Below are 144179 nucleotides of genomic sequence, written 5' to 3'. Positions count from 1 at the left end.
CATACAATGTGCAGATGGGCCCTAAAAATTGGTAGTCATGTGTATGCTTTAGACAGCCCTTCGTGGTGGGGACAGTGGGTCCTGGCTTCGGGTAAGGTGATGTTCCAAAGTGTTGTCATTGTGGACCCCAAACCTACTTTTCCCCACCCTGTAGTTGAGTGTGGGGGATAAGGGTCCTTACTGGGCCAGTTGTTGGCTTTTTTCTTCTACAGATAGTCCTCTACCTCCTGGTCTTATTTATTCTAGTACTGGTGCAGCAGTTTGCGATTCAATGCACTTTTTATTTGTACATGTGCTCAATCCTTCTATTATATTTCTATTATATACTCTCTCCTATTTTATACCCCCCCCCCCCCCCACACACACACACCCTCTTTATTTTATCTTTCATTTTCTTCTCTGCTGCCTATAAGCTTTGACATTCTTATATTACACATGTAGTGTATTAATAGACAGCATAATGGAAATCAATAAATGAACAAATAGTAGAAAAAGGAAGTCGATAGTGATTAATACTAGAAGAATCTAACTCGTTAAATAAGGCCAAAGCAGCAAAATCACATCATAAAATAAGAAAAGTGCATTGGAAAATCTAATTAGATGCACTGTTCTCTAGATTCAGGCTATACGAACCATAAAAAAAGAATTAGTCTACATCCTGCAGGGGTTAGATAGGCTATTATAGATAATACTTTAGCTATCGTTGCAAGGTCAGTTTTATGAGTTTTTGTATAATTAGCCCAAATATTTAATATTTTATACGCTCTTCATCTTTGTAGTAAATGCAGGGGCGGATCTAGAAGGGTGGCATGGGGTGGCAAGTGCCACCCTAAAATGATCCCTTGCCACCCCAAGTGCCACCCCAGTTTTGCATATGACAGTGTTGTTTATTAAAATAAGATAGCATTAACAGTTTGAGCGTAGTTACAGTCAACAGTGAATATAAATGCTAAAACTGAATATATTGCATAGTATCCCCCCACCACCACCACCACCTTTAACAAATGGTTCAGCCCATAGCAGCACCAGGTTTTTTCTTGTTTTCAGTAGCAAGCGGTGCTTATGATTGTGCCAGAGCACATTTTGAACAACACCATGGGAATTTCGGATTTTACACAGGTGGGTGGATGTTACACTCTGGTAATGGAATGAAGGTGAGTTTTATGAACCCTCTGTGGTCCAACAACACGCTGCACCTCTAAATCACATGACTATTTTAAGCTGACATAGCAACAAGCTGCAGCCACTCTGAGTCTCTATTTCAGCCCACATTGAAAGTTCGGACTTCAAAGTTTTTAAATTTTAATTACAGGCCAGTAAATCCAGAGTTATGATAATATATATAAGCCATGCTTTTTTCTAAATACTGGCGTCACATTTTTGTGTGTGTTTTAAGCGTTTTCTAAGGAAAGCGCGAAAACAGTAAAGAAAGGAAAAAAAGCCACCTCTTTCCTATCGGTGGAAAAATGTACAGTGGGGCAAAAAAGTATTTAGTCAGCCACCGATTGTGCAAGTTCCCCCACCTAAAATGATGACAGAGGTCAGTAATTTGCACCAGAGGTACACTTCAACTGTGAGAGACAGAATGTGAAAAAAAAATCCATGAATTCACATGGTAGGATTTGTAAAGAATTTATTCGTAAATCAGGGTGGAAAATAAGTATTTGGTCAATAACAAAAATACAACTCAATACTTTGTAACATAACCTTCGTTGGCAATAACAGAGGTCAAACGTTTACTATAGGTCTTTACCAGGTTTGCACACATAGTAGCTGGTATTTTGGCCCATTCCTCCATGCAGATCTTCTCGAGAGCAGTGATGTTTTGGGGCTGTCGCCGAGCAACACGGACTTTCAACTCCCGCCACAGATTTTCTATGGGGTTGAGGTCTGGAGACTGGCTAGGCCACTCCAGGACTTTCAAATGCTTCTTACGGAGCCACTCCTTTGTTGCCCGGGCGGTGTGTTTTGGATCATTGTCATGTTGGAAGACCCAGCCTCGTTTCATCTTCAAAGTTCTCACTGATGGAAGGAGGTTTTGGCTCAAAATCTCACGATACATGGCCCCATTCATTCTGTCCTTAACACGGATCAGTCGTCCTGTCCCTTTGGCAGAAAAACAGCCCCATAGCATGATGTTTCCACCCCCATGCTTCACAGTAGGTATGGTGTTCTTGGGATGCAACTCAGTATTCTTCTTCCTCCAAACACGACGAGTTGAGTTTATACCAAAAAGTTCTACTTTGGTTTCATCTGACCACATGACATTCTCCCAATCCTCTGCTGCATCATCCATGTGCTCTCTGGCAAACTTCAGACGGGCCTGGACATGCACTGGCTTCAGCAGCGGAACACGTCTGGCACTGCGGGATTTGATTCCCTGCCGTTGTAGTGTGTTACTGATGGTGACCTTTGTTACTTTGGTCCCAGCTCTCTGCAGGTCATTCACCAGGTCCCCCCGTGTGGTTCTGGGATCTTTGCTCACCGTTCTCATGATCATTTTGACCCCACGGGATGAGATCTTGCGTGGAGCCCCAGATCGAGGGAGATTATCAGTGGTCTTGTATGTCTTCCATTTTCTGATGATTGCTCCCACAGTTGATTTTTTTCACACCAAGCTGCTTGCCTAGTGTAGATTCACTCTTCCCAGTCTGGTGCAGGTCTACAATACTTTTCCTGGTGTCCTTCGAAAGCTCTTTGGTCTTGGCCATGGCGGAGTTCGGAGTCTGACTGTTTGAGGCTGTGGACAGGTGTCTTTTATACAGATGATGAGTTCAAACAGGTGCCATTCATACAGGTAACGAGTCGGGGACAGAAAAGCTTCTTACAGAAGACGTTACAGGTCTGTGAGAGCCAGAGATTTTCCTTGTTTGAGGTGACCAAATACTTATTTTCCACCCTAATTTACGAATAAATTCTTTACAAATCCTACCATGTGAATTCATGGATTTTTTTTTCACATTCTGTCTCTCACAGTTGAAGTGTACCTCTGGTGCAAATTACTGACCTCTGTCATCATTTTAAGTGGGGGAACTTGCACAATCGGTGGCTGACTAAATACTTTTTTGCCCCACTGTACCATGTCAACCAATTAAAAAAAAGTCAACACGTGGGATTTGGTTGTTTAGGAAGAGGGGAGAGCTTTTGGAGTGACGGTAACGGCAGCGGGACAGAGCAAGCGAGTGAGAGAGAGAGAGAGAGAGAGAGAGAGAGAGAGAGAGAGAGTTTTTAGATGTGGGAGATTTGTGACGTTTAGTGTGGAGTCTATTCTTAGTGTGTTATGTTGTCTTGTTTAGTTGTTCTGTTGTGTAGTCGTTGTTTTGTTTTGTGTGTCACTGAGGGCACTAATGAATGTCACAAAGGCACATTTGCAATGTAAACACTGTCACTAAGTAGAAAACCAGCAGTGATACACCTCCTGTTGTCAGGCCTGTAGGTTTATCCCTGTGCTGCTCTCCTCTGTCTTTTGGTGAACAAACTTTTTTTTTACTGGCACACATCATTTGTGGGGCATCTTATTGTGAAACCTGATTGTTCTCTCACTTTAGTTTTAGTAATGTTTTTAAATGGTTGTACAAAATGGAGAAAAAAAACGGCAAGTGTATTGGCTGCATTTTTAGATAAATAATTGTATATGTTTACAAAATGTACAATTTATATTTGCATTTCAAGTTATAAAAAATTGACTCAACATGTCTGTGTTTTTTTTACAGTAAAAAAAAATACTACTAGGATTTTAAGTTCTTTGTGTGATTTCAGATCAGTAATACTAATGCAGTATGTCAGTGAAAAAAAAACAACTAAATTCAGTTGAGCTGAAAAGAATGATACCAAACAAGGCAAGGGGGAAAAATAAAATGAAACAATTTGAGGGTGAAATACAAACATAAACTCAAAAGGAGTCAAAAGTGGCCGGTTGTATTTCAGACCTCAGAGGGTTAATCCAACAAATCATGAAAAATTAGGTTTCAATTTTTGTTCAAGACAGTGCAGATTTCTGACATTTTGTGTAATTTAAGCATGTAACAATGATTGTTTTCTAACAAAAAACAGTGGGAAACTTAATTTAGACTTGTGTTTGTAAATGAACCGTCCCATGTTGTGTAGCTTTCTGGATTTTATATTTATTGGGCTACATATTTATTTAATATACAGGCTATACAGTACATAAGATCAAAACTCACATGTTTTATGTAACTAAAGTGTGTAATTATGTGAGCTACAGACAATAATTAAGTTATAGACTATATTTATATAAAAAACGTGTATACTTACTGCATTTGAATTATTTTAACCACATGTAACCACCTGCATATGTGTTTGGAAAAAAAAAAGGCTTTGATTTTGCCACCCCATTTGATTTCTTTGCCACCCTCATGCCACCCTAAGAAAATTTCTCTAGATTCGCCCCTGATTAAATGTACTTACATAACTATACAAGCACAAATCCTCCAGGAACTTAACTTTCATTTTCATAAGTTCCTTCCCCTGCGTCTTAAAACACGGAAGTCACGTGACCATTCAGTCGCTTTGCTTCCTGTTTACTTCGGGATAGGGGCAGTAACATCATTGACAGCTAGCTTGAAGTGTATATAAGCTATGTGTTTCTCGGTGCCGTCGGTTCTAACGCTCTGAAGATGTTGCGTTTGTGTTTTCTGCTGCTGTGTTACAGCGCGGCTCCGCTTACTGCGGCACCGACTGGAAGACGTTACCTGGCGAGCACAGGTGAGCGAGAGCCCCGAAACCTCCACCGTTAGCGACTTTGCACTATTTATATCTTGTGTTACTATCAAGGGACTCAAAAACTTATAGTCCTCTGAACTGTGCAACGCACAGCGTTTTCTCTCTCTGATAGAATTCATGCAACAAAATAGAAAACATGAAATATAAAGGTGGGAATTTTCTTATCTTTCATTTAGACACAAGACATGGTGGGTTTGAATTTAGGGTGAATATTTGCAGTTAAAGTTATATATTATATATATTTGGTGAAAACTTTACAATTGAAGACTGCTATTAAGTTAATATACAGTATATATAAGCCTTGTAACTGTGACCTCAGATACATTGAACTCACAAATCAAAATAAAATAGTCACTGACGCTGACAGGGAAAGAAATGCTAGTCTGTAATTCTAGTATTGGATGGTCTTATTATTCTTCTCAATTAAATCAAGTGATTTAAATTATTTTTTGCATTTACATTTTCATAAAAAAATAAAATAAAATAACTTTAAAAATCAAACAGATTTTTAATTTGGTTCCATTCTAATTTCTGTTTTTGTCATTCACCATCACTTCATCTGTCCAGGGAGGTTTTGGCACATCACAGACCTCCACCTGGACCCCTCCTACCACCTGACCCCAGACCCCAAGAAGGTTTGTTATTCCTCCAAAGGAGTTCCTGCCACCAATCCCGGCCTGTATGGAGACTTCCTGTGCGACTCACCTTTCCGCCTCATTGAGTCCGCCTTCACTAACATGGCATCGCTCACACAGCCAGAGGACTTCATCATTTGGACTGGGTTGGTACTCTGATGAGGGAGAGAGAGTCTTTATTTTAGCTTTAAAAGCCTTTGCTGTGTTGCCTTCATGCAAATTGTGGGCTAACACAGATTCGTTTTTTTCAGACTTGTGATTTACAGATTATAGAAACCATAGAAGTGTTTTTGGATTGGTTTCACATCCCCATCCTACAGTGCAGCAGCAGTCATGTACTTCTGTGTGAAAGTATGTGATCTGTACTTTTTGGGCTAAAAGATTGAGGATGTTTGTTAGAAGAAATTTTTTACTGTTATATTAGTAATAGTAAAAACAGAGACGTTCGAGGTAGATCACAATTTTATATGGCCCATATTTTCTTTCTCAGATGTTGTAACAGCTCGTGTATATAGTGCCATTACCAATTCAAGATTTCAGTTCATCCCATATCTTGATTCATTTTCAAATAGTTGCAAAACTAAAGACATTTTTAGCTTCAGCTGTTCTTGACACATAAAATTAAGACTGATTATAACATTTTACTACTTAACATTACTGTAAGTTTAGTTCACAGTATCTAAGAGTATGAAGACAACAGTACTCTCTTTATGGAAACTCAGACTCAGGGAAAAATATATTTGATCATATTTATATAGAAATCTTTCTATAATTGTAAAATGTGAATTTTAGAGCGTTACTGCAGTCTGTTTATTCATCAAAATCACCCAGTGTATCAACATTGATATATTCAGTTTGCAGCGTGCTCGCAGATACTGAGTTTCATGTAATTATACATTTAAAACATTCCGCTTGTGAACAATCTCTTTTAAAGCCACAGCTTTGGAAACCCTAACAAAAAGTGGTGGTGGTGTCATGTTAGAACTACATGTTCTTAACAGTAAGTTAGTCTTCACCTCTTATATAGTTAGGAGCGCGAGGTTACAGGAACCATTTCCAGTTTAACCACTAGTTCCACATTGTTCCAGTCAACACAGTTGATTATCAGTCCTGTTCCTCAAACCTGAGATGTTTTTATGACACATTGCAAAACAGTGACAAATTTGTGACAGTAAACCCTTTTGCACAACTCAGCCATGCTCAGGGATTTTCCTGTCCCAAATATATATAGAAATGAGTTAAAATGAATCAGAACTATTAAATAGGACTGATAATAGTATTGATATCATTAAAATCATATCGGTTGTTCATATCAGTTACATGAACCTGTAGCAAGAACTACCTTGCTACAGGTGTTCGAGGCTAAGTTTGATAAACATTCTTCCGAGATCTGTTTGTCCTTTTTTTCTCTAAAGTCACATCATGCTAAGTTGTACACCATCAGAATTAATAGAGATTTTAATGTTTAAGTTTATTTTTTTAATCTTCTTTGACTTGTCACCAGTACCTGGTAGTGGTTTGGAGAGTTAAAGAGGTGACATCATTATGTTTGTGATTAGTTCAGAATTTCCATTGTCAAAAGTTTTTCACACCAACCATAGATGCCTTCATGCGACTCAACAGGAAAAGTATCACTTCCTGAGATATTATCTGGCTCACATCTCATTAGAAAAACCCACAATTTGTTTTCCTTTTGTGGGTTTTTTTGTGAACACCAGATGGGCCTCATCCATCACATGATCAGAATAGAGTGCTGTGAAAAGTGTTTGCCCCTTTCTCATCACACAAAAAGAAAGAAGAAAACAAAAATATTCAGGAATTAGAAAAAAACATCAAATCACTAGAAGAAGCCTACGCGTGCGACCAAGATCAGGAAACATTGAACAAAATACGCAAGACAAAACTAGAATTAAATGAAACTATTAATAAAAAAACACAATTCCTTATACAAAGACTTCGCTTGCAGAATTTTGAACACAGTAACAAATCAGGTCGATTTCTAGCTAACCAGTTAAAAATAAATAAGGAAAAAACAACTATATGTGCTGCTAAAGATTTATCGGGGAACACAATATATGACCCTGGAAGAATAAACAACATTTTTAGGGATTTCTATGAAACTTTATACTCACCACAAATAAACCCATCTAAAAATGAAATTGATCTGTTTCTTGACAACGTAACTCTTCCAAAATTACTAGACAGTCAAGCAATGGAACTGGATTCGCCACTGACGCCAAGTGAACTCCAGGAAGCCCTGATAAGTATGCCCAATAATAAGGCTCCAGGCCCAGACGGCTTCCCTGCAGAATTCTACAAAGAATTCTGGACAATTCTGGCACCAGTATTCCACAGAATGTTGCAGGAAATCGAGGAAAATGGCAGACTACCACCAAATATGAATTCTGCCAACATTAGTCTCCTGCTAAAACCAGGCAAAGACCCTTTATTTCCCTCAAGCTATCGTCCAATTTCTCTTTTAAATGTAGACCTTAAAATAATCTGCAAAGCTCTCTCAAAGAGATTAGAGAAAATAACCCCCCTCTTAATTCATCCTGACCAAACTGGTTTCATAAAAGGTCGGCACTCCTCAACAAACACTCGTAGATTACTTAATTTAATAGACTACTCATACAATAAAAACATCGAAACCATAATATTATCTCTAGATGCAGAAAAAGCATTCGATAGAGTTAACTGGAAATTTTTATTCGCAATTTTACACAAATTTGGTTTTGGAAACTCTTTCATAAACTGGATAAGAATATTATACAATTCCCCAACAGCTCGTATCAGAACAAATGACCAGACATCCTCCAGCTTCTGTCTCCTGAGGGGCACCAGACAGGGATGCCCACTCTCCCCTTCACTTTTTGCAATTTTTATCGAACCTCTAGCAGCAGCATTTAGACAGGCTACAACAATTAAGGGCATAAACTGTAAGAACATAGAACATAAAATCAGTCTCTATGCGGATGATGTGTTGCTTTTTCTGCAAAACACACAAACCAACCTCTCTGAGGTAATTACTCTAATAAACTGGTTTTCAAGAGTTTCAGATTATTCAATTAACTGGCCAAAATCTACAGTTCTCCCCATTAACTGCTCCTTCCATAATTCTTCCTCTGCCCCACTGCAATCCGGAAATATTAAATATTTAGGTATTAATGTTTCTCCTAAGCTTTCAGACTTAACTAAATTAAACCACATCCCACTTCTAAAGAAAGTAGAAGGCGATCTGACTAGATGGAAATCTTTACCCATATCACTCATGGGAAGGGTCGCCACTATAAAAATGATGATTTTGCCAAAAATAAATTACTTATTTTTGATGATCCCTAACAAACCATCACAAGATTGGTTCAGATCTCTGGATTCATATATTTCCAAATTCCTTTGGAAAGATAAACCCCCGCGTATCAGCTTAAAAACGCTACAAAGAACCAAGGATAGAGGAGGATTAGATCTGCCTAATTTTCAACAATACTTCTTAGCCAACAGGCTTCAGTTCATCTCAGAATGGTCAAAACATACCACCTTAGATGAGCCCTGGCTAGATGTTGAACAGGCACTATGCAAGGATCTAGAGATTTCAGACCTACCATTTATTAGCTCAAACATCAAAAGACATGAATGCTTTAAAAGTATCAACATCAGCTTCTCTCTGACAGCATGGTGGGAGTTTCTAAAAATAACGGAGTCTTCATTAATCCCATGTAAACGTACACCTATCTGGAACAACCCTGACATATTACAAAACAATAATATGATTAATTTCCCAGAATGGAGTTGTAAAGGAATTAAATACTTAGAACATATATTAGAGGGAACAGAATTTATTCCATTTGACAGACTAGTTGCACAATATGGGATCAACAAGAAAAGATTTTTAGAATATCAACAAATTAAATCCATAGTAAAAAAGAAATTTAACCTCAGTCAAGTTGAATTACAAACACCACCAAGTGCGGCATATTTCCTTACTCTTAAATCCCCCAAATTATTATCTAAAATATACAGAACACTTTCTAAATTAGATGAATCAATATCCCTTCCTATTGCAAAGTGGGAAACAGATTTATCAGTCAGCTTAGACCAAAACTTCTGGTCTCAGGTATGCTTAAAAACCTTTAAATTGATTAAAAATCCCAGTCTGCAATTAATACAATACAAAATACTACATAGAGTGCACTATACAGGTCATCGGATGTTCAAGATGGGCTTTACATCTTCCAACAACTGCTCACACTGTCAAGGCAATACACCAGACAATTACACTCACGCTCTTTGGTTCTGTCCACCAGTGCAGAAGTTTTGGCGCGAGATATGTGAAGACTTATCAAAGTGTCTGAAATGTAACATTCCAACTTCCCCCTTAGTGTGTTTGTTAGGCAGCTTAGATAATGTTACTTCAGAAAAGAATATAGCCCATATGGTTTTCACTGCCCTATGCATAGCCAAGAAAACTGTCCTCATGAACTGGAAAAATAAAAACAATCTTAATTCTAACCAATATAGAAATTATCTATTAGATTACATTAGTCTTGATACAGCCTCTGCCACCACATCAGATCAATTGCTCTGGGCTCCTTTGATCAGCTTCATCACCTAGTGGGGGTGGGGGGTCATAGTTTGGTCCCGCCTTCACTGTTGTGATTGGTGTGGCGGTAGGGACAGGCTTAGGGCGTCGGGGGGTTCCCCGGAGGCATCTTCCTTGGGGGGCTCAACCCGGGGTAGCGGTCATGTCCGGGTGGGGGCTCTTTTGGCTCTCGGGTGACTGTTTCCTCGTGGCTGCGTGCAGCGGGGCTAGGGGAGGGTCTGTGCTGACGGACGTGGGTTACTGACCTGGTAGCCTGGCTGCCCCTGGGTGGGTCCGGGATGGGCGTGAGGTTCTGGGGGTGCTCCGTCTCTGGGCTGGGGCCCGGGCCGGGCCTCGGGGCCTTGGGTCCTGGTTTGTGTGTCGCCGGGGTTGTGGGCGGGTGGGTGCATGGGGGCCCATCCCTGGCGCGGGGTGCCGCCGGTGCGTCGAGCCGCCTGGGGGGCTCTTCAACTGGTGGGGGAGATTGTCACACCTTGCAGGAGCTTTCCTCTCCTCAGGAACTCTCTGCAGGAGGGGGAGACACAGGAGAGGTGGAGGAAGATCTCAGCCTGGGCGTCTATTGTCTCATGTAGTCTGGAAGATGAATGGATGGTGGGGTGGGTGCAGTTTTCTCTGTGGTGGGGTTGGGTGGACTGTCCAGGGCTCTGTGGAGCCGGGGGGCGCTACTGCACTGGGCCCCGATCTGATGGGCCTGGGCCCCCTTTCCCTGGCGGGTCGCGGAGGGTGGGAGTGCCTACTGGGGTCAGCGGGGGAGCTGGCCCCAGGGAGGGGTTACCTGCCCCTCCCTTCCTTCCCTCCCCATCTCCAGCTGCCTCCCTCTTCCCGCTCCTCCACAACCACCCACACATGCAGGGCCTTGGAGTAGGGGTATGTCACCAGGGTGCAGAGGAGGCTACCCCCCCCTCTGTCCCCTTCTGGCTGCCTCTGCCTCAATTTTATCCCACAACTTAGACATTCACATTATTCACACTCTCATTACACATACATATAGGATCTTGGGGGTGGGCACAATCACGGAGTCCAAATTACCATCAGGGTGTATACCTCACCCCTGACGTCGTTGCCCACCTCTCAATTTTAAATACACTTAGTCATTGAGGGCTAGCAGGAGGGACTATGCGCCTACCTGCTGCTCCTTGGCAGGTAGCTCCATGCCCTCCTGGGTTTTAATTGCACCTTAGAACACATATGCATCAACACTACAATGAGCGGGTGGAGGGAGGTTTGGAGTCTTCTCCCACCCCCATTCTCTGCGGCCTGCTGGAGCGGGGGGGCTAGGAGGAGGAGTTGGCCGTCCGACTGCGGTCTGGGGTGTGGGGCCTCCCTGCTGCTGCGGAGTCGGGGTGGTCTGCCTCTCCCCACCGCAGGGAAAAGGGTAACACCACCTGGGTCTGGGTGCAATTCCCCCCTCCAGGGGCAAGGGTACCTAGACCCGGTTGGTAGAGTACGCTTGGGGAGTGTGATTGTGTGTACAGCGTCTCTTTATGTCTGTCTCCATGTTGGTTGAGTGTGGAGTAAGTGCCTATGAGAGCATGAGGGTGGGAATGGATGTTTGTGTCTGTGTGTGCCTGTATGTCTGTGTCTATATGTCAGGTTGGGTATCAGACGCCACCTCTCTGGGGACATCTCAGGCCCTCCAAGGTTTGGAGGCCTATCTCCACCCACCACCACTTCCCCTGCCAGTGGCGGACTCCCTCAGGTGTCGGTGCGTTGGTGGTTCTTTGTGTCTGGGGGTGGGCGTCTGGGTACACACCGGCTCACTCCTTGGCGGCCGCTTATCGGGGCCTGGAGCCTGGGGCTCGCTCGGGCCACTCCGGAGGTGGGGTGGCCCCGGCCTCTCGGCCTGGGGCTCGGTCACTCAGGCACAGCTGGCTGCCGGCGGAGCTCACGGGCGCGTCACTGCAACTCCCCCTGGCTTCTGCTCCGCGGCTGCTGAGTGAGCCCTCATCTGGGACTCTCCTCAGCTCTTACTGGGACAGTGGCGCGGCTGCCCCTCTGTTGGTCTTCCTTGGTCTCTTGTGTTCTGGGGGCCTCTGGATGTCTGGAGTCTTGATCTCCTCCATACCTGCTTCATGCCCTGGAGGACGGGGCTGTGGCTCCCCACACTCCCTAGCAGATCGTTACATGGAGAAACCTTTGGAATGCAAGCATGCTGATCCACACAGGTATGCACACAGGTGTACACACGGGTATTCACAGACGCGGACTACAGCTTTCTTGGCTGCTGCCTCAAAGCACATTGTGCGCTGTCTATCTTGCGTGCTGCACAATATCGTTTATTATTTAGTAACTATTGATATCTATGACTAGCTAGTTTATTGTGATGGTGCTTTGTTTTCTTTATTATTATGTTGCTCTTTGTTGTTTGCTGTCTCCTCTGTTTGTTTGTTTTTTGTTTGTTTTTTCTTTCCCCATACAGGTGACCCAGGAGTTGTTTTTTTTTTGTTTTTGTTTTTTTTTTTTGTTTGTTTTTTTTCTCTCTCTTCCCCCCCCTTCTCACCGTCTCTTCTCCCCTTTGGTTTTCTCTCTTTCTCTCCCTCTCTTTCTCTCATTCATTCCCCCTGTCCTATTTATTAAAAAAAAAAAAAAAAAAAAAAAAAAAAAAAAAAATGACAAAGGATGAACTGAAGCTCTGCCATCACGTAATGTCGCATACTGCTGTTTCTGATGTCATTTAAAAAAAAAAAAAAAAAAAAAAAAAAGAAAAGTGTTTGCCCTCTTCCTGATTTTATTTTTGGCGCATTTGTCACATTAGACACAAATAACCTGAGTAAACACAAAATGCAGTTTTTAAATGATGATTTCATTAATTAAGGGAAACAAAGATGACCTAATAACTGGTTATGCCTTTGCTGCAAGAACTGCAGTCAGTTGTTTGTCATAAGTGGCAATAAGCCTTTCACATCACAGAGGAGGAATTTTGGCCCTCCCCGCTTTGCAGAATTGTTTTAATTCAGGTATATTGGAGCGTTTCCGGGTGTGAAAACAGAAACATGGCAATTACTTTTTCATAGATGTTTAATGAAGTTTGATTGTCACTTGAGCTAAAATGCTGAATCTTACAATTTTATTTTCTCATGAATAAATAAATAAGTGCGATTATTTCAGAGTGCCTACTACATTTAATAGTACTGAATAAAATCATGCAATCCCAGTCAAGCACTGAAGCTCCAGGTCTGAGAGATGAGCAGAAGTTATCTACTCACTGTGAAAAGTAGCATTAAAGGGAGCTCTGCATGCTTTATAAGAGGTTAAAATAACTAGAGTGAACCAATGTTCACTACACTGCGATAGTGACACAGGATAAGTAAGCGTAGTTGTAAGCGTCAGTCTCAGCAGAATTGCACTCATGCACCTTTTTAATAATCTGCAGCTAATCAGCTACGCCAGGAATTCATAGGCTTATTAAACGTGCTTAAGAGAACGGCTTGGCACTTAAAACTTAAAAAGACTCCCTGGGGTGGAGGATTAAGTTACTGTGCAAGCAGATTTGTGCTTTATGCTGTTGTTATTGGGCTTTGCAGCACAAGTTTGCCATTTCACTTAATGGGGAATCCATTGTACAGAGGAATTTACAACATGTTTGCAATATTGGACAAGCCAAGCATGTTTGGAACATATTCCAATGTTATGTAGAGGGAATTTAGTCCTGTTAGGAAGTTGGTGGGTTTTCCAGATTTCTGCTGAAGAAATGATGACTGAGCTGCTCCCAGTGACTTTAACTCACTGCAGTTACTGTTGTCACATTTTAATCTTCATTACTGAAGCATTTTATTGTAATAAGCCAAAACAAGACAAGCCATGTTGTTTTTTTAATAACAGACAAATACTGAATTGTTTTCTCCACCTTAATTTTTCCTTTTTGAGGGGTTCTAATATCATAGTTTTGTCACTGCTGTCAGGAAAACTGTACGATTAGAAATAGATAACGTCAGTAGACAGTAGATTAAGACTAAATCAGTAGGAAATCAATGACCTGATCTCATTTTAAATATTCTGCTATCATGACTGATCATTCAGTTGCTCTGTATTTTTTTTAAGTAGCATTTTTAATAGTTAAAAAGCAAAGGTTGATCACCATTCATTCAGATAATTTAAGCAACCAAATGTTGGGATCACCATGTGTCTAGAGGTCTTATTTTACTTTGTCTGCATTTCACTACAAATAAAGTGAAATAACTGGATTTTATTTTCCCCTTTCAGTGACAGCCCACCTCACGTCCCTCCAGATGAGCTCTCTACAGACATAGTCATCCAGGTCATCAGTAACATGACCCAGACCATCAGACAGCACTTCCCCAACCTGACAGTCTACCCTGCAGTTGGAAATCATGACTACTGGCCTCAGGTGACTTTATACAAGTAGACAGCAAGCAGTATCTCAAGCTTTACACGGAGAGCAGTGATGATTTTTGCTCCACTAATGTTTGCCTGATCCATCAGGTTCTGGGGATAAAATGAAAGTGTAACTTAAAAATGAGTTGCTGTATGAAGCATTTTAGTTTATGCTCCCATTTTTTTTGCAGAAGTAAATGAGGGAAGTTTTCTTATACAGACTATAGCATGCTTTAACTCATTTATGTGGTTGGGTAACATCCATCAGTATTTTCAGTTTTCAAGGGTTTATTTTACAATAAGGCTCCATTTAATTTAACAGAAACACTGTGGTACAAGAATTACATGCATATAGCCCCAGTAATAACAGCTGTGATACCAGCTGACGTATATGTGAGATGTCAGGTTGCATTTCACATTTTTAATAACCTACTTTTGGAATAACAATGCATATTTTTTGCTCATCATTGTTCTTAGGACCAGATGCCAACTTCCACCAATGCCATCTACAAAGCTGCTGCCCAGTTCTGGAAATTCTGGCTGCATGATGACGCTCTGCTAACACTCTCACAAGGTACATCAGTCACCACATGTCAGACCAACAAATTCAAAACTTTTCTCTGCATTTTAAAGCTTCAACTCTTACTGCTGTGCATTTAATGTAGCCTGACTTCTAAATGGGTAGCTACAGGGTATATACCAGCCCAAACTTCTGAGAACTGTAAAGTTCCCACATGAAGAAATGAGGAAGTTAGAAAACCACTGACCTTTGGCATGTGCTGATGAATACCCTTTGATCCAGCAAGTGTTGCAATTCAGGAAGTTAATGTAAAGTGCAACACGGTGTATGTAAAGGTTTGATGATGAATCAGTCAAGCTTTTTTGGTTAATTGCACAGAAAATGTGAATGTAAGCAAACCTTTGTTTGATGCGTGAAACAATCTGTGCAGTGAGCATGTGCAGTTGATTCTGTAAAACTGGAATAAAGCCATGCATAAAGCATGTCATTCAAAAGCTCAGTGTGTGGCATGACGTTAGGTGTAGCCTTCATTTTGTTCCTTGTTCTGTTTTTGCAGGTGGTTTCTATTCACAGCTTGCTAAGCCTGGTTTGCGGGTTGTTAGTCTCAATACGATCCTTTACTATAGTCCCAATAATGTCACACAGAACATGACAGACCCTGCGGGGCAGTTTGAGTGGCTGGAAAAAACTTTGGAGAAAGCTGCTGAGAATCGCGAAAAGGTTTACAAGTTTCTACTGCAAACATTTTTTTTGTCATATTTATCACCATAGTGATCATCGTATTGATCTATATGAAAGATGCCGGATGGTTAAATATGTCTGTGGTTGAATATGCCTTACTTTTCTCTGTAGGTGTACATCATAGGCCATGTGCCAGTCGGGTTCCTGCCCTTTGCCAGAAACATCACAGCTATAAGAGAGAACTACAACGAGAGGCTGGTCACCATCTTTAGGAAGTACAGTCATGTGATTGCAGGACATTTCTACGGACACACTCACAGAGACAGCATCATGGTGCTGCTGGACAAACAAGGTGTGAGAAAATATCAATCAGTTTCTTTAATAATGGAGTTTAATATGTTTCTTCCAAGTGCGGTATCACCTTTTCGTTTTTAAGCACTTGTCATTTTTAAAAATGTATCGCAAACCAGTTGTGAGCAAGAAAACTTTCTCTCTAGATAAAACGTGAAAAGACAGACAATCTGCTGACTTCCTTAAGGAAAGGAATCACCGAAATTTTCTTATTTTTTTTTTCTCTTTTATCTTTTTCTGTAGGTCAACCTGTGAATTCTCTATTTGTGTCACCGGCTGTTACACCGATCAAAAATCTTGCGGAGCTCTACTCCAATAACCCATCTTTCCGCATGTACTTGTACAACAACAAGGATTACACTATGCTGGTAAGGAGCTCTGGTCCTACTATCTGCTCATAACTCAATATCTTATTATTGTTCAGATTAAGCAAATGCCTCGGTTTTTAAAATGGTTTAAATATAAAACAAGAGCAAAGACGTATGCAAACATCTTTATGTGATAAAAGATTGTTGTGCACATTATTACAAAATCATGGCAGTTAGTCACCCATGAAAGTGTGGTTTAGTGATGTTTAGTAATGATGGATGTGGTAAAACTTATAGAAGGGTTGGGCCACCATCAGTTTAACTGCCAGAAATGCTGCTGATATATATTCAATAAATATACATTATTTGCAGACCAACCAAGGTTCATCTTGGACCTTAGATTTTTTTATTGGCGTTCTAGTCATTAAATAAATGTGCAAAGACGTTTGGAGGTTTTAAAACAGAGAACAGGAAAAGGCCGTCAGCAGTCAGAAAAAACACAGTATTCTGTCACTGCATATTGTAGCAATAACATTTCCCATTCATATAATTAAAAAAAAGTCATAGTGTAAACCACAGGTGTCGAACTCCAGGCCTCCAGGGCCGGTGTCCTGCACGTTTTAGATGTGTCCTTGATCCAACACAGCTGATTTAAATGGCTAAATTATCACCTCAACATGTCTTGAAGTTCTCCAGAAGCCTGTTAATGAACTAATAATTTGATTCAGGTGTGTTGAAACAGGGTGATATCTAAAACCCTCGAGGCCTGGAGTTCCACACCCCTGGTGTAAACCATTAAAGGCAAAAAACAAAAATGTCCATCTGATATTCTGGAAACCATCAACTGAACACCTAAAGGCAGCGGTAACAATCGTGAAATCATTTGTTACATGTAGCAATACATCTCTTAAACTAACAGATTGGCTGTGACAGGTTGGACAGATCAGTGGTACAGTTGGGAAAAGGACTTGCTATTTTGGGGACCAGTGAAATCCCGGGGAGTTTCACAATTAAAGCATAAAAACTTAAAAGGAAAGAGTGTAGGAATGCAAAAGAAAGATGAAAACTGTTCAAGCTGGAAAGCAGATGACAAATTTAGGTCAAACTACAAAAGTCCCGCGCTCCAACACCTACTCTAACTTTTATCTCATTGCTCAAAGACAGAAGCCGAAGTCCTTCTTAATGATTTATCACGGTGTCAATCAGCACACAAAAAACTGTTTGTGGCATTCAAAAAGACTCAAAGACTTTTTTCTTTCTTCTCTTTCGCTCCCTTTTTTGGTGCCTTTCTCTTTCTCTCTGAAGGATATCTGGCAGTACTATTTGAATCTGACGGAAGCCAATGAGAAACAAAGATCAGACTGGACGCTTGAATATATCATGACTGAGGCTTTTGGACTGACTGACCTGCAGCCGCAAAGTTTACTCCAGCTGGGCCTGAGTTTTATGCTGCCGCAGACAAAAAGCTTTGATAAGTATTTTAACCACTTCATGGTCAGCTACAACGACAGCATCATCTGTGATGGAATATGTAAGGTCAGCCAGGTGTGTTCTGTGCTCTTTCTGGACCAGCTGTCCTACTCCAGATGTGTAAAGGGAGATGAACGGACATCCACATGAAGGGTCTTTGAGTGATTTTTCTCAGGAGCCAATAAGACTTCAGTGTTTTTATGATTTCAGACATATTATATTTAAAAAAAAAAAAAAAAGGGGGAAATTCAGTGCACTGATTAAAGTCATAGTATAGCATATTTTAAATGATTTATCAATATTGAATTTTTGATAATAATATTCTGAAGTATTACATTTTGCAAACTAGATGAATGAAGTCAGAAAAAGGGAAGCACCATATAATGCCTATGCTGCTTAACTTATATTTATATATTTCCCTAAAGAAATGCAGGGATAACTTTTTTTAGGGATATTTTTTTCACCTATTTAATTGTATAAATCTGCAAACATATGCAGATGGGGTCAGGACCAAAAGGTGATAGTAGATAAATGACTGACAATACAGAAAATACAGTCATTCATACATAATGATGATACTGAATTGCTGGTGTCTCATGTCTGTAGTCTCTAAGAACAAAAAAGAACCTCAAACTCGTCTGTGTGTTTATTCTGAGAGGGTGGAGGACGTTAATTGTAGCTCCTAGCTCCATCATGCAAGTTTATTCCATGTAGTCCTTGCACTAATCGATTACAGCCAAACTTTGGATTAAATGCTGCCAAATGTCACCCATCACTTGAGTTTATTGTGTTGATTAATCATGGATACTTGAAATATTTCAGAGGAAAATTTAAATGAAATCCTTTAGATTTAAAGAAGGACAGCTCTGCTGTAAATGAGGAAGAAGATTCAGCTGTAGTCTTATGGAAATGTAAATCCAGCTTTTGTTGGCTTGCGTTTATATTCTTCTATTACCTACAACTGATTAGTCAAATCTGGTTTTGATGTATATGTTAGTGTACCAGGTCACCAAAAAAAACCTTTAATTGCATAAACTATACAAATTGCTCCATACAGGAACATTAAAGACATTCAGTTTAGTCACAATGTTCATTAATAAAATCACAAGATTAACATAAGATTTAAAAGTTTGAAAATTATGTTTTTTGGGTTTTTTTTTAATATATTTTGTTAAACTTTTTGATTGTCTGACAAATTCTGACTATACAAGACTAAACCTGTCACATTATCTACTCCTTAATGTTGCATAAACCAGGAGTTTATTCTTCTATTGAAACGCATGCTTTAAATTTAATACCCTCAAAAGAACACCGAATTATAAAACATGTACAGTAAAAATGTACTGTAAGAGAAATGTATCTACCCTGGGTAAAATGTGCATGAATGATGGCATGTTGAGCTGCTGCTTCAGAATGGAATAGCACCAGATGACTTGTCTTGTTACATGTAAGAGAAAATATTGATTTCCTTTTAATGATTATTTTTCTATTAAATAAAACTCTTTATTCAAAAGTTCCATTGACTGTATTGTCCTTGTTTTCACAGGCAGGTTAATAGAGTACTAGCTGTTGCAGTTAATGAAATAAAAAAAGAAGCTGAGCTGCAACTTTTAAGAGTGGCTAACTTGAAAGTGACACTTAAACTTGTGCTGGCTAGTTCATCTCTGCAGGAGGGGCGCAGGAACGACGGCTAAGCCCAGATGACCTTCATACTCCCTCCCACCATTAGCCCATGATTTTATTCTTCTCTTGTTCAAACTTTCCAGAAACTCCTCTTGTTTCTCAGCCTCCACTTCAAGCATTTGCCCCTCTCTTCTTCTCACCCCCCTCCCAACTCTTTTGTCCCTTTTCCTCCCTCCTCCAATGTTGATTACACCTCTGCTAAAGATTCACAGCACTTTTTTTTTCAATCTGGGTTTTTCCTGGCTCAGATTGAGCCTTTGAGAGTAGACTACAATCAGTCTGTATACAATAAAAACAATGACTCTGTGTTACCTTATTTCACAGTAACATTTTTGAACTCCTGAGTAACTTTTTTAAGCTCCTCATAATTTCTCTTATATATTGTCTGGAGTTTAGAAAATATTCTTGGGCAGTGAATGTGTACTCTGTGTTATTGTTAAACCTTTCCCCCTCATGTGCCTCTTTGCCATTATTATTCCTGACCAACCCCTGCCTCCCCCCACTCAGTGCCTGACAGGACGTAACCGTGGAGACAGAGTTGGTGCAGAGCATGGCGATGGAGAGGACTCCATTGCCACGGTAACATGAGTACAGCTCCCAGTCCTGTGAATTCACCCTTTCAGTCACTTTTGTTGGCAGTTATTTAACTACTGAATTGCCAGGCTGATGAAGTCTGCAGTGGAGTATGCAACACTGTCTGAACTTAAGACAACTAAAGGCGAGTTAAAATAGGAGATGATCTCTGAAGGGTTCAGTCAGTGGAATGAATTTCAATGAATTGGTGCGAGGTCACAAAATATATTCTTCTAAATTGCATTATTTATGTGTTGTACTTACCAAATTACATAATGTGTAAATTGCCAAACAATAAATAAATAAGATTCCCTCCACTGGGTATCAAAAATGATCCCTAAGAGGAAGAAGAGAAATAGGAGACACCAAGCAAGCATGGAGCCAAGTACATCAGACTGTAGTCCGAGTCTCATAGTTTTGATTATAGTACCCATAAGAGCCAAATTACTAGTTTGTGAAGGGAGTACTACACACTGCAATATGAAAGCTGTGTTTTCTTTTTTTAATGGCAGCTTCTGTCATTGGAACAGCTTTTATTTTTCCCAAACAAAAATACTGCACAGCAGGAATGAGTCCTAAAATAATAATAACAATAATAACATTAAAACCAAAAAAATGAGTTGGTATTTCACAGTAGGCTGAATGATGTCGAAGTAAACTTTTTTTCACTGGGTTTTTTTTGTTTTGTTAGATGCCTAAAATAAGGCCTGATTTCACATTTTGCTCTGCATCTGTAAGTAAAGATCAGCTGTTTAAGATAATCATGTAGCCATATTAATGCTTTAATTAGTAGAATTGTTGTAGCCACACTAACTTGCATTAGCCACTGGAGCAAAGGAATGAGGGCTGCTGAAAACCTTTGTTCTCCTTTGTAGGTTATTTCTAATTTCTGATTATGTTAATTATTAAACAAAATACTGATTTGATTCATTTCACTTTAAATAAAATCAAATACATAGGTATATATTTAAAGATATTATTTTTCAAAGTTACACACTAAGCATTGCATGTGTTTTACTATCTGGCTATGAAATAACACAAACATCTATGTAAGATGAAGGTTTTGTGTGGCAAAATCACAATTATCAAACAAAAAAACCAATTTGTCTTTATAAGCATGCATCTTCCAAATAGAGATTGTGAAAGCAAAACTAATGAGGCTACAGAGTGAAAGAGGGATTCAATAGCTGAAAACACACAGTGGTGCAACTAAGCTGGTTGGCTGGTTGGTGGACTGTCTGTCTTCTTAAATGACTGTCTGTTTGGCTAGCTGTCCCTTTGGCTGACTGACCCACATGTTCAGGTTTGCATACATTTCTGCTTTAGTTCCAGTTGGCTGGCTGGTGGAGGCCCACAATCAGTTAATCTGAGGATTACTGTCAGGACAGTACAGCCATCCAACTGCCCTCTCCTGGGGAGCTGGAATCTCTCTGGGTTTATGTGTGTATGGTTCAGATCACCATTACCCTTCAGGTTTCCAAATCACTTAATCCCTTTTAACATGTTTGGGTTTTAAATGCTGTCTTTCTCTTTACAACCAGAGACCCCCCATTTGATTTTAATGGTTGCAGATTTAGTTCTGTTGCATTATACTTGCTGCAGATTACTCTGGTGGTTGGTGATTTTGTTGGAGGAGAGTAAATCAGCACAATAGATCTAAGCAACATTTTCTAGTTAGCTATTTAATTGAAGTTTTGCTAATCAGTTGAAGCCACATTGTTTGTTCTTAGTGTCTTCTAGTAATGTTAAGAACAACACAAACTCTAGTGATCTAAGGACAGATGTATGAATATGTGTAACCTGCCTGTGCCAAACCTATCATTTTGGGGTATTGGATAGTAAAGAAAACATAATTAAGATACCTATTAGCCCTTTTTTACATGCCTTCAGTGGACTTCAAGCCAAACAGTGTGCACTCAAGATAGAAGAAATTAATATTTTTTATAGTGTTGTGTAATTTAACATGATTTTTTCCAGCAATATTTTCTTTTAGTTTTACCCTAAATATGGTAATTATGATACTTACATGCAGCCTAATGAAATAACAATGTCCAATATTTATCGGGCAAACCACTTGATACTTGGTCTCTTAGTTGTCTATGGAGCCCTGGTTTTGACCTTGCTGCCTTAGTGCTTTGAGATCTGAGCATCCTTTTAGCTCAAGTCCAAGGTCAGGGGTGGACGGAGACCTCAGGCTACCTCCTCCTTTCTGGTCTTTAATCCTTTTTGGTAAACCAGCTGTCTGGACTAAAAGTGATTAGTCCTGTTGAGATGCAGTTCTACTTAGTAAGTCTGTCAACAACTATTATGCCGTATTATCAGTCACTCCATCAATTCTTCTTCTATATCAAGTGAAGCTGCTGAAACAATAATTTTTGCATTACTTTATTATTATAAATGCTCTATTCTTGTACTTAAAACTAAATACTCTGCCTACATTGGCCTCATGATTGTGAGTGTATTTTGATTGATTGATGCTGATGTAGCACTGATCTTATTAACAGTAAGACTAAGAAAAGTCTCAATCTGTTCTCTTTAAAGGTTTGGATAAGTAATGAAACCTCTCTCCTTATTTGTTTCTGTGAACTATGAAAACTTTTTTTGTTCTTTTGAAACATCAAAAGGTAAAATAGGAAGACATCATTTTATGTGTGCTCAACTGCATAAAAAAGTTTTATATTTACTGTAAAACTTCAGATTAAATGCTACTTTAACTATACATTTTCCACCAAAAAAGCCACAGTTGAAAGTGTGCTAAACACAATGCTTCTTTCATAGTTCTGGTCCCCTGTGTGATATTCTCTCACACTCAAATCTCACACAGTCGATAATGGCCAGAGAGAGACAGAGACAAAGGAATGGGGGGTCTTAGTCTCATGCTTCAGTAGTAATTTGTCAGCGGGCATGAATGGGCTCCTTCATCAGTGATGGGGAGAGCAACAAGCAATCCAAGGGTAGTGTATGTATATACGTGCATGTGTGGTGCACATGCGTGTACGCTAGTGGGGGTCCAGTCTCAGATTGGAGTTTGTGCTACACTTCTTGTAGTCAGGTCCTTTGTATGGGACCACCATAGGGTGTTCCCCCAGCAGCCAATCGGGCTCCACAGAACACATTACTTCACTCTGATGGCAGCCGAGCCAAGTTGGGCCAGCATCCACCCAAATAAAGGCTAATTTAAAGAGAGCATGAAAAAAGACCCGGAGAAGAAAAGGACTAAACTGGAAATACAAATATGACTTCTGAACACTGAATTTTTTTAATGAATACATTTCTTTCTGACTTTGATTATACTTGCCTGTGATACATAGGTAGTGCCCGTCCGCTTAAGATGTTGAGTTATTGATTTGGTTTGGTTGTCTGTGTGTTTGTTACCTGATTAACTCAAAACATTCTTAACAGATTTGCACGAAAATTCAAGTTGTGGTTTTGTCCAGTTTATAAAGGATTATCATTTGTAGGTAATCTGTATCTGGTTTCAGCATTTTTTTTATTGTTTCTCTCCCAGTTTGAGACGACTTTAAACAAATAAAAAAATAAAATAAAAGGATATTTTGCATCACCAAAAATATCAAATGAATCCAAATGCAGAAATGCCTCTAGACCCAGTATTTTGTATTTAGCATTTCAATGCACACTCTGTGAGTATAAAGCAGGCAAAGTCTAGGAAGTAAACAGCGTTTCAAACAAACTCATTAGTTTAGTGATACATCAAAGAAACATGCAAAATTAGTTTAATGATAATCCTTTAATGCCAACTGGAAAAGGCTCATCCATTTATCTCAGATTTCCATATATCCTTTTTCTACATATATTCAGCAACATGAATAACATTTTCCATTGGGTTGCTTTATGTGTTGCAAACCTTTATTAAATGTTTGACCACTGTGTCCCTACTGAGATTCAGTAACAATTCAACTTTGATGATATCCCTGTGTTGATTTGGGCGATGGCAAATTAGATTTCCCCCTAAATGTCAGTGTATTCATGTGAGATAGTTTGATGTAAAACAAAAAGTTTTACTTTATTACTAAAAAGAAGCAGAGACTATAAGACTTTCACTGTATAACAGGAGCTACGCCAGTTAACAAAGAAGCCTTTCTCAAACTTTGGCGCCGCTGTATTGTAAGGCTAAAACCTGGCTGTGTTTCTGTATGCATGTGTGTGTGGATGTGCGTGTACACAGCGTGCGCACTTTCAGTATGAATGAGCTGGAAGGAGGCCAGCTATTGACAACTGCATGGCTGAGACTACACTTCCAATTAAAATTTCACCTAGTAACCAGAGTTGTACATTTCCCACTAGAGTAGAGCTATTGTACAAGAAAACAAAGGTCTCACTATTGTGCTGGTGATGAATTTATGAATGGCAACAAAGGATCGTGGCCACTGGAAATAAAAGAGTGTCATTATAACAGTGTTATGAAATTTGTCACTGCATGTGTTACAGGCTGTAAGAAGTTGTAGACGTTTAAAAGTGACCAATAAAAGTCTGTCAGAATGAAGCAGCAGGAAAAAAAAACACTTTAATATTTATTTCCCACTTTTTTTTAGACAAATCAAGAAGCAATGATGACACTTAATTCTGCTTCAACTTACATTGACTATACAATTGTATTTTTCTTCTATTCTTTTATTCTTTATCTGCACTCTATCATACTCTGGAGCTTTAAGTCATATAACCCAATCTTCAGGTCTGATAACCACCTCTTATTACCTGATGATACCTGATTTTTTTTTAGCTTTTGTTTAATATGCCTCTAATCATAAACAATAACCAGTGGATAGAAAGGGAAGTTCACACAGAAGCCCTCCAGTGCAAAATGGAGATAATACTTTCCCAACAGAAGCTAAGTCAACAGATATGCTCATGTGTTCCCAAACTAGGGAGGAAGTAACTCTGACTATACCAGAGTATAGCATTAAACCAGGATTAAACTTGTTAACAGACAGTGGGTGATTTAACCTGCCATACTAAATGAAAGTGGACCGATGTATAACATGGTCAAGTAATAACATTTGCCTCTTTAATGTTCATATTTTCCATTTTTTATAGTTCTACTGACCCGTTCCAACTTTTTGTATATGTGTAAAAATCAAACACATTAGCTAAATTGACGGTTGTAGCTTATGCCTATAAAACTATCTATGAACATATAAAATCAAAATATATCAAGTTAATGAAAGGTAACCATAAATGTAAAAGATTATGAATAAACGATTAATCCTCTGAAGTGAACATAAAAAGACATCTAAGTCTTTTAACAATTCAGACCTCAGTTTCTGTGGAAAATTAGATCTAACAAACTAGAAGGTTTACTTCCCATTTAACCCCTATTTTAACCCAAATGTTGTCTCACCTGCACCTGCAAACTACTAGACAGTCAGGCTTCAAGTATCAAGCCAGCTATTTAACACTGCTGGTGTAATCATGACCACATTATTAAAATACAAATAATGCTGAAGCAAACAACTTCCATGTCTTCTTTCTCGCTCTCTCTTTTAAACAAAGACTTTTATTCAAATAGGAATGCAGGTACGTTTAAAATGCATTAGAAACTAAGCAAGGTAAACAAGTTTAATAAAATCCTTTAGAAAAATGGTATTGCCAAGCAAATAAAGTGGGTTGTTACAGATACAATATAAACATGATATATAGGCTGCTGCTTTATGATTGAACTTACATGGTTAATATGCACTAAAGTGAAGTGTGTAGTTTCTGTTCTCCACACTGTCAGTGTTTATCTAGCTTAAAAACCTGAGAATTAAAAAGTAAGTTGTCATATGTGTCCCTCCAAACAGGGAACAGATGTGATGTTTGGTGCTGTATTTCTACAAAAGTGTTATCTGCAGCAGATGTGTGTGTGTGTGTGTGTGTGTGTGTGTGTGTGTGTGTGTGTGTGTGTGTGTGTGTGTGTGTGTGTGTGTGTGCTGGTTTCTTTCCTATAAACTACACCTATCACCGTTTCCCTTCTCCACAGCAGGTGATTGAATGCAGCTGATATCATCTGCTCATCGCATGAGTAATGTGTTAGACAGTTGAGCTCAGGAATCCACAGCTGTCTTCAGAGGAAGTGTCATTTTTCCTTTGCTGAACTGCTGCAGATATAAGAACAGATCTGATTGCGTAGTTCAGTCTATTCTAATATCTGCAATCTAATATTGAGCACACGAGTGTGTCTGGCTTTTCTAGCTGTTTCTTACTGAAGTGGAGAAAGCCACAGAAAGTGGAAACCTTTTTTTTCCGCTTTGGTCACCTTTTGTGATTAAATATTTCATTCAAATATTTCAGCACTTGCACACTTGGGTTACTGCAGCAATCCTTTTTGTTAACCTCTCATTCTACCCTTTTATCTAGCTCAGTAATACGTTATTAAACCGCACATTAAGGCCTTGTAATATTTTTGTGGGAACCTATTGCTGCAAATTGAGCATGTCTGCTGCTTTTTAACCAGACCTGCTGTGTTGCACCTATAATTTGCTAAGGGGGAGAGGTTAAACTGACTAGTAAATGCCTAATCTCATCTCCTTCCACAATCCAGTCCATCCCATCTCATTCCATCTATTCTTCCCTCTTTCCAGGACTCCCCGAGGATCTTCCCGCCCTCCTCCAGCTCTGTCTGCTCTGTTTGCAGGGTCAGTGGGTTTGCCTACAGAGAGGTTTGGACAGGAGGAGAGGGGTAAAGGGGTGTGGCATGTTGACAAGTGTCTTTGATCACCGTGGGGGTTACAATCCAGTTTATTCCACCTGATCAACACTGTCTTGACCTTGTGGTCCCACACCCAGCAGAGGAGCAACTGAATCTGGGGCTCAGGGGAGGGGCAAAGGGAAACCACCAGATTTTCCCTCTTTTCCCATCTTAACTGTCCAGACTTTGTTTTCCTGGGGTCATTCTGGAATTTTTATAAATATTAATACAAATAATAACACCTTAGCTGTAATCCATTGTCATTTTAAGATTTGATATACGGGATAAAACAGTGCTTGAATAGTACTAAATGACTCATTATGAAACGTGTTATCCTTGAATTACCTTGAATAAACAGCATTAACAAAATCTTAACAAAATGCAGCAAAAGTCAAAGTCAAAACGAGCATCAATCACTAATTTTCTTCCTTGTCCTAATTACATTTCAATGTTTCTCATTTGTCTGCATACTGTCAAAGCAAATGACTTCTGGACTTTTGCACAGCATCCATCTGTACCACTAAAATATTTTAAAATGTATTTATACATTCTTATTTAAATGTAAATGTGTAAAAGATTGTTTTTGATTGAAAATATGTGAAAAAGAAATTAATCAGGTGTTTAAAATCACAACACTTGTGGCACTCACATTGTACCAGCAAGTTCATTAAATGTACGCTTGCTGCCATCTGCTGTTGCTCCAGTCAGTCTTTTTCTTTTCTTTTTTCTTTTTCTTTAATGCATCAGAAAATCAACATTTTGATTATGCTTCTAGAACTAAAGAATCTTTGATAACTGCCTGACATTTTCGCTATGAAATTAAAAAATCCTAGTTCATATGGTCTTTAGTGTTATTATTGGTAATAAATTTTCGTAAACTGCAAATATATAGTCTATCAATAAACTCCGTCATTGAAACTGGTCCACACTAGAAAAGAGTTCAGAGAACTCTAAATGTTGTTTAAGTCTAGAATTTGCTAAATCTTTTTTCTTTAGTTCCAGTAAGGATTTTACAGAATTGAATTAGGTCCTATTGACCACCAGAGGGCGCCAAAGCGCCATAAAAGACTACATGTTCAGTAGATGGTTTTCTGTGATTTCAGGAAAACATAAAGTAAGTAAATATCTTCAAAGCAAGAGTGTTTTCCAGGTAAATGTCAGAGGATACGTACCCATCTGTAATTATCTGGTGCTGGTTTCAGTCACATGGATAGTGTTTGGTTTGTTTGTGTTCCAGAAATGAAATATCTCAAGCTTCAAATGCCATATCACAACTTTTAGCACTTTCCCTTTTGCAAAACCCTTTGCAATCCTCTGGTGCATCCCCCAATTTAACATCTATGTGCAGATATAAATAAATCTAAAATGACATAGAGCAGTTCCAAGAATCATTGAGATGCCAAAGCAAACAAATGCTGTACAACATAAATTCGATATATTAAAGAAGAAACTAAATACAATACTGGTGGGATCCTCATGCTTTGTGCTTATATTTTTGCTGGAATGGTTCACATTCACTTGTCCCCGTAGAGGAAAGAGTCCCTACAGATTAGCACAAAGTTGTTCTGAGTAATGAAACACTTACTTATAGGATTGATCTCTTCTAGGATGACAATGCTGTCATGCACAAGACACAAGGTGTCTGTGAATGGTTTGAGTATTTAGTCTTGAGTCACTAAGCAGTGAACCAGCTGAGATTTTATATGAGACAGTGCTGCCCTCTGCTATGATAAAAGTGCAGAATGAGAGTATGTATCCCTGTATTGGAGGTCCAGAGACTTTGGAGAATTAATGCCAAGAGCACTGAAGCTGCATGTAGCTCATTTACATCTTATTATTAGATGTCTTTACATTTGTCTTCTGTCTGTCTTTGTCCGACATTTAAAAAGAAAAGGCAGGACATTCACCTGCAGGGTCAGTAGAGCAGTAGAATCCTTGGTCAGCTGAAACGTGAAAATATTTGTTTTTCCATTTTGTTAATTAGCTATTTGGTCCTTGGAGACTAAAAGGCAAATCAAGTCTGAAAATAGCAGCTGGGCCTTTGGAAACCAGAGGTAATGTCTAATGTCTGTCCTCAATACATTCAATTTGCTCTTACACCAACCCATTAGAGCTGAGGGCAATCACTGCAACCCCATCGCTTCCCCTGGGAGCCTGTTACTTGCTCAGTACTCCCCCAACCATCCATAAAGGATTTGCCCCTGTAACCATCCCCAGTAACATGGTACCTTCCAATGATTGCTTTTTATGTACCTTCCAATGTACACTTTAGACAGCAGGTGCATGAGTGATGTGGCAATATTGTAGCATAAAAAATGTAAAAAAGAAAAAGTAAGCCAAGAGGTGGCACGGCTGAGAACTCTCCTGCAGAGCATCATAACATACTTGGACCTGTTTTGTTGTGAGTGGGTGGCCATTTCATTTGTGCTAATTCAGGAGGAAATGTGCTCTCTGAAAGATGAATTTTTCACTTAAAGGCTTAAAAGACCTATTTGCATTTCTAAATGTTTTTTTTCTACATGCATTTCCTCTCATAGTGACAGCATCTGAACTGAAGTGTTCAAAGATAAAACGAGGGTGTGAGAAAATAGAACCACAACTTTAACAATGTAAGTTTACACAGTTCACTTCTGACAGATGTGTGCATTTACGCCATCTGCTAAATTCTCTTGAATTTATTATAAGCAGCAAAACTGAGTTCCATCTAGAGCCATGAAGTGGCTCTTTTGGTTTCAACCATTTAAATCCAGGTCTCTCCAAGCGCAGCCTGTGGGGAGGGAGGCCAGCGACATTGAGAAATACAGAGAGTGTAAAGAAATGTAACAGAGACCAACAACAACTCATAATTATATGTAGGTGTCATATCCATAGCCATATCAAGTCATATTCTGGGTTTCTACAGTCATCACAACTTTTGAAAACCCATAATTAAAATGCACAACCTTATAAAAACACAAGCACGGATGGTCTAAACTTGTAAAATTACATCAAAGCATGAAAGTGGTGCATATGGATGTGATGCTTTGCTGATTTGCCGACTTCAGATTCAACATATGCAAAAGTCATCTGACAAGAACTTAAAATAAATGCATCTACATTCGAAATGTTAGGGGATTTTGTGTATGTGCATGTGTTTGTGTGTGTGAGAGAGAGTTATGTTTACTCTTGCCAAAACCACACAGGCTCTGCTTTTGCAGGTGTAGTTCTTCAACAAGGAAACAAAAAAATGTCACTATTGATTTTTAAAAATCAAGTAGAAGAAAGACTCTAAGTGCATTCTCCCCCCCCCCCCCCCAAAAGGATACTTTATTCTACTTTTGTAGCCATGAACTACAGATACTCTCTACTTGTTTCATCTGTTGCATTTTTGTCATGACTGTGCTGCTTTTGCAGGCAGCAGCAGAGGTGACTGGGCTGCGCACTCGACCGTGTGCAGTGACACACTAAACCGGCAGAGAGACAAGCAGGCAGATACAATAGAAATTAATTCAGCTTGTTAAAGTGCAGCTGTCTGGTCAGCACTGAGCAGGTGTCACCCCTGTCACCCCCCACCCAACTTCACTCTCCACATTCATCTATTCATTTGCACTCCCCTTCCCCCATACAACCCTCTAGCTTGCTATTATAACTATCAACAGCATTTCAGTCATAAAACAACAAACAGCCATGTACTATACGACCTGTTTTACTACACAAGTAATAAATAAGTAACATAATAATTCATAATTTGTCCATTCTTGCATCTTTCTAACTAACACCTTCCTCTTTCCCTTCGTCCAGCTCCTTGTTGCTTTATTCTAGTGTGAGACCTCCCCCAGGCAGACATGAACCTACAAAAGAATATGTTAAAAACCGACTAAAACAAGCTGTTATGTGAGTGATATTTTGAGTTAATGAGGCAGTTGATGGTGCCATAAATTCTTCTGCAGGAAGAATTTAATGCATTTCATGTACGATGGCAGAAAAAAGCCAGGAATGATCAGAACAACAGGGGAAATGAATTACTGAACTCATGCTTAGAAGCTGAGGTTATTTTGGTGGAAAAGCCTGCTGTTTGCATTCATGTCGCCAGTTTTAGCAGTGATCTCTTCCCTTATCCTCATGACACTAACAGATTTTATATTTGATGCACTGTCATTCTTATTTTCTGCCGTAGATAACACATAACTCTAAAATGCAACAACTAAAAAAACAGGTTCACTCTAGAAATTCAAACTGCACCATGAGCAGATGGGAGGGTTTGTAGGTCAATTCTTTGATGTTTTGGGGGAATTTAAATAACCCATGGACGAGGTTACATTCTTCCAAATAGCATTTAATGAGCGAATGCATATTTTATTTAAGACATTTAATAAATTACCTTAAAACTTGCACTGATTTCACATGAAATGTAAATGAAATATCAAACACTTTAAGTATTTTTTTTTTATAAAAAGTGTTTAGAAAGCTTTAGAACATATGTGATATACAGTATGGAGATAAAAATGTACAGAAAACACAGACAAACAAGAACCCAGGACAGGATGGCTTTGTGACAGGACAGATTTTAATTCAGTGAAGTCTTCATTATGATTCTTAGTTCATATTTCTTATGAAATCCCAGAAAGGCGAGGAAAAATACAAAGCTACAGCACATTTTCTATCATTTCCTTCATCAAAAATTACATTAAATTTAAAGTTAAATGCAAATTAAAGTTAACCTGTGCATAATTTCAGATATAAAACCTACACACAAACGGTTCTTTAAGGTGAAACAGAGAAAGAAGAGGGTGACATAGAGGTTCCCAACTTTCCGTCGGGCCTCCAAAGCCCAGAACCCCTCCCTGTCTTCAGCATTTACCTTCATCTTATTGCCCTACACCCGTTCATTTGAGTTGTCTGCTCTCTCCTCCGCTGAGCATCCTTTTTTACAGCTATTCTCCATCTCTTTGCCACCTGGCCCTCTCTCCCCTCCCTTCGTTCCTCGTTGCATCTGTTGTCTTTCCATCTTACACTCTACCCCCACCCCTTCCCCCCTTCCTCCCCGCCGGTGGTGACCGTACACCGACCGGATCACAGACTCTTGTTGTCAGTCACTTTCCCGGCGAACAGACGGCAGCAGCAACAGCAGCAGGCGGAGCGGAGACGGCAATCCCCCCACACGCACACATCTACCCCACCCCTTTCAAAAAAAAAAAAAAAAACGGAGGCAGGAGGGGAACAAAACCTTGCGGGACACCTGTGCTGCTGGATTCCCTCTTTTGGGGCTTTCATGAACATTATTAGAAACCTAAATTCACACCCAGTTTTTGGGTTATGTGGACGAGCAGCGGAGATCAGTAAAACTGGGATGTAGACGCAGAAAAAAGCGGCCAAATCTGCTTCGATTGGACTGTGGCGAAGCCGTCGGCGGCACCACCAGTAGCACCAGCACCAGTATTGGTCGGTCGGCGGATGGAGATGCGTTGTGAAGGCGGAGGGATGATGATGATGATGATATAGCAGGTTGCTGCAGGGTCGTGCCGCATTGCCTGGCCGCCGCGAGCGACGCCGGGGAGTCGGTGATGCTGTCGTCGTCATTGTGCCACAGAAAGAGAGAGAAAGAGAGGAGAGGCTCTGACATGGAGGGAAGCGGATGTCTGTCGACTCCGAGCTCAGGCCGCCCGGATCAGCAGGTTGGATGTACCGCCTGAAGGCTGGAGGACCTGATTCATGATATACATGGTGGGAAATTGTGATAAAGTTAAATTCTTTGTGGTGGAACTGAATTTTTTCTGTGCGCAAAAAGTGAATGGCCCATATGTTGATTATGCATCACAGGAGCATCATAGCAGCTGCGTGTGTGCCAGTTCAGGGTGGATTACGTCTACAGAGCAGCAGGCCTCCATCTGAAGTCAGCTACTGATCAGGAAAGCGTGAAGAAAACACTTCAGTATACTTTCTTACCCTGTTGCTGCTCCGGGGGTAACCATTTGTACTGGTGTTTCATTGGAAGCTGGTGTGGTGTGATCCCCCGTGGAGGGACAGCTGTTGCAAAAGATGACTCACTTACAGGCTGGTTTGTCTCCAGAGACCCTGGAGAAGGCCAAGGTAGAGCTGAAAGAAAACCCTGAGACTTTACACCAGGACATCCAGGAGGTCAGGGACATGATCATCACCAGACCGGACATCGGGTTCCTCAGGACAGACGATGCGTTTATCCTCAGATTCCTCCGAGCCAGGAAATTCAATCACTTCGAGGCGTTCCGGCTGCTGGCACAGTATTTTGAGTACAGACAGCAAAACCTAGACATGTTCAAGAACTTGAAAGCAACTGACCCGGGCATTAAGCAGGCCCTGAAGGATGGTTTCCCTGGCGTGCTCTCCAATCTGGACAGATATGGCAGGAAAATATTGGTCCTGTTCGCTGCCAACTGGGACCAGAGCAGGTAACAAAGAGGAGTTGTTATTAATGAGAAGAAAAAAGGGCTTTTGGAGAGTAGAAATCAGTGTTTTAATCTTTATAAAGTGGAGACTGGTTTATGGAACTGTCTATTCAGCACCACACAGCCATTGTTTACTAGGGAAAATACAAGAACTCTTTAACCAACTAAATAATCTTTATGGAAATATTAAAGTAAAAGTATGAAATCCAAAATAATAAAAACACATGTAGCTAAATATCCATATATATCACCCATACACTGTGTAAATGCTGAGCTCATTTCCTGGCAAGGATTTTAAGATGGGAGGACATTTAGTGAGGTGGCCCACTGATGTTGGACTAATTGGCTCAGGGTCAGCATTCCAGTTCATCCCAAAGGTGCTGTCTGGGCTGTGTCCAGTCACAGCACACTGTCTGCAGTGTGATGATGAAGTGTAATACCTTTTTTTTTTTAATGAGGACTGAGAGGTAGCCTATCCCAAATCACAAATCACAGCCTCACACCAGAGGTCTGTGGACAGGGGGGAGGGTGTACAGTACAGTTTGTACTTATTTATAATTTATTTCAGCATAAATACACAATGTCAAATATTCTCAAGTCTGGCTGCATGGTTTTTAGTCTTTTTACCCAAGCTGGGGAAATGGCTCTGGTCACCTGGTCTACAGTTTTGCCCCAGACTTAAATATCCAAACAACTATAAAAAACAAAAAAACAAAAACTGAGCTGTAATAGTTTAGCAGGCCATTGAAGATGTGACTGTATGTCTCCCTCAGGATGAACTGTTTTCAATTTGATTTCGATTTTGGTGATCAAATCTTTATTTTGTAGATACAACACAGGCAGAATTTTGTGTTCCTTGCAGTTTACTTTGGTTTATCACCAAATAATGTCAGGCAGTAAACTAAAGTTACACTGATCAGTTTTATTTTTGAATGTCTTTGACTGATATAAGATTTATACAGGCTCTGTTGCATTTATTGCTAAGTAACAAAGTTAGCATACTACTAATATGTTCAAACTAATCAGTGAATATATTCAGCATGTTTGCATGACTGTAAAGCAGAACCTTCCCATCCAGTAAAAAGCAGTTTAACAGACACCAAAAAGACTTTTATAGATGTCTAAAAAATACTAAAATTAGTTTTTACAGGCATTTTCTCACTTTGTTGACATGGCTACAAAAAATGTTTACATCTAAATTTGGTTAAAATGGTACATCGTTCTCTGCAATCTCCTCAGCAGATTTAAACTGTTTCTTGGGGCCAGTAATAATTTTTTTAAGTTTGCTTATTTGAAGAAATAAAAAAGGCTAGGTGTGATCTGTATGTCTAAATAATGGTCTAAACCAAATTTAACCCAATTTTAGTTTCAGACCTTCGGTATAATCAACAGAGAATTACAGAGTGGGTAACCATGAGTTGATGAAAAGCTGATGTTAGGTTGAATTTAGTTCTTTGCAATGGCCATAAAATATTTTTTTTTTTTCACCTTTCACTTTCCAAATAAGTTTAGTTTCAATGTATAAATACGTTTAAATGGCTGGTTGACCAGATTAAACCCAGAAAACAACACCCACGTCTCGTGTTCTGGGGCCTTGTCTTGTTATCTTATGACGCCTTGAAATGAAGTGTTGGTTTCCTGCACGTGTTTGTCACATCCTGTATTCATCATATGCCTCATGTGCCCTATACTGTAAATCATCTCAAGACCTTTCAGGGCCTGGCTTATTCACCCACTGTGGCTTATTTCAGGGGAAAATCTTTGTAATTACAACTATCAGATAGTAACAGGTTTAAATAGAACATGGTAAATGGACTGGTTCTTATATCGCGCTTTTCTACTCTACCGGAGCACTCAAAGCACTTTAGGCTTTAGATATGAATGTTTACGCTTTCGATAAAGTGGTGCCAGAGTACTTAATTCAGTAACATAGGGGCTGTTAGATACCCCTCATTACTCTGTGTTTATATCCTTACAATTTTAGTCAATAAAATAACAAATTAATGTAAAATTAAGTGCTGAAATTACATTTCCTCAACATTTTAGGGATGAGTCTGCAGACAGCATTTGTGTATTTTTTTGTTATATTTTTTCATTAGTCTGTATTACTGTCACTATTCATTCACAGAGTCTAGTGCTTTACTGTCTCATAAATAACAGCACAGACTGAGCCAGACTGGTTCAAGGCTAGAAACTTGACTCATATTAAAGCTCTAAGTTGCAGTTTATTTGGCTTCAATATAGAATCAGGCTTGTTTATTGTTTTGGATATAACCAGAATCTGTAGAGACGTCCACCATCTGTTCCATATGTCTGATTACACAACAAATAATTTACCGTGTATCTAATAAAAAACAAGGAAATAACAATAACCCGACAGATCTCGCTCGCTTTCGCATGACTTTGATCACATAAACTACACATAGTGTGATAAAATCTTTATGTTTTAGTGTGGTGTCAAGTAGAAAAAGTTTGCAAGTTTTAATTGCATTCATAAGATTAAAATAAAATAAATGATTGATCACTCCTCTCTGAACATGAATCAGTTTGTGAGATCTGTCTGGGTGTTTCATGTTATGCTTTTGTTTCTGTCCAGTGCAGTTTAGAAAGACTTAAAAGCTATGTTGGATATTCTGGATATATTATTAGTAGTCTCAACTAGTAGACGCCTCAACTTGTGCCCGCAATTATGAAAAGGACATCTGTTTTGCTGCCTGATAAGCTAATTAAAAAGTACATTATCTGTAGACTAAGGCAATAGGTTTCTTGATAAGGAAGCAGAGAAAGATGAAGAGCGAGATAAGATAATGAAGGGCAACAACAAACAGGAAAAAAAGCACAAGTGTTAAATAGGTACGTGAAGCAACTGAGGTATCAGCTGGATGAAAACCCACAGGGATGGACGAAAGTAGCACCAGGGACCACACAGTCACCAATGACAGCAATTAAAATGTCCCTGAAAACACCCAGCAGATACATTTGAGCTTTTTCACAACCATTTTGTGGCACAAAGGAACTAAAGACCTATAATTAATTCATGACCAAATTAAATTGAGTGAAGGTTATCAATAAATTTTACTGACAAAGTTGTGTCAGGCTGATTCAGAGATACGTCTACAGCTCTTTCATGAGATTTATGAATGAGGGCAGTTCAGCACTCTTGTCTTTTAACTGATTCAAGTAACATTTTTTATTTAATAAATTCTTTAGTCAATGTTAGCAAATGTCAAAGGCTTTATCAGAGTTTGTCATGAGCGAGTTTGATGTCTGCAGTGTTGACCCATCTAATCAGAACTCAAACCAGAGATTTTTTTTTATCTTGCAATCAAATGCCGCAATAAATCCTCGAATTTGAGAAAGTGTAGCTGGGAGATGTTTGATATTTTCAACTTTTAACTTTACAAATGTCCTTCATCTCCTTACCTCGTCAAACCCTCAATATATATACTTTTTTCATTTCTCTTCATGACTGTAAAATCTGTTCTGCTATTTTGTTAAATTAAAAGCTATCTTACATTCGTCTCAGATACACGTTTGTGGACATACTGAGGGCTATCTTGCTGTCACTGGAATCTATGATAGAAGACCCCGAGCTGCAGGTCAACGGCTTCATCCTCATCATTGACTGGAGTAACTTCACCTTCAAGCAGGCATCCAAACTGACTCCCAGCATGCTGCGACTGGCGATTGAGGGACTACAGGTAAGGAGCTGGGTTGGATCTGACTCTGACTCCAGAGCTGCAGTTTGCATCCCGAAACATGAAAATGATTTATTTGATCCTGAACCAGAATTGTTCTTAAATCCTGTACGAAAAGCTTTAGTTTCATTTTGTTTCACACTTTACAATCATATCGAATGTCCTAATATGTTAGTGGCAAATTATTCTTATTTCCTGAATATATTTGACACTAGAGCAAAAAGTTAGCAACTTATACATCGATTAACACAGTAAATAGGATAAATATCCTATATTCTAAGCTTCTACAATTACAGTCTTGTCCCTGACCAACTTTATTTTCCCTCTTCTGTAAAATCGTAAGCTTTACTTGTCTCTAAAGTACTATTTTTGATTTTGCTACAGCACCGGAACAAACCTCCAGCCCTCTTTCCATCATCCTCTCTGCAGTCGAAATGTTCCACTTAGGAACAAGTCAAGCACCGTGTTAAAGCTGTGAGCTTCTTTAAATCGCATGAGGAAAAAAATAATGACATTTCCATTTTGATTACGCACTGCTGGGTATTTCTTCTTCTTCTTCTTCTTCTTCTTCTTCTTTTCAAGCCTCATTTGGCAGGTAGATGATGTAAAAAAAAGTGATTTTTACTGGTTGTCAGTTTGCTAATAAGAGGTGGTATTCCAGCTTTTATCGTGTAAACAGAGAAATGAAGTGAGATATGACATTTATATTAGTATAGTTAAGATTTTTTTCATGGCATGAAAACGCATTAGTCTTCTTAGCCGTCACAAACACCTTTAACGTTATTACTGAAATAGGTTACGGGAGAAAAGACTCACAGGCAGCATATAGCGCTGTCCTCGTGTCACTAGCCAAACCCGAGAGGAAAGGTCTTGCTTATTGCTGTGTTTGGGTGACAATTACTCGTGTTGTGGTGACATAAATCTGTCTGTAGTCACATTAGGGGATTTGTCTTCTTTATGGGGACAAAGTGCCCATAACATACATCAAAGTTTAAGATAAGGTTAGGACAAAGGGTAATATGGGGATGGTTGGTAAGTAAGAGTTACTTCTGAATGAACTAAATGAAAGTCAATGCAATGTTCTCTGAAATCTTGGAAAAATTTGTGTGTGTGTGTGTACATAGATAAGGGAGGTTGTTATTGCTTTCTCGACATCTCTGTGAATCATCTGCCAATTTGTGTTGAGCCCCATTAGTCAAAGTGAAATCTAAGCGGAAGTGTTTCTTGAGGGAAGTGTTGAGTGAGACGCAGCGTGGTCTGAGAAATTACCTGATATGTCTGTGATGGATACCAAAGTGTCACAACTGCATCGTTTGAGTTTTACACTTAATTTGCATCCTGTGGTTTTTTCTTGCAAATTCCCTGAGGGTAAAACAAGCACGACAGAAGCTTTCCGTATACCTCTGTGAGAACAGAGTGTTTACCTTCCAAAAATCTAATGTTGCTGCTGATAAACAGGACCTGCATCAAACCCTCTTTTGAATATAAAGAAGGCTGAGAGTAATGACGGTTATCAAATTACCTTACCTTTGTAGTTGGTACTGTGTAAAAGGCCTCCATAGCAACAGCTGTTGTTGTTTGGTCCATGGGAGACTTGTTGGTCGTGTTACCTGTGATTTTAGGGGTTTGAGCATGATGACAATATATATGTTTCACTTCAGAGAGAAATAAAATGTAGAAATCATCCAGTACTGTAATGACTGGTGACTTTTCGCAGCTACATTTTGAATGATTGAACCGGTGCTTCTGATATTCTGGAAACCAAGCCGAAAACAGAAGATTTTCTTTCAAATAATGACAGGAAACATTGATCAGTAACATGAAATTCTCACTGTATAATTTACACTCAGCGGACAGTTTGTTAAGTTCACCTTCCCAGATCTGCTTCAATTCTTCATGGCATAGATTCAAAAAAGTGTTGAGCCACATAAACGCTGGCTGCACATCCACAATGTGAATCTCCCATTTCACCACACCCTAAATGTGCTCTGTTGGATTGAGATCTAGTGACAGCGGAGGCCATTTGAGTACAGCAAACTCATTGTCAGGCACAACCAGTTTGAGATGATCTGACCTTTATGACATGTTGTGTTATCCTGCTGAAAGCAGCTGTCATAAGATGGGTACAGTGTGGTCAGAAGGGGATGGAAACAGTCAGCAAAAATACTGAGGTAGGCTGTGACATTTAAACAATGCTCAGGTGGAGCAAAGGGCTCAAAATGTGCCAAGATCCAACATCAGAACTGGGCAGGATGGGTCCATGCTTTCATGTTGTTTAGACCACAGTCTGACTACCATCCAAATGTCAGCAGAAATCAAAACTTCTCAGACCTGACAATGTTTTTCCAAGCTTCTCTCATCCAGTGTTGGTGACCCAGTGTTGCAGCTTGAGTTTCCTGTTCATAACTGATAAGTGTGATGGTGTGGACTTTACTGCTGTAGCTTATCTTCTTAGAGGTTTGATGTGTTGTATGTTAAAAGATGCTCTTCTGGTTGTGATGAGTGGTTATTTGAGTTACTGTTGCCCTCTTATCAGCTTATAGCAGTCTGAACAGTCTGAGCTGTTTACATGCCTAAAAGCATTTTGTAACTGTTGTGTGTATTTACGTGTATATTAGGGTGGTTAGGGTTGCAGTGGTCTGGTAATGTTAATATCATGGTTTTGTACCAAATTATACAGAATTATACACTTTTTTATTCATTATAATGATAGAATGAATTAATTAATTATCATTAACCCTTTGCTTTTTTCTTATGAATTATGTGTTGGAGATAATCTCAGAGTTCACTGGTCAGTTGTTTGGTCAACATACTTCCATCTGGCCAAATTCTCATTGGTCTAAATATAGGTGACTAGTCTTATTGTCACTAGTTGGCAAAATCCTGCTATTTTGCAAACTAATCAGCAATTCTTCTTAGAAGAGACTGAACTATGCTCCCTAAAGTCACATTTCTACTAATCCCCACAAAGACAAAGACGTTAGCAAAGTGCATTTCTTCTTTAGCCGGATACTTTGATGCTCCTTTCCACCTCCTCCACTTTCTGTAAACATTAGTTTTCTGCTGTCAGCACACAGTTGATGTGGTATGTTGGTGAGGGAAAAATCCTCCCTTTTTTCAAGCGGAGGAAATAACTGTAGACTCAAGCCAGTGCATCACTGTGATGAGTCCATACATAACACATTTCTGACGGCTCTCCAGACACAGATTAGAGCCTGAATTATTGATGGGAGCTATTAGCTGAGCCCTGAGTCATTCCTAACTGTGCGACTGCTTGGCCGAATGGATGCTCGTCGCTTGGTGCAGAAAACAAAGAAAATAGGTGCGATAAGGTGGTTTAATTGGTTTTACTTTGAGAAATAAAATGCAAAAAGAAAAACTAGACACTGAAATCGAAATGGCTGTGGTGATCAATTCAGTCTTATTTTTCTCAGGATATGAAAAGAAGAATATAATTTCTGATGGCCTATGGCCTTTACTTTCCTATTGTCAGCATTTTTTTTTAATTACCACAAATGCCATAAAGTACCAATGTATCCTGCGAACAGTTATTGTGTTTGTGCATGTGTCCCGTGCCTCATATGCTTTATTTCTTTGTCCCACTGAGCTACATTAAAGCCTAAACAATATTAAAAAATCCATCATTGTGCCACCTTAATATGTTCCTGAATAACACGAGTACACTCTTACACTTGTTTGTTTTGACTCAGTCACACAAACAAATGCTGTCCTGGTGTGTTGAATATTCATTCGAGCCACAAATATGTATTAGTTCACAGCTAAAAATACATAGGACCCTACAAATGTAGTTTTCTCTGTTTTTGTAAATTTTGCTAAATGATAATAAGGAGAATACACATACCACTACTTAAAACCTGAACTACATACTTTTCTTGTTTAAAAGTCAGAAGACTCCAGTATACTCGGAGCAGAGGGCCTTTTAAATGAACCCAAATTCAAAAGCTAATAAAGGATCGTGGTGCAAGTTAGGTGCATATAAATTGCATTTGTGGCACAATTTTCCCCAAATAATAATTTTTAATCCAAATAAACACCTAGCAAATGCATTAAATATTGCATTTCAGCCTCTGTACAGCAGAATTAAGCCTGAATCATTCCCACACACTCAGAGAGAGATCTGAATACTGTTAAACAGTCAGTGAGTCACTTCAGTCTGAGCAGGTTTGGTTGTGAATCTTTAAACCATTAAGTGCACTGAAAGCAGCTGACTCACACTAATGTACAGAGCTTTTTTGGGTGTGAGAATTTGAAGTAGTTTCAGGCTGATTTACACCAAATGCATCCCTGAGTTAAACTTTTCTGCACGTCAGCAACTTCATATGCTGCTGTCCATGTTTCTCTTTGTTTCTAAAGACTTTTCAGTTCGTTCTGCAGGATTTTCTGACGTCGATATGAACTGACACCAACGAGACATGTAAAAGCAGCTACAAGCATGCAGTATCATTAGTGTTTTAGAGGAACTGTTATCAATCTCAAAACCAAAAGGGGTGAACGTTTGTTTATTTTAGGTTTTGGTTAATCTCTTGTTTTTCTTGCATGGTTTTCAGTAGTGCTGTGACCACAATTCACTGCATGTTCCACACTTCCTTCCTATCAGCTGAAAAACAGGCTGAATATGTAACTACGGCAAATCAATTCCACTTACCTTGAAATTAATTCAAATTGAGCTTGACAGTTGAGTTTGCCTTTCGGTGGATAAATAATCTTAACCATCCCAAAATAAGCTAGTTTGACATTCTTGAATTGGTGCTCAAACTGCTTCGTTTGTGGTTTAAAGTTTGTCATGGCAACCCTGATAGTGTTAGTTTTAAGGAAATAGCATGTAGGCCACATGCAGTGGGATCCAAATTTGTAGCTCAGTATTGTGAACAGATCACAGAAGAAGCAAGTCCGGATCCCTGCTGGGGCCCCCTCGAGGGCTCTGTGTTCATTTTTATATCTGCAAATACACGACTGATTGTGTTTTTCTGAGGATTATCTTTTGGGCTTTTATTTATTTTTTTATTATTTTTCCCTGTTAAGTGAAAATCCAAGACGCACACAGGAAATATGGGGAGACAGCGATAGTGATGGAGTCATTTATTCTGTCTTACTCCATGACCCATTATCACTGACTGTTAAAGAGAATAAACAACATACTCTCTGCTTTGTTATGATTGTGTGGAGGATCATGCTAGCCATTAAAGGTTTATCAGCATGACTGCACAAATATGATCAGCAAATTCAACGTTTCTGCCAGTTCTTTACAACCCACGTTCCAGGCTTAAGTTGACCCCCTGCTGGGTCTTTGACTGGAGATTTATATTTTCTTAGCCTAAAGCTATAACCGTTCAGTTAGCTAATTAATCCTGCTCCTGTTTTTTTTTTTTCAACAACAACAACAAAAAAAACCCTAAACCAATGTGTATACTGTCTTTAGCTATTATGTGTCCACTTCTGTCCAATGATTAAGACAGCCTATCTCGTTCATTGATGAATGTTAACAACATTATAAGCCTTTATGGTATTCTATGAATGGCTGTAAGAAATGAAGTATACCCAAATTCAGTTACATGTAGATCCACTTTGAGCAGGAATAATTTGAAGTAACTGTGCTCTGTATGACTGTTCATAAACAATGATGCTCATAAACATCATTGTTTATGAGCATTTGTTTACACAGCTTTCATCTGGGCGTTTAATTTGGGTTGAGGTCTAGCTTTTGACTGAACCTTTGCAACACCTTCATTCTCAGTTTGGGCCAAGCTTTAGCTGCCTGACAGATGACCTCATATTTCACTCTAGAATACTTTAGGATACAGAGGAGGTCATAGTTGGCTGTGCTGTGCTTGGCAGCTGGTACGAGGTGTTTGCGTTGATATGTTGTGTTCGGTTTTTGCCAAATGTGGTACAGCATCGCTAAACAACTTCACTTTGGTTTATAGGCTCACCGTGTTGACATAAGACACGATGCTGCTGCAGTATGTTTAAACCCAAGAAAGTGGCATTACATCAGTGTACTTATGTGGTACTCTGATGCAGCACATCCTTTTCATCTGCTCCTGTCTTTCCCTTCTAAAACGTTTGGTCAGCTGACCTGTCAGACATTAGTTTATGTAACACGTAATACCTCTTTTCCACCCACAGTTGGTCCCAACTTTTGGCATTTTTTTGGTGATGTTGTGTTTAGACCAGCTTTTTGGTACCTGGGATTCATTCTAGATTTGGCAGTGGCGTGATCTTAAATCAATGAACAGCCTTTTAAGAGCCATCAGTTAGAAACTCTAACATGATGAAAATATGAGTAAGGCAGTGGCTCATTTGAAGGCGCACCAAACTAGCTGCTAGTCGAGAATCAAACCAGAGTGTTAAACACCAGTTTAGGTATGTTATAGAAAAAAGCCTGGATCCTAAAACAGTGTGTCTCAGGCAGTTCAGCAGCAGTTAGACAGTGAGTATCTCCTTTTATACAAACTTTGCGAAATGTTTTATGTGGACAAAAAGCGTAACACAATAAAGCAGAATAAAGCATGGCCGTAAGTCTCTGAGATTTCTTGTCATTGCGGTTTGCAGATTTTGAAGTCTAAAGGTTTGGAATACATGTGTGAAATATCTTCTTCAGTGATTGTAGATCTTATGTTGTGTGTCTTCTACCATCTTTTTTCTTACACACCTAGAAAAACAATCCTTCCAGTTGTGTTTTTTTTTTATGTTTTTATTTTTTTGCCCTGCTTACCGATTTATGTCAGAACACAGTCAACGGGGCAAGAGTTCTGAGTTAGTATCTGATGCAACAGGGTTTGTGTCCTTAAGCTGAACTTCTCTGCAGTCTTTGTTTAATGTGCTGCTTCATTGTTTGCTGCAGACAGATGGTGCTCTTTGGGATTTGTGTTCCTATGCCTATAAGTACATACAACACAGTTCATGACTGATTTACTCGACTGTGTGAAGCACTACCTTCCACTTACATTTCTTTGTGTGTAAATTAGATTACATTCAAGTGTCATAAGAAACACAGGAGGTAATAAAGTGTGCGCAAAATGGGATTCAAACCCATCCTGACATAATCCTCCAGGATTACAGTGTTACAGAGGGATTAGAGCTGTGTGGTACTGTGTGGTTCTTTAAGGGTGTTCTTCTCAAAAGTATGATTTAAAGTAATATATGAACAGGTTTTACATGAAAAAACAGTTCAAGAAAAGTCATACAAATGACTTTAGAGATTTTTAAGGCAGGTTAAAAAACAGAGGAACATTGAAAAATCTTAAAATAAAACAAGAAAAGCATTAAACATTTAGTTGTGGACACACTACCACTGAAGTAAGAAATTATATTGTCTTAGCTCTTCATCTTTTTGACAGATTTTATTGTCTACACTGACATTATGTCTGTGTCATGAGTGTAACATGTTGTATCGTACTGTGGAGTGCAGCAGCTTCTCATGCTGTCTTGTTCCTGAGGTTTAGATTTGTGAATCACCTCGTTAACGTGATCTGTCACCGTCTGACGCCATCTGACCTCAGATCAACTACCTGCCACTCACTGTAATGAATGAGCTGTCCTGAATCTGATGGGTAACCGACTGTGCAGTCGCTGACAGCCAGTGGACTCAATCTTGCAGCTTCATGTGTTTAAGCTGCATTCAAGGATGCAGCGTTTAACTTTAATGTCCTAAAAATCATGTGAAAAACAGTGAAATTCTGTCTGTGTGCAGAACTTGGCTCAGATTTACAGATCAGCTGGAAGGACTGCGTTATTTAGATTTCGTCCATCGCACAGTTTCTTTTTTGTTTTTTTTTTTTTTTTTTTTTGGGGGGGGTAGGAAATCCAATGGTTGCTCTCTTTTTGTGTTTTTAGCAGAAAGCGTAATGAGATTCCGCTTCCATTAAATAATTAAAGCCAAATGGAGTAGCAGCTTTCTCTCCACACACAAAGTGCATCACAGCAAAGCCGCGCACCAACATCCTGCTATTCTTAAATCTATATATTCTATATATTTCTGTCATGCTTTTATATGTGTGCCATCAGTTCTGTCTACATTACTATGTCACTATATATGATCCTATTTCCTATTTCTCATTCATCCTCAGGGGAGATGATTATGTGATCTCTAAAAAGCTCAGCATAAATGCAGCTGAAAAGACAAACATTCAAGTTGTACTGAAAATCGATTGAGTACACCAAAGAGCTGTGTTACTATATGATAGAATTTCTAGTCATTTTTCAGTTTACAAACTGCTTCACACGACCTCCCTCCAAGCTGAAAGCTGAACGCTGACACTGGTTTGGATGTAGCCTTGTAAAATAAATATTATTAAGGTTTGTGAGTATAAATAGATAGATTTACAGTACAAGGTCAGGTGCCAGGTGTCCATTCGTGCATTTCTCCTAAATATATTAGTTAGATTTTAGTAAAACTTCCATACAACGATCACCAAATGAGTCTTCACCCAAACTGCGCACGAGATTAAACTCAGTGTCATATCGATCAGTTTGTGGGTAATTTTTCTTTTTCACAGAAACTGACTATTGTTCAGATTCTAGTGAAACCAGATGAATTTGTCCTGAATATGAATGTTTGGGATCTCATCTCTTCTCCATGGATTTTAATTTTCATTAGTTTGAGATCCAACCAATGACAAGAAAGATCAAACATTTCTTAAAACTTTCTTAACTTTCTACACGAGCTGCTTCATGCATTACAATAGCCTGTGTCACCGATGTTCTGGTTTCTTCTTTTGGATCGTGTAACATATGCAATGAGAAAAGAGACATTATGCCAAATATCTCAGCCAATCAAAAATCCATTACCGGCTGCTTATTGGTTGGGCATCATAAACGCTACCTGTATTTTTATCCACTGGGGTTAGGTTGTTTGCCAGACCCAATAATCTATTTTGTATCACTTCTTGCTGTTCTTCTGTCCTATTCAGGTTTTTATTTATGGATCTCAGGATGTACAAGCTCAACCATAATCAATAAGCTCCTGAATGACTCAGCCTTTTTCTCTGTAAAAATTAAATAATATACAATGGATATGAGTTTCCAAATGTGCAGTATTATATATCAGTCAGGATGTCTAAAATATATCATCTTGAAAATCTGCAATACCATCACATTTTTTTTCAGGGATGAATGAGCTGCCAATTCATTCCTGGTCCTTATTTTTTATTTATTTATTTTTTTCTGAATGCAAAATCAGTGCAACACTACATACGAGTTTCAATATTTCTTACTGTAAGGTAATCATTTCACATCTTAATGCCTTTAATAATTAATTAGGTAAGTGAATGAAAATTGATAGATGAATAATTTTCTTTCTCTTTATCTTAAGTAACCATTGCTTACATACAAAAATAAAATGGATAAATAAAATGAATTGGAAAAAAATAAAAATAGTATATATACATTAAATTATTTGATTTTTATCCATATATTTCAATGTTTTTCTAGTCAAAACTAGACAGAACTAGACAAAACAAAAGCCAAATCTAAAAGCCAGTCAGATGCTATTGGCAACAGAAGGTAGCACTTTCTCTAATAACACTGTTAAATAACCAACATTAAATGATCATATTTTCCTATTAAGTCTTAATTTGCCAGATCAGATCAGTACTTATACATTTTGAGAATGAGGAACATAAAATAGTGGATTGTGTATTTGCTGATTCTATCCTAACACTAATATGTAATGGTAATAGATTATTTACATGATACTTTGTAGAGACACTCATAGTCCCCAGAGGATTAATCACAGCTTTTCATTTCACTGTTTGTAAGATTGCAAAAGCTGTAAATATTTTATATTTGATTCGCATCATTAAACCTCCAGTTTTGCTTGATTAAGTATGAAGCATTAAAGGAGCAGCAGATCTCCAGAATATAGACAAACTCTTAATGGACTAATTACTTCACACTGATTAACTCGATCATTTAGAAAGCAGCAGAGTGGTTCTGCTGCCCGTCTCCACCTCCTCAAACCCTTTTACTTTTGTTTTCTTTGCCCTCCCCCCTAAATCTTCAGCAACATCATCATCCTCCCCCTTATCTTTGTCCCTTTTCACTCAATTCAGCCACTCCAACATTGTGCAGCGGGGACAATAGTGGCAGAGCAGTTTTAATGTTGTCACAGCAGACAGAGCATTCAAGCCACACTGAGGTAATCGCTCGTTTTGTTTAAAAATGAGCTCAGCCATTACACTAAATCACAACAGTTCGTCATTAATCAGTGTTTTCTATAGAGACAAAATGAAGTCCGAACAATTCATTGCTCTCCTCTTTAAAATGCCTCACCCTCCTCTCAACCTCAAAGAAGCATCGTCATCATCATCATCCTCTTTGTCAGCAGCCAGTTGAATGCTACAGTGTTTCACCTTACCCTCCTCTTCCTCCGTTCTTCCTCCGCCCTCCGCGGCTCCCTCCCTGCTACATCCCACCCTTGCTGCGTTGCCACGGCAACATGTCGGACTGCCTCGCTATCTGCTCTGCCCTCTCCTCCAGATGGGCTCCCTTTTGTTGTGCGTCTGAGTGTTCGTGTGTGTGCCGAGACAGAAACACATTTCTCCATCTTCGTTTTCTTTCTTCCGCGGATGCTCACAGGCACTTGAGTGTCAGTGAGTGCGCCACAAAAATGCTGTAAACGAATTATGTGCTATATGAAGACACCATGTTTAATGTATTATTAAATGTTCCAGAATACACTAAATATTCACTAGCTACACATGCATACTGTTTCAAAAACAGCATAAAGACGTACTCCCTTTGTTTTATCTATTTGAGCTGACTCTCGTGGGTGTTCATGCTGATATTTTTCTTTTTTCAATGAAACGTTTTAACAGACATTAAAGGAATTTGTTATTTTCCAAACAATCCCATTAGGATTAACTTCCAAAACAATCATGATCACTTCTACTCCAGCCAAAGGTGTATTTCGTGAGACCATGTTGGTGTCCATATGTCCATTTGAGCCTATTTGGCTAAACAGAGAGAACAACTGCTGGAATTCAGACAAAGTTGAGGCTACAGAGGCGCACTTGTGGGAGTCCTCCAAAAGACAGACCACTCAGTTGTGATAAAGGCATAGGCTGGTTTAAAAGCGGGCTTGAACAGGAAAAGAGGTGTAACTGGGCTTCAACTCAGAGAGGAAGAAGTGTTAAAAAGGCATTTAGAAAAAAAAAGAAAAAATGAGAAAACAGGCCGTGCCTTCATTGGACTTCATTTTCTGTTTCACTCCTTTGTCTGTTATGATGTCTGTCTTGTTAATGGCAAGGACTATACAAAAACAAACAAAAGCAGCCCACATTACCATCTGTTCTGCATATTTTCAACATTTTCCCACAAGAAACATCAGACAGCTACAACATGTGAATGTGGGAATGTGGGATTTCAGTAGTGCCGAGTCTTTTCAGGGTACTTCGGATCAAGACCTGACAATGTTATGGCTCAGTCACACTAGAGAAAAGATAGGGCAGCAACCTTCTTGGCAGTTGGAAAAATTGGTGGTTGTCTTGGGATTGCATTATTTATTTATTTATTTTTTTAATTTGGCTATCTACAGTAAGTAGCTGGTGTTTGCATAGGTCACTAGAAAGGTGTACAATGACTTTATGTGTAAATGGCTTGAACCAAAATTCAGAGTTTTCTGTGTCATGAATGTGGCTCTCTTTATTTCCTGGCTAAATCACTATGGTAATTTATGCTGAACACATCACCTGGTCGGGAGCCGGTTATCTTCAGTTTGAAATTGAGGGCAAATGACACATTTTCACAGATTTTTTCATTTACAGCATGTAAATTACATAATGTGTTTTATATGTGCAACTTGTTAAGCCGTACCTTACTAACATTACAAATGAAGCCCAGATGTCACAGCAGCCTATTGTCACTGGAGTTGTTACGTTTATTTATTCATTTGCAGAAAATGTATAAATGTTGTCAACCTTGATTCTGCTGCTAAATCTCTTTTACGCTGCTGGAATTGTAGCTACTGGAACACACACCAAGAATTCCTGTTCATTCAATAAAATTGATTTCACTTTGCTCTGCCAACAAACTAACGATATTTTCATATATCTTTTATTAGACTATGGGACAGTAAAAGTTTACTGTTTGAGCAGTTTAAAGTTTCAGAGCTCTAATGTCGCGCCTTCATCTTTGAAATAACCAGCAGCACTGAGAGCACACTCTGCATTAAAATAATTACGGTAACTTGAATAAAAATCAAGATTAATCCCAAGATTAATGACATCTGAATGTGTCTCTGATTGGATGACACACTCAGAGGGTCTCATTTTCTGTGTAAGAAAAGTCATGTGACCTGGGAAATTCCCACTTTTTATGTCAGCACACAGAGCCTGAGGAGGCAACCCAGTTCAAAAGAAAGTGGACATTGTAATGCCCATTATCTCCCACTGGAGTTTTAACGAAAGCCTAACTGTGTTGAACTTCCTTCATAATATACCTCTCTGATGGGAGATCGTGATGTGACTTGGACTGACCTCAAATAAATCTCAGACAGATTGATGTGTAATGTCGACAGACTGCCAGCAATCAATGTTGCAATAAGTCCAGGAAGTTGGTGATATCTGCAACAGGGGACAAAACTCAACTCGTTGCAAATGCATCGTATTCTTGTTATATTCATACATAAGCATCATTTTGCAGTTAAATTCTCCTCCTACAGAAACTATGTCTCTATTTGTGGAGGAATTTCAATTTTTGTTTCAGGTTACAAGATTGTGGCTGAATTCTAAATTAAAATAGTTTAATAATAGTTCACAGTAACGTCAGCCAATCATGACTTTGACTGGTTACAGATATGATCCCCATTTCAAAGGCAACAAGACCTCAAGTGCATTTTACACAGTCACATATACACATATGACTCTGTGTCCAAACACTAACTTTCCTAGTTTGACTGTTGCATCAGAGACAAACACATCAGTCACCTCTGTGGGCTAAACACACGGTGACACTAGGCAGCAAACACTCCCTTTGAACGACAAAGAAACCTTTGACCGAACCAGAATCAGTAAATCTGGCTTGACTGGTTCTGGTAAATGGAGAACAGACTTAGTGAAATATGAGCAAACAAAAACATTTTCAGTAAATTATTTCAGCTTGTAAAAGTATGTGTATATCTTTAACCATGTTTATTTTTTGGCAAAATATGCAATAGTGACACACTTTTATCCCCCAAGCCTGCATATCTGCAGATATTTAGACCACATTAACATATACAGTAGAGTATCGTTCCAGTAAGCAAGGTCTCTGTGGATTTAGCGCATTAGCATTGTTATGTAACATATAGAGCTCTGCAGAATAACTGGGTCTCCTGAAAATTGTGCCAACACTGGCTGCAGAAAATTCCCGAGATTAATGTTGACCTACTGTATATTTTGTGAAGCGGTTTAAAATGTATGAAAACACTTTGTTTCTTCATTAGAGGTAATCATCTGTAAAATATCACTTTATTATGATTGGGAAGAAGTCTATCTCAGGACATTAATTCCACTCTACTGATTTATAATCCTCCTGCTTTTCTCCATCGCCATGAAGTGTAATAAAAAGGTTACGAGACAGCCTGTAATTTATCTTTTTTTATCTAAAGCAGTGTAATCGGGACATCCAGTTTAAATTCATTTTCCATTTATAAGGTGGAAAAACTGGTTAACTTTAAATGGAATCAAAGAATTTTTTGTTTTGCATTATATTAGGAATCAGATACTTGATAGGCAGTTTGCCAACAATCACCATGCCTTGTAAATGTCACTATCTTGTTGTTTCAGTCTGCAAGAAGGAAAGTGAGACAGTTTTTAGTGAACAAAGAAGCTCTTGACCAGGTTTTTCTTTGTAAATAACGCTGTATTGATTGAGATTGTCCTTTCTGCCCGTTATCTCTGAAATGCAGATGGATGAAGACAGCAGCTATCTGACCAAATGCTCTCCCACTTCAATAAAATAAGCTACACTGAGTTTGGCTGCTATAAGCTTTTGATAATTTGAAGAAAATCTGCCAATAGCTGGTATTCTCTGCCAATATTCTAGATCACATTCAGTCTTTGAAATTGAATGTGCAGCAGCATTGGTCCCTTTGTTCATACACTTGAAAAGAATGATTTAAGTGCCTATTTGACTGTGAAATCTCCAAAGCACTGAATGCTTCACATGTCAGCGTCGAACATGTGACTAGTTAAAGTAATAGTTGGATACATTTCAGAAGCATGTTAGTCTGCACAGCCAAGATGTTATTGTATTTAGCTGCCCTGTGTTAACTGGTAAATTTAAAATCTTTTGAAGTCACACATACACTTTAGAATTAGATTTTTTTTTCTATGGAACCTCTATACAGTATATTTAATTTTTATGTATGAAAGACAGACATTGAAATGATAGAAAAGTCACAACGCCTCTTCGTCTTTTAGCAAAACCGACTTAATCTCATGTCACACCAAAATGGCAGTTAAGGAGTCGAAAACAACATTAAGAGCTTCTGGGGCGAAACATAGAAAACCAGAACTTGTTTCATCTTCGCACATGAAGAAATGTTAATTTGATTTTCAGTACAGAAGCATAATATTTGTTTTACAGACTCCAGGCAAGAAAGGCAATGGGGTTTCTTTTAGCCACATATTCGTGATATATTATTTGGATCAGGATGATGACAGGTCGAATTTGCCATTTATACTTTTGTGTTTGTTTTCATGCAAGTCACAGAATATTAACATTAAGACTGCATGTTTCTAAAATGACTAACTTAAACTAATGATAGCACTAATACCAAGGGTAAATTTCTTAGAAGTTTGATTTTCTTTAACTGCTAATTTACATTCGTATTTGTATTCCTGGCCTGTTCTCAGGCAGTTTTGCATGATTCACAGTTACAATAATCTAATCTAATACCAGGCTTTGGTACAGCCAAGGCAGCTAGTTTTGGACAGACGAGGAACCGAGGGTCAGATCAAATCTGGAGATCTGGATTACAGTTTGTTATCTGAAATGACTCACATTGAAAACTGGAGCCATTGTGGCTATTGTGGGTGTGTGGGTCATGCTGACTTTGTAGCTCCATGCCTGCTGTGTTCAGAGAACTGAAGAATGGCAGAATGGAAAATTGGCACATCCTGGAAACAAGCACGGCCTATTGCCTTCAGACACAGAAATCAGTCACTTTGCTCAGGGAATTTGATATTGGGCAACCATTACTCTTTTTTTTATTATTTCTATACATATGATTCAAGATACTGTTTTATGTAAACTAAAACTCAAAGAAAACATGTACAGTATCGGCATTCACAAAAACAAATACAACAACAAGAATGCAGTTTTTCTTCCAGTTTCACTTCTGGTAAGCTTCTGAATATGGATTTGAGCTGTGTTTTATTGATTTTTTTAATGGTTTTTTTATAAATGCAAATGCAGACAGCAGCTTTGGGTTGCACCCCTAATATCCAGGGACTCAATGAAGATTAGCAGCTTGCATGATGCAGTGGTGAACGAGGAAGGATAGGCAAAATCAGCTCTCTGCTGCTACGTCTCACTCTCCTCTGCCCTTCGTCTGTTTGGCAGGAAGACAAGATCTGTTGAGCTTCAGCCCATAATCTGGACACTCAGGTCAACTCCACCGAACACACACACAAACATCGAGTGAGAGAGAGAGAGAGACCAGGGGCAGAAACCTGGCAGTGCTAAGAAGTCCTCTAGCAGATTTTTTTAAAAGAGCTTACCATTTGCTTGTTCCTTTGTGAACTCCAGCCAATTCAGAAACAAACCTCCTTTATTATCATATAACATAGACTAAAGCACCGCTGTGAAGGACGGATTTGAATGTTCAGGGTCATAAACCTGTCAATTTAGCAAAGACCTGATATGACAGAGAAATTTCACAGGAGGCGGAATTAAAATATATAGAGAGATTTAAATACATTTCTGATCTCTCTGTTGGGGAAAAATTTAATTTCTCTCTCAGAGCTCCTGAGTGGAGTTGGCAGTATATCCTGCTGAGAGTTTAATTGGTGTAACCTTTCCTCTCAGTCTCAATTTTGTGCAGGAAATAAGCTATAAGGTTACTTTAGATACCTGGGACACTTTGTCAGTGTTCATTGCCTCATTATATTTTTCAAGCCTCTGGTCTTTTTACATAAACTGAAGAATCTTTATAATTAGGAATGATTTATATATATGTAAATGCCATATTTTGGCATAAATTGCTGCTCTTCTCGAAGATGTGCATTAACAGCCTTTTACTTGCAATTTGCTCTGTGTGCATTGATTTGATTCATTGTATTTAAGTGCACACCAAGGTTATACTGATGAACACTGAATCGTCACGCTGAGGGAGGCTTCAAATAAAACACGGGTGCATGTTGCACCTGCGCAGGCTGAGAGGAAAAAGATCTGAACTTCAAACGATGATTTCTTACTCTACATGTGAGCCAGTTTAGCTGCAGGTGGAAATTTTACCATGAATCTCATCCCACTTCCTCACATGCTTTACATTTATAATGCTGTAGGTGAAATCCAGGATTTGCAAGTAATGGACTACATGTAGTTAGTATTATGTAATCAGATTATAAAAGCTAAGTAGGTATAATCAACTTAGATAAAAGATTTGTAATTATTTTATAAGTGGAATGTTAAGGATACTTTGCTTGTGATGGAGTGCTTATAATGAAAAAGGCATCTGACATATACATATGGCTATTTATAGTTCTATGTATTTGTGTAAATCACTTGATTTGAACTGTAAGCTATGTTTTATTTGCAGAAAAAGAAAAAAAATAGTATTTTAGTATAAGGTGCAGTGCATACATCTGGTGGTAGGATTACATGTTGTTTGCATGTTATCTATTGGATCATGCTTCTGATCTCCATGACATTTTTACTAAGTAACTGAAAATCTGACCCAACAATTATGACATAAAGTCTGTGATAGAAGCCTACCCAGAAATGTAAGGAAATTAATAAGATTGGTTATTGAGAATCTGTTCTCAGCAGGAATTGCATTTTTCTCAGCAATCTCTTAAAAGCGCTCGGCCTACTGCACCTTAAAGCTTCACAAGACTTCAGCAACACAGCACAATGCAATTTCTCTGCAAAGTTATTTAATATACAATAGACAACAGCGTTTGTATTCCTGCTAGTGCTTTTTTTTCAGTGTGTCAATGTTAGATTTTCCAGGCCAATTGGTAAGCAAATAACACCTGGACCATTGAACTGTTGCATGAAAATGAAATGAAAATGAAAAATGCAATGAAAAAACTAACTTTTTTATTGCAATCATACTGTGTTGTGCCAGAGAATATTTTCTATCATACGTTTTAACCATGATAGCATGAATGTGCTAAAAATCAAAGTAGCTAAGAAGGCTTAAAAAAAGGAGCACATCATGCATGACAAAAACAATCATAGGGGATGCTTGAACTAAATGCTGGCTGTTTTAAGTGCTGTTTATCCATCAGGACTGTTCTGGTGAGTTTCTCAAATTTGGCAATATCTGTCCTCTTTGAAAACTTATACCAAAGAAATGCAGATGGATAGCACTACAAACTGGTGAAAAAAAAACATATATCTAACATTATGGGCAATATCTGTTTTTAAGGTAGATATCAAAACTAGAGAGGGGTTTAATATAAACAATATGATCCCAGAAAGGAACAAATAGAATAAACAATTTGAGCATCATTACAGAGCAAATGGGTCTCATTGTTTAAAAGGTTTTGGAAAAAAGACAGATGAAAATGTACTGAGTGGATATAGAGCAACAGCAGGAGGAGGATGACTCTGGAGTCCTTGATTGGATAAAAGGCTCCAGGGAAATAAAAGATGGAAGTGGAGCCCAAGGTTGAACCAATGCTGCGTTTATTCTTTAGAAAAGTGGAGTACAAAGGTTATTTTATTGGAGGAGCTGGTTTGTTTTTCAGCATGGGTAAAAAAATTCAGCCTTCAGGGATCATCGAAGTGGCACTGCTGTACACTCCTGTCCCAGAACGGTGACAGGAAACAGAGCATTTTCTGTCACTTACAGGAAGATCCACCCTTCGTTTCCCCCTCCTTTTTTTTAGGTTCAGCATTAACTTCACTCAGACGACTTTGATAAAGAACAGACCAGAAGCAAACAATGTTGTAACTCCAGGCTACACTTTAAACCCTGAGAAAGACAAGAAAAAAAACACTCCAATGGATGTTGTCTTTTTTCTCTCAGAAACTCACTTTTACTGGAGGACACGTTTACTCATCCCAGTTCAGATAGGAAGTGACAGAAGCAGAGCAGAGAATAGAGAGTGCTCATCAACCTGATCTGTTGTAGAAAGACTGAAAAAGCATGACGGAGCGAGACAGAGCGAAACTATGACCACAACTCAGAATCACAGAGTGCTGGACGACACACGTCAGATTTGGTTACGTCTGCTGCTTGCTAGTGGAGTGCTGATAGACTCGAACTCACCGGCAAAACTCTTGGATGTTACAGATGTGTTGCTGGAAATACTGGGACGCAAGTACGCCGAGAGGAATATATTCTAAGAAAGGATTGTTTGCAATGACATTATGTAGAAGTCAACAACAACACCCTTAATGACTACAAAGATTAGGAAACAAAATGTATTTATAGCGGCATGAGTTTTCGGTGTTTTTATTATAAATGAAAAGATAGATGTCAAGAGATAAACCATGGTATTTTATGAGGACGTTATGGGTTATAGAGAAGTTTGTGAGGCTGCTAAAGGACATGTTATCAACTGGTGCAGGGAATAGCATGACAGTAGTGAGTTGTGCTGTAGGAGTAACAGATGCGTTCAAAGTTTGGGTGGGATTACTTCAGGGATCACCTCTGAGCTCCTTCTTCTTTACAGTTGTGATGGACAGGCTGACAGATGAGGCCAGGCAGGAGTCTCTGTGGACTGTGATGTTCACAGATGACATTGTGATCTGCTGTTAGAGTAGGAAGAGGTGGAAGAGAGCCTGGAGAGGTGGAGGTATCCTCTGTAGATAATGTGAATAACAAGTCAGTAGAAACAAGACAGAATACGTGTGTGTGAATGTGAGAGAGACGTGTAAAAGTGAATGTGCAAGGAGTAGAATAATGAAGGTGGGTGAGTTTAAATACCTAGGGTCAATCCCTACAAAACACAAGACAGGTGAGTAAGAGAGTGGAGGCAGGGAGGAGAGTGTGTCAGCAGTGATTTGTGACTGAAGGATAGCAGCAAGTGTGAAAGTATGGGCTTACAAGATGGTAGTGCGACCTGCTATGATGTATTGTTTGGAGACAGTGGCACTGACAAAGAGACATGACAACCAGAAGGCACAGGATTAGGAATGAGTATATCAGAGGGACAGCTCACATTGAGCAGCATAGAGACACAGAGAGAGACAGAGCTGAATGAATAGTGGATATACTGGACAAGGGGTGTTAACGATGGAGCTGCCCGGCAGCAAGAAAAGATTCATGGATGTAGTGAAGTAGGGCGTGCAGAGGGCTGGTGTGACAGAAGCAGATGCTTGGATGAGGGTGGGATTGAGACAGATGATCTGCTGTAGCAATACTTAAAGGGAGCAGCCAAAACAAGAAGATAAAATAGTGTTGTGAACAGTACATACATTTGAGATATATTTACGGTATTTGTATAGCACCAGTTTAGTTTTTTCACCTCAAGGTGATATGGATTATAAGATTAAAACTCTACAAAATTAGAAACTGAACCTCACAAATCCATTGATCACGTACGAGCAGCACTTGGTGATTTTTTACAGAGATCTTCAATGAACAATTAGGGTTTAAGAGGGAAAATAAAACAGAAAAACATAGAAAAACCACAGGCAACAAGCAAAACACAAATGACAAAGACTTCAGGCTTCACAATTGTTTAATCCTTTGCTTCTCCGTCTTTTGGCACTTCTCCTTCAGGATTAACTGGAAGGCCTGAGGTGGACTATATTCATCCCTCATAAGTCAAAACTATCACCTCTGCCTATGAATAATGGACTAATATTACCGTATCCAGCCTTGGAGTCCAATTTTACCAGGTCAAAGTAAACTTCATTGTCATCTCTGCTTCATACAGTTCAGTATATAGAGAGACGAAACGACGTGGCTCCAGTTCCATCCAGTGCAAAAGAACAACAATAAATATAGGAAGACTAAGAATAAGAAGAATAAATATATACTGTATACACTTTGAGACTGAGGTAAGGGGAGTAAATATACATTCTGAGGTAAGAACTTTTAACAACTTAGTAAGGATTGCTTGTCCTCTGAATTCAAGTGACCGAAGAGCACCTACAAAAGGAAAATTAAATCCAGTCTGCTTCAACTCAATGTGTAAGAGATGCTTTTCATGTTTTTTTACAAGCTGAATTTCTGCAATAAGTTTACTACTTTCACTTGCTTGTCCAGAGAAGCTTCAGGTCAGCATGGGTTAATGATAAAAGCAAACTCGGGGATGTTGTGGATCTGCTTCCCATTGTCTGGCTCCATCATGTCTCGAGCTACTGTCACAGCTCCCGTTTGATAAACTAAATAATAAATGAGCAGGCTGTGACTTACAGTAGCTCTGTGTGACCTGATCTTACAGGTTCAGCAGGTTCAGACATAAAATACATGGTTCACCCACCAAAGATCTGTCTGTCTTGTTTTCTGTTGCTGTGTGAAAGCTGTTCTGAGAGAAACTCTTCTACTTCTTCTTGCCTGCTGCTGTAGTCTTACCTGAAACTGAATCAAATTGTTACTTATGTTATCAGAAAATAAAGCTTGATCAGTTTTATTCAGTTTTTTTAATAAAAAAAAACAAAACAAAATAAAAAACAAAGATATTGTTAGGATTGTTCTGCCAACATGAAACTAAAAAAAGCCACTCCTTAGCTATGACTCCCTTTTCTTGGACATTTGGTCCACATTGTGTTTTATACCCACAACATTTCCACTCAAAAGACTTTCTCACCACTTTATGTTTTAGCTTTTCCACATTCAACACTTTGCCAACCTGCTGGGCTACAGTCCAACTATAATTATATCCAATCAGAGCTGCCTGTCCGCAGTGGAGCTCTAAGCAATCCTGAAACAATTATAGTACTTTATGACAATGAACCAGTGGTTAACATTTTAAAAGGTTCTCTTTGCAGCCTGTATCACCGGTAACTTTCAGAGTATCTGTGTCAAGAACATTTTACTCTTTTACTTTTTATATCTCGATTAATATATCTGGTGAAAGGTTCAGAAGAAAAAGCTGTATGATTAATAAGTGGACTAATATATCTAAGGGAAAAGGGCATTTTGTCTAAACATGCAGTGTTTTCTTTAGATCACCTAATAAAGTAAATTTGAATAAATCTCAGAGCACTGCTGCTTTTCACACTCCAGTTTGTCTCTTGATCCAACTATTTTTGAAAGGTACATCAGTACTACAGTATAGTCATTAAATATTCACCTGCCCTGACAGTTACATAATACCTTTACCGACAAACTCCTTTCAGTCACGCTGGGTAGCACTCTGAAGCATTTCTCTGTAAACGCTGTTTTAAACAGCAGGTAGTGTTTTCCTTTTGCTTTGAGAAAGACTTAAAGTCAAACACACCAAATGACAATAACTTGAAAAGAATTTAAAGCAGCAAGGGTAGAAAATATGTGGAAAATACTGTGTACTAACTCTTACTGTTTCATCTTTCTTTGGTCTCCTTTGAATATCAGAGCCCTGCTGCTTTTGTTTTTCCTGCGTGTTTTGTTTGGTTTAGTAAATTGCCTTTGCTGTCATTAAATTTCAAATTCAGTGGCCGATGAGTGAAATACTAGTTAGAGCATGTGACGAACACTCACATTCAGAATGTGGTTTAGGAGTAGTTTTGCAAGGTTTTTTGGCTTTTTGTTGTTATAGGTTGTTATATATTAACATTCTTGATTATAGTGTCTACAAATTCATTGAAAAGACCAAGAGCAATCATATTATCTAATCCACTGATCCTTGTAACATTTATTATGCAATATATCTTACATAGTAGTGTCACAGAACCTCAGTTATATCCAGAAACCATTAAGCAGATCAGTGAGCTACAATGTTACACTCTGTGGCACACTGGCATGTCCCGTAATCACATTAAACACACTGCAGTTTATTTTAACTCAATCTGCTGTCATATTAATAGTAAATGTACATTCATTCACTGAAGCATTTAGCCCTAACCAATGCTCTGATTTCTCCTATTTGGGTGTCATTTCATGACATGCTACGGTCATGTATTCAAGAGTGATGGAGAGACCCAAATGCTGATAATTGAAGCAGACTAAATTAACACACAACAAGAAGTTTATTGAGGCTAAAGGTCAGGATTTCAATAGTTCAAAAACAAACAGAAACAGGAAAACCTTGAGGAACAAACAATGAGAAGACAGGGGTGAGTAACAGACAGAGTAAGGAGAAGCACTGAACTGTTTATGCACATGAGGGTTAGCAGGAAAGTGGAAACAGGAGGGAAACAAGACACAGCTGAACTTAATCTAGACAAAGAGACAAAGTAAAAGTAAATGCAAGAGACAAGAGACAAATAAAACAGGAAGTGAGTGACAATAAGTGAAACAGGAAAATAGAGAGATATAAGTTAACTTTACAAGCGGGATAACAGGAGGATGAGACAGAGGGAAACCCTGAGGGAATTAATAACTCTAGAAATATGCTTGGGATAGGCTCCAGACCTCTGAATTGGATAAGTGGGAGAAAGTGGATAGATGGATATAAAATCAAACAGTAACTGAAATTCAAATATTACAAGAACTGAAGTCACGTAATGCTATTGAATAAATGGAAATCCCACCTAAATAATAAATAAAAAACATGGAAAAACAAACAAGAACACCTATAGCAAAAAAATTAAAGTTACCAAAAAAAGGAGAAAAGAGCAGCGATTGTGACAAATGCCAAAATGGGAAGTAAAGGGGATCTATGATCCAAATTTCATCTATATATTTTCATTTTTGACCTGTACTTGAGTAGCTTTGCATACTTCATGGATAAAAATATTATCTCCTGGTCTTTCATCCAGCCCCTCAGTTCATCCATGATCTGATATACTGACGTTTTAGCTCCTCCCCTTTAGGTGTCTACTGCCTCTGTCAGACAAAAGATTTGTTTAGCAAGTGTTTGGGGGCATTTAAGGATATCCATCTCATCTTTAAAAGACTTGGAAAATGTGTATATAGATCAAATAAAACTAAATGTGTTTTCGTTATATTACATGATGTGGTAGATATGGATATTTTTTTTTATCTTTCTTTACAAAATGTATGGGCTATGCCTGAAATTAAATGTCAGCAGGCAACAGAATATTTACATGATGTCAAAGAAAATTTATCTCATAAGGTTAATGAGGACACCATATGTTGCTGTGTCTGCTTTTGTGTGTCCTGTTAGCATCTTTTAATTTATAACATTTATGTGCAGGTACAACAGATGTAAATTAGCCTTTTGGCTGAATCTCTCACATTAGCAGCATCCTTACAGCATGTTAATTAACATGTGTTGACGCTCATAGAATAATAATGGGTTAAGAAACTTGAGGAAAGTGAGACTGAAGATTAAATGAATGTAATAGAATGTGTACTGAAAGATTAGCTTTGCAGCCCATATTGATTTTTAAATATTTGTCCTTATTTACTCCAGTAATGACATCCAAATGCTATAAATTGAAAACCCTGAATATTTTCTGGTTTTCTGTCTATTAAAAGACACATTTGGTGTCCTTAAGGAAGACTCACTACTTCAGTCGCCACAGTGCAGCTTATAATCTATCTGAACAGACGTTTCACAGAAGAAGCAGCTGTGGCTGCTGATGATTGGCTGACTTCATCTGTTCTGTGCTCCAACCATTACGGGTAAATCACATGTCATTACTGCTGTGTGTCTGTGCGCCTCTGAACAGACACGGTGTGTGACCCACAGTGTTCGTGTCAGCCTATCAGTTCATGATTTATGATACCAGAAGCCCAGAAACACTGGAGAACCTATGCTGATGTTGCATTTAAGTCATGTGGGACAAAAGAGGCTGTCATGGTTACAACGTGAAAAGCCTGATTACTTTTCGTCCCACTTGACAGATTTTTTTTTTCTGTGCATCCAAACGTTGGTTTGTTTTCCTTCACTCATTCCCATCAGTTTACAGGAAGTTAAGGTTTGTCATAAATAATATTCTTAATAACTATCTAACACATTTCTTGGCTTGTTAAACTAATTTCCTTTAATATTTTGTTATTGTTAAATCATCCAAACAGTCTAGCATTAATTTTGACCTTATAAAAGGTCAGTGCTTATTTAGTGTCATCAGAGCTTTCAGGAAAATCTAATACTGCCATTTAAAACTATTTCTTAAATGCTGATTTAAAAGGAATATTTAAAAGTTATAACTCATAATATCTCTGTTATGAAAATGTAATAAAATGTATTCCGAGTATTCGCTAAATATGAGCTCCAAATAAAATCTTGCGATTGATACACAGTGTTTTATTTCCCTGGGTGGAGCAGGTAAGCATCACCATGGCAGAATGTGCTGGGTTTTAACACATACCAAACATGCCCGGCTCTTTCAGCTCAAAGTCACAGTGGGAGGGAAAAATTAAGTGTTTTTTTCCTTTTAGTATAGTCTCATTTTAAGAAAAATGAAGACTAATTCACAGTCATTACTGTAATTACTGTAGACAAAAAAAGCGACCATCACCAACAAGATTGGCAGCTTTTGTGCTGCATTTTGCAGGTTGTGGCCCCAGGTTAGATTTAGACGGAAATCTGTTGGATTGCCTCATGTCACTAAGCAGGAGGTTGGTGCTGCTTTCTATGGCGAACCAAGCTTTGAAGAGAAAATCATTTCTAATGTGTTTATCCTCGTCGGTGAAGCCACAGGCTCTCGGGAGAGGGGGGGGAGAGATGAAGCAACGTCTAAATGTACAAATTCAGCCTTAATAAATTGAAATAAATAAATAAAAATTCTCCTAATTTCCACATGTTCGCTTGGACCTGTCTCCATCTGCTGTCACCTCTAATTCGTGTCAACCTTTTGCAGTAACTGAACACACACAGCAGTGACCTGGAGCAGGAGTCCAAAAATAAATCCCCTCACTCGCTCATTTGCTTAGAATCGAATTTTGCCTCTCAGGAGCCAAACATCAAAGTAAATGCAGAAGTGGTTTTGACTGTCTGGTTTCTGGAATTTGGCAGCTTGGATTTACTGGCTGCACAGCCTGTGTTTTTGGCACTTAGTTTGAATATGTTTTTTTTTTTTTAAGTAAGACCAGGTCATGGCAAAAACTCAAGGTGAAAAAAAAAGGTTCCACTTAAACGCGGGGTAGGCCAAACAATTCAAGAGAATAACCATTTAGTAAACTGCAATTCAAGTGCTCTGAGAGGGAATCAAACTGTTTTCAGACTTTACCAAATCTACCTCCTGGCATGAGTTTCTGAGTTCTATTACTACCGTTTTTCTCGTTTGGTGGTTGTTTCTGAAGTATTAGCCAATCATCTGCAAAGTTTATATAAACACATATTAAAAAGGCAGAGCCCACGGTAACTCACCTGCCTTTGGTGAAACACTTCATTGACGTAACAAGATCTTCGATGTACTGCCAGAATCATACAAATGAAAATGACGAATAGAAAAAATAGCTTAACCTAATAATTTTAGCAGTAGTTCAAAAGACAGTGGATCACTTTTGAATTTACAGACCAAATTTTGCTATTTTTTAAAAGTCTCCAGGCAAAGACCGCAATTTCCCAGTGCCTGATCATCCTGCCATCTCCCCAAGAACAGATACAGTTGCTGTGGAGCAGAAGGGGATTAACATTCTCTCATTAGGAGAGCACTATCCACTTCTAAAATGCATGCTGTGTGGCCCAAACACAAAAATTAAAACAGCATTATAACTGTAGGTTACACACACACACGCGCGCACCAGGGAGTTTATTTTCCACTTTAGGAGAGGATTTATCCTACTATAATTAGTGAACATAAGTGGCCAGGTATGATAAGTCATAAGTCAACTGCATTTCTCTTTTTTTCTTTAGGCTTATAGTTGAACTAATTTATTCTGTTTTTAAATGTTAATCCTCCACTCTTCAACGTTCCCTTCCCACACACAGCAGTATTTTACTGACAAACACATACACCGGGTCAAAAAGAAGATAACAGTTGTCTCCCTGCAAACACACAGTCACATTTAACTAAGACAGAAAATCATACTTCTGTTTTCTCTTATTTTGAGATGATGACCGACCTAAACCCACATGCCCACATATGAACACGTGTAGGCAAACAAATCTATGTAGCAACTTGATATGAATTGTTTTAGTATTATTTTTTATTATATTATGATGTTTGGCCTTGTGGGAACCTGTAATATTCGTTGAAAAATGTTTTTACCATACCATTTCATAGGTCACATGCAAGATTTTTAATAGTTGTGAACTTTCCAGTGGATTTTTATTCCCTGGTAAATACAGATTTTGTTCTATTTTGAGATTTATAAAAGGGGACACAACCAGGTGATGCTTCAGGAAAGACAAGTCATACAGTAGTCATAGTCAGAATCTGCATAATGACATACACCAGCCTTCCCTTTATGGCTTGTAAAGAGATTTGTCTGCTCAGCTGAGTGGAAAAAAATGTAAAAATCAACCTCAGCATCTGGATTGAAGTTAGATTGGACGAATACTGACTCAAATCATCTGCAAGCTCTTGTGTTAGACTTGTCCAATGAATAATATTATATAAAATCTGTCTAAAAGTGTTGAAAATCAATTTTTTCAGCTATTCTTCATCCATTCATATTACCTCCTGCTATTTCCTTGGTGATTCTTTTCACCTATATTTCATCAAAGGAAAACAAAAGCTGAACACCCCAAAAATAACCACCTTCCCATTAATTTCGTTCTCCATCCTCAGTCCTCGAGATCTTCTTACATCTTTCCCTTTTGGATCTCCTTTTATTCTCACTGTAGTGTCCCCAACCTTTATTTGAATACCTCCTCCCTCTTTCTTTTCCTTCAGACATCACTTGTGCGAAGGCAGATCAATCCTTTAGCGTCTGTTTCTTTTTCTCCTCCTTCTGTCCCTCCAGCGCAGCAGAGGGCCTACATCTCATATTCCATTTTTACTATTTCATGTATAATGCAGTAGGTCCCTTCATCAAAGTGAAAAAATGTCTGTCAGAGCAGAGGGCAGGCCAGAGGTTTAGAATCAAAAAGAAGCACTGAGGGGTCGGACAGCTGAGAGACGAGCTGTCTGACCTCCATTGAACCAAAATTTCTTTGTTATTTCTTATCATCTGAACATGAGGTTGAATATTTTTGCAACAAATACACAACATCTGAAACATTAACCAGCATTTCTTGTGCAATGTTAAGTTAATCCTTGTTTACATGTTTGAATATGTGTAGGCTACACAGAAACAGACAAATGAAATCATCTTAAATGTGCAGCTTTTGTCATATTTTCCAGAGGTGAATGCAAAACACAGGGGGATGTTAGCTGGGTAACAAGAACAATCAGACTGGAAAAATAAAAAAGTAAAACTAACAGCAAAACACAAGTGATGGGGAACTATCAAAATAAAACAGGAAGAAACTCAACTGGGGATCACTAAACACGGAGATGAGGATTTAACAAGATACAGGAGGATACTGGACAGGCTAGGATAATAAACCGGTACACACAGGATCAAATATAGATAGGCTGGAGTGGTAATATAATTGGAATTCTAAAATATTAAAAAGCTCATTATAGTAAAGTAAGAAATCAAACTCAACCAAACCTCTTGAAACTGAAAACAGTAATAAAACCAAGTGTTACAGTACGCTCCAGCAACACAAAGACCTAATCAAAAGTCTGTACTGAAGACTGGAAACAGCAAAATCTACAGACCATGACAGCTTTTTAAAAATGTATGAATGAGTGCATTAAACACAGAGGACTACCATTTTTAGTGTTGTCCACATTTTTCAACAACAACGAAGTTAAAAGAAAATTTAAATTGCAGGGAATGACGGAAGAAGAGTAACTTTGATCAACTTCATGATATGTAAATAAAGTATTTATTTATTTAGCAACTCTTAAGATTGAGGATATTTTCTGGAAGAGTATCCTGTACTGATATGAGCAAGATTGAAAATGCATGTTTTTCAAAGGCAGGGGAAACCAGAGCTACTAGAGGAAAGTCATGCAAACACAGCGAGAACATGCAAACTCCACACAGAAGCAAGCTCGTGACCCTCTTGCTGTGAGGCAACAGTGCTAATTACTGAGCCACTGTGATGCTAACAAACAAACATGACAGAAGTGCTGCATTAGGTTTTGACTTTCTTAGACATTTTTGTCTCTTCCATCCACCTTGGAAGTAGGTCAAGTTGTGCAAGAGAAAGGATGAATGGTAGAAAAAATGTGTTTGAAAAGATTTTCAACCATTTTATGTTTATATTATGAAAAAATCACTAGGGGAGTATGCTTGTCAAAATGCCGAATACTGCATCTTATTATGAAACTTACCTTCCATCCATCTTCTTCTTCGTATCTAATTATGGGCTATCCCAGCTGTCACTGGTTGAGATGCAGACTATACCATGGACTGGCTGCTAGTTTGTCACAGGGCATTTGGACATATATAAATATACAATGTAATAAATATATGGAATTTATTTTTGGCAAATGGCACATCTTATGTAGTCATTGAAACATTTCTTGTCTTGGAATATTGGGTGTGTTGGTGGTGCTGCTCTTTGAATGAAGATTTACAGTAAATGATGATTGGCCCATTACTTTGCTGTTTAGAGGTTCATTTTGGCGTGATTGTTACTCTAAAGGAAAATTCTGAAGGTTGCCTCAATTAATATAAATCATTCTCTGATCCTGAACTAACCTTCCAGTTCTGTTAGGTTTGTTGTAAATATAGTCTTATATGTCTTTAAATTTTATATGGCTCTAGATCAAAGCTTTGTACAGTGTATGAGCTGACATTACTTGAAGTGAATTTGGGCCATGATGATTCATATCAGTCAAATCCTGATTTACAAAGCTGCACTGACCTCAGACACTGTCACTGTCTCTCCCACACATTGCCAACATGTTTTATATAAACATTTTCCCCAAGCCAATTTTATCAGCCAGCTCTGTTATGTCAGATTGCTGTACAGTCTTCACCATACTGCTGGACTACGGCCAAACGATGATTCATACACATGGACTGGAGCATAATTATTATAATGGTGTCCACATTCTAGGAATCACTGAGTTAGGCTCAGAGTACACACACTAACCTGTATGAACAAGGCCTCATTTCCCTCTGGGCTTGTCCTGCAGCCACTGCAGACCATTTCCTATTGACTATGAGGTTAGAGGCCATTTACAAAACTAATCTAATGAAAAGAGACAGGAAACGCACTCAGGTAATTTTTCTTTGACTCGTACTGAAACAATGGTGAAAAAACTCATTTTGATTGAGACTGGCACTTTTTACAAAAGGCTGCACAATATAATGGTGATTAATGAATTTGCAGCAGAAGTTTCCATGGCAATATGTAGTTTACAGTTTTACGTTTCTGGTTAAACATCTTTCACTGGTGATATTTTTCTGCTATTTTCAGTCTTTCTGCTTGACATATAGAGATGTCTGTTCTTGTTCGTCAAAACAAATAATATCACAAAAACAAAAAAGCAACATAATCTTAGGTGAACATTAAGAGGTTATTAGAACTTGGAAACTGGCAGGAATATTATATAAGGGCATAGCTCAGTACTGACATACAACTTTGTAACACACACACACACACACACACACACACACACACACATATATATATTTACACCATACTTTGCTGACCTCCAGATACCATATTCATCTGTTTTGTTTTTTCTTGTGTTTCCTACAGGACAGTTTTCCTGCCAGATTTGGAGGGATCCACTTTGTGAACCAGCCCTGGTACATTCACGCTCTCTACACCGTCATCCGACCCTTTCTTAAAGACAAGACAAGGAAGAGGGTAAGCCAAGAGATTTGTCTATAATCCGTCTTTCAGCTGGTGCAAAATCAGGTAAAAAAGCACCCTCCAAATTGGGACCACAGACAGTCTAACAGTAAAAATAACCACACAGAGAGCCACTTTAATGTGGATGATAGGTGAAAACTATTAGCAAGCTGGAATTCATATGGTCTCCTTTTAATAAAGTAATTTGGTTCTGATTGTTTTGTCTTTTTCTTTCTAAATTTGAAATGGTAATGACCTATTCAGCAACCTATAAACTTAAAAAACACATACATGCTAAAAACAGAATATAGAATTAGGTTATAACAAGTTGTGCTACTCAAATTTAATAGGAACGATGACATTTTGGGTCTGGTTACTGGCCTAATGGTCAAGCTTTTTTGGTGCTTGTGATCTTTTTCATGGTTTCAAGAAGAGAAAAGAAATTGAATGTGGAGAGAAAAATTCCAAGAATTTCAACATCCTCGTTCCAACACAGCTAAATCAAATGAATGGCTTGTTACTAGACCTTTGCCAAACTTGATGTCATGCTGAAGAGCTAATTCAACCATTTGATTCAGCTGCGTTACAGTAGGGATGCAAAGCTGCAGGACAGTAGCTCTGGAGGACTGGAGTTGGAGACCTCTGGTCTAAATTGTTTCCCTGTGCATCTTTTCCCTTTGCAGATTTTCATGCATGGTAACAACCTAAACAGCCTCCATCAGCTCATCCACCCAGAGATCTTGCCATCGGAGCTTGGTGGGATGATGCCACCCTACGATATGGGGACATGGGCTCGAACACTGCTGGACCACGCATATGACGAGGAGACTGACTACTGTCCAGAGTCCTACACCCTATCAGTACAAGACCTGGAGAGAGACCTGGAGAAAAACCTTTCCCCAAAGACCATGAAGAGGTTAGCTTACCATCTTAAAACCTCCACAGTGGTTTTTATTTACTGTAGTACTGTTTTTGATTATTATTAGTTTTAAGAATATATTATTAAATGCTTTAGGACCCTCTTAATGACAACCAGAGCTACTGTTTTTTCCTGAGGCTAAGGAGTCCCACCCAAATATTTCACAGCTGCTTCAGGCTTAGGAACTACCAGCTAATACATGTTCTCAGAGAATAATGCAGGTTTAAAAATTAAACAATGCACAAAAAATGAATAAAATGCTTGTTTCACAGTAGGATATACTGTGGAACTAATTTGGTTATCTTTGCATAATTATAGTAAACAAATGACATAATAACAGAACTATACAGATTTTATCTCACTGTGGTCTTCTTGTAATCATTGTTTCAGCTGACGGGGATCAATATGCTCTAAATGGTTCCATCTGATTTTATATTCATTAGATTTTTATTTAAGCAACTAGTGTTATTTGGCTGGACCTCTTTGTGATTCTTGTGCAGATTTATTTATAAAAGATGGACATAGTCCAGTGGCTCAATCCTGCATTAATGGCCAGCAGATGTGGAATCCTGTAGTTATGGTTTATATTTGATTTATGTGACGTTTTTCTGGTGAGTGTAGATTCCTGATTACTAGTTTTAAAGTTTTGTTTGTTCTGGTTCTATTTAAAGTAAAACAGACATTAGATAGTCAGGGTGTGTTTTATGGTGCGGTTGTCTTGTGCTCAACAAGCCCCAAAAACAAAATGATATGCCTCAAAAAGCTGAATTTAGGTCTCCAAAATAGCTTAGTCGACCTTTTATATACAAGCTGTGGTTTGAAAAAAGAAGCAATAAAGATGCATAATGATATGATGGGGTCAATAAATAGTTTATGAAGTTGAACCCTTACAAAAAAGACAAGTAAATAAGCAATCAATACGCAATCTAGTATTATCCAGACTAGCTGACTTTGGGGGTTACATATATATTTACGTTCATTCATATGCTAAAATTTATGTGCTTATTCTTGACAAAGAGAATTCTGCTGAGAGCATGTTTGACATTTCCTGCTGTAGAGTTTCCCCCCTATAGGCCACTGTGCGGTGTAATTCACTGTGACAGTAAATCATCTCACCACTGTGGGATGTCAACTGACTCAAAGACATTTATACTATGGAAGACAAACAGCAGCGAATTAAGGCAGCAGGCTGTCACTGCAGGAAGGCTCAACCCTGCCAATCATAAATTAATTATTAGTGAGTTATAAATGGTCTGACAGTAACAGGGTGCATTTAAAAATGAACTCACTCTTTGGTTAATTCCCATATAGCAGGAAATAAAAACTTTTTATGACACTTTTTTAGCCTATAAAGCACTATTAGTGTTATGCGTGTTATACTATAAAATCAGTATGCACGAATGCATTTTTATTTAATGTGCGGACGCTGTTTTGTTTTTTATGAAGTATTAAAACAAAAATTATAACACAGGTTAACTACTAAAAAAATAATACTGTATACTGTATGATAAATGATTGCATATAGAACATAATGAAACATAATGAAACTTGCAAGTAACATTTTATTTTTTCATTTTAGCATTTTGAGTTATTTACAAAAACACACTGGTTATGTTACAGACACAGAAACATATGGTGTTTTCTGCATGTATCCAATGTCTTATAAAGTATTTTTAACTTTGTGTGAACAAAATAATAAACATAGAAATTAGAGGACTCCTGGAAATCAAACCTGAGGTGATGATTGACCTGAAGTTTTTTTTGCAGATTTTATTCATACTCACAATTTGCCTCATAGCATGAGACAAAATAACGGATAGACTGTTGCATCAGACTTTACACAAGTAGGTCGGAATATTTTAACATCAACATAAACCGTTACAGTTAATATTTCACTGCACTTCGCGGTTGACACTCTAAAGCTTTCAGCACAGTTGGCGGCACAGTTATGCTAATCACCTCCTGTTCTTTGTTCTTGTAGGTCTCAGTCGGTGGTGGAACCGGGAGTCCTGAAGCGACCAGACAAAGTCAAGAGCGAAGAAGACAACATGCAGCCGCTGCTTTCGCTGGACTAAACCGTGCAGTCACAGCTCAAAAGCATACTCAAATCAATATTTACACACACAAATACACTGACTTACTGTGCACAAGCAACACGCGCCCTGAAAAACACCTTCCTCCAGGAAATGCTGCTGCTGCTACTGTTGGATTCACGTTTTTCTCCAAATCATGGAAAAGCAAGCAGCAAGAGATGAGAAGGACGTTTCCTCAGACTTAAGGGCATCCTAAGAGCTACTGATGGTGTTCTATACATTTATTTATTTAGTTATTTGTCAAGTGCCAATTCCAGAAACTGTAAATTAACGTCTTTAAACAATCCAGTATGGAGCAGGGAAGAGACACTCAAGAGAGTGAGTTGTGAAAGTATAGAGTGTTTACTGCACTTGTACAGGATACAGATGATAAAGAATGTGGAAAACTGATCATGAAACTTCAAAGAGGGCTTGGGGCCAGAGCTCTTGAGCTACAGTTTTTCCTTTTTTTGTACAGTAATTTGAGGAAAAATGCCCCATATGGGCAAGAAGCACGGCTCAGGATCTGCAGCAGTGATGGCGATCAGCTTGTTTAACCTCCTGGACCCAAACTGGCAAACAGGCAGTGGGTTTACCGGGAGCTTATTGGGTGTTTACTGGGGGTTTGGCATCTTTCCTTTGAAAACAATGGCCGAACTCTTGGTTCTCACTCCAGTTATCTCTTGGAAAAGCAAACCCCCCTTTACGGTAAGAGTTGGCTCTATGTATCATTTGTTTTTTTTGTTTTGTTTTTCCTTTTAGTCATTCTCTCGCTTGTTTCTGACCCATATGTCACAGAGCACAGCGCTGTCTTCTGCCATTAGGGATAACACAAAGCTGCTGTCTCTTATTTTTAACATAGACTCACATAATTACATATTTGTTTGGGAGACCAAAGATGTATTTTCTGAATTTCGATGGACAAATAAATGAGGCAAAACAGGGAAGCAGGGAAAGGCCAAGTGTATTATCTTCTCCTGTGACGTTGTGACACATTTGTTGGATGTAATGGCATTAACGAGCTTCTGAAAACATATTCCCATCATTTTAACAGGGTATGCGTATTAGATATTTAGAGATTAAAGCATCACATTGGTATGTTGTTAACCGATTATTTTCTCCTGTATACAACAAAAGCAGACTTTTTCCTTTTTTAAATGATCCCAGGCTGCCATTCACAGTTTTTAAATCCATTTGAACTTATTATTAGTATTTTATAAGGCATTTAAAAACCAGCTATTTGTCGTTTGACACCCTATAATTACCAGATTAATCTGAAGAATTAAAATGCCCACATCACTGTTTGATGAGAAAATTATTCCATTACCACTGTCAGGAAGTGCAAATTTTATCCTTTTTGTGTTAAGTGTTTGGTTTGCAGCATCTTTAAGGATACCCTCTGAAGCATGAGAGTGCTGTTAGAACATCCTGACAGCACCTGAATGCACCGAGACATTTTCAATGAGGTAATTGGTTAACTTCAATAATTTAACAATTCAGCTGATAATGACACGCAGTGATTAATAATTTATTAAATCCTGGATTAAAGTTAATAGTATTGTTAGAATGGCTGCAGTTATTTTCTGTACAGGGCAGTTAAAAGGCTTGTATTAAGTCCTATTTCAGGCTATCTGTCACTGAAGTGGTAACAGAGTCTGCACTTGACATTTTAAAAGGATATTAAGGCAAATAAATTGTTAATGACTAAAGTCAAAACCATCCCTATAAACAGATATCTGTATAATAATATGCATGAAACCATTCCTTGTTTCCAACGGATAATAATTTGTATGCAGCCAGGTAAAAAGTCAGTCAAGCAATCAACTGTAGTCTGATGATAATTTCTCTATTATTAGATGTCTTATTTCAAAGATTCAGTTCAGCAGTCTAGTTCATAGGTTCACCAACTGTAGTCAAAGTAATACCAGCTGTCTGCTGCATTTGAACCCTTTAACATCCTGAAGCTCTGTCCAGCAAAAAAAAAAAACAAATTCCCCCGTGTGATGTTCCGCTTGTTTTACTTTTGCCTCTTTCACTTTGTTTATTCCATCCTTTGTGTTTTTTAGATGGAGAAGGCTAACTATAGATACGAGGAAATAACGATAACATAGTGCACTCAAAATTATGATTTTTGAAGTGATCCTCCTAAAAAGAATCAGTTTAAACGCTGATGATGTCATTATTATATGTATGGCACAGACAGCGTTTACTCGAGTTCAGAGAAAAGTGTAACTTTCAAGTGCAACATTTTATACTAAATTATAAGATTAATTACTTTAGCAGTGAGAAAATCGGGAACTGTCCTTTAGAAAATAGTATTTAAACTGACACAGTTTGTTAAGTTATGTGGAATTTCTCCATGCATGTAGCCCTGAAGCAGTTTGACATACTTTAGTTTAGGTTCTTCCACATCAACTATTCACCACGGGCACACGAAGTGCAAAGGTGTGACAACCAAATGTTAAGAAGGTGGAGAGCACAGCGGGAAGGAAATACGCGCCTCTGATGGGCAGAGCAGCAGAGTGAGGCTGGCAAACAGACAGCCGAGCAGATCACAGAATAAAGGCCGGCAGGCAGGGGAGCGTGAGGTGGCCCGCTGCAACGAGAGCAGACAGCTGGAATGTTAAACTATCACACCAGCGCACACGACATGTCAGCCCCGCTTACCGCAGCTCAGAGGCTCTACAGGCTGTATCCTGTGCAAAGTCGAGTCAGACTTGTTCTTAATGGTTTCTCCTTCGGCTCAGTGTGATCCGTGTGCTTCCACTGAGGTTTAACATCAAACACAGAGAGATAATAATCTGGCAGTGTGATGGCGATACTGTGTTTTTACTGAATATGCGATCAGCCTGATCCTCTAAGAGCAGACAGTAGCTACAGAAACAGTTTGAATAGGCTGTCATGACACATAGTATTGTATGATTAAGTCCATTGTGGGGTCTGATTCAATTTTTATTATAAATTCAACCTTTGCTGCATCTACTGCTCGAACTTTGTGTTCAAGGAGTAAATCATTTATTTTCAGAAAGAGGCACATAATATAGAGTTCAGACCAAACCTAGATTTCCACAAGGTGTACAGGTGTATGATATATCTGTACACGAATTTTGCCATTTGTACAATTACTCATTATGACAAAATCCATAAAATATACAATTGGTTCAATATTTTTTTCATGCAACTAAAATGCTGTGGAGCTTATTTGGAACCAACCCGATTAGTCATCATATGCTAAATGCGTTCATTATTTTATTATATAACTGACCTTGGATCTGTTATTAATAATCCACTCATACTGCTGCCAATACATAGTCATCCTAGTACGTCAAACGTTGTCTTTTTGTCTGTGCTGTTGCACAAATACCTAAAAGCTGCCCTCTGACGTTGGTAGCTTGACACATCGGCTGTGGCAGAATGAGACATGAACAGACAGTGGTCCTGTTTTTGCAGAGCAGCAGACAGACAGTGGTGGAGTGACTCACCCAGGAGACCGCTGTCCACGTTTTATTTTGCTTCGTTTGCACTCACTTTTTACGTTAGTAGGCTGGTTAGGTTTAGGCATCTCAAACTCCTTTTTTAGTCCAGTTGGCTAAGACGATATCTTGATTTGTTTTTAAATATGCCATTTGAAACAATAAGCCTGGACATGTAGGTAATCCATATAAATCTGATGAAAAGACGCATTTTAGAAGCACCCATACATAACCACTTGGGTGTGACAGACCTGTCTCAGTAGCTGTTGTATTATGGCACAGGTGGCAACGAACACCGTGTGCATAACTGTGAGACTTCAGCTGCTTTCTCAAAATGGCAATATTTGATGCCCAAGGAAGTAGAAAGGAGTATCTCTCCTGACATCCCATAAAACCAACATCAGTATTTCCTCTTTTGTAGATGGAGACAACTTAAATGAGTATATTTTGTTGTGTGATGTAATTGTCTTAGTTTGTCACCAAGTAAAACTACTAAGAAAACCACAAACAGTACAAGGCTTCTAGAAAACTGGCTGATGTAATTGTTTTAGCATCAGTATTTGGTTTGATTATAATGCTGATATTTGTAGACAGAAAACAAGACCTTTGATTTCCTTTAATAATCCGCTTGTAGTTCTACTGACCAATCATGTTGAAGCATGTTAAAGGCTTGTGCTGGACAGTGGAGAACAAACACATACTTTTAACTACAAGATCTAAACCATAGGCAATTATTTGACATTAATTCAGGTTGTTACTTGCTTTTTAAAAATTCATATTTAACTGTGTTTTAAAAGAAGCACAGGGAACAGTCAGATATTGACCAGTGTCCCCAAAATCGATAGATTCCCAGATTGATTCTGATGTCGCTGACAGCGGTAGTGCTTTTGCAGCCACAGTTCTTAGTTCAAATGCCCCTGTGTTCTCTTTCCTGAGAAACAAACATTGTTGTCAATATATTTCTCCCATTTTAAATATGATTATGGAATAAATACAGCAAAAGACAAAGGTCATCATCATTTATTTCTCATGTATTGCAAAATTTGAAGGTTGACATACCTGCTAATATGTCTTTTTAAGCTATAACTGACCAATCACTGTTCAGGGGATGGATTAATGAGAAGATCAGTTCTCTGTAAAACCCAGTTTAGTCAGCTACAACTAAGTTTTTCTGCAACTGCTGCTTGCTGGGTTTTTGTTTCTGAGAGTAAATACAAGTCAAGTTCAATCTAGACATTTTTATTAACAACAGCTAAAAAACATTTTTTAAAATGATCATAATCATCTCTTCAACATTGAACTCTATTAAAAGGAAACTGCTTTTGATACACTGCAATGATTGCATCATTAAAAGTCATTTTAAGGGAAGAAACATAATATATGTTATTTGAACTCCTTTTGTGAAGGCAGCACTCTTTCTTTACAGGATTTTAGTGCCAAAGGTCCCTGTGACTTCTCGGTGCTTATGACTGTGACAAAAAGGGTAATAGGGAAGAAAATTATAGAAGATTGCACTGGCATCATTATCTGAACCTGCACACCGTCGTATTTCCTACAGAAAACTCCAGATATGCTATCAGCCTTAATCACAAAATGGCGCTGAAGCAGTAAAGAGGCAGCGCAGAATCAGACATGTGAGATGAAAAGGATTAGGTAAGCGCTGCATACCACAACTTCCGACTGACAGCCATGCTTCTGTGATTACTTTATCCAAATTCACCTGCAGAATAATTGCAAATACAAATTTAAAAGTACATTTCATTCATGTGAGATTTATTTGCAGTCAACCCAGGTTAAGCCTAAATGTTTTGCAGCAATCTTTGAAAACATCAAAGCATCAAAGATTGGAGGAAAATGTGATCCACTTAAATATCATGCTTTGTGTTACAGACCACAAGTCACAGGGGAGGGTTACCACATACCTGCTTGGCTGTTTAATCATCCTTTTAATTCACATTTTAAGACAGCAACTTCATTCATCACTGACATCTGATGAGTCGTTCAGACGTTGGTTAATAATTAGGATTAATACGTAAGGCATGGTCCATGTACCATGTATGCAGATAATAATAATTCTGACAGCGGAAGGCCTCACTGTACTTTGTTGTTGCATGCTGATTTGTACAAACACCCACTTTCACACAGTTAATTACTCGCAATGTAATTACATCAACTCCTGCTGTTTTTCATCTTTAACAGGAATATAATGGTGTGTAAGTGCCAGTGTAGCTAAACAAACTAAACAGTAAGTCAGAGGATGGGGTTAATATTCAACTAAATAACGCCAAGTCTCCGAGACTAAAATGGTTATCCTGCAAGAAACGAATCACAAAACTATGGATGGTGCGCCATTATTAATTCATTTACTGGTTTATTTTAGTCTTTCTCACAAATTTACAGCTTTAACCTGGTTTACTTCCCTGCCTGGGTTCATTCTTCAGTATAGAGTTCAGCACATTTCATCACAGCTGCATTTCACAAATGTGTCCTTTTCTGATGTTTGTTGTCAGTGCTGGAATTAGTGCACTACTAATGAGGTAAAAGTCTAGATTTGTTATCAGTATCAGTGCAGATGTCAAAAAACAAACCTGAACTGTATTTTCAGACCATTCGAACTTAGAGTATAAATGGTCACAGTAGTTACTTGAGTAGACCAACTTCTGGCAGTCATGAGGATTTTTCCAAGAGCACTTTGCAAGTTTAAAATTATCAGTCACACTCCAAACAACAAAGTCTAATCACCTTTTGTTCACACTACAATAGAAAGCTGTTGTCATCATGTGTTTTGGTTGCTGGTTTTGTTCGCTAGATGTTGTGGATATATTTTTCACAAAACTCATGCAGTAGAACAGAGCCAATACAGTCTGAATAAGAGATTCAGGAGAAAATGTAAAGATTACTACCATAAACGGACACACACACACACACACACACATGGTCACTCACACAGCCACTGTAGATGCTTCCAGTTGTTAGGATAAAAAGTTTACATGAACTAAACATCTGTATACTGCTTGAATATAGCTAAACTGTATCTCACTCAGAGCGTTCTGCAGGTTCACTGATTATTTTTAAGGTTAATGTTGGTATCAGAGGTTGTTTTGTTCAGTTGTAAATCTAAATAGAATGAAATGAGACACAGTGTTTTATTACAGATATACTTTATCGGGTGATGCTTTGTGCTTTACCACACATGCAAGACTTTTTCTTTTCTCTTGTCAGTATTTTATTAAAATTGCTATCTATCTTGTTTATTACACAGATTGTTGTATGAAGTGTATACAGAAATATGAGTTTAAGATCTGCTCTTATTTAAGAAATTCAGCATTTTGAATGTTATTTCTGTGTTATTGTTATGTCATTCCTTCTGATTCTTGGATCAAAGTATTGCTGGGCACATTCAGACACCAGCTATAAGAGATGTAACAGTATATCAGGCTTTGGGCTTTTAAAAAAAATCATCCCGGAAGCATTCATGGAGGTCCTCAAATGTTTGTAATTTTATCTGTCATTTTAATAAATCTGAAGTAAGCAATCTTAAAAAAACAAAACAAAGCAAAAGCCAAATGCTGCTTTTCTCCCATGCAACATATCATTTCATTACACGCAAAAAAGAGAGACATGAATGGGACATCTGCGAATTCATTTCCAGTCTTTTTTTTAACTACAGAGAAGCCCAAATCTGCAACATGAGTTCATTTGTTCTTCATTTAATTTTGAGTAGCTTAACTAATCATAATTAATGCCGTATTTGCGCACCACTGAGCATGGAACGAGCTCTGCAGGAGTTGCAGATGTATCTGCCGTTTTCAAGTGACTTTGCAGTTTGAAGCAGGGTGAATCACAGCTCAGATTGCAGCACTTTATCAGCTCTTTGACACCTGAACTTTTCTTCTTTTTTAAAAAAAACAAAAGTATGATTGCTTTCTTTACTGAACAAACACAATGATAATCTATAGCCAGCATCAGTTTGAAAAAAATTCACACCAAACAAAAAGCTGCTTTTGTTTATAGTAGCTCCAAAGTGTCACATTTATATTTGTCCTTTCACCAAAGTAAATAAAAAAGATAAAATTTTCACTTCAGTCAGAGTGACTGAAATCACCATCCAGGGACCATTAAAGGGAAATGCATCTTAAGGGTTAATGTGCTGATAAATCCCAGCAATAAGATTTTGCTCGGTGTAAAGTTAACAGCTTTTTTCAGCCAAAAAGCCACACAGAAAACAGGCACCTGCAAAACTAGTGTTTACTTCTGTAAATAATTTAGTTTCTATAGTTTTCATCCACAGTTAGCATATATAATTCTGACACAATGCGGATATTAGGGGCAGATTTAGTTTAGTTGGCTGTTGAGAAATTCTCCATTCATGCACAACAACAAAAGCAAAAGGGGACAATAAGCTTGAAATGGGACATTTGTGATTATCTACCCCTGCACGCAGATCTGACAGGTTTTTGTCTTTTGTAATTTTCCACCTGCTTCATGTACTTTATCATTTATTTAACAGGTTTGTTTATATTGCAGTGTATTTTTATTTTAACAAAGCAATAGAATAGAAATGCACTTTCTGATCTTCCTCAAATAAAAACCAGATTTGCATTGGGGAAAAGCAGCAAGAAAGCCAACAGATCAACATTTCACATGTTGATGTGCGTGCTCTTTAACATTCTTTAACAGATGAAAATACAAATTTGAAAATGTTCCTTTTGAAAGCAGGACCACACGTTGTGACCGTACTGCATGCAGCTATCACTTTCCTATGAATACAGTAATCATCCAATGTTGACTTCCACAATGGCTCCCTGTGTGATTAGAAGCATATTTGATATGAAAATACAAAGCTTCCATACTTTGAGTGGCATTTTTCAAATTTAGGACAAAGTATGTAAAACAATGAAAATGCAAATCATGCCTGTTTGGCAGGTAGTAGAAGACAGGACATTGCCATCACTCATAGAAATGGTTTTGGTGTACTTTTGGCCTTCATTTGGTTCAGACAATTGAGTCTAAATGGCTTGAAAAACGTGTCTAGTTTCAGTAATGTACATTAAATGTTCTCTGCTTTGTGTGCCTCTCTGTTTGACAGGCGTCGTAAGCCACGTTGATTAGCATAACTTTGTTTTCCAAGATAACGGATGTGTAAAACTGGCAGAAGTCGCAGCACGTGTACTGTATAGATTGGGTTAATTAAATATCCACATGAAGAGTTTTGTTCCAAAGTGAAGAGATAAAAATCACATTATCTCTGCATATAGCATCATAACGTCTAGTGTGGAAAAAGTTAAACAAATCTTTAACAGATGTAATAATCAAGTTTCAAGATGAAATTCCTGTTCTTTTGAAATGAAACTCTCCATCACAAGCTTCGTCAGTGTGCTGTGGACTTCGTAATGATTTATGGACCAGCAATGTTTATTCCCCACTGACTTTGACTAATGTTTGAGTTCTCTCTGCCAAAGCCACTTCTTCCATTAGAAATCCAATGTATTGTTTCTTATATTTAAGTATTTGTGCATTGAAGAATTCAACATTAAATGTCATTTTTTAAAATGACTGATAATTGAAAATGAATGCATACCTTTCAATTTATTTGATTTTCCTACCAATGTTATTTGATTGTATAGTTACAGTAGGAGCTGTAGGGAGACCAAACTACAAATGAATTGTGAAGTTATTATGGAAAGCCAGTATATTATAGGAGCAAAACGCTGTTCAGTTAGCAGGTGTTAAATGTATTAATGTCCTCAAAGACAATTTGCTGAAATGTAAAATGATCAAAATAAACATGGACACACGCAGCTCTTTTCCCTGGTTACTTTTCTGTTGTTTCTGTCTGTTTAAGTTTGACCTCTAAGAATATCACAGCATTTGAGCAGATGTCGCCATGCTTGTTGAAGCTACCGAAATTCAGTAATCAAGATCAATTTCCTCTGAGTGAGTCTGAGGACAAAGAGGCCACACTTTCAAAAGAAGTGTCCTCACTAAAGTAAAAAAGTACTTCAAAAGACTTTCGTTTGACTCCTGTGCTCCTTTAAGTCGATATGAGCACAGTACAGTACAGCTTACCCATTCTTCTGCTCTGGTACCATGTATTGCCAGCATATCCGTGGCAGATTCATACTGCATCCCCGCCCACTCTTTGGCTGTTATGAGATCCCCTTTTAATGCCATAAGGCCCCAAAACCAGTTGTAATGGTTTGTTTATCCACACCAAGGAAAGCAGTGATAATTGGAAAGTCATGTATTTACTGCCATGACTATCTATTTCAGTTTGCCCATGAAATTTTATGCTGTATTTTTCAAAACATTCGTTCTCATGATCTTTGTAGCAAATGTAAAGGCTAAAGGACTTTTCACACTGAACAGGTAACCTATTATTATTGCAGCTGTTCACACCAACCATATACGTTTTTGAAGACAAATTTGCGACATGTATTGCGACAGCTGATTTTGATTTTTCGCATGTGAATAAACAGATCTGACCAGTCAGATTGTGACTAGCTCAAAATGTGCACCAGTACTGAATATACAATGATATGGAAATAATACTATTTTACCTGTTAATAGACTCTGAAATTAACTGCCTCCCCAGGTGTTGTCCCAATTCTGCCAACAAGAGCTCAAACGACACTGACATCCTAAAATAAGAAGTGAGTAGATCAATCCAGATATCGATCGTATCGATACCTATCCTGGTATTGGTATTGGATCAATTCTAGCGTGATGGGGTGGATACTTTTTTCTGTTCTCTAAGTTTATTATGTGACCCACTAATGTGTGTTAGATAATTTATTTGTAAATGAAAAGATGTTCTTTCTTATGTTGATTGTCACATTTATTTTATATATAGCCTAAATTTAACTCTTGTAAGCCCGCAGGTTTCCATTTGTGTAACTTTAAATCCTGATAGAACAGAATAAGCTAGAGCAATCATATTTTGCATTACTTGCATATCGTGCATTCAACTTGTCTCAGGTAGCAGTGTCCTTCCACTAATGGCTTTTACAAAAATGATGTAAAAAAGCGCATCCAACAACAAAAACATGATCCAGAAATACACTTTGCCAATCTGATCTGATCATAGGACTTCTTACGTTGGAATGAAGTTCATCACGCTGTCAGCAGGAACTATCTGCCATTACCTGTAGAAACAGGGAGTGAAGTCATTTTCATGGGAAATGCAGTTTTTCCCTCAAAGGCCAATCAAAGGTCCATTAGTGGTATTGGAAGTCATGTTTGACTTTGTGCCTTTCTGTTTAGTTCATAGGACACTTAGTAGTTTGATTCCACTGTTGGAAACACAAACAGTTTGACTCAACTGTTGTCTTTTTAATTTTTACATTGCATTTTTTTCTTATTCCTGTTTTGATTTTGGTATCATCCATCCATCCATCCATCCATTCGCTTCCGCTTATCCTTTTCAGGGTCGCGGGGGGCGCTGGAGCCTATCCCAGCTGTCATAGGGCGAGAGGCGGGGTACACCCTGGACAGGTCGCCAGTCTGTCGCAGGGCCAACACACAGAGACAGACAACCATTCGCACTCACATTCATTTGCACATTCACACCTAGTGACAATTTGGATTATCCAATTAACCTATCCCCACAAGCTGCATGTCTTTGGACGGTGGGAGGAAGCCGGAGTACCCGGAGAGAACCCACGCAAACATGGGGAGAACATGCAAACTCCGCACAGAAAGACCCCGGCCTGATGTTGGAATTGAACTGAGGACCTTCTTGCTGTGCAGCAACAGTGCTAACCACCGTGCCACCGTGCTGCCATTTTGGTATCATTCCAGTATTTTAATTATTATTTCTTGTATTTTAATTCTGGTTACGGTTTAATAATTATGGAGTTTTTGACTCATCCAGTCCTGGGTTTGAATTGGGTTTTCCTCTGTTTCTGTTTATCAGTTTATTTCTCATGTGTTCAGCTCCTCAGTGTTAACGTTTACAGTCTCGTATTTCTGCTTGTATGCTTTTATCCACCAGTGTGTCTCTCTCTTCACATTTGGTGTGACCCTTTTTGTGTGTCCAGTTTTTTTTGGTTGTTTGTTTGTTGTTGTTTTTAGTTTTGTCACATTTTACTTTGTTAGATTTCTTTTCTTTTTTTTTTTTTGTAGTGTCTTGTTTTAGATTTTCCTGTCTACTAATTTTTTAGATCACTTTTCACTGAGCCTTGTTCCACTTTCATTTCTAATTCCCAGTCAGTGTGTATAAATAACCCTTTCTTTTCCAGACTTTAAACTAACTTTAAACTCAGAAAATAAAAATATTTATCATGTGCTTAGAACTCACAGAACACATTAACACTGTGCTTCTTAGCAGGATTAATTAATATGTAAGCAGAGGTGGTTTAGTGCTTGTTATTTATTTATTGATAGGATGGAGACTATGAGTTGTTGTAGGGTGGGATACACCCTACAACAACTAAATACATCACAGCCCATCAGTATAACAGTGTTTCTTTCTATACGAATTATTCCATATATAGCAAAGACAGAGAGAGAGAGTGAGTGAGAGAGAGAGAGGGGGGGAGAGAGCGAGAGAGAGAGAGAGAGAAATGCCCCCTCATGGATATCTTCAAAAGTTTATTCACGTTTTGACACAAAAACTGCATAGTGGTAAAAGTTTCCTACATAAGCACAGCAGACTCAGTGTTGTCCCTCCAATGATATTATAGCTTGAAATGTCAGTTATGACACTTAACTGGCTTCTGGAAAGTGACCGAGTGAATTAAACACATCTGCTTTATAGTACATGCAGCAGGTAGTTCATACTTTCTCTTAATGAAACATCATTTTCATACATCTTTGATAAAGCACAAAAAAACATCTTTCATTTAAAACTGTTTTTGACCAAACGTGTTAACTAATTTATTATTATCTTTGAGAACTAATGGAGTGACAAGTCTCATGATGATAAGAAATTAACTATTATCTACAGTATTTGTACAGCACCAGAGTGACTGCTTTTTGTGACACTGCAGTCTTACTTGTGTGTTACAAAAAAGAAGCCTTGAATTTAAATAAATGACATTATCATGCAGAAAATATTACAATTTGTTAACAAAATATATCCTTCCAAAACAAAACAACCTCAAACTGTATGTTGTGGAATTAAACTTTTTTAAAGAGTGTTAAACTGCACTCCAATCCCAGATGAAGTATCTACAAGAAACCCAGCTATTTTTTTATTCTGCTTGGAGATCGCAGATCAATTAGATTGTCTGTGGTTTCAGATAACTACAAACCAATAAAAGAATGAAAGACAAATATGACAGCAACACATCATAGTGAAATACAGTGAAGCAAAAGTGTAAGTGTTGCACTACAGCTTTTCAGAAAAAAAAACATGCATAAGATCAAGCAGATCACTTGCTTTTAACAACACCATCCAAACGCATGTACTTAAAACATAATCAGGGATGTAGAGTAGTCAAGTTGAACTCAGCCTTACACCTGTAGGCTCACATGAATATGTATGAAGAACCTGGAGTTACATTAGATAGAGCTCTGATGTTTTTGTGTGTTCCTTCTGGTTTGTTTTCTTGTATGAGATCACGATTTAACTCACGTTAAATTACAGTTAATAACACTTTAAAACATAATTACAGCACATAGCCACAGTTTATGCTGTAATTACTGTTCATTTTATATGTTTTGACGACCTTCAGAACACTGAGGCACAAGCAGACTACTGCTGAAATGCCCTTCTGGAATATGATTAATCAAAACACCAGTAAAAACCACATTTTAAGGTAATAACTTACTCCAACTAACACTTACAACACCTACAGTCAGGTGCAGCAGTACATGATGTCAGATCTCATTAGGCTTCCTTATCACTTCAGGACTGCTGACCTCACCCCTGGAGGGTAATACTGAAACCTCAGGGATACACTTCACTTCAGACTTGTTTATAAAATTAGAGTTTACAAAAAACTTTACATTCAATGTTCTGTTAAACTCGGGAATAAAGAAAAATGAAATGAAATAAACTAAATGAAAACAAACAAAAAGTCCAGAAACCAAAATTATGGACTTTCACCTAAAAGGGGCAGGTCCTTCTTTAATGTTGCAACACACTAGTTTTAGTCAAAATGGCCACTGTGCAATCTTTGGCAACAAATTATTGGCAAAACAAGTGATGAAAGTTTTCAGTCCATATCAGTAAAAATCACTTTATTTAGAACTAACTCTTAAAAAAGAACAAAAAAATATTCTAATTATGTTATAAAACTGAAGTATGACTCTTTTTAGTTTGCAAAATTTAAACAGAAGTTTTCAAGTAACTTTCTCTAAACTCACCTCTAAACTCACCCAAATACAGTTTAAGGCTTTTAAAAAAAAGAAAAAGTTACAATACAGTTGGGAATAGTAGGTACAATGGTGAGTCGGCGCTGCGGTTGATATCTCATAGCCAAGAGGTCTGTAAATAATTTGCATTAAATTGTATAATCTGTGCTGCATCATTAAAAGTGCATTTTAATGAAAGGTAACAATTTCACAGTTTAAAAAAGTATGAATATATATTGAGTCCTTTTCTATCCCCAAGGTTTTCTTTGGGTTAATAGAGAGTCTGATATCGATATGGTGCATTGAGTCATTTTGGTAGAAACTCTGTAACTACACTCAAGGACAGCAGAAATGTTCTGCTGCATAGTTTGGCATATTAGCTAGATGACTAGCTAGCAAGCTAGCATAGGGAAATATCTGAATCAGTCCGCGACAACAAGTAACACGAAGATCAAAGCATCTTAACTGCTTTAAATGTGGATTATGAGGGGAACGTTGGAAAACTTTCACCCCTCTAAGAGGTCCCTGGCCCTCATAAGTTCAAGAAACTCTGGTTGAGCCCCCCTTCACTGCCATACCTCAAAAAAAAACCTTTTTAATAATTGATGTAGCTCAATCCACAGGGTCATAATATGGTAAAAATGCAACAATATGTCAAAAGCATTTTTAAAACACGGACTAGCTATTAAAAACTAGTAGATTCGTCTGTCTTTAGGAACTCACTCTGTTAAAAGGTGAATGTGACAGCACAATATGGGCAAGGGTGGGTCATATCCCAGGATTAAGCCCAGCGTAAAAACACCTTTTTTGGTTCTTTGCATCAAGTTTTCATTCAGTAAGACGGCAACAGCAATCACTGGTGATGCTCGGCAACAGTTTGGCAGCGTCAACAAGGCAGCCATGTTGCTATAAGGCGCAAAACCAGAGCTATGAATGACTGAGGTAAAAAGAAATATGACAAGATCAGACTTAATAAATAAGCTGATGGTTAACACAAATGACATTCATTCAGTGTAGCAGACATCACAGTGTCTCATGAGTTGGTCACATCAAAGTTGTCCCTGCCTCTGAACACGATGAGTTAAAGGAGCTGATACTTGTAAGTAATTAGAGGTCATCTGTGATAAAACACATAATTACAAGACATTTACTATCCAGGAATTGCACTTCATTTTTAAGATAAAAGCACAGCATTGCAATCTTTGGCTTTAAAAGAAAAACAAATCAAAAAGAGGTTTTCTGAATTTATTAAACCTAATGAGGCGCAACAAAAACATTTTGCTGCATACTCATATCCTTTATGGCCAATAAACCACCACCGAAAAGCCCATAGTCCCACATATAAGCTGCTTCAAGTTACACAGAGAACCTAGACTATTTAATAATTATTGTATATACACAAGAAAATGTTTTTTTTTTTTTTAATTATATCCCCTTTTTCTTACTTAGCTATATGTTTCATTTAAATATGTTTCTTAATTGGATCCAAATTTAATTTTGGAGCTTCGATATGTGCAATGAGACTGCATTGCATTATTGAGTTTGTATTCATAGAGATATACAAATCTTTTCAGTGCCTCTTGAATGTTAGAAAATATTTATTTTTTCAGATTCTTCTATATTTTATTCATCTACTCTGCCATTTCTGGTTACCCTAGTATCTCCAATACACCACTTTGATTGGAGTCAGTTAAAATTAAAATGTGGCATGTAACATATTGAAATGAACCTCTACAAAAACAAACAAACAAAAAAAAAAACATTAGCAGTGAAAGGTAAATGGCCAACAGTTTCATGCTAGATGTGTTCTTAATATGTCAAGAAATATGTGTGCATCAATCACAGCATGCGCCTACGATTGATGAGGCTGATGGATGTTCAGTGACAGGGATGCTGCTCAGATCAGTGTGGGAGCTCCTGGGATTTGACCCTCCAACATTTGGATTCTGTTCTATTGCAGATGCAGCAAAGCAGCAGAAACAAACACGGGGCATGGTTGCAGGAACTGAAAATGCAGTTATTTATATAGAAAACTGGAAAAAATACTATTCAAATAAATCGTATTTTGTGAAATGTATTTGCATGGGTTTGATACCATTAACATATATTATGTATATAATTCAATGTAATATATTTTCCTGTTGCAAATAATCTTAGACTTTGAAAATAAACCATTCAAAGCTGTTTAAGACAATAAAAGCTTGTCTTAATAGAGTATAAGTGTTTGCTTGGATATAAACTAAACTGCCTTAAATTAAATAAATTACTGTTAAATCTGATAACGGGCATCATAGAGAAAGCAACACAAAAGTCAGCTTTTTATATTACATCCTAAGTTGTGACCCATTTATCCCATTCTAAATTAAAAACATGCATTATGTACATTATAAATACTATTTATAATTAAAAGAATATTCACAAGATGGCATTTTTCTAACTGAACATAGACATAGTAGAGCAGCATAAGCAGAGGGTAAAATGGGCAATATTAACAGCAACCCCAGGAGCTCAACCACTAAAAGAATATTTCAATAAATTAAAGACAAAGTAAGTCTGTCCACTTTTTTTCTCTCTCTGTGATCATCCTCTTAATGTAAAGCTAGCACAGATTCAAACACCTCCCCCTGCTGGATGGAAAGATGCAGTGCTGTCAGATATAAAGAGAGGCTTCAGGTGGTCCTACTGCCCAGACGCCTTGGCTGCTCTCTGCTGCTCCAACATGGCTCTGAGTGCAGGAGACATCATGGTGGGGGACATGGCTGGAGTGAAAGGTCGTAAAGGGTACTGGGCATTTTTGCCAGGGACATAAACGCACTGAAAGAATCTCTGCCCTGTGAAGACAAGATGAGATGGAAAGAGGTTGCTTACAATAAGATCTGTGGATAGATTTGTACTGTGCAATTATACAATTACATGGTGTGTTCAAACCACACATAAAGCAAAGTTTCCAGACCAGAAATAGAGGCCAAGCTGTCATCACTGTTCGTGGGCACTATATGATTTAAGTTCACTCTTATATAGGGACAGAACCAAAAAAAGACTAACTGGTAAACTCCTAAAATCTGTTTTTGTTTAACAGGAAGCAGTTTTGGCATTAGCGCTAAGGCGTTAACATTTCTGGGTTACAAAATGGTCCAAAAAACCCACTGATGTGATGCACAAGTTCACTTCACAATGGGTTTGAACACAGCCTTAGCCGCCTTGATTAGAAACACCCACACCCACCTATATCCTTCTCCATATACAAATATTAATATCGGCCACAGTCAATGAAATAAGAACCTGAATAAATTTCACCAAGTCTTACCAGGTTTCTTCTTGTCTGTAATATTTTCTTCTTTCTTGGGATCTTCTGCATGCAATAAAAATAAAACTTAATGAGAATATGAGATTGTGCTTCACACTGAGAGAGAAAGAAAACAGAGGATAAGTTTCTACATGCATGAAAAAAGAGAAAGGATAAAAGACAGGCTGGGTTTCACTCTTTAAACACAGTGATGTTCTTTTGCTTGTTTCTGCTGCTTCAGTCTCTTGTTAAAGTCAAACTAAAATTAAAATTTAGTTGGAAAAGCGACCACTTATCACCACTTGTGATTTGCAAATAAAAATACATTTAAATGTAATTTTTCTGCAACAACCACATCACCCTGCATAATTGTTCAAACCTAATAAAAGCCACTCAGCAGGTGTTGAAATAACACGCCTCAAGAGTGGTGCTCAACAAAGAGTAGCCTTGTTGCTGCTGAGTGTTGTAAAGGGAAAGCACCTTCTCATTCTCAGGATACCAAACACTGCTGTCCACAACAAACCACTGACCTCTCCATAATCTATGGAGAGACTAGTCTGTCACTTGAATAGCCATCGATGGGCAATTGTAAAGCACCCTTTGGTGTTACATGTAACTAGATATGCAGCATGTGCAGGTTTAATTTTGTGAAGAGGCTTTTCATAAACCTAACCAAAAGGAGTTTAGTGACTCAAACAAAGCAAAATAAAAAAGTGACTGAAGAGTAAGTAAATCATCAACTAAAAAACAAATGTGATGGAAACCAAAGTTTATTGGCTGACGCACATCAGAGTTGTAGCTCTCTAAAAGGGGACCATTAACAGCATTTAACACCTATAATAAGAATGAATTGCAGCAAGCTACACAGTACACACGTCTATCAACATTGTATCTAGTTCATAGTGAACCACAGAACTTACAGACTGAATTCTCTTAGAAATCCTTGTTGGTGAAATGTGACGTGAAAATCACCACTGAGAGACACAGTGCACAGAAATAAAAACATTTGGCAAAGGCAAGTCTATGAACACCAGGAAGGATATTTAACTCACATTTTGTTTACTCATGTTGTTGCTTTAATTGCTATTTATAAGGTTGTTTTTCTTCTTGTTTTACTGTTAGTTGATGTTTGCATTAGAGTATCATGACTTTGTTAAGTTGTATAGTTATATTTAACTTAAACGTAACAATGTGTGCGTGCATTTCCCTGCTAAATAAAATATAAGTAACTTAAATCAAATGAAATTAAATCCTCCAAAAGAGATTGATTTCTTTTGGAATTCAGTCATGCATAAAACAAACCATACAACACAAATACTGGCTAGTATTGTCTGTATAAAACGATTCTGGTTTGCTTCTTTTAAGTGAAGTAAAGAAACCAAAATCAAAGTAAACCTCTGAACTTCAGTCTGAACCAAAGAAACCAAACTACTTTTCATCACACCTGAAGAAACAGGCACTGCTGTGTCAGATGGTAGCAAAGTGTGAAGTTAAACAGGGCAGTGGGGGAGTGTTTGTAATCCACTGGATGATTCAATAGGAACAGAACACTAATAACCCAATTTAATGGGTTTTGGTTCATGGATTTAATCAATCCAGCTAAGTATAAAATTGTTGCCATATTCATCAAAGGCCATAATCTCTTTCAATAATTCAAGGCGGCTCAAAAGGCTTGTAATCTTGTCCCAATCAGCTCATCTCATTAAATTCTAATCACTTGTGATCCTAATGTCATTAAAGCCATCGTCCTTTCATACTGAATTATCCATTGGAAAGATGGTGAAAATTTACAGAATACCTCAGGCCTTACAGGAAGCTGTTTTCTCATTTTCTATTGACAACAAGCATATGATACACAACATGAATGACAGAAAACAAAACGATTCATAGCACCACTGTGTTTCTTGGTAATACTTCAAAATGTTTATCCAGTAATTCAAGAAGCTTTATCAGTTCAGCTAACTTCATATACTGTAGCTTACACTGATGCTGGGAAATTACATTTAAAGGCATTATGAGGAAAACAATTCTGAGAGTTAATTTATACATTTGTCGATTTAGCTGTTGATCAGGATTGTGTGAGTGCATGTGCTGATGTACAGACTCTTTTTGTGAAGGGACAGCTTATTCTAATTTCTATCACCCTCCTGAACATTATCATGGCTGCATGATGCAGAATAGCTCTCAACAATCTTTGCTGCCAACAATAAAATTAGCAATCTAAACTCATTCTGCCAGATATGGCAACATGTTTTAGGTATCTTTGTATGAGGGAAAAAATATGCATATAGTAAAACAAGGAATTGAGATTGAAATACACTCCTGCTCCTTTTATCCAGAATTTCAAAAGTATACTGAAGAACAAAATGCGTTGATAGTAGAAAGCATTTTTCTAGTCTTTTATGTTTGTCTGCATTATTTTATTGTCACCAACCCCTGACATGTAGCCATGTCTGCCTCTTCCTTCCTTCTTCGAGAAGAGAAAAAGCAAAATCTCTGATGCATTCAGTCAGATTGACAAGCAAGATGACAGAGAGGAGGGTGTTTACATTGCAGAAGTATTCATATTATTTCGTGCCTAGATGATGATAACTATCTGCCAGCTTTGAAAGAGCGCAGCTTCACATTCAGAACAAGCACAGCAAGGTAAGTACGGCTGATGAGGAGGACAATGGTGTCGATGCTACAGCTCCAAAACCACAATGTCTAGATTTTACCAAAAACTGTCAGTGTGAGGGAAATTAACAAGCGTGTTGCTTAATACATTGTTGATATGGACTATTCAGTTGTCCATATCAACTCAGTAGGTGGGCTCGGCCCCTCGGAACAATATGATAAACTAAAACCAAAAACTAATTCTAAAGAACTCAAAAGTCTTAATTCCCACTAATGCTGTAACATAACAGATGACTTTTTTTTATTTGAAATAAAACTGGATTCTAACAAGTTAACTTTAAATGTATCCCAATACTGACTACCAAGAACTGTTACTGATGTCAGATACCTTACTAGCTCAGAGGTCATATCAGTAACCGAAAGAGAACCAGGAATGTTTAAGTCTCTAATCAGCAGCACTGATAAAGCCTCTTGAATGAAGCACACTCCATTGAAATTAAACTTCTGGAAACACAAATAATTCTAATAAGTGTCAATACTCTCTATGGTGACTGGAGATTATTTACTGTGCATATAGAAAACTTTCATGCTCGAGTACTTACCAGTTTTTGATGCTTGTTTCTCTTTTTCTAAAATTTGCAAGGGGAGAAAGGAGCAGCTGAGCCTTCTGAAATATACACAGCACTCATTAGATTCACTTCTAATTCTACTCTAAAGCCATACCTTGAGTCTCTTTGACAGATTTCTTTTCAGCCTTCTCTGCTTGGCCTGTGAGAGGAGAGACAGCCCTATTACAGCCTGCCAAATAACTCTCTGTAATTGTGGTGTAAATTCAATATTCTTGCAATATTATTCCCTTCTCGGTGTAATACAGCTTGACATGTCTCTAATTAGAACTTTATCATGCATAAAACAGCCCATTTTATTCACATAATCTGCATCTCAGAAAGGGGCGATTTTCCCTGAAAAATGCCAGCAGAGAACATGAGTATGTTTCAAACACATCTAATTTACTGTAGATGGTTTTACAAGGGTACAAACATATACGCTTGCACCTTCTCTTCCTGTGTTTCACTTGATCAGTTTAGCTTCTGAGAAACATGGATGGACGTGAATACTAACAGCGAATGTGAACATTAGACTCTTTCAGAATGAGGCATGACTGCAGTTTAGAAATTCTTCATTTCCATCCTCTAATTAAAAGACATTTTTCAGAGGTGTTTTACTCTCGGCATGAATTCCACCATAGTTAATTTGCCTTCCAATTTATCAAAAGGGTGTACATTCAGACTGGCTATAAGACTTTGTGGTTCAAATTTAAAGAACACAACTTTTACAGAGCTGAAAGTAAAGGCAAGAAAGACAGCTTGTTAGATTTTCCTGTTTTTAACAAGGTAACAAAGATGGCTTGAAACAGCTGAGGGCTACTTCAAGGATATTTGTATGTATCTCAGTGGTCTCCAGAGACTAAAAGATGAATGCTGCTGGCTTTTCAAATCCCCTGTTTTTGTGAAACCAACAGTTTTGTGAAACCAAAAGGTCAAAGCCCTAACTTTCCCACTAATTTTGGAAATCCTTCAGGGAAAACATAAGGTAGACATATTTGTTTCTGAGAGCTGTCCAAATAAAAGCAACAATCATCTCAAGACAATTACAGTATTTATTTATTCATAAACATAAACTAAAAAATGTTTTGTTTTGTTTGGTTTTTTTTATCAGAAAAACAAGTTTGCCCAGTTCTTTATTCTGTGGCTAAATGACTGTAACGCTAATAATGATAAATAATCTAGTCTTAGCTGAATATACACAATGTGTTCTGTCATTCTGGCAGATTATGCACTATAGCATTAGGACACTGGCACAGTGCAGTGCTAATATTGTACTCCAAAAAATAACAATCATATTTTAGACAGTTGTGAAGTTTACATCTGGAGATCAGAGTTGGCAGTGTAGTAAATCTGATCTGTAATGTTGAGTATTGAAAATTAATTCAAATTTGGGAGAGAGGGAGAAGGGATAGAAATGTTGCGCGGTCCCACAAGTGGGACACCTGGTCACTACTGGCATGTTAGCATACTAATGGGTTAAAAGGACTATTGTGCAGTCTCAAAGTGCTGCTAGCATGCTGTAAATAAGCTAAGCTTTAGGGGAAATTATTGCCACATTAAAATATAAACTTACTTTTCTTTGCTGCCAATAATTTTGATCTTGTCTTGGCTACAAAAACAAAAAAATAGTAAAGAACTACAAGTTTTAGGAAAGCTAGATATTTTGGGGCCCTCATGAAAGAAACACAGACCTGGTTCAGATCTGGCAGGTTTCTCCTCGTGGGCTTCAGAGGTTACATTTGCCCTCCTGCCAATGTCAAGTCTCGGTCTCAGTCTGAGTGGCTGTGGACGTGGTTCTGGATCTGTTTGATATGAATTTGAACCAAACCAAATCATCTTAATAAACAGAAATTATAATGCAGGGGTAACTGAGCTAAAGTTGATGATTAAAAAAAGATCTTCAACCGAGAAGAAAATCAAATTTTCATGAACTCGTGCACGGTCTGAGTTTTACCTGTCTTTGCTGTCGATGCCTTCACTTTGCTCCTGATAGGTGCCGCTTTTGAGGGGAGCAGAAACAATTAGTTCCCAATCATCTTTCATGTCGGTAACATGAATTATGATTGGCTTTATGCAAATTAATGAATGTCAGTGAGTGCCGTCACCTGTCTTTTCAGAGGCTGATTTCCTCTTCTGTCTTTCAGCCGCAGGCTCTAACGTAATGAGGAAAAACTCGTGATTAGCAGCCTGAATAATTTGTTTTCTCAGTCAACTATTAACTTCTACTTCACATGAAAGAGAAATGTGTTGGACTGCATTTGATTTTTTTGAAATATTACAAATTTGATGAGATCCTAACGTCTAATCATGTTTACCTTTCTTAGGAGCTGCAGCACTTTTAGTTTTATGTTTTGCAGATGGATCTATGCAAACAAATTGGAACAAAATCCAACAGAATTAAATATATAATGTTTAATTTTCATCATTTATATGTCTCAATAACAACAATAAAGGATGTTTTACCTTTTTTTGCCCCTGCATGAATTCTGATTTTCTCTTTTTTAGCAGCTGCCACTGAAGTAACAAACACATAAGAAGAACATTACACTTTTAAAGGCAATCAAAATGCATTAGAAAGTATAGATCCATAGATACCAGATCACCTTTCTTTGCAGTGTCTGCTTTGGTTTTGTCTTTCAAAACAGCAGCATCTAGTATTGAAAAAATACATGAATTTATGGTATCTGTATCTTGGAAAAAGGTTTAAATATATATGAATATTTATAACAAAGCACAGCTATAATTACTGTGTGTATCACTTCTAACAATGTGAAGTGTGTACCAGTGGAAACACCAAATTATCCAGCTGTATACATGAATTACCTTTCTTTGTTTTCCCTTTGGCTGCTCCTGGCTCTGAGGGGATAATTGCAGTGAAATGCCCATGCCAAGTTAATTTTCTTTAATTAATGCATTCATATAGCACACAGTGCTATTGTACATCACTGTTATGTGCTGCAGCTGTCGTTTGTTACAGTGAATATTCTAGTTAGCTGGCAAATTAAGTATTTAGTGGATGTGGAGAGCACTACAGTACCTTTGTCTGAATCAGCAGCCTTTGTTGTTGTTTTTTTTGCTGAAAATGACAAGACATTAATTACTATCACTGATGTAATTGTGATAAACACAACTTTCCCCAAGAGTTTAACTTCTTAGTTTGTACCTTTCTTTGTGGAGACAGCAATCACGTCCTCCTCAGCAGCCTCTGGTTCTTAAAGGGGAAACAGTTGTAGGTTTATTTACTTTGTAGCATAATTTGAATTATATTAAAGTTTCACAGAAAAATGTAAGATTTTCAGGATAGTGTGGGGTTTTTTTTTTCAAGTGAAATGTATTTATGCTTTTATATATTCATTTATTCATCACACCTTATTCAAATATTTACTTATCAACAACTCTGTTTAATTAGTTGCACTATATTTTTAAGCCTCATTGATTTATTTGATCAGAGTTTTGTGATTTTCCTCCCAAAACCTGTGGAAGGTGAGTAGAAAAAAATCTGTATATTTAAATATTTTTAAACGAATACCTTGAAAACAAGAAAGAACAAGAAAACAAGAACAAGAAACAACCATTTCAAAAGAAGAAAGAAAATAAATAGACATATCCTTCTCACCTTGAACCGGAGCATCAGCAGGCTCAGCTTCAACAGCTGGAGACGGGACCTCAGGTTGGGCAGGAGCTTTTTCTTCTTCTTCTGCAGCTTCTGGCTGTACAGGCTGGAGTGGCTGAACTGGATCTGGTGGAGGCGGCATCACAGGCTGAAGTGGTGGCTGATATGGTTGATACTGTGCGTACAGTGGATGCATTGGTGCTGGCGGAGGCTGTTGCTGATAAATGCCCTGTGTCTGTGGGGCTCCGGGATGGACAGGGTGGGCGGTCAGTACAGGAGCAGAGGGAGCTGAAAACAAAAACAAATACGCCTTTAACCTTACAGCAGAAGTCATTGAGCAACGGAGATTTAACTGTGACTGCAAATAGTACCAAAAAGTGAATACCTGACATGGTAGGAGGAGGGTAAGGATTGTCTGTGACTATGTGATGAACTGCGAGATAAAAAGCCAACTTTAAGCTGGTGCACAGTAAAGTCTTTAATTCAGCCTATATGACAACATTTCAGTGCACTGTGGAGATCCTTGTGCTTACCATACCATCCAGGTGGGGACGGGCAATAAACTGGTGCAGGTCTACAAGGCCCAACTGCAAAACATCAGTGCACATTTGCATTATTCATATAATCCAAAGCAACAGTTTACTGGAATAATACACAAACAAAGTCATATTCTTATTTTTATATTTTGGTATAAATGTTCTTTTAAATCAGGAGAAAAATGTGAATGTTTTATACCTTCTTGTCCAGAGTCTGTGACCTGTTCTTGCTTTTTGGTCTTTGTCTCTGTGAATAAACAAGGTCACATTAAAAAAAACCCAGCAGTTTTATAAATACACTAACATAATTTGCTCTGCTTTTGTAATACAGTGATCATGAATGTGACATATTTGTGGGGAAGTAATTGCTTACTTGTTTTGGAAGCCTTGGGTTTATCTACTTTCTTGGCTTTTTAGAATTGAAAAAGGTACAAATATTTAAATTCATAACGTATATGTGAAAAAGTAATTCTCTCCTGATTAACATTGAGACCAGTTTATGTATGTATTAAATCTTAGTACCTTTCAGAAAAGGAGGAAATCTTCGGATCTTTGTGATTTTCGGAGGCAGGCTGATTCTAGGAAGAGCTGATTACAACATGACTGTGTTTATTACAATATCACAATAAAGGCAAACAATAATAAGCGCATCGTTTTAAAGATCAAATTCATATAAACATAAGAATCAGTGCTACCTGTCTTTTTGGGCTTTTCAGCTGTCTTTAGAGTCTTTACAGTCCTCACAGTTTCCCGATCTTAAAATGAACATAAGGGATAAAAAAAGAAAATTGGTAAATTATCTCTGAATCAAAAAGCTTAATTAAAGTTGCAACTTCATATCCAAGTGATGCAAATTATTCTAATTTTACAGGGTGAGATAATATTGTTCCCTGAATTATTCCCCTGTAGAGCTTATGGGAGGTTACTGTGAAACATAATAATGACTTAAACTTTGTCTCTTGGGAGTTTTGCAGGTAACGTCAGTGAGTATATCTTAAATAGGAACTTTTTATTTGTTTTTTTTTACCATTACCTTTTCTCCTTCTCACAGCAGAAACTCTCTTGGGAGCATCTGAAAATATAAACAAAGCTAAAGCTACAAACTGGAGGAGGAACACAGAGGCTTGTGAAGAGTTACGTACTTATGACACTGCATGCAGCACACAACATGATGCATATCTAGTACAGGTTTATGTTCCAGCATAATCAACATTTATAAACTACAGTTTAAAAATGTTGATTAAAGTGGAAGAATCAAACAAAAATGAGTATAATGTCTACCCTTTATTAAAATGCTTTTTTTGTATTGTTTATATGACACAATGCAATAAGATGCGATATTATCATCACACCCTCCATCTAAAGAATGTATTATTTATACAGTAGAGTTGTTTTTATGCACCTGACTGTGAGGTAAGAAAAACAAAGAGACTCCAGCTCAAATCTCATATGGGATCACTTTTAAGTTTTACATTGAGTTGCATTTTTATTTTCTGTGTCACACAAGGCTTTAAAAAAAAAAACCAATCCACTTGGTTGATACACAGAGACTTAAAGACATGATCTAAATGTTAAACATGTTTGGGTTCCAAGTTACACCCAGTTTCTTATGAGCACCATCACATATTCTACATTCTCTCTGTTGCACCATCTTTACATTAAAATTTAACTACAGCTTGCACAAAGAACATATTTAGTTTTTATCTTGTGGAGAACAGTGATGGTGCATTATGATGCAATATGATCTATAAATCCTCAACAGAAAAAAAACAAGCGTTTCACGTGTGTTGAATATGAACACTGAAATGATATATGGGATTTTTTCTGCTTTTAAGACTAAAAAATACTAAAAAATAATAGTTTTGATTCTGTATGCATCTGAAACAGTTAGAAAGTTAGAAAACTCAATTTGTTTTTTTGTCAAATTACTGAATGAATTAAAACTTGCACAAATGATCAATACAATTGCTGCGTGTAGGAAAATAAAAGAAGTCTAGATACAATGTAATCGCATAAGATAAAACATGCGCTAAATGTTTTCTCACAAGGGTTTTTTTTAATCTATTGCCATATACTGTTATTAGATAATACAGTTTCCACCTCATTAAAATAACTTAGTTTATATGAAATACACTTCATCATTTATTTCACTTAAAAACCTTAGGTACTTTTAAAAAAAAAACAGTACTTTAAATTCAACCACACAGTCTTTCACTGACACTGTGATAAGAAAAATGTACAGCAGACATTATGAAACCATCACAGACCTTTTGCCTTAGCAGTCTTAGTGGGAGACTCTTTGGTCTTTGCAGAGTGCATACAGGGACACACTGGAATCACAAAGCATAAAATTAATGTTACCCTGACAAACAAATATGACAAAGCATTTATAATTCTCCTCAGGTTCTGACCTGTGGGCTCTGTCTTTGGCGCTGCCTCCTCTGGTCCAGGAACAGGTTTGATCACATCCACCGATGCCTTCTCATCCTCATCTTCGTCTTCATCATACTCCTCTTTCTTGTCTTCTTGTTCATCTACAGATTTCTCAGGTTTAGAAATTGGCTCTTCACCTTTGCCCTCATCCTTCTCTTCCGGAGCTGCAGGCCGGGTGGTGCCTGTAAAAGCAGAAAGTGGCTCTATCATAGAATCATGTCACACAACAAGGAAAAAACGAAAGGATTTGAGGTTTTCTACTCTGTTAAGGGCAACAAAGCAATTAAAGAAATTTGAGCAGGATAGACTCTTGACTTTCAGGAACAATATGTGTGATGAAATAAAATAAGCTACAGTCAATTTAAACTTACCACCTTCTACAGAGATTCCAATGACATTTCAGTGTTTTTGGTAAGCTGTAAATTGGCCTCTCAATCTTTCCACTCTTGCATATTTTTTAAGGTGGACAAGCACTGATAGTGTTGCCTGATTAGGGCAGAAATAAATGTACAATGGTAAAACATTTAAATAAAATAGATGCTTTTTACTGCCTACAAAAGGTATACTATTAACAATATTTGTAGAGATAATTGCAAAAGAATTTGAAAAATTAATGAACAAAACTTCTTATAAATTTACTGGCCATATAACCTCAAAATGACACACATAGCTTTGATGCTTTTGAATCCAGTTTATCTGATGTTTCTCTAAGTTTGACTGACCTGTAGGTGGCAGTGCGAGGTCACAGATTTCACAGTCACACATGACATACTGCACTCTTTAATAAATATGTTGTTGTTGCTCATTATTTGTCTTATTTGCATCTCCTATAATAAGATGCTACCTTTTTAAATTATTATTATTAGTGTTGCCTTCTATTCCTACTATCAGGAATACATATATTTCGATTTCATTGCACATTAACAGGTTTTAGAAACAATACTGAACACATTTATGAATCCTTTGCACCACAACAGCTGTTTGATACAAACCTGTTTCTTTTGTTTCTGCGTCTTCAGTCTTCCCTTCATCTTCAGCCTCTTCGAGCTCATCCCCTTCTTCATGGTCTTCATCAGTCTTTGCTGCCTCCTCCTGGACAGTTAATGTTCCTGCAGCAGCAGCTGTAAAAACACAGAACACAATATACTATGACAACTGTGTATTTAAAGCATGAAATATGAAAAACCACCTTTCCTGTGCTGCTTCTAGCTCATTTTTGTCCATCCTTCTTGTGTTTATAAGAACTAAATGTAAAAAATAAAGTTGTACAATACCTGCCATCAAGATTTCACTAACACCATCATCTTCTTCATCTTCATCCTCATCTTCTTCATCCTCCTCATCTAAAGAGCTTGTATCAACATCCTTATCATCAGTTGTGTCATAAGAGTCACTCAGAATTGTTTCTCCAGTGGAGTCCTCATCCGTTTCAAAGGAAATGTCATCCTCATCATCTTCATCACCTAAGACGCCGCTGTCTGTGCTCGTAAAGGGAGGAATGCCAGCTTCCTCCTCCTCTTCCTCTTTGTCATCATCGGGGATGCCCTCTTCAGTGACATCAGGTTTGTCTTGAGCATCTTTGTGTTTAAGGTCTTCAAGGATATCTTTGTCAAAGTCCAGGTCAAGGTCATCATCTTTAAGGTCTTCTTCATCATCTTCATCATCTGCAAAGTGTTCGGAGGATGCAACAGAGATGTCCTCGTCTGATTGGTCCAGCTCCTCATCATCTTCCTCCTCGTCTGTGTCTTCTACAGTTTTTATGTCTTCTTCCAAGTCTTCATCTTCAGCAGGAAGTGGAGAAAGATCTTCTTCATCTTCATCTTCTTCCTCTGCCAGTTTGTGATCAATATCTTCCTCATCCTCACTACCAGCTACAATAGGAGGAAGATCCAGGTCATCGCTAGTGTCTTCTGCAATGACATCATCACTATCAGTAACACCCTCAGCTAGTCTATCATCTTCATCATCTTCTTCATCATCCTCCAGCTCGTCCTCTCCCTCTTCCTCTTCACTGGAAAGAAGTTGATCGTCACTGGTTTCATCTTCATCCTGTTCCTCTTTGTCTTTTTCATCATCTTCATCGGGTAAAGTTACCTCTTCGTCACTGTCTGTCACCCCAACAGGAACATCGGACTCAGAATCAGGAGATACAGCCGACTCTTCATCCTCAGAAGTGGAAATGGGTTCAGGAGAAACTTCATCATCCTCCTCCTCTTCCTCATCCTCCAGTTCTTCGCCTTCCTCCTCTTCCTCATCCTCCAGTTCTTCGCCTTCCTGCTCTTCATCTCCTTTGGCCTCTTCCTCCTCCCCCTCCTCCTCTTCCTCATCCTCCAGTTCTTCGCCTTCCTGCTCTTCGTCTCCTTTGGCCTCTTCCTCCTCCCCCTCCTCCTCCTCCTCCAATTCCTCCTCCTCCTCATCTACTTCTTCTTCCTCCTCATATTCCTCCTCTTCATCATATTCATCTCCATACTCCTCATCATACTCCTCCTCTTCCTCATATTCATCTCCATACTCCTCCTCCTCTTCCTCATATTCCCCTTCTTCCTCCTCCTCTTCGTCCTCCCCAGCCTCCTCTCCTTCATCTCCTTCTTCTCCCTCTGCCTCTCCCTCCCCCGCTTCATCCTCCAGAACTTCAGTCATTGGTGGTTGCTTTTGTGCTTGCATTCCTATGACTATAAAAAATAAAATGGGTTATTCAAATTAAGAGAGCAGTAAAAAGTAAAAATCCCGCAATTTCTCTTTGAATAATATTGTATTAACACAAAAATGGTAAAATTCAAGTGTCACACTTATCAGTGTGACCCATTGGGATGCTAGATTTTCACTACACATTACTATGGATTCATGATAACTATGACGTTGCTATACTGACAAAAAGTGATGATGGTTAAAATTAGTCTATTAAAATAGCAATAATAAAAGTAGAAATAATTAAAATGAGTCAATAATAATAATAATAATTTTGTAAAAGTCAGTGATATATTAATTTTGTACACAAACTATCTTAAAGCTTAAGCAACTATTGTTATTTTTTTGTATATTTTCATTAGTTTCTATTTTTTCATTTCCTTTTGTTAGAGTTTGCTTGTTTCAGTGTTATTATTTGAAATTGTTTAGGTTTAGCTGAGTTTTTATTCGTTTATTTACAATCTTGCTTGTTTATGATCATTACAAAATGGTAGTTCTTGGTCAGGTGCAAAATTGAAATTCAGAATAGCTATTACAACACTTTCTCTCTATTTCTTTCACAGTACATTTGACTTGTGGGTTTTTTTTCAAAGGCATTTTAAAAAATTCAGTATATTTAAATATATTTTCACACTTAGTTTTAGTTTTCAGTCTGGATTTAGTTAAGCATAAACGTCAGTGACTCAATCAGGCCAGCCTGTAAGTCAAGGCACAGGGTAGGGTAAATTAGTGCACCCATGAGCGCACCTCAACGAAGTGGCTACATTGTGTTAGCTCAAATGCTCAAAGGCCAAAAAAAGCTGGAAGAGCAGCACTAAAGGCAGGCTACAAATCAGTAAGCCCTCAGCTGTGTACCCATCTCCACTACCTCACTTAACAAGGTAACACCGGCCAAACTGCTGCTACATGAATGAATCAGACTAATTTTGCCAGTTTGTTGTGGTTAGTGACTTAATCCATGTGTGAGAGAATTTATTTCAGCAACAGAAAAGTGAATTCCTAACAGGCAGTGACCTTACTCAGTCATAGAGTTTAAGTAAGCTAAGGCTGCAGTTGTTGCTGAAAGAGAAGAATAAGTCTGTAAGAAAACGTCCGTAACCGTAAATGTAGTGCAGATAGATGGTTCACTGCCTCATATGCATGGTTTGGCACAGTTCTTTTTTTTAAAAAAAAGGTAAAGGCATGGAGTAAAATTACACTGAAAACGGGGATTAAGGAGAACCTAATATCGGTGATGGGCGTGATAAGTATTCCATTAATCTAAATGAAGTATTTAGCAGTAAAATTGGCAACAAAGTAAAAATGAGAGTTACAGACCTTTAGTTCGTGATGGTAGAAATTCTCCTGCAGCACAGAAAAAAAATGATATATGTAATTAAAGAATTTAAAAACCAAATGTTTCACTCTTAGTACAATTAGTATACCAATTCACAGACACATTTAGTGGAAATTAAGAAGCTCAGTTGTGGCAATTAGCATCAGTTGGTTGCAAGTTAGATGCAAACAATCCTACAATCAGAAGAGCCGCTTGAATCAGTGCAACCAAAAAAAAAGGAGAGACGTAAGATTCTGCTTTTAGTTGACTATTATGATTTTCTTTTGTTTCCATCATTAGTCTGTTATTAGGTGTGAGAACTGAACTTATCATTATTTCATTAAGTTTCATAAGAACATTCTCAGAAATGTATTAATATTGAATACCTTCTGTTTTCTTACTTTTCACCTCCACTTCATCATCCACATCATCCAACCAACTTGAATCTTTGAGATGGTTCATAGATATAGTCAACTTGGATATAACACCATTTCAGCAAACAAGATTCTGTCCCTGCTGGCATCTTTATTCAGGCATGTCTACGAATACCTTCCAACAAACTTTCTTTAAACTTAAATAATTCAGTAAACTATGTCTGTAAAATATGAAGCTTATGCAATGACGTCTGTTGTATCTTCTATTAATACAACAAATCAAAACTTCTAGAAAAAAAAATCTATTTTTTTTCAGAGACACATTAAAAAAAACTTGCAGTACATGTGTTGTTCATTGTAAAGAAACACATTAGTCAAAGCAGTAGCATGCCCCCAGAAACTACCATTTCAGAGTTTTGCTTTTTCATGCGTAATGACTGTTGAAATTACTTTTCCTGGAGGGGGTTTATGTTGGTAGAAGTCCACTTAAACCCCCCAGAGAATATATAATGCAGAGAACAACACATGTAAAGCAGCACAGTGAAAAAGAAGTCCAAAAAGCAGCAAGCAAAGCTTTTCAGTTCAAATTCTACAGCTGGATGATTTAAATGGGATATGCACTCAAAAGCAGAATTAGTACAAACCTTTTTTTCTGACTGCATATAGAGTTCCTGGAGAAGAAGAGAGAAAAGTGAAAACTAGCATATCATCAGATAAATTGCAGTCACAGAATTTGAATATGTTCATAAAGTCATGAACCTTCATCGTCGTCTGGAGCAATTAAGTTGGCAGCAAATTTCACTATTCCTGTGATTATGTTTGATGATTCATCCACGGCATCGTTTACCGCCTTCATGGGGTCTGAGCTGATCTTGCTGAGGCCTCCTGAGCATGAACATTAATACAGGCACACAAACAAAAAGATGTTTTAGTTACTCGTGAAGTTTGACTGGAGTTGTTCACCTGCTTGTTTTTGTACCAAGCCCAACAATTAAGAGTTCCTCAACTCTTATTGTCACATTTCCTCAATACAGACAAAGCTATCATTCCTCTAGAGTGAGGAAATGAGAAAGCATGATGTTCAAACTGGGATGGGGCAACAGGAGCTTAACTTGAAAGGCAGAAATCTGCATTTCAGGAGTTTTTCAATCTTCAATTACAAAGAACAGTAACCGACATTCCAGTTTAACCATCACAAAGGGCTGCAAATATAGAGCATATTGCTGTGCAAAAAGCATTTAAAAATCATATTGACTGTCTTTCATCAAGTTGGTGTTCATAGTTTTAAAAATCAGGCTAACAAGTTTTTTTTTCTTTTGTTCATATTTAAATATTTTTGTTTATCTTTGTTTGAACATCTGTATTTGAATCTGACATTGAATCTGCACATTAGAACTTGTGCAATAAATTCCTTCAAACTAAATTCAATTAAACTCAAAAGACTTGAATTTTCTGACTTGTTTGCAAGCCAATTTGATGAAAGAGGGACCTGCATTCCAAGTGGAAATACCACCAAAACATTGTTCATTTTGGAATTACCTAGATGAGCCTTATCAGATTTTGTTTAACTTGAAATAAAACAGAATTTATACCAAGTAAAGCTAAAATACGCACTGGGAAAAAGGAAAAACAGAAATGCAGTGGAACACAGTTTGGTTTAAAATCCGAAGATTTCAGGAGAGCTTGAGTTTCTTACTCTGTAGACAGAGAACACTGATACTTGCAGTAAATAAATCAAGCATACCTGAATTTCAAATATTCAAAATAATTTTTGGAAACAGAAAATGTGTTACTTTTACAAATATTGTAATTTTTTTGAATAATAACAAAACAAATACCACCTAAGAAACCAAGCAGGAATTAGTCCACTTCACTTATAGAACCTCTTCTGACTATAAACTACTCTTAACATGACTGAACACCTAGAAAACAGACAGAATCAAGCATGAATGCAGTAATAGACAAAAAGCAGCCTTTAGCCTAATTTATCATCCCTCTACAGGTCCAACAAGGCTGTAAAGGACTTTCTAACATTGACGGCTAACATTACCAGTCAATGTTAGGGAGTTAGTAGCTGTTTTTATTAGTGCCCTTAGAAGAAGTGTCTGTTCTGATGATTTGGTAGCAGATATGGTGCCTTGCCTCTACGCCCTGAATCCTTAAAAACCCTCCTGGGTGGGTGACCTGGTTGGATGAAAAACACAGTGGCAATAAGTAAAGAATTTAAGTATAGTGATGAAGCAAAGGAAAACAAAGAAAGTGAAAGGAAAGGAAGGGTCGTGTAAGCTGAAGTATTTGTGTTGACATTAAGGTTATTTTAAACTAAACTAAAACAAAAAACTGAAAACAGAATGAATTAACTAAAATTAAAGTAAAGGCATTGGAGTAGAAATAAAAATAAATGAAAAAAAACTAGACAGAATTTTTTTTTTTTTTTATCACTTTTCACTGTAAAATTGTCAGTGCCACAATTTTAAGTTGAATTGAGGGTTAAAAACATAATTGATTAACAATACTGTGAAGTGGGGAAATTGGTTGGGTACTACTGCTGCTACTATCCCAGATTCTTTTGCGTATGAGCGTTGGGTTAGAACACAGCTTAAATTAATAGATTTCCAAGCATTGCTTTTTAATATAGTGATGACAAAATGACCCAATGATTGTTATTTGGTGGTGTTACTGTTACATATGAACATATGAAGAAATTAAACTAGCAAGCTTTATACCAGTTGTTCATAATTGCAGACATCTAACAGTGTGTGGTAAGTAAATGCATTCAAATAAAATCAGAGTTTAAAAAAAAATGCTTCAAACAACAGAAGTATCGGAAAACTGTGAAACGACTTTACCAGCATAATCTTTTGTCCTTCCCATGGAAGCTCATTCACTCATAGCGGTATGAAGGTTCATGAGATTTTACAAATGATAAACACTGAAGGCACGTCCAACCAGATTAACAACATATTCACACACCTTGAGGTACATGTTGTTGCTATTATTAAACTAGCCTTATCTTTGGTTTAAGATGCCAAAGATCATTTGTGTAAATATGAAATGAGCTTCATCTCACGATAAACCTTATGACCTGTTGAAGAAAAAAGTTGAACAATAAACAATAAATGCAAATATAGATTGCAATAAAAACTTTGACCTAGTGCAGATAAGGCACCCAGGTACTGTTGGGTTCCCTTTTTTTTTTAAATGAGGCAAGACGAATAAACTCAAAGTATAAGTTTTCAAAATTTACAGAGCAGTTGAAGGTTGAGGTTAAAACCACGTGCCAACCAGACAAAGGGCATCACACCAAAACAGTAAACACTTTTATTATGAGACACATGAACAGAACATTAACATGATTGGTTAAAAAGTTAGTGAGTAGCTGTAGTTTAGACTTGGCTTTTCCCTTATTTGGGACTTGGTCTGGCTCTTGGCTCATCTTACATCTCCTGGATTGGAGAGCTCCCTGTAATGAGAAGAACTACAACGCTGCCCTACCTGCACACACAGACACCAGAATTTATGACCTCCAGTACTTTTCTAGACCAAGCTTGTGTTGTGTGGGTGTGCCATCATCTTTCAACACTCAACTCTATATTGGCAACAAAACATAATGTATAATAACAGATAAAACATAAATGTATGAAAAAAAATGAGGTAATTGTGGAATACAAAATAATGAGGTATATTTGCATTAAAGTTAAAAAGTAAATTCTTCACAGTATACTGGTTCTCAGGGTCATGCTTACTTATTTGTTAATAGTTATTTGGCACAGCATACTATAGGTGAACCTATGTAATGAGACATAATTTCTCTAATTTGCTCATATACTGCTTAGAAATTTCCCTCTTTATCACTCCAAAGTGAATACAGTTATTGCAGCTGCTTTGGTCATACCAGTCCCATTTGGTTGTTCATTGATTGACTTCCTGCATTAGCAAGTTTACCCTCAAAATATCATTTTCAACTCCACAGGAAACTGAAAGGCTGCTGATACTGTACCTGAAATGGTCTTGTAGTCCATGAGATCAAACATAATGACGAACACACAAGACCAAGTAATGATAAGAGCCAGAACCAAGATCCAGGCCAGCGGGGAGCTGAAAGTAGAGTAAAAGTCATCTGTAAAAGATTTCTTCAACACCCGCATAGGTGGTGCCCCAGCGTCTCCATTCTTGTGATCGAGGACCATGGTTGTAGTGGTCGATGTTCGTGCTAATGAACAAAATATCAGAAACTTTGGTTAGTAAAATATGCACAGCACCTTTTTAATTTTTTTTATCCCTAATATTCTAAGAAAATTAGTAAAATCAGAAGCTATGAAAACAAAACCCATTGCTTTATTTAAATACACATTACAAAAACTCTTCACTAGGAGCTACTGTTGGTGCAGTTACAGCCTGGTTTGCCACTTATAGCAGAGGTGAGAAGTAAAAAAGTACAAATACTTTGTAACTGTACTTCAGGTTTAAACTATTTGAGGGAAATTTATTTTTCTTAGCATGTACATCTCCAAGGATCAAAGCAATGTAAGCCTATATAAAGGAAACAATGATGCACAAAACAGTCTGACTGGCTGAAATGTCATTTTTGGTGCAGATGTCTTAAAGTGTTGGTCGTGAAACTTCAGCACAAAGAGAGTAATGGCTGGGAGCCTGGTTTCTCCAGCTTCCTCCCACAGTCCCAAGCTTTTTGTTTGCAAGTTTAACAAGCAATTCTAATTTGGCCAAAGGTCTGAATGTGAGATTGAATGGTTGCCTCTGTGTGTTAGCCAGCCATAGAGCAAAGTGTTCATGGTTTACCTTGGCTGTCCCCTAGGAAGGTTTGGATTTGCTCCGGTCCTGTACGATTCAGATATGAGTGGGACAAAAGTCATCCTGGATGTTGATACTGATGTGGAGTGGGTAATGTGTTAGAAATAAAAGAATGCCATCTTGTTTGATCTAAATTGTCAAACTACAGAATGCTGACTTTAAAAAACATCCTGAAAAACCAAAATTTTAAAAAATGATATAAATGGTAAATGGCCTGTATTTGTATAGCGCTTTTACTAGTCCCGCCTAGGGACCCCAAAGCGCTTTACACACCCAGTTATACACTGGTGGAGGCAAGCTACAGTCGTAGCCACAGCTGCCATGGGGCAGACTGACAGAAGCGAGGCTGCCATACCGCGCCATCGGCCCAACACCGGTAGGTGAAGTGTCTTGCCCAAGGACACAAGGACCGAGATTGTCCGAGCCAGGGCTCGAACCGGCAACCTTCCGATTACAAGGCGAACTCCCAACTCTTGAGCCACGGTCTCCCGAGCTACTAGTGAAGAGTTTTTGATATGGCAGGCTAGTCCATTTTGACGAAATTTCGGTGGAGCAACACAAATCAGTACTGAGTAGACGTATGCCTAACACATGCTTCTATATGTTTCTGACAATATCAGAGCATGCACCTAATGAGATTATGTATGGTGTCCTGGGGGATCTCTCAGATCTGAACCAGGGTATTACTGAGCTCCTAGACAGGCTGAGGTGCAACATGGTGGCATCAGATGGACTAAAACATAATGTCCCACAGGTGTTCTCTTGGATTTAGGTCAGGCAAGCATGGGGGCCAGTGCCTATGCTAGGAACTTTCTGCAGTCTTGCCACATTAGGCCGGGCGTTACTGTGCATCAGGAGAACCCATTGCATGAGCATTGAATCTAACAGTGGTGATACCTAATGGCAATCAGGGTGCTGTTGCCTGTGAAGGTCTGTTTGTCCCTTGATATCCTGACGATAACTCACTAGAGGACATTGGGCCTTCAGGCCACCCTCATAAAGTCTGTTTCACACCAGTGATCTGCTGGGTGTCATTTTGTAGCTCTGGCAGTGCTCATCCTATTTCTCTTTGTACAAAAGAGCAGATACCAGTCCTGCTGCTGGGTTAAGGACCTTCTACGACCCTGTTTAGCTCTCCTAGAGTAACTGTCTGTCTCCTGGAATCTCCTCCATGTACTTGAGACAGAGCTGGAAGACAAACCAAACTTTCTGGCAATGGCATGTATTGACATGTCATCCTGGAGGAGCTATGCAACCTCTGTAGGGTCTAGGTATCAGCTCATGTGACCAGTGGTGACACTGACCCTAGCAAAACTAGTAAAAAATTATTCCTGTTTTGGGGTTGTCTCATTGTTGCCGCTTATGCACACCTGTAGGCATTATTATTGACACCTAATCAGCTTAAACTGACCAACTGACCACATCAATATGCCAAGAAATTGGACTGACTTGGTTCTATACTCTGAGAGTGTTCATTTAAATGTTTTGAGCACTGTATAAAATAAACTAACTAGCCTTAGTTTTTCATTATTCAGCCACAGTTAGTGTTAATGTTTAAATTCAGATTGGTCTTTCATCCTATGACAGCTGAGATAGGCTCCAGCTCCCATGTCATCCTCAAGTGGAAAGTGGAAAGAAAGTGGATGAATGATTGATGGATACTTTTAGTTTATCCTGTAAGTGAGTAGTTACCATTCATGCCCATATGGTTTATTTAGACTCACTAACCAAGTGTTGTTAGTGTAGATTTCTTAATCTGGATTTTTGTGTGTTTTCATTTATGTTTTTTCTAATGTATTGTTTTGCTTGGGCTCTGTTTCATACAACAGTGCAGCATAAAGAGTTTGCTTTGTCTCATAACACCAGTCACCATCCAGTTGTTCATATGTCTGTGGGTGTATTAAGCTTAGACCACCTGTTGACTCTCTTCAGCTCAGTGTTGGCAGCTACTGTGGGATACTCTCTTACTGCTGACTCAAACAGCTTAGCAGGACTCTAAACACACATAGAGCAATTAGGTTAGAGGGAGGTGTGTGTGTGTTTGATTTTTACTGGTCTTTTCAAAACATGAATAACAAGTTGTGGAGCCTGTTGTGAGATGACTGTAATGACACCATTGAGTTGTTGTAGTTTAAACTGTGAGTAAATGTTCTCTAAAATGTCAATGGACGTATTTTATAGCAGTCATTTCTCTACCCAGGATTTTTCAACTCTCTCTCTGCTCACAAAGTTTTCAGTCAGCACTAAAGAGCAGCCATCAACATTATAATAGAGTTCTATTTTTAACCTATTCCATAATTGGCCATTTATATGTTTAAGTCTAACCAACATTTTTCTTTATCAAGAAATCGCAAAATAGCTTACACGCACGCACGCACACACACACACACTCACACAACCCCGTTCAGCTATCTTAGTGAGGACCTTCATTGACATAATGCTTTCCCTAGCCCCTTACCCTAACCCTAACCATTAAAAATGAATGCCTAACCCTTACCCTTACCCTATACCTAACCATAACCTAATTGTAACCCTGACACTAAAATCACATTTTGAGCCTAAAAAATGCCTTTAAATGCCTTCAAATTTGTGAGGACCAGGTTGTGTGTCCTCACAAGTGACTGTTGGTTCTCACAAGTATAGTAGAATGCAGATTTCGGTCCTCACAAAGATAGCTAGACAGGAACACACACACACACACAAGTGCCTGTTCAAAGCCAGGAAAGCCCCTGCCACCTGTAATATTAATAACCACTGATACAGAACCTTCAGAAATACTGCCTGTGCTATGAAACATGTCTACATCTTTGTTTTTCAAATAATATTTCTTTATGTTTTTTAACAGCTTTTACTTTGTCCTGGGTTTGTCAGTCTATCCACACGCCTAGTTGAAAGTATATGGACAATTAGTGACCACACTACAATCAAACTGGGCACTCAGAAATGGGAAAAAAAACCTAATAGTGCTAGATATATTTGATCACAAATTATGTAGTTTAGAGGTTGATGTAGTGTCTTGTAGCAATATCCCAAAGTTCACAGACTAATAATACAAATTACTCTGTTACAGAACTTTAACCTGCTTTATACTTTTCTCTGTAGCAATGGAAACAACTAACTGAATATGGCCTACATTAGGCCTTGATAATTTCAGAAATCTTTACAAAGTTAGAATTTTGGGTGTAAATCTGAACTTGTAGCTGCCCAAAGTCTTCAACTGACACACAGGCTTCTGACTGGCTATACTGTAGGTGTATTGACAATAGTAATTCTTTGAGAGCCTTCCTTCTTTTTTCCAGGCTTTTATGGATAGATTTGACCATGCACTGCAGTTCACTGATGATGTCTAGTTCAGCACTGTGGTCCAAATCCAACTTATACACAATTAATCATGAATTTGACAAGAGATCCCTGTGTACTTGTACTTCTATTTTGTCTATCTTTTATTTTCTATCTATCTTTTTAAACAGTTTCATGTATTCCTTTTACCAGTCTGTGAGCTCCTATTTTAACAAAACCCTCAATGCAGACATTGTAACACGTGCAAGACAATAAAGACCATTTTTGGAATTTAGTACTGGAAATAAAAACATTAATAGCACGTGAATATGTCCTTCCCCTTTGGACTTGATATTTTCCTTGACCACTGTTTTCAAAACTCAGCTCTAAATGGTGTGACCATCCATCCATGTATGATTCCTCCTTTTATGGCTGACCTGCCTCCATGCTGTGGATGACATTTCTGCCATTGCTCTCACAGGGTATCCATGACAGCTGAGCTCAGAGCAGTCATTAGGAGCTAGTGGAGCCAGAATGCAGGGAAGTGTTGTCATAACATTTCAGTAATGAGTGCACAGAACTGAACTAAACACAGCAGAGACCTTTTAACATCCGGATGGTTGAGCCTGATAAGTGTTATAAATCAGGTTAGAAATTTGATTCCAACATAACCTACAACAACATTCAGGTGTCAAATTCTCAATATTACAACAGAGAAAGCAAACAGGTTGTTTGCATGGTTTACAGACTCTATTATTTGTAATCTTTATGTGGAAAATAACAGTATACTAGTATACAAGTATACTAAACAACTGGAATTCTTTCCACCCAGTGGTGTCTAATTTTACTGAAAGTGACAGAGAGACTACTTCTCCGCTTTGCCTCACAGCCATCACATTAATTCCCCAACTATGAAGCATCTCCACAGCAAGTTCTTTGTAAACTCTTCTGACTGAAATTGAAAGAAGCATTGTTGCACCTGAGTATGTTATATTTCAATACAAATATTTTCTTTTTTCATTTCTAAATGCTTAGCTGTTCCAGTCTTTCACACATACAGGTCTTCTTAGTCTTGTAAGAAGCACCATTCCAAAGGGGAATGTAACTAAGCCTTTTTCCACAATTTATTTTCTTCTGAAAAAGAAAAATAATTATAAGATAACTGGCTGTCTTGACAGAAGCATTTAAATTAGGAAATAATCTTATTATTCCTAATATCATTGGTAATAATTACACCCTAATGGCTTAGATATTAGGAATAATCTAGGCATTAAAGAGGCAAGGTACACCCTTGACAGTGTGACACTCTTTCACTTGGATAACACATCGACACAGACCCATTCATGCTCACATGGCCAGTTAAGAATCACCTATTAACTTAAAGTGGGTTCCCTCTGTGTACTCTGTCTTTGGACGGTGAGAGAAAGCCAGAGTACACAGAGGGAACCCGCAGGGGCAACATGTAAATTCCTATAATTAGGAATGAGAACATTAAAAAAAAAAGTGTGGACACTAAGAAACTGAATTTTAAAGCATGAATGTTCGTTCATGATTATTGGAAGTATTAGTTTGACAAATAAATACTAAAGTTTCCTGAAGCTTTTAGCATATGTAAAAGGCTTTCATTGGCACTTGTCATGTTCATCTACATCCACTAATTAACATCATAAAATGTGACTGACTATTTGAGAAAAGCATAAGTGGACCATAAAATTATAGTTTTGTTTTTTCCAACATAATTCTTAACGTGAAGATAATCAGCTCTTTATACTGTCATTTCAGCTGTCATTTCAACAACAATAATCATCTCATTAGCATAAGTATGTGTGTGTACACCCACGCAGCAGCTTTTAGCTGATTAGCTGCTTTTCTTTGTGGTTTAAGGCTGAGAGCAAACATACATATGTATGCTTGTCCTACTGTAGTCTGTCAAAATCTCCTCTTTGAAAAAGGCCTTTCATAGAGCTGCAAAGGTTAGCCCTGCCAAAAATTGCATATTATTTGTCTAACATTTGACGTTTTTTGTCTTCCTATCTGTGGGTGGTCTTTTGTAATTGCCGAACAATCAGAGGAATCATCTACCATACAATGACATTTTTTTTGTTTTTGTTTTTTTCCCACAACATCACGATCCCAGAGCACTCAGCAACATCGGATGCTATATTTGTAAATGTGCTTCCTTACATAGGATATGTCAGAAAATCATATTTTTTTTATTTTTACACATCCACATGTCAACTCAAAGATAACATCCTATCAAGACTGGGAGTCCACTTACTCGTACAAATCACTTTCTTGCATACAGACAAATGTCTGTAGCAGTGATTGGCTTACTGTGCCCACAGTTTTCACTGGGACAGTGTATTATTTTTTTCCCAAGAATTTCACAATGTGAGTTCAGTCAACATAGAATACTGAATGGACTTCAAAGTATGGATTTGGATAGTCATTTCATAAGCATAAAGTATTACTGTTGTCCTGATTTACTATTAAGTTGAAACATTTAACATCAATTTATCTTTGATGACTCAAATGACTTTATTTACTTAAAATCTTCAGTGGGGAAATGAACTGCTGCTAATAGCTGCTATTTAGCTGCTAATGATGGACAGGAGCTAAATAATATGGTTTTTACTTCATTTTCAATTCTGTGTCTGTGTTGAATTGAGTAGCTGTGGTACCATCTTTTGTCAACTAAAACAATGAAGCTTTTTAAATTGCCCAAACAAACTGCACCAGATTAGAGCCCATGACTGACTTCTTTTCTATCACAGTGTTGCTGAGGCTCATTGGTACTGTAGTATTTAGACCCAGCTGTCATGCTACAGTGACAAGGAATGGTTTTGAAGTAATTAAAACTAGTGGGCATCTTATGAACTTGACGGTGCACAAATGTCTGTTCAAAGATCCTCTTGTCTCATTTTCTTTATGCCAGGCAAAAACATGTAAAATGGTGTCACAACATCAGCTGATATGCAACAGCAGGAACAGTGTTGATGCTGACTGATCCTATACTGCACAGTCGGTGTCATGGGGATCTGAAGCTGCATTACAAATAGCAGATACATGATAGCAGAATATTTTTAGATACTTCTAATCATGAAATTCTCCTACACACCACTCAGCACAACATCAGAAGGTCTGTGTGCAAAACAGACGTACAGTGCTCCGCAGAATTTCATATAAAATGATAAGAGGCATATTTTAGGCAAGAAGTTGTTGAAATGAAATTCAAAGAGTAACCAAGGTGATAATTTACCTTCAGCTGCTTCGGTCATGGTTTCAAAATAAATATTCTGTTACAAAACTTAAATCCTTTATGGAGATTTTGTTGCCATGAAAACAAATACTTGTGGTAAATCCTTGGATCGTCTGCACAATTTTATCCCAGTGTTTAATTCCAATCCAGCAACGTCATCCAAAAGGTTTGTGATATATGAGAATATGAAAAAATTAAACCAGAGGCCACCACCAGAAACCCTACACCCCTTTGTCCATTCTCAGGATTTAATCCTGCACTATATTTCCAGGCATCAGAAAGTTTTAATGGGTCTTGGTTTGGAAGAAAGTCTTGAAAGCTGACTTCTGTCCCAGTGGATCAGGCTGGGGAGACAGACAGAGACCAAGTTAACGTGGCCCGTGTCTTTGCCCTTTGCCTGCTTAGGGCTGGGATTGTAGATAGAGCAGCTTGTCCCCCCACCCACACCTCCACTGGCTCAGACAGAATTAGACCGAGCACAGGGACTGACGGATGATGGAAGGGAAAGAGAGAAAAGAGACTAGGAGCGAGAGCTTCAGTGTAACTTTATCCCACCAGCCTATGTTGCCGTTGGAGTCATATGGTCACAGTATGGATAGTGCTTTCACATGTGTTAAAACAATATTTAATTGTATCATAAACTCTCAAATCTGCGTATTTGTATTTTCAAAGTATTCAGTTGCAAACTTTCAAAGTCTGAATTCAAATTTTTACTAATACGTTCATAGTGTGTTTTCAATTTCTAAGCCCAAGGCCCTGAGTTATTCTTAGATCGGCTCACGTCAACTGGTATTCTGCTTTGCCTTTTTAGGCCAGAGGCGTGACCTTAACACCCCATCCCCTTTCCTTCCTTCCAGCCCCCGCCCTCATGATACCAAATCCTGCTCATTCAGACCTCCACTGCTCAGAGCAGAGCTGTCATGAAATGGAAAGAAAGAAAACAAAGATCAGAAGAGCTGAATTGCTGGCAATATTTTACACCAGGTTACATGCAAGTTGCCAGTTGTCAGAGGACTCGAGTACAAGTCAGCTTAAGATTCCTCAATAAAGTAGTAGAAGTTGGTGATCAAAGTCACACTACTCACTCTCTCCAAGAATTGTATGCCTTTTCCTTGTGTCTACATGAATAATTGTGCTACCTTTGAAAAACCTCGGTGGTTTTTATTGTTGGATTGTATAGCTACTCAGAAACTTTTAAAAGCTAGAATTAAATAAAATTAATAGTAATGAGAAGAAAGTTTATTAGTACTTACTAAAAAAAAACAATGAAAATGCATGTTAAAATACACATGGTAATAGTAAGTTAATAGTTAGAACTTTGGTTGTGAACTTTGGTTTACCTTGTTCCAAATAATGTGAATCTGCTCTTGAGACTACAGAAAAATGTGAAAATTATTTTCTTTCAATATTTTCCACAAAGACATCTTCTTAAAACCTAGACACAATATGCAATACACAGCATGTGGACATCATTTTAAAAGGTAATCTGGCTATTAGAAGGTTTTAAAATAAGATAAATCCAACCTTAGATGACACTATACAATATATTACATAGTGTCATTATTTATTTAACAAAGTAAGCCAAAATTCAAAACAGAAACAAATCGTTCCTATGGTAAGAAAGTTATTTACAATTGGAAAATATCAAAGACAGTTGGTCTTTCCAAACAATTCTTTAAAAAACAACACCCTTTGCTGATTACATAGCTCATATCTCTTATCCTTCCAAGAAAAAAAAAAATATTGGTAAATTGATACTGATATTAGATTTTTTTTGTTGGGGTTTTTTGGTTTTGTTGGGGCACATTAATGGCACACCTCAGGGTCCTTTCTTCTTTTGCATTTCCACACTGACTGCCACAATAACCACAATGATCACCACTGCTATAGAAAAACCAATAATGAGCCATATTGTGGTAGGTTTCCTCCAATCTAAAAAACAAAAAAGAAAAATGAGGGTAAGAAGTTATCTTTGATCATTTGCAATTCAAAGCATGTTGTCACATATTAGTGCATATGTTTCCAGCTGGGGGGCTGGAGGCTATGAATGCACACATGGGGAGAGCATCAAACACCACACAGAAATGCCCCAGTGACCAGTGGATTCAAATCCAGGAGCCTGTTGCTGTGAGGCATCAATGCTAACCACTGGGCCACTGTGTTGCCGTATATTAAAGTGGCATCAAAGTAATTTTTTTTTTTCACAGGAATAAATAATTTTCACAATACAGTGGAACCCCGACTTACGAATACCCCATTTCACGAAAAATTCAAGTTACGAAGGCACTAAACGGCAATATTTTTGCCCGTGTTACGGCAAAATGCCCGAGTAACGAAATCCGCTGGCTCTGATTGGCTGAGCCTACAATGTCCACAATGCCTTCCAAATCATGTGACAACCCCTTGGCTTCCGTACTTGCGCTTCGCTGTTCCACTTGAACGATGTACTGTTGTTCTAGTTATTATTTAGCCTATAGCCTATCGTTCAGCATCGCCTCACTCAAAAAGGGTGCTTTGACTTACGAAAATTTTCGACTTACGAAAGACCCTCGGGAACGAATTAATTTCGTAAGTCGGGGTTCGACTGTACTAAATTACATGAAAAATTATGTGATTTTTGTTTTCAGATAGCACAAAGATGCACTTTAGCTCTAAAACAAACTAATCAAACTTTTCTTTTGAAAATACGGACTTATTAGGGAAGCTGAATGAATGCAAGAGTCTCACGTACAATTTTGGAAGCCTTGCAATGATGAGGTCTGGAAGAAAGAAAGAAAAAAAACAAATAAGGAGCAATACCTTTATTGAAAATACCAAACCACATACATCAGTTATTGCATGTATGCCCATTAATAAATCAGTAAGTGAAATCCTTACCTGGTGATTTGGAGATCTAAGAGTTCTCCGGATGTCATTCCACATGGTATTATTGAGGTCAGAGTCAAGCAGTTGGTCCTCATAAAACAGACAATCCACAGTCAAATGCACATTTGAGTTGTTCACCTGACTCCGGCTTTTAGCTACAACATGTTGTGGATTGTAGGTGTGATGCATCACCACCAGAATTGCACGTTTACCCACTATAAACAAAGACACAACATAATCAGATGATTCAGAAAAGAGATTAAATAAATGGGCTGGGTTACTAGATCTTGAACTCATGCTGTAGTACATAAACACCACATGTGGTTCTTGGCCTGTATCCTACATGTGTCCCTGTATATAAATCACTTAAATTATTTATAAAAAGTCACTTTTATTTTTCCTTACATGGTATTTTGTCGAGGGCCTCAGCAATGTCTGTCCCAACTCGTGAAACCACAGGACAGAAAATCACACAGTAGTCACTTTCTTGTGTAGATGTTTCCTCAGTTTGGCCAATGTCTTTAAGCTTCTGAACAATTGAACGATGAGCGCCATTTGTTCTTCCGGCCAAAATGACACGGAAAACTTTCCACGACCCTAAAGATAGATTTAACAATATATAACAGTTTTCTGAAACTGAAGACAAAACACCAAAGCTTTTCTTTTTTGTCACCATACTTAATTAATATGCAACTGATTTCATATATACAGCAAATGCAGCTTGATCATGACACTGAGTGAATCAGTGTTATTTTCATTTGAGGCTAAACTAATAGATATAAATTACGGACGCCTTGTGAGCCATTCAAAATGATCAAGTAGCTTTCTGTGTAGAAATGACTACAGCCAATGGAAGCCAAGGAAATAATCACAACTTACTATCTCTGAAGAGAAAAGACTGAACATTTGACCTAGATGTTTCATTTCTAACCTGTTGGGTAAGTGCACAAGAATCTGAACTATCAATAGGAAAGTTAGCATTACAACAGAAAGTAAAACGAAGTTAAAAAGTCTGGGTTTTCTTTCTTGTCTCACCCTATGTATTAAATAAATATCTGACCTATTGCAACATTTTCTTCATCACTAATGGACGTTTTATTTGATTATAATTAGTTTTTTACTCTATAAGCTGATTGTAAACCAGCTATCCCAGGCAAATTTTGTATTGATCTTATACTAGTCTTGCTTTAACAAGTAAGAAAGAAGTCAGTGATACTTATCTGACAAGATATATTTTAGGATGACTGATATGGGTGACTTGAAATTATTACTCATTCAATAAGTAAATGCAGCTTATTCACCTTAATATTGACATATTTAATGGAAATATTAAAAAATAAAGCAAAATTATTCTCTCACCATTTCCCTGGTCCATGTCTCTGAGGGAGGATAAAGAATTAGAAAGCAAACTTTAGTTGAAATTAACTAAATCAAATATAGTCAAATAACAGGAGGTGCAGATCCATTAACTGAATGCATTATACATTTTCTTTACTAAAAGCTGTGCTTTTACTGGCTTAGAAGACAAACTTTAAAAATAGATTACGGGTGTAACTTGTATTACTCTGATGCAAGACATTTACATTTTGCAGACTAAAGTTACTTACATAGAGATTACAATTTCTTGACTTGTTTTGAAACAGAAATTCCTTCCCAATGGAAAAAAAAGAACTCTAGTGTCTCCCCATGCAATGAAGTGCTGTCGGTTGTTCTTTGAGAATTAACTTGTTCACCAGTCGAAAACAAAACTGGACAGGCAGGTAAAAGAATGTTAACGTCAGTGTGACTCAATAGACTAAAAGGATATGCAGCTACAGGTGGTGATGAGACGGCCTCAATGTGGCCAATCCCTTTAAGCTGTTGAAGAACTGAACAATGAACCCCAAAATGAAGTAGAACAGTCTCACAGACCAATCACGTTCAGTTTAACTTATCCCATGTGACACTACTCAGCTAATCAGGTCATTTCTACACATGATGACGAGAAGCTGACAGAAGAAGTTAGAGAGAGAACAGACTGGTTAAAGCTTTATTTCATTTGCCTTCCTATGTAGGCCTATGCTACATTAGTTTAATGGTCACAATGGTGGAATTTCAAGGGCCAAATATTTTCTGAGGTGGTGCTCATTGTGAAACATTTCAGAACCACTTGTGTGAAACGATTTCCCTAACTCTTCCCAAGCCATTGTTAATATAAACGGATTAAATAAATAAAATAAAATCTTGTCAAAAAAGTAATGAGTAATATCTGGTATTTGAAAGATCATCTCTGTGTAAATGAATATGAACATTATGCTATAAATGTTGGAGGACTTTTGGATTGTTTGTTAAAAGTTTACTACAGCCTGTGAAAACTGTGAACCAGTGATTGTGCTATAGATAACATTTGGCAGCTGGACGGGCCCCACCAGTCTGTGCACTGGTCCATGACTGGAAATTTGTTGTTGAGTTAAATCAAGGTGTGCCTTTTTGCCTTACTGTATAGGTATAATTTATTATTATTATAAAAATAACTACAACCATTAGAATTACCAGTTATCGTTAGTTTTGATTAATTATTTACTCTTTAACCTGTGAAACAACTATATAAACCATTTTTATATAAGGCAGCTATGAATGACTATGAGGCTACTTTTCAACATTTAACACACTGAAATGAATGTAGCAGGTACGGTCGGCAGTTATTATGTTCTCTGTCTATTAGTGAATTATCTATTACCTTTCCTGTCTACTTTAAGCTGACATTATTATTCACACGTCTTTTAGATTTATCCTGAGTCTCCACAGACTCGTCATATAACTGTGAAATATTAACTTAATCAAATGCTAGTTGCTACCTCTGTCTGTCTACTGTATGAATCTGTCAGGTATGAATAGTGATTACAAATTATTATTGTAACCGCTTTTCTTACCTTTTGACTCCTCAATGTCACTGAACAATGATAAAGAATGAGGTGTTAACCTTTACTCCAAATTATCATGTGGGTCATTATCAGCAGGGATTTCGAGGAACGTCTTTGGTTTTAGACCTGAAGAAGCTTCTCGAATGAGAGGTGAAACATCATCAAGAAACTTAAAGAAGTCTCTTTTCTTTCCAAGCTCCTTAGATTACCATGGCCTGTATGACTGAGAACCGACGTGGACATCAAAAGAGCTCTTAATATGGCTCTTGTTTTCTTTCTTTTCAGAAAGTTAAATTGCATAAAGTTGAACCACACACTAATATGCTCCTTTAAGTTCACGTCTCAATATTTATTTAAAAAAAAAACGGTCGGGGGCGGGGCAACTCCTTAAATGACAGTCTCTGGTTTTATTGTGTTCCACACAATGAGTGTGTAAATATTAATTCAAGAGTTTAAGCGAAAATAGAATTCTAGAGAAAGAATTAATGAACTGAAAAGAAGCAAAAAAACCTGTAAACTTGAACTATATCTACTTGTTGAAATTTGTTAAATCAGAAACAGTTTTTAATGTCACTTAATAAAGAATGTCTTTTAATTCAGTATGAACAAAAGCCACAAATGACACCAAGATATCCACTCAATAAATTCGTTATTTTAAAATACATAAGCATGTCTGCAGTAACTGGGAAAGAAATGGTTTTGTTTTCTTAAAGCTCACTTTTCAGTCTTGACTTGACATCTGGACATGTGAGTAAAGCAACATTTCATCTTTAGCATGCTACAGTACCAATGATCAAAAGATTCATCCCTAAAACATCTATACCAGCTTTCATAACTATAATACATAACTAACACGTCTTTAATGATTACAAAGGCATGATATATTACATATATTTTGTTTTATATACAGTATCAAGAAAACATACTGTGATATTGTTAAATTATTGCTTTTGGATTTTGTTTTGCAGTCCTCATTTCCCACTTTTATTTCTCTTCCATATTTTGGAGCTGAATGATGTCACAACTGCCATCAGCAAAGGAACAATCAATCCAGCAATCTGTACCAGAGGATTCAAGCCTAAAATTAAGAAAAATAAAGACAAAAAGAGCAATAAGCCACAGCGGACCATAGTTATGGTAGAGAGAGATTCTGAGACACATAAATCAGCCATATGTCTGCAGTAGCTGGTTTCCGAAAACTGAAAGTACTAAGTACTTTTACAAGTGTGTAACTGACTCAAGTGACCTGTAAGACTAGTTCTGAGTAGAGTGACATTTGTGCTTGCTCATCACTACATTCTGATTACGTTGTAAACAGGCTGAGTGATTTCTACAGAACATGTTATTATATGTTTTAGGATACACCACCAACAAAGCTAAAACTTATACAGTGATACTTACAAGGTCTGATTTTTTTCCAGATGGGGCTACCTAAACCTAAAAGTAAAATGAAAACAGAAGAGTAACTCGTCTGTTATTTTTACCACTCACACACAAATGACAGAATGTAGGAGGTAAATAAAGCTTTAGGCATAGTCATGTATGCTTTCCTTTATCTCTTTTTTATCAATTCATGAACAAAATAGATATAAACACTAGTACAATATTAAATAACCTCATTATTTAGAGGGAGAAACCAAAGTGATCAAAAAAAAAAATTCTTTTTATTTTGGTGAAATACCAAGATCTAGATGTTATTCTACCCCAGAAGGTTGATTCTGTTCATCTAGACATATCATTTTCAGTGGGAAAAACATTTCATCACCCATCCAAGTGACTTCTTCAGTCTCAGCTCACTGCTGGTTTCCCCAACTTTATAAACAGTACATTCAAACAATGACTGCAAATGTGCTGTTTATAAGGTTGGGGAATCAACCTTTTGGGATTTACTTACCAGGATGGTTGAGCATACATCAAGAAATTCTATTCTACCATGCTAGCTTATGTGTGAATTAGACTTGTACAGGAATTTACATTGCAACTGGAAAGTCATTTTAATTCAGTGCCGTCACCTTCCACACAACCTGATGTGCACATCCGCAAAAATGTTACTACACTTCAGGTTGATGCAGTTGGCAGTGACTTAAATGGTGTGGAAAGTTGCAGCATACAGGCTTTCCGGTTATGCTGTGACTTAGGACACATTGGGATATTTGTTCTAAAAACTGTACCTTTATGGAGATAAAAGATGAAGACATGAATAAGGATAAAAATTATTAATAATTATACTTACACACGAATATATTCCAGATACTGGAGCAACCTAAAACACAATAAAATGATGTTAAGGTAATGCTAACACAGTTAATACTTACAAAGTTCAAATATGTTTCAGGCAGGGCTACCTAAACAAATAAAAACAGAGCAATAAGTTGTCTGGTATATTTTGCTACTGAAACACATCTTGTAAGATAATTATACCATTGTCATTTTTGGGTTTTTTTTTTTCTTTTTGCTCATTTGTTTTGTTTTTATTTTATTTCAACCCAGTGGATGCAACAGAAATATTGAGCATTATCTATATTACAATCTTATAGAACACAACAAGAGATATTTGCTCTTAACACTGTATATTAGAACATAAAATTACTTATTTATATTTTTAATGTTTTAGTATGAAGTATGCTAAAAATGAAAATAAGATAAAAAAAAAATACAGTCATACTTACAAAGTCCAAATATTTTCCAGATGAAGAAACCTAAAACTGAATTAAACAAAATTGTGCTCATTAAATAAATCTTTGATCATACTCATATACGCTTTTCTTTTACTTTTTTTTCATCATTGAATAAACACGTTATTTAGAGGGAGAAACCAAAGTGATCACAACCAAAAACTCGTGGAAAAGCAGAACAACATCTAGACCTTATACTACCATGCTAACTTATGTATGATCTAGACTTCTGCAGGAAATTTACATTGTAACTAGCGATGTTACCAGAATGGCCTTTTAACCCTGTGCCATCACCTTCCACATAACCTGATGTGCATATTCCAAGAAATGTTACTGCACGTCAGCTCGATGCAGTCGGCAACAACTTGAATGGGATGGAAGCATGGGCTTAAAAGGGCTTTCTGGTTAGGTTGTGAGTTAGAACACATTGGGATATATCTAAAAGCTGTACCTTTACAATATATTAACCTAAAACACCAACAAATGATGTTTTAGGAAACAACTAAAAAATAAGCAAAAACTAGTACAGTCATACTTGCAAAGTCCAAATATTTTTCAGATGAAGCTACCTAAACCTCAAATAGGGGAAAAAGAGAGCATTAATTTGTACAGTATCTTTTACTACTCAAACACAACTGATATGCCTTATGCATAGGTACTTTTAATTACGCCATGGCTAGACATTACTTAGATTTTCATTAACGTAGCTCATTTATGATACAAACCATTGGAAATGACCAGAATCATCTTTCAATACGAAGACACACAAAGGAGTTTTGACTAGTTAGGCTTTATGGATTAATACATTTCAGGCCACTAAATACCCTACATGTTTTTCTTTTCTGACTTGGATTCAGCTTGGTGAATGTTTTTCAGTTTGGTGTTTATTTTGCACAGAGCACTGCAAGAGACATTGAAAAAAAATGGAAAAAAAGATATACTATTGGGAGATGGCGACAAAACTTTTTTCTCCAGGTCAGAGTATGCCTTGCGGTGAGTGTGTCACCTCTTCAGATGTCTCTCACTTATATAAAAACTGTGTTTACTGCAAAGCACTGATTTAATGTGTTCATAGTTTAGGTCAATCTCAAAATAAAAATGTATGAATCTCTCCCACGGGTGTGTCTCTTCCATCACTATGGTTGTTTTCAAGGTCTCAGTACTGACGTGGAAGAGCAAGGACTAAGTTAGTTGTAAGTAAGCTATTAAGACTCGACTGTGTTGGTTTTCCTCCGAAACAATAAGTTCCGTTGGAGCAGCCTTTCAATGCATCTCTCTGTCTCTCGCTAGCAAAGTTGATCCAGACAACAAAGTAAAGCTAGTTTTCGGTTACGAACCCGACACGGAACCCAACGTATTAGCCAGAGATACCTTTACTACAGTTCGGAGCCGCGGACCTGTTTTCCTGTTAATCTGTTTTCTATACGAGATCGCTGCAAAAAGTGCAGCCTTACCTAATGTCCACCCTACTGTTACTCATTTTACATTAAGATTTAACAGTCTAGTTGGTATTGGCATGGCGAGTAACCTTCAGTAATAGTAATAAATAGTATTCAGAATACATTACTCTCATTGAGCAAAGTAACAGAATACGTTACAAAATACGTTTTGGGGCATGTACTCTGTAATCTGTAGTGGAATACATTTTAAAAGTAACCTTCCCAACACTGTGTGCCAGAAAATATTGGAGGGTTGTTTTTTTTTTTAAATAAATGTGACCATACCATGAGAAATAAGGAACTTTAAATTTGGTGGTCATCAAGAAAACACAAAGATGAATATTCAGATAAATCAGATAGATGAAGGTATTATATCATACTTACAGAAACTTGGGATGTGTTGCCACAAAGAGATCAGGTTGTGAATTAAGACTGGAACTGGGAATTCAGAACCAAAAAATTTTTTGATGTCACCCGACATGGTATCATTGAGGTTACAACTGAGGAGGTGGCCTTCAAAAAACAGACAGTCCACAGTTAGGTGGACATTTGGGTTGTTCACCTGCCTCCGGCTTTCAGCTACAACATGGTGAGGATCAAAGGTGTGATGCATCACCACCAGTATTACTGGTTTGCCAGCTGTAAGTGAAGAGACAACAGGATCAAATGATTCAGAAACAAGAGTTTGGGCTTTTTGCCTGCATGTTAAATGTAGCCTTTCTGTTTACTTCCAATTTTGTATTTTATATTTATTTCCCACTTTACAGGCCAAATATTCTAAGTGAACGTAGCATGAGGCCATAATCACTAAAATCACTAAAAGGAGTAATGATATCCAAAACAACATATCAAAAGTAGGACAAATTAGTAGTTCAAAAATTAGCACAAATTAATGTGCTAAACAAACAACACATGGCAAATTGCTATTGTTGTTTTTTAAGTTATTAAACTTGCATTCTGTAAATTACCATGATATTCACATCTACAATGAGTGTATACAAATTCCACTTTCATCTTCACCCTACAGCAATAACTTCAATCAAAACTCAATGTGTCATGCATGCATGTATTATTTAGCATTTAGTTATTTAACATTTCTTACGAGTTATGTTGTGCAGGGCCTCGCCGATGTCTGTTCCAACTCGGGAAACGACAGGACAGAAGACTAGAAGATAGTCACATTCCGTTGCAGAGGTCACGTCTGTTTGTCCAATACTTTTGAGCATTTGAACAACTGGAAAATGGGCCCCATTTGTTTTTCCTGCTTCCCACACAAAGAATTTTTTCCATGACTCTAAAGTGAAACAAAAAGAAAAATTGGATCCTTGTTCAGATGTGACATAATTTTTAATGAGTTAATGTGTATCAACCATATAAACAGTGCTTAACAGTGCTAATCTAAATCCAGATATTTTAAAGAAGAACCAGATTGAATTCATGCATCTATATTCCTGTCTTCCCTGTCAAAGAGCAGGGCAAAGGGCAGGGTACACCCTGGACAGATCCCCAGTGTGTCGCAGGGCTAACATGTAGAGACAGGCAACCATCTGCACTCACACCTATAGGCAAGTTACCGATTAACGTATCCCGACAAACTGCATGCCTTTGGACTGTGGGAGGAAGGTGGAGTACCGAGAGAGAACCCACGCAAACACGGGGAGAAAGACCCCAGCCAGGAGTCAAACTCAGGACCTTCTTGCTGTGAGGCAACAGTTCCAGAGTGTGCCACAGTGCTGGCCATAGTGAAAATCAAAATTTTAAATTAAAGTGGGACAATTCTAGTTTTTTTATACCACCATTAGAATTTACTGTGAGTATCGTTGGTTTCCATTAATTCCTTGTTTAGCTGCAAACTGAAGCCTCCCCCAGACCACCTGCTGTGGCTAAAATAATGCTTGCAACTTTATATCCTTTCAAGTGTAATTATTAAATAAAGCTTATTGTCTTTAATAGTGAAATATCTGACAACTTTAATTTTGAAAAGTAAAACTTAAAAAGTCTTGATGCATGCTCAATCATCCAGGTAAGTAAATCTCCAAAAGTTGATTCTGTTCATCTGGACGTAGCGTTTTCAGTGGGGGGAAACGTTTCTCCCACTGAAAACGCTACGTCCAGATGAACAGAATCAACTTTTGGAGATAAAACTTAAAAATTCAAAAGCACCATATTTTCTCACCATGTCTTTGTACCATGTCTCTGAGGAGGGAGAAGAGAAAGGAGCCTTTAGTCAAAACAACAATGAATAATCATGGTCAGCAGTTTCACTTTCTGTTCACTTTTTAAAAAGCTAGGCTAACATTGGCCTAGAGAATATGTATATGTCTGGGCCGGCTAGAGCTGTGAAGTTCACAGCTTCACATGGAAAGATTTTGAGAAATTCACTTACATAGTATAGAGTATACAGTCTCTGGTATATCCTTCGAACACTGAAAAGGGAGTGACGTCCTTCCCTGTTTGTGAAGCACTTTCATTTTCGATTTTAAAGTAACTGCCCAAACAGGAACGTTAACTCTTTCAGTGTTTGAAAAAAATAAGATCAGAACACAGCAGTAGGGGAAGTGGGTTAACAGAGTGTAAAACTGTGGAATAAAGAAATGGGTCAGGTGAGAATTTAAAGGAAAAGCAATATAAAAAGGTTGTGCTGGATTTTAGACAAGTTTTATTGTCCCTTGCCATTATTTTCCAAGTGTTTGGAATAAGGAAATTCATGCTTCAAAAATATGCTATCAAAAATAGATCCCCTCCTTTGATGTTTTGATTGTTGTGGCAGGGAAAACTGTAAAACATGCTGGTCCAGTTGTGTTTAAATCTGATGACTATGCATCATAAGATATGATAATATAGATAAGATAACCTTTATTAGTCCAACACGTGGGCAATTTGATTTGTTACAGCAGAAAGTGGACAGTGTAAAGTTACATAGCAAAAATTTGAAAAAATAAAACACTGGAATAAGATAAGATGATAAGAATAAGATACTGTACACAATAAAATAAAATAAAACACTATATACAATTGATTTGTATTCATCACAGATAATTTAAATATAATTAATAAAATTGCACAAAACAGCATCCTTACTTTCTGAGCTGTTATTTAAAACTTACTAATCTGTTCAACTAAAACCTAAATCTTAACCAGAACATTATATCATACAGCCATACACAGGGGAAATGCTTTGCTTAAGAAGAAGCAAAAAGAGACTGTGAACTGGAAATATAGCCACATGTTGAACTTTAAAAAACTTTAATCTCATAGCACCTTTGGCTGAAACATTGGATACAAACTTTACACGACCATCTCTTCAGAGAGGATTTCTTTCACACAAGTATTGGACAAGAGCAGCAAGTTATTCTTTTAGAACATTTTAGCATCTCAGATCTCACTGTCAAACTCACAACACATTTTTTCAATGAACATGTAGCCCTGTGCATAAAGTTGCAGATCTCTTATCATTATATCATTTTCCTTTTTTTATGATCCAGATAAAAAAAAAAACCATTCAGCTCAGTAACATCTAAATCATCCTTCGCACTACTTCCATAGTCACAGTTGCCACTATCATAATACACATTATAAAACCTACACCCAGTATCAGAGGGTCAGTGTAACCTACGGGGAGAAAAGAGCTTGTTATTTATAAGTTAAACATTTATAAGTTTGAAATTAGTTACTAAATATTAATGCCAATGTCCGTACAACTTTACTATGTGGAAAGCGACAAAAGCAATCTTTGATGAAATATACAAAAGCATTACAGTTATACTTACAACTGCATTTTCGCCACTTAGAAGTCTGAATGAGCTAAAGAATAAAACAAAGAGTTATAATCATGTTTGGGTTTACATTGAGGGTGGGGTTGTTTGTTTGCTTGTTATTAATAGTACCAAGCATGACTGTATGTATAGAAATTACCTGGTGAATGGAAACTCTGAAAAACTTCCCAATGTCACGCCACATGATATCATTGAAGCTGCAATCAAGCAGTTTTCCCTTATAAACCAGACAATCCACAGTGAGGTGGACATTCTCGTTCTTCACCTGTCTCCAGCTTTCAGCTACAACATGCTCAAGATTGGAGGTGTGATGCATCACCACCAGAATTACAGGTTTACCACCTGTAGGCAGAGAGACAACAGGATCAAATGATTCAGAAACAAGATTTTTTGGTCTTGGCCTGCACGTTAAATGAAGAAGAAAGAAGAACTACATGAATGTTCATCACAGGTTTTTTCACATATACCAGCAGCATTGACTGAATGAACCACAGTACTCCCTGTGACATTAGTCTGCTCACATTAACTGATACATACTGCAGGAATAGTTTTCCTATGTTGTTGTTTTTTATAGTTACTCTGATCATGATCTTAAGATTTTATGGAAAAGTGAGCAAGTTTGATTTAATACATGAAGACTGTCCATTCATTCGCTTTCTAATTACAAAAAAACAGTGCATGTCTTTTGACAAATGTGAATACAAAGGAAGTGGGCACCTAATGTTATACCTGTCACATGCAGATAGAATGCTCTATTTTTTGCTATGATATTTTTCAAAACCTTCATATAATTATTTTGAATAGGTTCTCTAGAATTCTGATGGCAGTTGAAAAACTAGTGAATAAGGACTTCTTACGGGGAATCTTGTCCAGGGCCTCTGCAATGTCTGCTCCAACTTGTGAATTAACAGGACAGAAAATCAGAAGGTAGTCAGATTTTTCTGCGGAGGTCACTTCCATTTGATCGATACTTTTAAGCCTTTTAATAAAAGAATGATGAGCTTCATTTGTTTTTCCAGCCGAGATGACAAAGAATCTTTTCCACAACACTAAAGATAAATTAAAAAGGAGAAGAAGACAAGTGTGAAGCCACACATCTTACACACAATGAGCGATATTATACATTATATATTTTGTGTTTAGCTTATTAGATGTGTTAATTACATTAGACTTTTGGCCTAGAGACCAGTCAGTGACACGCACACCCCAGTACCTTCTAGTTGCCAGTGGGGTCACTGACTGGTCACTAGAGCACCCTGAATGGAGCTTGAGCAATGGATTTCACAGAGACTGTCAGCAATCTCTATACTACAAGTGATCACATATCCAGTTCACCAGAAGCCAGGGTTTGGCCTCTATAGTTACTTCCTTTTTATCCTGTAACACCAAGTGTACCATATTATAAATGTGAGTTTTTAAAAGTTCTACATCATCAGTGTGACCTGTGTAGCTCAAAGTTATTGAAATAAGGGGGAAACTCCAATCACAATTATCTGCACACTCAGTTAATCATAAGATTAAAAAAAAAAGCAGTTAGAAATGTTCTCTATCATAATTGCCAAGTGCAGCTTGTTCTCCTTAATAATATTAACCTTTTTTCTTACCTTTTTGCTTTTCCATGTCCCTGAGAAAGGATAAACCGAAAGGAACCTTTAATCAGAATAATATAACAAAATTTAATACAATAACAAAACGCAATGTGTGCTGATATGCATCGCAGATTCCTCATAGCCACAGTTGCTTTGTATAAGCTTTTCCTGGCCAAGAATACTAAAAAATATCTTAGAGATGTATTACCTGCATTAGTCTGATGTAGCAAAGCAAATCAGCAGACAGTTACTGAGATTTGGAAACGTTATTTCTTGATATGATTGCCACAAAAGAAGCACTATTAAATATACTATTATTAACAACCAATCACATTACAACAAGTCAGTGCATTTAGTCAGGTCGACATGGTGAAGATGACCTAAGCTAATCAGGATGGTGGAGAAAGGCGACTTTGAATGTGGCATGGTTGTTGGTGCCCGATAGGCTGGTCCGGGTTTTCTTTACACAGTCATCTCTGTGGTTTACAGAGAATTTCACTTCCTATAAGCATGAAACTATGTTAAATGTAAGTGTCCTCACACACACACACACACACACACAAACACACACACACACACACGTACACCAGCACACACAAACACACACAGACCTTTCCTTCCTCGCTTTCTCTCCCTCACTGTCTGTTTGTGCCTGATGCTTTCCTTTTCCTCCTCTCAGCGCCTCTTTGCTGCACCACTTCTCTCCCAGTAGCTGTTGCACTTGTTCAGAGTTCCGCTTTAGATGAATAAAGAGGAAATACCGCTAGAGTGTGAGGCGGTGCTAGGGACATTATTACGGAAGTGCTTGCACTTGTGAAACTATCTGACAAATATTGCTGAAACTTTCACAAACACACCACTGAAACTCAAACAAACATTACTGAAACTTTCTAATACACACTACTGAAATTCCCACACACACACACTGCTGAAACGCCCAAACACTGTTGGAAACCAAGAAGATTTCAGCTGAACAGGAAGTTAGCTTAGAAAAGAGCGTATTTTAAAACACGGCTAACAACATTCTGATGTCTACTTCACAGCCTTTAGCAACCTAACTGAAACAGCAGCATTATTTAACTATGCAGTCATTTGAAAAAGGACGTTTTCATAGTACTCCAGTTTTCAGTTTCAGTTTTCAGTTTTTATTTGTCATATGCAAGTTAGCACAGGGTCAACATTGCAATGAAATGTGTTTGACGAGCAGCAGTCACTCAGCAGCATGGTACAGTAGGAGAAAATATAATAAAATAAAATAAAATAATAAAGAAAATAGAAAAATAGTAAGGAGCAAAATATTACAGAGACATGGTAAAAGAGAAAAGATGACTAAATATATATGTATCTATAAATATTAATATATGTACACTAGTGATTAAATAAGAAAATCTTGAAAAGAAATATGACGGGAGGTCAGATGGGATATTGCACAGGAATGAGCAGCAGAAGTACTCCAGTAAGTCCTGTGCCCTTTTAACCATTTAACGCCTAGTGTATAACATTTGATACATACAGTTTTTTGCCAGTTTTTGGGACTTCAACATCATCAATGTGAATTTCCCCCCCTGAAAAACCTAAATAAACCTAAATAAACAAATTTAAAAAAACAAGCAAATAGGCAGATATGACACAAATTAAATGTCATATATGGAAATTGGAATGTAATTTATTTTCTAAATAATTACAAAAACAATAAAGAAAAGAAGGTTAAATAAAGACTTTTTTTTTAAAGGTTTTTCTGGCAATTATTTCATGATTTAGGCTTCAAAGTGTTAATTCCTATGGAAGCAGTAATGGTGTACTTAAGTTGACACTATCAAATGCAAAAACCACCAGCCAACATATTGGACTGTCTCTCCAACAACTACTACAGTAAGGAGAGAATGGATACTAGATAATAGGCTGGTATTTAGAATGGTACATAATGAATTGTTGAGTGATAGAAACAGCATTATTACCCTCCAGTGTTATCCATATTAGGAATTTTATTTGAAATGATAGAATCTGATTACTGTAAGTCTTCTGACATCAACAATTAACCACAGTCAGCTGCCACTCAACATGTTTTTGTTCTTTTCAGATCAATCTCCATAAACCTGACAACTTTTCAGTGGTAACTCTGGAAAGCAGTAAAATCAATATATCATCCAATAGATCTAAATAAGTAAAAGCGTTGAAGCATGTTATACAGAGAGGCAAATAAATTCTGCTATTTTTTTTACACTAAATAGTTCATTAAATATTAGCAAAGACCACCCATGTCTTATGCTACCGCACTTTGTCTTTAAAACTGATTTTGGAAAATATTTGGTAACTTTGTAAGATAAAGATTGTGCAGTCATCCTTACAAGCTTGGAATATTTTTCACACGTCAAAGATAGATAAGTCTAAATAAAGACAATAGAGGACTAAATCATCTGCCATATTTTACAACTCAGTCACAGATCATGAAATGAGTTAATCAATTTCAGTATATGTAAAGTTTTGAACTTATTCACATAAATCACGTGGATACAGCAACACTAATAGAATAACATGTTTCATTTAAAGACTATAGCTGTGCTAGTTGGAGGTATTACCATAAATAGAAATGATAAAACTGGCTCTTACTGTGTGACCTGACCAGTGAACCAGGCCAGAAAAAAATCAGAGCAAACAGTAACGATTCTCATCAAAGACTTTGCAGGGAAATTGCAGGGATTTCATGCAAGGTTGATGGCATCAAGTTGACCTTCTCATGACTTGTGTCCATTTTGAATGGCTAATGTGTCCAGACTGTCCATCAAGTGAAGCATCTGGGCCTTTTTCATGACAAGTGAGACGTCTGACATCGATCTGCTCACCACCTCAGAGCATTCCATTGTTGGGTCTCTGCTGCACCTGATATGAGATGCCTGCTAGCACTGCACTAGCTTTAATTGTTTTGTATTTCTTACACATTCTCGGGCGTGCAGTTTCCCTTCAGTATACACTCAAACACATGTGCTTCCACACATGCCCACACAAGAGGACCACAAGAGCCAAAATAATGAATTGTAGAATAAATTCTCCATTTGTAAATTCATTTTTGAAATCCAATTTAATAAACTGATTTTTAAAATGCTTTTTAAAAACTTCATTTCAAAAACCTTTTTCCAATTGCACTTTAATAAACTGCATTTCAAAATCCATTTCCCTTTCCTGTTCGCTCAGGATTAATTTTTGGATTAGCTGTTGGATTAGCTGTTGGATTAACAACTTCATTTTAAAAATACTGTGGCTATTCAAATTAGCCACACCGTGGGATGTAAGGAGCTCTCTGATTGGTTGGACAGACACAGGCTGTCTGCCTGGATTTTTCTAGCTCATAGCCTTTGTACAAGTGTACTTGTACAAAGGCCGTTCACTCGGCTCAACACGGATATGTGAAGAATGAAGGGACCCTGCAGCGAAATGGAGAGCGCAACCTCTGACTGAGTGCCTGTTTATGCAGTCTGACCACCTGTTGAAGGTAACGTGCTAACATGGCTAACGCTAGCATCACCGCACGTAGCCCCGTTATTTTAAGGTCATCTTAGCTTATGAATTTTTTTACGTGGCAGCTGTACGAGCTAGCTACGTGATTTTGTAAGCTGCCGTGCTCTTCACAAATAAAGCTGGAAGCAGCTCAGACTATTAGAACCAGCACTGAGGCCTGTTACATTTATACAGTGTTAGAGCAATGGCTGCAGCCTACAGCCTTTAAACTAGCGATTAAAATGCTGACAGTAAACTCGTCAGTCCAGATGTTACCACATTACTTTATGATTTAAATGAGTTAAAACAACTGAAACAGGCAGATTAAAATAACAGCTGTCAGTTCTCTCATTCCTTATATCAAGACTGGAGATCACACTACTGATTTCAGTTCATTTAAACCAAATCTCATTTTCATCAATGGCATCATCTCAAAGCACATTACTTTTCAGTTTCAACATTTGACAAAAGTAGCAGAAATCACACATTTTCATCATCTGGGCCTTTTGTTTTAGGCAAAGAAGGAGGGTAATATTTAAAGCTTCCCATTCCAGGGAACATTTTGTAACAATCAGGTTTCTGAGCAGTGTCCAGCTGTCACGGCGAGTGAGGTGAGCCGTGTGGAGGAAATGAAGGAGGATCCAAATGCAGGCAGTCGTGAAGGTGTAAAGGTGGTTTATTGAACATGAAAGTAAATACAAACGGCAAATGGAGCTAGAACTAAACTATACTGGGATCAACTAAACTACAGAGCACAAACCTTAACGAGAACGACCAGAAGAGACTAACCGCGGACAGCAGGGAGAACACACGGGTGAGACATGGTAGAAACGCAGATGAGGCAGGGTGGAATACAATGACGGAGGACATGACTTAAATACACCCAGAGAAACACAGGGGAATTACACACAGGTGGTGGACACAGCTGGGAATGATCAACAAGACGAGACAGAGGTAAAACTGAACACACTCACATGAGACCCAGACCTTCACAATAAAACAGGAAATGAGAACACCACACCAAGACGCAGACCTGACACTGAGAGACAGACAGAATGACACATGGAACCTGAACTAAACTAAACGTGAGATACAACTGAGAACAATTCCTTAAACATGAAACTCAAATAATAAACATCATAATCATCATCATCATAAACACAACAAGAGAACAAGAAAACAATCCCTGATGCGAACTAAAACCAAAACATAATAACCTCAAACATGGAATAACAAAAACATGAAACTCCACATACTGGGTCCAACGGACCCAGACCCGTGACAGTACCCCCCCCGCAAAGGGCTGGCTCCTGACAGCCCCAAACAAAAAGCACAAGCACCAAGCCAGGGCGGGCGGAGGGGGCCCAGGAAGGAGGGCCGGAAACACAAAAAACCAGGAGCACGAGAGTCCAGAACCAAAACACGACTGTTCACTAGTCCGTAACACAGTCAGCGGGCCGACCACGCACACAGCAACGGCGGCGACAGGCAAACAGTTCAGGAGGCCGACCGTGCACACGGCAACGGCGGCGACGGGCAAACAGTTCAGGAGGCCGACCGTGCACACGGCAACGGCGGCGACGGGCAAACAGTTCAGGAGGCCGACCTCTTGGAAGGTAGTGGCGGCCACTGAGCAGGTCCGGAGGACGGCCGCGATGCCAGCGGCGGCGACGAACTCTTTCCGGAGGCCGTCCCCGAAGGCCATGATGCCATCTTAGAGGCCCGGAAAACGGCTGGCAGAGGCGAGGCGGAACGGGTCGAGCTGGCACTGACGGCGGCGTGGCAACCACAGGACCAGACGAGGGCGGAGCTGAAGCTGGACCAGACGAAGGCGGAGCTGAAGCTGGACCAGGCGTGGATGACGGCAGCGGGACGGCTGCGGAACCTGACGGCAGCGGGACGGCTGCGGAACCTGACGGCAGCGGGACGGCTGCGGAACCTGACGGCAGCGGGACGGCTGCGGAACCTGACGGCAGCGACGCTGCAGGCGGTGGCGTGAATGCTGCGGAACCTGACGGCAGCGGGACGGCTGCGGAACCTGACGGCAGCGACGCTGCAGGCGGTGGCGTGAATGCTGCGGAACCTGACGGCAGCGGGACGGCTGCGGAACCTGACGGCTGCGGGACGGCTGCGAACCTGACGGCGGCGTAGATGCTGCAGGCGGTGGCGTGGATGCTGCAGGCGGTGGCGTGGATGCTGCAGGCGGTGGCGTGGAAGTCGCGGGGGATGAGCCAGCAGGTGACGGCTGAACGGACTCAAATTTGGTCAAAAGTTCTATATGCCATTTCTGGAGAGAGTGCAGTGGAAATGTTGTCACTTTTGGACTTTGCTACTTGCAGCTAAACATTTGCAGCTAAATAATGTATAATGTAAGCAGAAACTGCAACTGAATGAGGGAATATTTGTCTAAAAATTAAACTGAACTAGAAGGGTACCAGTGCTCCAGCTTACCATCTTTACCTGAGTAAATCTGTTTGTTGAACAATCTAAATGGTTGATTCAGAAACTTCTGTGACATCAACTTAACTGAGACTCATTACAAATTTCACAAAACACAGTTGAATACTTAGTTAATTAGTTTTTATTAGTTATTTTTGTTTTTGTTGTTACGTTAATTTTAATAATAAATAAATAAATAAATAAATAATATCTTTATTTTATTTTATTATTAATTTATTTGTTTATTTTTTTGTTGTTCCCAGAGAGCAAGCCAAACACTGGTCCTGACTATCTCTAGTAGTGGTGCACCACTAGTAGATTTTGGTTTAACCTCCTAGGACCTGGCGTCCATATATGTGGACATTACATTTTGGGTTGTCTAGACCAAAATATAAAATGTTGCTATACAAAGGCCTGATATTCATGTATGAGGACATCATGCTGCCATATGTCCTCATATGTGGATCTCATTTTTCACCGAAATAAAAATCAGGTGAAAAAAAAATCAGGTAATTCTTTGTTTTTACATTCATCAGGTCCCAATCAACCCAAAATGGCACAGAGAAATTAAAAATGCATGCCATTAAAAAGTCCAGGTCTTAGAAGGTGAACAATGTCTCTGCTGATGAGACCAGTGAATGTGAGGCGACGGTGGCAAGAAAAAACTCCCTCCTGGAGGAAGAAATCTTGGGAGGAGCCAGGCTCTCTGGGAGGACCCTTCCTCCTAAGGGCAATACTTACCTAAAATTTGTCTGAGACGACTGTTGCTCCTTCCTTTTCAGCATGATGATGGCTGTAACTTGCTTCCACATCCTGTTTTAGAATGAAGAGAAAAAAGATTAACAAGGTAATAGGACATTTCAAAATTCTCTCAGCTGCTGTCTTCTTACGTTTCTCTTGTAAAACAGGATGTAGGCTGAGTGCTGCTGTTCCTCAAAAACTGCACATCCGGTTGTGTGGAGCACCTGTGCATCATTATAGGTGAGCCAAGGATCTGATGTAACCTGCGGGCTCGCATCAGGATGCACAGAATTACAGATGTAGTGTCCTGAGATCACATTAAGACAAATGAATCCAACTTCTAAAAGTCAACTGATTCAAGCAAACAGTGGTTTGGACTTAGTGCTTCTTAAAACATCAAAAGCTTTTGTGTGTGAGTCCTTCACTCAAAAGTAGCAAGTTCTGTTAAATCATTTCCGTTTGTAACAAGTCAGTTGTTTTACCTGATTCTGTGCCTCCATAGTGACTAATGATGCTTATGAGTCCATAACGGCCATCACCCTGAGAAGGAACAAATCCAAAGATCAGTTTCATAAAGTCTCACATCAGTGTGATAATTAAGCTGATTCTCTGAGATGTTCTGCAGTCTGTTTTTACCTGTTTGGATGACACCACCAAGTCCCTCTGCAGCCTGACGGGGTCATTCACCTTCTGAAGCTTGTGGGTTTTTGTAAAGCCAAACCTCTTCAGGTGAAAGATGAGAACTCTGGCAGAAAAGAAAAAACACCCCAAGGTACAAAATAAGAAGAATGAGTGTCAAACACAAACCGAAGATGGGGCAAAATGACTGCTCAAGTGTTGTCTTAAAAACTCTGATGTTTAGTTCGCCACAGTTTGGAAATCAGGTCAGTCGATCAATTCTGATGTGACCTTACTCACCTTGGCAGTGTATCAAAAGACGACTTCACTTCCGAGGTCGTCCCTCCACAGTCACAGGTAAATTCGATTTTTTGTTCCTAAACAACAGCACAGAGAAAACAGGCTTTATGGTAGAAAAAAAAATCACAACATATGCACACAAACACTAACAAAAAAGGTGTGTTAAGATCAGTGATACTACATCTCGAATTTGTGATCTTACCTTCAAGTATGTCCCTAACATGTCCTCAACAGACCCCTCTGGAACCAGGTCAAGAGACAAGCTTGTGAATTCCTCCTGGCGTGATGACTGGTGACCGCAGCTACACATTTAAGGAGTAACGTAGTTAAAGTAATGATCAGGTAGGAGGAAAAGAGGTATATGAAAATGTTGCAATCAGCCCTGTGTTTCTGAATGACGGGCTTACCTCTTGCATGTCCTCATGTTTTCCATTTTGAAAACATGATGGTCTTCTACTGGGCAGGTATAACTTCGGCCCAGGAGAGCTGCTTTCCTCTTCAGGTGAGGTGAGAGGCTTTTGACCTCATTGAGGAACAAGCTTAGGAATTCATGAGCATCCTGAAAGAAAAACACAGAGGAGATTTAAAACAGAAACATAAACATTAGAAAGTAAAGGAAAAAACAAAATGTCCAAATAGCTGACGTACTTTCTGTGCACTGCCTTTGTATTCAGGAACGTGTTTGCTGAATGCCTCCTTAAAAGATTTTAGGCGATGTTTTTTAAGGCCATAATCTCTTGAATTATGACAGTCCCTGATGTCAATGAGCCTTCTGTAAAAAGGAAAGGGTAAACAGACATTTCTGGTGTTAGATATCTTTGCTCTTCAGGTTTTTGAAGAAAGTAGAAGGTTGACATAGCGCACCTTAAGAGCTGAGCTTCTGGGACTGCTCTCCACAAAGTCTCCTGACGGCTGACGTCTCTAATGAACTCCTCATTGTTGAGGAGGCTCTGCAGGCAGGAGTTCTTGACAGCTACAGCTATTGTTTGGGATGATATGATGAAACTGAAGGGTGGCTGGGCACCTGGAAAAAAAAGAAGTTGGATGAGGCTGCAGCTCGTTTCCCAGCCTTACTGGCATTGCCCCTCAAACCTGCTGCACCACCCCTTCCCTGCAGAAATGACAAGAAAAGAAATGACAAATGATGGGTCTCTGATGGGCAAAGACAGACAGACAGACAAAGTCCCTAGAGACACAATTTCAGTCAGTTCTATGCCAAGTTGTTGTGAATAAGGGTAAGTATGGAATTGAGTGCATTTTTTATGTTTGAATAATTCATGCTGGTGTTACAGGGCTTAGTAAACAAAAACTAATTTTGATGAAAGAAGCCAAGTACAAGGACCTCAACAAAGCCTACAATGAGGTGTGCCTATTGGAGAAAAAATACAAAGAAAGTCAGGTTGGCTCAAAGCATTCGTACAGTACTGTATCCGAGGAAATCGATGATATTAAAGCCAAGTTCATAGAAACTTTATATAGCTTAAAGTGAAATTATCAAAGAAACCTCAGCTACTTACCAGCTTTTGACTAACAGTTCTCTGAGTTTTGCTTCAAAGAAAATTTTTTGGTTTATTTCAGCTGTTTTCAATTGATATTGACTTTGTTAGTTAAACATTGTTAACCTGCTTTCAGTGTGTCCTGTACACGAGTCCTCTTAGCAAACCATGACATAATATCTTTTTGGAGCTGATGAAGCTAAGCTAAAAACTATGGAGGACCACAAGAGCCACGCGCACATCGAAATAAAGAATTCTGTGCTTAAATATTGAATTGTAGAATAAATTCTCCATTTGTAAATTCATTTTTGAATTCCAATTTAATAAATTGGATTTCAAAATCCATTTTTGATTCCTGTTCGCTCAGGGATTAACCTTTGGATTAGCTGTTGGATTAACAACTTCATTTTAAAAAATACTGCAGCTATTCGAAATTTGCCACACTGTGGGATGTAAGGAGCTCTCTGATTGGTCCATCTCTGAGGCCGTCTCTCCTGCATGAAGTCCAGGTGCTGATTTTCCAGTGTGTGCATCTGTCACACCATCAATGGCTGCAGTATGGAACAGATGTGGGTGTGTCCTCATCTCCCAGAGGAGTCCAAATCATCATCAAACAGCCCTACAGACACAAAAATGTGAAAATATAAACAGCCAGACTATCAGCGGTGATTTAACTACTTTAAGATCTCTGAGAAAATCATTTACAGTATATATCACTGAATTTAAGGCCTTTAAAATCACAGAGCATACAGAAAAAAGTACTAAACTGAATCAATTTCGGCTTTCGTTTTTCATGATGTATATTGTATTAATAATTAAATTTCATTATCTGTGTCTTTACCACACATTTCCCACACAGGTTTAGATACTGTAGGTTAAGTGAATGCTTAAATTGATTGACACTGATTAGAATATACTGGACATTCGAAGCTAAGATTCAGCGCACTGTGTTAGAGGCTGGGATTTGATGAATTTATCATATATACAACCTTTGATCATCATTTATGTCCAGTTGAGAATGAATCTGTGCACTCACATATTAATTGTCCCCCTACACACACACACACACACACACGCACACACACACACACATACACACACATACACGCACACACACACACACACACACACACACATACACGCACACACACGCGCACACACACACATACACAAACACCCTTAAACATACCTGCTATCTCTTGTCTCTCTTCCTCCGTGTGCCCAACAATCTCCTCTTCCTCCTTTCAGCATCTCTTGCCTGCACCACTTTGGTCACATGTCTCACTTCTTGACAGTACCTCCCATATAAGTGTCAATCATGACCGATGAAAGCACACACATTTGAGGTCATTAAACCAATCGGCTTGTGACCCATGTTGTAACTAACCTCAAGATTAACTTGCATATTATCATAAACTGCAGTGGTTTTATCCTGACATAGTTAAAAATAAAGGGAGTTGGAAATTTTCTTAAAAGCGGCAACTCTTTATTCCATATCCTAAATTCCATGTTTTCCATTTTGGAACTAGGATAATCTCACTACCAAGCTGAGTTTGGGAGAGACTTTTAGCCTCAGCAGTCTAGGAGAAAATATGGCAAGTAAATAGGAATTACTCTGTGTTATGCTCCAGCTACATGTTACATTTTGTTATAATGAGGGGAGAAAAATAATGTTTTTATATTGCTTTAATTTAGACAATAATTCTAGATTTATTTATTTTTTTGTCTTCTACTTCTTCTTTCATTTGTTTTTCATTTTCCTGTGCATGGGCCTCTGGGTCTCTGCCCAGAACACCCATTGAGTAATTTGGGCCCATCCTGTTACATTATAAGTTTGATCAAATTTGAACCAGGAAACTGCCCTTTGAAACATGGATATTATTTTGTTTTACTCATGAAAATCAAGATGCAACAAAGAACTACAAATCTCATAAACCTCATATTATGGATGCAGACCTAAACTTAGAAAAACACATTAAGACAATAACAAAATCAGCTTACTATCACCTCAAGAATATTTCAAGGATAAAAGATCTGATGTCTCAACAGGACCTGGAAAAACTAGTCCATGCATTCATCTTTAGTAGGCTTGATTACTGTAACAGCATCTTTACAGGTCTACCTAAAAAATCAGTCAGACAACTACAGCTCATTCAGAACTCTGCTGCTCGAGTCCTCACTAAGACCAAAAAAGTGGACCACATCAGTCCAGCTCTGAGGTCTTTACACTGGCTGCCTGTCCGTCAGAGGATAGACTTTAAAGTCCTGATGCTGGTCTATAAAGCTCTGAATGGTTTAGGACCAAAATAGGTCAGGAGTGACCTCCTGACCCAGTATGAACCTTCCAGATCCCTCATGTCATCTGAATCCAGTCTTTTATCAGTTCCCAGAGTCAGAACCAGACACGGAGAAGCTGCATTCAGCTTTTATGCTCCATATATCTGGAACAAACTCCCAGAAAGCCTCAGATCAGCTGAAACACTCAGTTTATTTAAATCCAGGTTGAAGACTCACCTATTCTCAGCTGCATTTGAATAAAACACCAAATCCACACTTTTAAGCTTAAATTTCAAAACTTACATTTAAGTACTGATTTTATCTACTGTTCTGATTTTATCTGTTTTGACTTTATATACTGTTTTGTTTCTTTGTTTGTTTATTAGTTAGTTAGTTAGTTTGCTTGTTTTAATCAATTTTAAATCATGCTTTTTATTTGTTTTTGTTTCTAATGTCTCTGTAAAGCACTTTGAATCACCTTGTTGTTGAATTGTGCTATACAAATAAACTTGCCTTGCCTTGCCTTGCTTATTAAATGATATTGGTAGCTCATAGAGACTTTGGATTCTTAGTGTCTCCAGCTTTCATCTCTTACATAATGAGATTGAAGGCATGATGTATCACCACTAGAATTACTGGTTTATCACCTGTGAGTGTGGAGATAACTGGATAAAATCGATCAGAAACAATATGAGGAAAATAGTTAGCTTACTTAATTTACATGACTGTACATGGAAACTCACAAAGAAATCCTTGACAAACATTACACTGTGCAAGATAGAACGTGCTTATTAAAAGTTATTGTTAACTTCATCACCTCAAAAATAAATGTAAGTTAATTTACTTACATTTATTTATTTATTTTATGCAGAGAAATTGTTTGTTTTTCATACTGTGTGTTAATTATATGCATTAAAATGTGGCTTGGCAAAACCAAACTGATCAGAATGAATCCATCTCAGAGAGAATGAGTGTCTTTTGGGACGTGAGCTTGTTTTCTTGATGAATGGAATTGCAAGTGTCAGTCAGTCAGACATAAAAAGTGTCTTTATTCCATAGTCAGAAGATACAAACTGCTTCTGCTTAGTAAAGGAAAAGGAACCGTTTGAAAACATATTAAATATCAATAAAATAAAATCAAGCTTGACATCTATAATTTTATGGACTGTGTAATGTGTGAGGAATGAAAAGATCCCACATTATTTAATGGGAATAAAAATGATCACACAGCTGATTTCAAAAACATCCCAAAGATCAAAGAAAAAGAAAATTACGTGGCTAGTTAGACAATTTAACATTTTGCATTCCAGCGCCTCAAAATGGTAATCAGCAGTTTGCATGATCCTCACCAGTTTGTATGCATGCCAGGCAACATCAGGGCATGCTCCTAGTGAGATAACATATGGTGCTAATGGATCTTGTTTCATCCCGGATATTGGTTCTGGTACTTACCTTGGCTGGTGCTGGGCTTGATGTGACACCCTTCATGAACGATAAGGAGGTTTCTTGTCTTGATGTTAGTATCTTCTATCTCCTCCTCTTGTCTCAGCATTGTATCTGGCAACCACGTATCAATTGCCTGGAACTTGTTCTTCCCAGTCATGCCACTGTCCTGGGTCGTTTCGACCCAGCATTTTGAGTTTCTCGTGGCTTTTGTATTTTTGGTTATTTTCTTGATTTCTTGTCAGGCTATGGTGATGATGATGATTATTAATAAGTATGTTCCAGCTTATTCTGGTTTAGGTTTAGTTCTGCCTGTGTAAAGTCCGTGTTTTCTTAGTCGGCGTCTTTGTGTACTGTTTCCTGTTTTATTTTGAAGGGTTACATCTTATGTCAGTGTGTCTAACTTCGCTCCCCCTGCCTCCTTAGCCCTAATCTCTCCCAGCTGTGTCTCCCTCCTGTTTTCAATTCCCTGATTACTCCCCTGTGTATATAAACCGTGTTTGCCTTTGCTCAGTGTCGTGTTGTACCCTCGGATCCTGCCTGTGTGTTTCTGTTTTCAGCGTTCATTGTTCTGTTTATGTTTTGTTCCTTACCAGCAATAAAGCTGAGATGAGAAGCTTTTTTGAGTTGAAATCCTGTCTCCACGAGTCCTGCATTTGGATCCTCACCTCCGCCTGCCCGCACACAGAGCCCTGACAATTCATCCCGTCTCAAACCACTGTCATAAAACATGATGTGGTGCTGACTAACCCTACACCAATCAAACAGCGCGCTTATCGGGTTAGTTCAGCAAAGCGGGAAATCATAAAACAGGAAGTTGAGTATCTTCTTCAGAATGGATTCGCAGTTCCAAGCTCCAGCTCTTGGAGTTCACCATGTCTCCGAGACACGAAGTCAGATGGAAGCCCAAGATTCTGTACTGACTTCCGAAAGGTGAACTCTGTCACTGTACCAGATGCACATCCCTTACCTCTTATCGATGACTATAAACACTGCAAACACATCTGCACGCACGTGCAGATTGCCCCGTGCGTGGGGCTGCGTGGCCGCAACGCGTTAGTTTAGCTCGTTAATGCGTTAGCGCCATGCAGCCCGGTGAAGATACATGTTTATAAAACACAACATTTCCTTTGCCATCGGTATAGCTAGGTATAGTTAGCAACCAAAACATCTTTTTAATGAACTTTGGAGCCTTTTAGCATGTCTGCAGTATTACGGCGTAATAAGGAGTAAATAATTAAGAACTCACTTCTTAACTCTTTTTTTTTTTATTCATGTCTTTTCTTATACATATATATATAAATTTATCTTCACGCAGTGTGTAAAGATTATCTGCAGATCTGGTATGTTTGCAACATTACACCTCTATTGTGATCCAGATATAAAACAGTGATAGATATATAACAAACAGTATAGATCAGTAAATTCTACCCCAAAACTTCATAACTATAAAGTATTAAAGGTAATAACAGCACAATCCAGAAAGGTTACGTTTAATTTAGTTGTACAGTGACTTCCTGATGAATCATTTTGTTGTAATACAACACCATGTCCAAAGACTCCTCAGATCTAAAATAAAGGCAGGAAACGGACAATAAGTCAGCTAAATATAAAACAATCTATACTTATGAGGATATTTAATTGTTTAATTCAAAATTTTAACCATGTTTATAAATGGTTTTATTTTTGATGGACATTACAACACTAGATGCAATTTCTTTGACTCTGAAAATCAGAAAAGAAAAAAAAACCTAAGATCAAATAGATAGTAGAGAAATATATTATTGTTTAGAAGGAAAGAGTTCAAAATGTCCACTGAAATAACATTATATGGTTGGTGAAACGTGTACCACAAAGTTTTCATCAGTTTAGAAAATGGCGTAACATAACATCAAGACTGTCATACTTACACCACAAAATCATCTGAAGAATAAAAAGAAAGACAGAAAGAAATCATTATCACTGATTTTAAAAATATCACAGCACACAACTCTGTCATTGCATATAAGTGTAATACTAAATCAGTATGAGAAATCGTTACCTGACAAACTGAAAGTTTAAAAAGCTTGAAGAGTGTATCTTCTAAGTTATCATTGAGTTTGCAGTTCAGGAGTTTGTCCTCATAAAATAGACAGTCCACAGTGAGATGAACGTTTTGGTTGTTCACCTGTCTCTGACTTTTAGATACAACATAATGAGGATTGATGGTATGATGCATCACCACCAGAATCACTGGTTTACTACCTGTAAGCACAGACGCAACCAGATCAACTGAGTCGGAAACAAAGTGAAGCACATAAATTAAGTTTCTACTTTTGTAGCTCATACTGCAGACCATGAAGGCTGTTAAGCATGACCCTTTTGTCACAAATATGTTTTAGTTATTTCTATTTTTAATCCATTAGTTATCCATATTTATTTCTTATTACTTACAAATTTGTTATGAGAAATAAATATGTTAAATATACAGACGTGGATACCTTAGAGACCAGGCAGATGCAGATATACTTTAATTTTTAGGCTGTGGTCTCAAAATACATTTCTACAATTATTTAATTAATTATCCTGCTATTATACCATTCACATACAGTTACATTTCTCAGATTACCTTCCTACATTAAAGTTTTATTCAACACTAAGTAATCTCATATAGTATTTCTTACAGGGCAGGTTGCTCAGGGCATCTGTGATGTCTGTTCCAACTCGTGAAACAGCAGGACAGAAAACCAGAAGATAGTCACATTCTTCTGGAGAATTCACCTGAGTTTGACCAATTCTTTTGAGCATTTCAATAATGGGATAGTGAGCCTCATTTGTTCTTCCCGCCAACCAGACATGGAATGTTTTCCATGAAACTAAAGATGAAGGAACAGAAGATGTGGGTAGTTTTCCAAAGTAACTCTTTAAAACTGTTACATATCCACACAATGCTGTGCAATTATAACTGTAGTCATAATAAAAAGAAAATACACCCTTTTACAGAGTCATACTTATTGCTGCTAAAGATGGTTCTAGAAGCTACTGAATTACTGGTGTTCTTAGATTTCCACACACACACCTACATGCACGCATGCAAACTCAGCATTTATGTTCTGGCCACTTCTCTCATTCACTTTTATTTCCCTTTTGGTATTTAAATTCTTTAATGCTACAGCTGCAACTTGCTCTATTCATCAGCAACTACATAGTTAGTGTTGTGTTATGGAGGCAACATTAAGTGTTTCATAAAATAAGAAAATAGGTTGTATTTTTTCCCACCTTGCTCTACTTCTTCCTGGTCTCTGTATCGGGATTATGAAAGAGAAAGCAGCTTTTAGTCTGAATTTAACAATCCAATAAATACAGCTAGTTGGTTAATATGTAACAAGGTTAGTAAAAGGTGCTCAGTGTAAACCCTTACTAGAACCGGAAGACTAAGCTAAAAATAGAAAACAACCTTAGATGGATAGAAATCTATTACTCTAATGCATGGCAGAGAGGCAGCATTTCACAGCCTAAGAGAGATGTTTTTTGTTTTTTAAAATTCAGATGTTTACTTACAATATCCTTTGGTAATCTCTTGTGTCTGACATTTTCTTCACCACACTGAAAAAACAATGAATGCTTGTCTATTCCAGTACTTTCACTTTTGATTTGCAAAGGGTCAGTCAGTAAACAGGTCCTTTCAGTGTCACATGATGCTGCTATCTGAAGACAGGCGTTATTCCTGTTCCCCTTTCACATGGCATCTTTTTACAGCATCTCCACCTAGTGGACGCACTATTTCATGAGAGGAACAAACCACAAAAGTGTTTGATACAAGATAAAACAATGTCAATTGTGCATTTGAAATACACAGTATGTTCACAAAATTGGATTGGTGCCT

General features: G+C 37.9%; 4 protein-coding genes across 10 annotated transcripts; 2 read left to right on the top strand and 2 right to left on the bottom strand.

The window, feature by feature from the left end:
- The first annotated feature begins 4537 nt into the window (after positions 1-4537).
- Positions 4538-19160, top strand: smpdl3a (sphingomyelin phosphodiesterase acid like 3A). The gene is made up of 8 exons (XM_040018030.1): positions 4538-4725; positions 5311-5524; positions 14182-14326; positions 14791-14887; positions 15390-15553; positions 15686-15866; positions 16109-16233; positions 17479-19160. The coding sequence occupies exons 1-8, from the start codon at positions 4638-4640 to the stop codon at positions 17791-17793; spliced, it is 1329 nt and encodes a 442-aa protein (XP_039873964.1). The 5' UTR covers positions 4538-4637; the 3' UTR covers positions 17794-19160.
- Positions 19161-31606: 12446 nt separating this feature from the next.
- On the top strand, positions 31607-75859 carry clvs2 (clavesin 2). Of its 2 annotated transcripts, XM_040017590.1 has the most exons (6): positions 31607-32290; positions 32387-32994; positions 36518-36692; positions 66581-66691; positions 67360-67592; positions 69577-75859. In XM_040017590.1, exons 2-6 carry the CDS (start codon positions 32606-32608, stop codon positions 69668-69670), a joined length of 1002 nt encoding a protein of 333 aa, XP_039873524.1. In that variant the 5' UTR covers positions 31607-32290; positions 32387-32605; the 3' UTR covers positions 69671-75859. The 2 variants fall into 2 exon arrangements, with proteins under 2 accessions (XP_039873524.1, XP_039873523.1); XM_040017589.1 differs by having other exon boundaries at positions 31607-32994.
- Positions 75860-81228: 5369 nt separating this feature from the next.
- LOC120725151 (triadin-like) lies at positions 81229-119001 on the bottom strand. 6 transcript variants are annotated; one of them, XM_040017867.1, is made up of 39 exons: positions 116731-119001; positions 116483-116502; positions 115529-115720; positions 115136-115338; positions 114990-115017; positions 112259-114190; positions 107636-107715; positions 104909-105121; positions 103051-103092; positions 101668-101793; positions 101553-101579; positions 100921-100980; positions 100537-100563; positions 97806-99203; positions 97524-97652; positions 96510-96713; positions 96366-96428; positions 95132-95170; positions 94794-94853; positions 94621-94686; positions 94472-94507; positions 94298-94345; positions 94096-94149; positions 93948-93995; positions 93566-93850; positions 93113-93160; positions 92987-93025; positions 92773-92805; positions 92553-92600; positions 92413-92463; positions 92265-92312; positions 92055-92102; positions 91904-91948; positions 91641-91751; positions 91523-91558; positions 90065-90109; positions 89944-89970; positions 86747-86791; positions 81229-86270 (listed from the first exon to the last, which is right to left on the bottom strand). In XM_040017867.1, exons 8-39 carry the CDS (start codon positions 105096-105098, stop codon positions 86119-86121), a joined length of 3678 nt encoding a protein of 1225 aa, XP_039873801.1. In that variant the 5' UTR covers positions 105099-105121; positions 107636-107715; positions 112259-114190; positions 114990-115017; positions 115136-115338; positions 115529-115720; positions 116483-116502; positions 116731-119001; the 3' UTR covers positions 81229-86118. The 6 variants fall into 6 exon arrangements, with proteins under 6 accessions (XP_039873801.1, XP_039873797.1, XP_039873799.1 ...); XM_040017863.1 differs by lacking the exon at positions 107636-107715; XM_040017869.1 differs by lacking the exons at positions 81229-86270; positions 107636-107715 and adding an exon at positions 88524-88556.
- A 15007-nt stretch (positions 119002-134008) lies between these two features.
- Positions 134009-140474, bottom strand: LOC120724571 (ubiquitin carboxyl-terminal hydrolase 37-like). Its single transcript, XM_040016820.1, has 9 exons — positions 140324-140474; positions 135963-136167; positions 135747-135870; positions 135506-135657; positions 135301-135400; positions 135099-135175; positions 134817-134925; positions 134330-134720; positions 134009-134252 (listed from the first exon to the last, which is right to left on the bottom strand). Exons 1-8 carry the CDS (start codon positions 140472-140474, stop codon positions 134625-134627), a joined length of 1014 nt encoding a protein of 337 aa, XP_039872754.1. The 3' UTR covers positions 134009-134252; positions 134330-134624.
- Positions 140475-144179: the final 3705 nt, after the last annotated feature.

Source organism: Simochromis diagramma, unplaced genomic scaffold, assembly GCF_900408965.1.
Source record: "Simochromis diagramma unplaced genomic scaffold, fSimDia1.1 OVJJ01000802.1, whole genome shotgun sequence".
Classification (NCBI taxonomy): Eukaryota; Metazoa; Chordata; class Actinopteri; order Cichliformes; family Cichlidae; genus Simochromis; species Simochromis diagramma.
Note: the sequence above shows the minus strand (reverse complement) of the source record. Positions and strands in the feature narration are given on the sequence as shown.

Bases quoted from the DNA above. Each gene is read 5' to 3' on its own strand.
- smpdl3a (XM_040018030.1), top strand. From the start codon at position 4,638: ATGTTGCGTTTGTGTTTTCTGCTGCTGTGTTACAGCGCGGCTCCGCTT. The intron at 5,525-14,181 runs GTTGGTACTCTG...TTCCCCTTTCAG, and splicing joins GACTTCATCATTTGGACTGG to TGACAGCCCACCTCACGTCC. The intron at 15,867-16,108 runs GTGTGAGAAAAT...CTTTTTCTGTAG, and splicing joins GGTGCTGCTGGACAAACAAG to GTCAACCTGTGAATTCTCTA.
- clvs2 (XM_040017590.1), top strand. From the start codon at position 32,606: ATGACTCACTTACAGGCTGGTTTGTCTCCAGAGACCCTGGAGAAGGCC. The intron at 66,692-67,359 runs GTAAGCCAAGAG...TTCCCTTTGCAG, and splicing joins AAGACAAGACAAGGAAGAGG to ATTTTCATGCATGGTAACAA. The intron at 67,593-69,576 runs GTTAGCTTACCA...TTGTTCTTGTAG, and splicing joins TCCCCAAAGACCATGAAGAG to GTCTCAGTCGGTGGTGGAAC.
- LOC120725151 (XM_040017863.1), bottom strand. The intron at 94,346-94,471 runs GTAAGCAATTAC...GTTTATTCACAG, and splicing joins ACCCAAGGCTTCCAAAACAA to AGACAAAGACCAAAAAGCAA. The intron at 91,559-91,640 runs GTCTGTGTTTCT...TTGTTTTTGTAG, and splicing joins ACCTGCCAGATCTGAACCAG to CCAAGACAAGATCAAAATTA.
- LOC120724571 (XM_040016820.1), bottom strand. From the start codon at position 140,474: ATGACTGGGAAGAACAAGTTCCAGGCAATTGATACGTGGTTGCCAGAT. The intron at 135,871-135,962 runs GTGCGCTATGTC...TCCTTTTTACAG, and splicing joins CCAGAAGCTCAGCTCTTAAG to AAGGCTCATTGACATCAGGG. The intron at 134,721-134,816 runs GTAAAAACAGAC...GTTCCTTCTCAG, and splicing joins TGGTGGTGTCATCCAAACAG to GGTGATGGCCGTTATGGACT.